We start from the raw sequence: 134,172 nt of genomic DNA, 5'->3' as shown, positions 1-134,172 counted from the left end.
AGGGAGAACTGGTGAAAGTTGCCTCTACCCTTCTATTGGCAGGAGCAACTGTGAACAAGACCATAAGAGTAGTTCTAGGACAGGGGAAGCACCTTACCTGGCTTCTATCTGATTTCCAAATCTTTAGAAGGAAATATCTCTTTTAATAGCATTGTCTATGATGAGATCTGGAAATGTTATGTTTGCTTGGTTTTTTTAAAGGTGTTTTTAAGGTGTTTTGCCCTAAAAGCCCAGGTTCTGTGACATGTTTTGTGTTATAGCCATTCTAGTTTCTAGACCTCATGCATGCAGCCTCCTGTTGGCAACAGGATACGGTGTTAGTATCCTGTCGCTGACACTAGTTGTTTGACCCAATCTTTTTTGATGCTTTTGGCCAACACCGCACCAACGTTATATACCCATTTACCACAAACTTGGCCATTTGTTTCCTGTACAGAGGATCTTAGAAGATAACCAGGGAACTTGTAATCTTCTCTGTCATTTTTTCTAAAGTTGAGGCCTCAAGGACTGTAGGCCTCAAGGACTGCATCATAACTGTAGCTAGGAGGTGGGCAGGGGGAGATCTTGAGGGGAGGATTGGCAGGGGAAAAAAATGTATAAAACAGTTTAAAGCAATTTAGGTTTGCAGTGATTAGGGTCACAATGGCAGGCCTTTGCCTTGGAGCCATGATCCAGATCAAGATGAGGAATGGAGCCCAGGGCAAGTCCACATACACTGGAATCCTAAGCAAATGCCAGCATGGTTGCAGCACAGTCTTCCAGAAACTCCAGTCAGCAGGACATGGTTCCAGTTCTCCAAAACTGGTAACTCCAGTCATCAGTCAGTGGGACATGGTTCCAGCTCTCCAAAACTGGTAACTCAGCAGAGAAACACGTCAGACAAAATCCCAGGGAGCCACAAAGGAAGAGAACCTAGGGGCCAAAAGCATAAGCCCCAGAGGTGGAAAGGCTGAAAGGCTTGGACTCTTGAGGCAAAACCAGACTGGAGTTCCCACAAGATTTGCTAAATAGTCCCAATAGTCAACTGTTGAGCAAGTGACAAAATGTTAAGCAAACAGAGTGAGGAACATATAGCCAAGAGGCTTGATCCTGACAGCAGTGTAATCCTCAAAGGTCTCTCTCTCTCTCTCTCTCTCTCTCTCTCTCTCTATATATATATATATATATATATATACATACATACATACATACATAGGGCCGCGGTGGCTTAGTGGTTAAGACGCTGAACTGCAGACTGGAAGGGCAGCAGGGCAGCAGTTCGAGACCCGAGTGCTGCATGACGGAGTGAGCTCCCGTCTTCAGTCCCAGCTTCTGCCAACCTAGCAGTTCGAAAGCAAGAAATTGCAAGTAGATAAATAGGTACCGCCTCGGCGGGAAAGGTAACAGCGTTCCGTGCACCTCGGTGTTCAGTCATGCCGGCCACATGACCACGGAAGCGTCTTCGGACAGCGCTGGCTCTTGGGCTTAGAAATGGAGATGAGCACCACACCCTAGAGTCGGACACAACTGGTTGGGGACACCTTTACCTTTTCTTTTTTTTGCATACATACATATATACACACACACACATACAGTGATTCAGAAACACAACCATGCTCTAGGTCAGAGTATTGCATTGTCTCTTTTTTCTATTTCTGGACACGGTGCGCTAATATTACTGCAGTGATTTCCAAACTATGGGACACCTAACGGAAAGGAAGTGTGCGAAAGGAGGACTTGCTGATAGAGTCTGTTATTATCACCCCTCTCTCAGTGTTAAACAGGCTGTGCTTTAAGTACTTACAGCTGCAAAGAGCGGCAGTCGGTAACTGGTGTAAATATGTCTGCATGAGTCTGCAGAGACCTTGTAATGGTACAGCGCTCACAGTACGTAAGAGAGCTGGAGCCTCTACAGAATGCTTAACCTGTATTCCAGATGCTGTTACCCATAATCTCTCATAGCTTCAGGCCCGCTTCTGGTTGTTCTGGAGTAAAGGAAAGACACATGCTTAATGACATGTTCCTTTTTATGAATTATTATTTCACACATTCCAGGACAGAATCCTGGCACAGAAAATAAAAAGGTCCAGAGCTAGCTTGAATGAATAACACAAGCTCCAGTTAAGATCTACATAATCTCCACATCCATGATTTCCATCCTGATGGTGGTTGGATACAATCCCAAGACGCATCTGTGTCATGTTTGAGATGCTACAGTACTTCTTGCTCATTTTGTTAATTTGCGGGCCTTTGGGGCCATAGTTTGCATATTTGCCTTCTTTCTGAGAGAATGGGGGATTTCTTACTTTGACCATGGGCATCTCTACACTAGCCTAAAATCCTGCATTTACAACAGGGCTTTCTGCTTCCTTTGTAAATGCAGGATCACAACGACTCCCTTTTTCATGTGCTTCCTTTTCAACCACCCCCTTCCCCCTCCTTCTCCCCGTATCTGAGTCTTCCACTATCTTTCACTGATCTTGCTCCTCTTCTTGCCACTTTTCCTCTTTCACGGAGGGAACTCAAGTGGAACACAACAGGGTAAATCGATAGCTCATGATCTGCCATCTATTTAAAAATAGAACAAAGGGCATTTAGTGCAGGAGACGCCTTGAATGATCACAGCATCATGTAAAGAGCCTGCAAGCTTCCGTGAAGGAGCAATCTCAATCGCAGCATAAAAGCTCCATGTGAAGAAAGCCCATGTCTCTTCTTCAGTTTTTAAGGCTGCAATTGGCCATCATTTCTGAACTAGCTTTTGGGGGTGGGGGGAGGTAGTTGCCTAGCCCCTGAGCAGCTTGATCCAGTTTTTCTCCACTATTTCGTTTTACTCCCTGGTGAGGCTCAGGCTTCACCAGCCTTTTTCATTTTAAACATTCTCTTCACTTCCTACTTGGATTAATTTTCCTATCTTGACTTTTCTGAGTCCTACTCCTTGGGCTCCAGGAGGGGGGACAATGTAAAAGCCAGAACATAACAGAATGGAATGGGCTGGAATGTCCCCTTTATTTTTAAAAAATGCCAAAAACAATGGCATGTGTTCAAGACACTGGAGAACAATATTTTAGGGCTGAAACCCTTGCAATATTGTATTATTATTAACTGCATAATGCCAAGAACCCATCTAGAACAGAACAGCAGGGCCTGGAACGGCAACTTCCAAGTGAGCCAAGCCAACCACATAACTATATGGTGGGGGGGAATGCAGTGAGCCACAAAACTTCCACAGAAACCACGTTCTGTGGTCCATTCTAGGCAATAGTCCTATTTTGGTATATGGCTTGGAACACCAACCTCCAAGTGAGCTAAACCAACCAAACTCACACTAGTCACACATATGGATGGGATGCAATAAGCCACAAACCACATTTTTGTACCTTTTTTGTTTCTGGGCAATAGTCTGTATTCCAGAAAAAAAGGCCCAAAACTTCAACTTCCAAGTGAGCCAAATCAACCAAACTCACTAGTCACACATAACAAAATCAGATTGATATAATATGCCACAAAATGTCCACAGAAACCATGTTTCAGTATCCATTCCGGGCAATAGTCCATATTCCAGAAAAATGGCCTGGAACAGCAATTTCCTAGTGAGCCAAATAAACCAAATACAGCAGTCACGCATAACTACATTGGAGGGATGCAATAAGCCAAAAAACATCCACGAAAAACCATGTTTTGGTACCCATTCCAGGCAATAGTCCATATCCTGGAAAATGGCCCAGAACAGCGACTTCTAAGTGAGCCAAATCAACCAAACTCACCAGTCACAATCACCACTTCGAAAAAAGGATATCGTGGAGGGCAACTAAAATGATCAAGGGGCTGGAGCAACTCCCCTATGAGGAATGGTTACAACATCTGGGACTGTTTCGCTTAGAAAAGGGGGGGGGAAGCAGGTAAGGGGAGACATCATTGTTGTTGTTCAGTCGTTAAGTCGTGTCCAACTCTTCGTGACCCCATGGACCATAGCATGCCAGGTCTTCCTGTCCTCCGCTCTCTCCCGGAGCGTGCTCAAGTCCATATTCATTACATCGGTGATGCTTTCTAGCCATCTCATCCTCTGCCGTCCCCTTCTCCTTTTGCCTTCAATCCTTCCCAGCATCAGGGTCTTTTCCAGGGAGGTTTCTCTTAGCATTGGTGGCCAAAATATTTGAGCTTCAGCTTCAGTATCTGTCCTTCCAATGAGCACTCAGGGTTGATTTCCTTTAGGATGGACTGATTGGACCTCCTTGCAGTCCAGGGGACTCGTAAGAGTCTTCTCCAGCTCCACAGTTCGAAAGCATCGATTCTTCGGCGCTCAGCCTTCCTTATAGTCCAGCTCTCACAGCCATACGTTACTACTGGGAAAACCATAGCTTTGATTATGCGGACCTTTGTCGGCAAGGTGATGTCTCTGCTTCTTACTATGCTGTCTAAGTTTGCCATAGCTTTCCTCCCAAGGAGCAAGCGTCTTTTAATGTCATGGCTACAGTCCCGTCTGCGGTGATTTTGGAGCCCAAGAAAATAAAATCTGCCACTGCTTCCATTTCTTCCCCTTCTATATGCCAGGAAGTGATGGGGCCAGATGCCATGATCTTCGTTTTTTTAATGTTGAGTTTCAAACCAGCTTTTGCACTCTCCTCTTTCACCCTCAACAAGAGGCACTTTAGATCCTCTTCGCTTTCTGCCAGAGACATTATAGAGGTGTACAAAATTATGCATGGTGTGAAGAAACTAGATAAGGAGACATTTTCTCCCTCTCTCATAATAGTAGAACCTGGGATCATCCCACGAAGCTGAATGGTGGGAGATTCAGGACAGACGAAAGGAAGGACTTCTTCATACAGAGCACAGTTATCTTATGGAATTTGCTACCACAAGATGTAGTGATGGCCACCAATATGCTGGCTTTTAAAAGGGATTAAACAGATTAATGGAGGATAAGGCTGTCCATGGCCACTAGCCCAGATGGCTATATGCTACCTCCAGTATCAGAGGGAATGTGCCCACATACACCAGTTGCTGGGGAACATGGGTGGGAGGGTGCTGTTGCACTCATGTCCTGTTTGTGGGTTTCCTACAGGCAGCTGATTGGCCACCGTGTGAAGAGAATGCTGAACTAGATGGACCCTTGGTCTGATCCAGCAAGACACTTCTTGCATTCTTAAGCCACATTCCGTTACCCATTCTGGGCAATAATATGTATTCTGAAAGAACAGCTGCAATAGGAATTTCTGAGGAAACCCAAGGAGCCACAAACAGTTGTGGGGAAATAGCTCAGAATGTCAACTTCTGAGTGAATAAAACCAACCAAATACAGCACTCTCCTTGTCCTAGATGGAACTGATGCAGTGAATCAAGAAACTTTCATAGAATTCTGAGGGAAGATCTGCAAAGCCAGTTTCCAACAGAGTTTGCCGCTTGCTTGCTACTCCTACTGTCCCGAAGCCCATAGATGTGGTATAGTACTTAAAATATCAGACTAGAGTGGGAGAGGCCCTCTCGGCCATGAAGCTTACAATGACCTTTGGCCATTGACATCTCTCAGCCTAACTGACCGCACAGCGTTGATGTGAGGATAAAATTGGGGGAGACCAGTATATTCCACCATCAGCTTTTGCGGGGTGGGTGGGATATAAATTTATTTATTTATTTATTTATTTATTTATTGCATTTATACCCCACCTTTTTTCCTCTTGCAAGGAACCCAAGGCGGCTTACATTCTCCTCCTCCTCTCCATTTTATCCTCACAACAACAACCCTGTGAGTCTGTGACTGGCCCAAAGTCACCCGGTGAGCTTCCATGGCCGAGTGGGGACTAGAACCCGGATCTCCCAGCTCCTAGTCCAACACTCTTGCCACTACACCACACTGGCTCTCCAGATATAAACGTAGAATTAATAGATATTATATTGCCGGAGGCCTGAGGTAAAGAGCTCTTGGCCTTGTTCTCTTTGCTGGCACTATACTTACCAAGTGAAGTGTTTTCCTTTTTAGGTATTGAATGGAAACTGTTTTGAATTTTAGTATTTGTTTTATTGTGTTGGGTTTATTGTATTTGTTTTGGGGATATTATTGTTAACCTGTTCGGGCTTCTTTGGAAGGAAAAGTCATGTAGAAATATTGAAATGAAACGCAATGTAATTCTGGTGCTTGTTCTGGCCATTCGACTGCTTATCATCAACAACAAAAATTTAAGGGTTGAGTTTCTGGGGTATATCTTACAACAAATTAACAAGTCAAATAATATTATAATCCTACCTTGGAATAAACCAAAATTCATAGTCCTAACGCATGTGGCATAAACAAATTGAGAAGTCACATAAGATATTCCTATACCAGTTCCTGATCATGGATGGTTTAGGGAATTTGTCCCTTTGATTTCAGTGGGTCGGCTCTATGCATGACAAAGTTGTCATGGTCTGAAGACCCATGAGACGGCCATCTTGCTGAAGCTAAGCAGGTCTGGGTCTGACCAGTGCTTGGAGGGGAAACCACTTGGGAACCACATGTAGCCACCTTGAGTTTCGTGATGGAAGAAAGATGAGATATGAATGAATGAACGAACGAATGAATGAATGAATGAATGAATGACAGTTAGAGGATCCAACTCTATGTTCTTAGGATCTGCCTGGGAAGCTAAACTTGGGGAGGCTGGCAGAGGACTGGGAAGACTGGTGGAGCAACTATGGGGGCCTGGGTGTCTGGGGAGACGAGCAGGGAGCTGGGGAGGGCAGCAAAGCAACAGTGGAGGATTAGAAGAGCAGCAGAGTCCTGAGGCAAGGGTGCAGGGGGAGGAGAATTGAGGTGTGTGTGATGGGTGCATGGGGTGCGGGCTTAGTTTGAGTCAGAGAGAGAGAGAGAGAGAGAGAGAGAGAGTGTTGGATCCTGGATGAAAAAGTGTGTGTGTGTTTGGGTAGTGCTCTGGAGTGAAAGAGGGAAAGAGGTGGTGGTAGGGAGTTGGCTGGCAGAGAGAGGGGCGAATTTGGTTGATCTGGCTCACTTAGAAGTTGCCATTCCAGGCCATTCTCCAGAATACAGACTATTGCCCAGAACAGGTATCGGAGCATGGTTTCTGCGAATGGTTTGTGGCTCATTGCATCACTCCCATGAAGTTATGTGTGGCTGGAGAATTTTCTTGGTTTGGCTTGCTTGGAAGTTGCCTTTCCGGGCCTTTTTTCCAGAATACTATTGCCCAGAACCAGGGCTGGCCCTGGGATAAGTAGCTGTCTGGGTGAGGGGTGCTTTTGGTGGCCCCACCCCCCACCCCATGACCAGCTTGGCAGGGCCACCCAGAGGGTTTGTGGGGCCTGGTGCAGGTGTGACATAAGGGCCCTGCTGCTGCCCCCTGCAAGGAGCCATGCATGTGTGTGCAAAGCTGGGGGCTGCATGCGAGAATTCTTGCAGGCACGCGCGACATCCGAGAATTCTCGCCTGCAGCTCCTCCTTGCCCTGGGGTCAAGCAGGATGATAGACATGCCCTGTTTTTTCTTACATGGGGACTGAAGTCCGAATCAGCTGCCTGTCAGTAGCCACGGACGCAGGCAAAACACAGCCGAGTGGTGGGTTAGGAACAGAATTTTACTGGAGATATAACAAACTTCCATCTCAGGTCAGTTGGCTGAGGTCAGCCCCATGGTCAGCATCCCCTGCAGACCGAAGAAGGACCTCCCAGAGGTCCCCTCCCACCTGGCTCAGGTATATATGAACCCTTCATAGAATCATAGAATAGTAGTGTTGGAAGGGGCCTACAAGACCCTCGAGTCCAACCCCCTGCTCAATGCAGGAATCCAAGTCAGAGCATCCCCGACAGATGGCTGTCCAGCCTCATCTTGAAGGCCTCCAGTGTGGGAAAGCCCACCATCTCCCTAGGGAATGGGTTCCATTGTCATATTGCTCTAACAGTCAGGAAGTTTTTCCTGATGTTCAGCCGGAATCTGGCTTCCTGTAACTTGAGCCCATTATTCCGTGTCCTGCACTCTGGGATGATCAAGAAGAGATCCTGGCCTTCCTCTCTGTGACAGCCTTTCAAGGACTTGAGCACCATCCTATCTCCCTTCTGTCTTCTCTTCTCAAGGCTAAACATGCCCAGTTCTTTCAGTCTCTCTTCATAGGGCTTTGTTTCCAGTCCCCTGATCATCTTCATTGCCCTCCTCTGAACCCTCTCCAGCTTGTCTTTGTCCTTCTTAAGTGCGTTGCCCAGAACTGGACACAGGCCTCCAGATGAGGCCTAACCAGTGCTGAGTAGAGGGGGACTAGTACTTCCCGGGATTTGGAAGCTATGCTTCTATTAATGTAGCCCAAAATGGCATTTGCCTTTTTGGCAGGCACATCATATTGTTGGCTCATATTCAGCTTGTGATCGATGACAATTCCAAGATCCTTCTCGCTTGTAGTGTTGTTGAGCCACGTATCCCCCATTTTGTAACTGTGCATTTGGTTTCTTTTTCCTCAGTGCAAAACTTGGCATTTATCCCTATTAAATGTCATTCTGTTGTTTTCTGCCCAGCACTCCAGTCTATCAAGATCACTTTGAATTTTGTTTCTGTCTTCCAAAGTATTAGCTATCCTGCCCAATATTGTGTCATCTGCAAATCTGATCAGCATTCCCCGCACCTCCTCCTCCAAGTCATTAATAAAATTGTGGAAGAGCACTGGGCCCAGGACTGAGCCCTGCAGTACCCCGCTTGTTACCTCTCCCCAGTTTGAGAAGGTCCCATTGATAAGCACTCTTTGAGTCCGATTCTGTAGCCAGCTGTGGATCCACCTGGTCGTTATTTCATCTAGCCCACTTTGAGCTAGTTTGCTCATCAGGATATCATGGGGCACTTTGTCGAAAGCTTTGCTGAAGTCGAGGTATATGATGTCTACAGCATTCCCACAGTCCACAAGGGAGGTGACCTGCTCAAAAAATGAGATCAGAGTCGTCTGGCAGGATTTGTTCTTGACAAATCCAGGTTGGCTTCAAGTAATCATGGCATTGTTTTCAAGGTGCTTACAGATGGATTGCTTTATCATCTGCTCCAGAATTTTCCCAGGGATTGATGACTGGTCTGTAGTTCTCAGGTTCCTCCTTTTTATCCCTTTTTGAAGATAGGAACAACATTAGCCCTCCTCCAGTCATCGGGCATGTCACCCGTCCTCCATGATTGCTCAAAGATAATAGACAGCGGCTCTGAGAGTTCTTCTGCTAGTTCCTTTATTACTCTAGGGTGCAGTTCATCTGGCCTGGAGATTTGAACTCATTCAGAGTAATTAGGTGTTCCTTGACCATATTCCTATCAATCTCAAACTGCAATCCTGCCCCTTCAGCCTGTACTTTGCCTTTGCCAGAGGGGTCATAGACCCTCTTTTGGGAGAAGACTGAGCCAAAGTAGGAATTGAGCACTTCTGCCTTTTCTTTATCATCTGTTATCGTTTTGCCATCCTTATTTAATAGCTGAACCACCATTTCTTTCCTCTGTCTTTTACTATGCACGTAGCTGAAGAAAGCCTTTTTGTTGCTTTTAGCCTCCCTCGCTAACCTCAGCTCGTTCTCAGCTTTAGCCTTCCTGACGCCATCCCTGCAATTCTGTGCTACCCGCCTGCACTCTTCCATTGTTGCTTGGCCTTCTTTCCACTTCCTATATGTGTCCTTTTTTGTTTTCAGGACATCTCTAAACTTTTTGTGAAGCCACATTGGCTTCTTCCGTTGTCTTTCTCCTTTTTTTTTGTTGGAATTGTTTGTAACTGTGCCTTGAGAATTTCCTTTTTTAAAAGCTTCCACCCATCTTGGACTCCTTTCTCATTAGAGTCGCTTGCCATGGGACCTTACTGATCATTGTTCTGAGTTTATTAAAATCAGCTTTCCTAAAATCCAGGGTACAGGTTTGGCTACACTCGGCTTTTGCTTCCTTTAGAACCATGAACTCAAGTATAACATGGTCGCTTTCCCCCAGAGTTCCTGTAACTGCTACTTAACCACTAAGTCATCTCTGTTGGTTAGGATCAAGTCAAGGATAGCCGATCCTCTAGTTCCTCCCTCTACTTTCTGTAGGAGGAAGTTATCTGCCACACAAGTCAGGAACTTCAAGTTCAGGCGAAGTGACTCATGGCCCTTGTTGTGCTTCTCCTGAGCACCTCCTCCAAATTCCAAACCCCTCCTGGCAGAGCTTCTTTCTGTTTTGGGGGGCTCCATCTCACAGGTCTACTTCTGGTTGTGGCCTGCTGCTGGCCTTGTCTACTACTCAGGAAGGAAGGATTCCTCCCTTCAGGCCTGGCCTCGCACCACTCCTACGCCTTTCCCCCTGGTAACTGCTGGTGGCACCTTGCCTGGAAATCTTAGGTGGCCTTCACTCCTTGCACTCTTTTCCCGGCAGGCCGTGACTAGGACTGTCCACCTGCTCTGCCACAGAATCCCTCCTGAACATCTTCCCTGTTCCTTCTCTCCTTACATTCAGCTCTGCAACCGGGGCTACTTGGCCTGGGCCACTCATAAGCTTGCCTGACCGTTACTGCCCAGGCATAAAGAAAGGTTTATCTTGCCATGGTGGGTTTAGACTCCAGCCAGATCTACACACCTCGTGTCATATCAGTACGATTCCATCATAGTAGCGTTATATGCCTCTTGTGCATTTATACCTTGTCACACACACAATTCCATCCGTTGCGGTATTTTGGATAATACGGAAGAAAAAGCAGGAAATAATGCTACAAAAGCAGTATATGGGATGTGCAAGGTGCCCCAACCATTATCAGTGCACTTCAATACCGATAATACCGATAAAAAGCAGTAGTGGAGAACTAGCCTACTGTACAGTTGGGCTGCAGGCCTAGCTAATAAGCAGGCCCCTCTCTCCCAGCTGCCCAAGGATACATTTTACAGCCAGCTTAGGCCTCAGATTAGCATCTATTCTGTTTCATACGCAACTATGTAAAACATTTACTTCCTCACGGCCAGGGAGAGCTCCTGTTATGTCACAATTACATGTCGAGATTCAGTGTCATCTTACACTGTAATATACCATTTCCTCTTTTTATGAAAACTTGAAACAAAATACCAAGAATTCTGGTGAGCAATGCGGCTGGGCCGAGCAAGGGCCGCCACACAGGAATGGAAAACCTGCGCAGGGGCATGCACAGGAAATGAGGCGGGGGGGGCTTGCTTTGTAAGTCTCTGGGGAAAACTGCGCCAGTTCTCCCCCCTTCCCCACCCCCATGCCCTGGGCAGCCCTGCAGTGTTACCAAGCTGTATGGCTTATGCAGGATTGCAAAACGTAGCAGCGCAACAGGCCCTGCTACTCCCAGGCCTTCCCCAGCAATGTCCATAAAAGGGCCCAGAGCGAGCAACCTCTTATTTGCTGCTCTGCTTTCAATGCACTCGTGCTCCAGCTCTAGGACTGCAGTGACGTCTCTGAGCTTCACCACACCAGGTTGAAATCCTGCATCGTTACCGCGGCTTCTGCTGCTGGATTCTTTGCAGGTTTAACATCAGTTTTTTCACATGGGGCAGACATACACTTTCAAGGGTGGGATCAGGAGGGGTGGTGCTGAGAGACAGGGGCCCGCCGCATGGCACAAGGGATGGGTCGGGGCACCCATCGTTGGCCCACATGGGGCATGGCACAGCATGGAGGAATCTTGAGAAGGTGGTACCCTGGAGGTGGGCGGGGGCCAGGGAGGCATATTTTCTATATGTTTTATTATACAGCCACTAGTTGGCACTGCCAGTATACTGGATTATCTCCGTGCCTTTTCAAAGCGGGATAAATGAGGAAAAGCACACAAGGCATCCTGGAGGTTGACGATATCGTCTAAAGGACCTGCAAACTTCCATGAGTAGCCAATCAGAAGCGTGCAATAAATCGCTCGTGTAAAGGAGCTCTCTGTCATGTGGCTCTCAAAAGATGACTCTCATGGAGTTGTAGGCCTGTACTCTTTAGTTCAGCACACATGCAAAATGGCTCCCACTGCAAGCTCTCCTCCGTGGGCTCCAACACTCCCTCCTCAGCAGGCCCTCTGACTCGTCTTCAAGGAACAGTATCACCAACCATATACTAGTCTCCCAGGCTGTAGCTTCTTCTTCATTCTTCTTCCTTTGCTCCAACACAGCGGAACTATCACAGGTTTTTCTTTTAATATTTTGTTTTTTGTTTTGTAGCAGTTCCTAACTTTTGGTAAGCGTTCTTGATTTTAGAATATCCATTATTTTTATCTTTTTAAAAAGTTATAAATAAAAAAAGGTATCCAGCCGACAGCTTACAGCTTTATTTTATTATTATTATTTATATAGTGGTTGTAGTGCTTATAGTATTTGACGTTAAAAGTGCTCAGTAATGCTCAAAGTAAAGCTGCGTTCCCCCGATTTTCACCTAGCGCAAATGACTTCAAAGTGGAAACGGAACAAGAAACATACTTTAAAACTAATTGAAGAAATATCATTTTTGTAGTTAGTACCCAAGCAACCTGTAGAACTTTCAACAAAAAGATTACAGGCACTTGCTTTTTGCCCCCCAGCTCACTGCAGACAGGGCATGACAAAAACACAGGCACTGAGCTCAGCTTGGCACCCCCCCTCAGCCCAGTTTGATGCCCCCCCCACAGCTCTGCACTCTGGGCAACTGTCCAGCTCACCCACCCCTAAGGCCAGTCCTGACTGATGGGAGTTTAAGTGGAGCTAAGGAACAATCCAAACTGCTGCTACTTGGGCCTGGTATAGCTTTTGTGCGTCATAGCTATTCCATTTGATACTGTAATACAGTTTGCCTAACACTGCTTTCTAATGGGCCTCAGCAAGAGTTAAACTGTAGTTTACTTTGCGTGGTGCAATCTTGGGCACCACATCACCAGATCGGAACTTTGGCCCGCACCCATCATCACCACAGCTCCTGAGGTCCAAGAGGACATGGGAGAGGTGTCCAGAGCTGGGATTGGGGTCCCAAAAAGGAGCAGCGGAGTCTGAAGTATTGGAGACCCCCACGTTGGGATGTATTCTGGGGAAGTGGCATTTAACTGTGCCTTGTAAGGACTGGCCTGAGTCCCCATTTGTGCCATGAGCCAAGACAGGATTCAACCCCACCCCCTCCTCTTCCTCTGAAGTGTCTTCAGGGCTGAGGGCTGGCTGCCTGGTGGCTCCTCCCTGACACTCTTCTTCTGGGGTGAATCTCCACGGCAGTGCTTTTGTTCCGCTCTCCAATTTCTTGTGCTTTTACAGTGCTTTGAACCTTCTTGTTTGGTGATACACTACTGGGAATTATCCCGTGGAGAACAGTACAGAACTGGTACAAAACTGGTGTCATGGAGATTCTCCCTGTGGTCGCGTGGTGCTCGTATGTGCTTTTTTGTGCTGCTTCTGGGTGGAGTCTAGCATTATCAGAGAACCTTCCCACCAGCCATGTGTTCTGTCATAGAATCATAGAATCACAGAATAGTAGGGTTGGAAGGGGCCTACAAGGCCATCGAGTCCACCCCCTGCTCAAGGCAGGAATCCAAGTCAGAGCATCCCTGGCAGGTAGCTGTCCAGCCTTGTCTTGAATGCCTCCAGGGTGGGACAGCCCACCGCCTCCCTGGGCCATTGGTGCCATTGTCGTATTGCTCTAACAGTCAGGAAGTTTTCCCTGATGTTCAGCCAGAATCTGGCTTCCTGTCACTTGAGCCCATTATTCCATGTCCTGCATTCTGGGATGATCGAGAAGAGATCCTGGCCTTCCTCTCTGTGACAACCTTTCAAGGACTTGAAGAGCGCCATCCTATCTCCCCTCGGTCTTCTCAAGGCTAAACATGCCCCGTTCTCTCAGTCTCTCCTCATAGGACTTTGTTTCCAGTCCCCTGATCATCTCTGTTGCCCTCCTCTGAACCCTCTCCAGCTTGTCTGCATCCTTCTTAAAGTGCAGTGCCCAGAACTGGACACAGGACTCCAGATGAGGCCTAACCAGTGCTGAGTAGTACTTCCCAGGATTTGGAAGCTATGCTTCTATGAATGCAGTCCAAAAGAGCATTGGCCTTTTTGGCAGGTACATCACATTGTTGGCTCATATTCAGCTTGTGAACTTCAACAATTCCAAGATCCTTCTAGCTTGTAGTGTTGTTGAGCCACGTATCCCCCATATTGTAACTGTGCATTTGGTTTCTTTTTCCTAGGTGCAGAACTTGGCATTTATCCCTATTAAATGTCATTCTGTTGTGTTCTGCCCAGCGCTCCAGTCTATCCAGATCACTCTGCATTCTGTTTCTGGCTTCCAGGGTATTTGCTATCCCGCCCAATTTTGTGTCATCTGCAAATTTGATCAGCATTCCCTGCACCTTCTCCTCCAAGTCATTAATAACAATGTTGAAGAGCACTGGACCCAGGACTGAGCTCTGTGGTACCCCGCTCATTACCTCTCCCCAGTTGGAGAAGATCCCATTGATCAGCACTCTTGGAGTCCAATTCTGTCCCCTACTCTTCCTATACTGTCCCCCCACACACACACACACACACGCATGCCTCCGATTGTCAGTATGGCGGCTTTGTTGGCTTGCCGTGCTTTTTGTTTATTTTTCAATATCTTTCACTAAATCGCATCATTGCTATAGCAGTGTTCCTGTGCCCCATTAAAGCGCAATTTCGCTATGTCGCATTCCAGAATACAAGCAATGGCTTTCCCCTGTGTCAGTTTCACCCTGTTTAAGTGCTGTCAGGCCTTAGGGGAGGAGTCTTGTAAATGTGCTATTTCAAGTGAAGGACTCTCCTTCGACCCCTCCCTCCCTGTAGTAATAGAGCAATATTCATTATTGTGCATTTTTGCTTATCCTGCTCCATTGTTTTATGACCTAACTGAGCTTTTAGGAGCTATTGGGGTTGTGTAGGAGTCTCCTTTGACCCCTCCCTTCTGCTCACTATAGGGACAATTCACTATAGCGCATTTTCACTATCCAGCACCCTTGTATTATGGGCAAAGTGAGCTTTTCAGAAGGGGGACTACAGGCTTTTTGCTTGTATAGAAGGCTCCCCTACCCACCCTTCTGCTGTCTGCCAGGCGACATTTCGCTAGTGCACATTTTCGCACACCACCCACCCACCCGCTTGCAATTTATCCCTCCATTACCCCCTGTGGTTGGTCCTCGGAATCAAGGCGGGAGGTTATGCACGGTCACAACTTCATGTTTTAACACCATATCACTTTTAATGGTTTACTCAAAATAAATATTGCTCCCAAGTGACTTCTGCGGATGATGGATGTTAGATGAAGTGAGATATCAAGTACCAGACTGACAAAGTGAATCAGTGTGAACGCTGAACTCCAGTGTGCCTGGCTGAGAAATGGTGGGAACAATGGGGGGGAATTGGGAGGGGGACAGCCATTGACCAGGGTCCGCAAGGTCATGGGCAGGTGAAAGGCACACCCCCTGGGCAGGGCTCTCATACCAAAGTAAATGCGGGAGATGAGGCACACAGCACCAGAAGAACAGAGAATAAATCAGCTGATTTAAAGGAATAAAATGGGCTAACAGTAGCCTCAGAAACTCTGGCTTTTCCTAAAAAGAGTTCCGAGGTAGCTGCAGAGCGGCCACAAGGTCATGTGCCCTGAACGACCTCAAAATGTTCCCATTTCACAGCAAATACCCTGTGGGAACATGCCCTTGGTTTTACTAGATCCATTCCTAGCATCTCATTTTTACTGAGTTCTGAGGATGACGGTTTTAGAAACAAGACACCATAATCCTGCTCTCAGGTGAGAGCATGTAACCCTACCTTATCTCTGAATGAATAAAACAATAAAAGTTGTCGGGCTTTTGTGAACAGGGAAACAAGGTCACAGGCGGAGCCCCCAAGATCACGTTACAGCCTTGAAATCGTGTAAATAAGGTGGAATAGACTGAGTTGGAATAACCGGGGGGGGGGGGCTCAGTCAAGGGGGTTGCCAGATGTGCTGTTGAAAGCGGTTTGCAATATCCACGAACACACATTCCGAAATAGTCCCTCATTGGGAGCACTTCCCATTTTCTGGCACTTGTCCCTGGTAACTCACTTATTCTGTTCATGAGATGTTGGGAATTCCAGTGTTCTGAGTGTGTACACAGTGTCTCCTAGAGTTCTTCAGGTTTTGGCTCTCTGGCTCTCTAGGAGCTGATCTTTAACAGCACAACCCTATACTCAGAAGTAAGTCCTGTTCAGTGGGGCTTACGCCCAGGGAACTGGATATAGGATTGCAGCTCAAACCTCTAGAAATGAAAGAGGGGCAGATGTATGTTGATTTTAGGGCACCACACGCATGCATCTAAATGCATGGGGATGGACACATGATGCCAGGGCACTGGCATTTCAAAAATGTGTCTCTCTGCAGTGGCTTTCTTTAAAAGAAAGAGACCTGGCCAGTCGCAAGCACAACATTTTAAAACACATTTAGAGTGCAAACCTACGGCCCCTCGGCCATGACATGCAGTGGATCTTCTTCTCCGGGGCTGGAGACAGAGCTCTGACCTTGGAGGAGATCCTACTGCAAGTCCCCACTCCCTCCTAGCCCCTCCCAGCCACTGCGGAAATCTCAGCTCCCCCTCCCAAGGTCAGGAGTCTGACCTAAGGAACGGGGAGGAAGGGGGGTGTCAGAGGTGTGCTGAGGGGCAGGGGGGAGGCTGTTGGATCCTCTCGGATCCCATCCCCACCCCTGGCACAGAAAGGGATCTAGATGGGCTCTGAAAATGGAAACACCTCTTACGGTCAATGTTATTTTTAAAAAAATGCCCCCACTGATGCTCCCGTCATGCCAGCAGGAACCTGGCAGCACACTGGATAGATGGACACCTCTGACATTAGAGCACTCCATTGTTTGTGCACAGAGCCCATAAGATTGCTTCCTTAATGTATGACCCTGATCATATGATGATTCAGAATCCAGTTCAGCCCAGATGACTGAGGAATAAACCGAAACAGAATATAGCAGGCGCATAATCATACACAATGAGTAATATGGAGGGAGGGGAGGGGTGAGTGTGCTGAGGCAGCGTGAGAATAGGGGTGTTGAAACATGTACACAAACGTGTTGCACGATATCGCCTCTAGTTTGAGCTATGAAATGTTGGAGCAAAGTTCAAGTATCCATTACCAAATTATTTAAGTGTTATTCAAGGACATCTATGGCCATATAAATCCTATCGCACTGTTATTAGGCTGCTTTGAAAAATATTGCCGGGGTGAGGAATCTTAGACACAGAATTTACTGGAAATGTGCTTATGGTGGCTGGAACGGAAATAGCTGCTGCGATCATGATCTGCCAACAAATGCAGGGTAGGGTGTGGGATGCAAAGGGGATAATTAGTTTGGCCCATATTGTTAGAATTAGAAAGGATACATGGACAGTCAACTTTTTTTTAAGGCGAAAAATATTTATTACGGATAAGAGAGGCAAGCATTGAATTGCCCTGAATTATATGCTACTGATTGTTCAATATGCATATAAGCACACCAAATTCATTGCATGTATTCTATTGAGGCATAAAGGGCTTTTCTACATGAGGATCTTAACAAAAAGTACTCAAGAAAGCTAAAACTGCCTGCCTGTGCTCTCCCTAGACAGCCTTTTTAAAAGTTTTTTTCCTGTTTTTTTAATATGCAAACATGAATTCATAGCAATGAATACATTTGAAATGTGTATGTGTGTGTGTGTGTGTGTGTGTGTGTGTGTATATATATATATATATATATATATGCAGATACAAGTTTCTAGCAATTCTACATAGGCTTCCACAAAAGCAAACCAGACAGGCTTATTTTCAGTGTTTGAGCCCACCTGGGCTGCAGGAAGGGGGCTGGCAGAGTTCCACACCCCCTGCCCACCTGCTACTGCTCTGCATGAAATTGCCCTCCTACTCCACCCTGGGAGCCTTTTCGGCTGAAGATCAGGGGTCAAAATGTTTGACATAAACCATGAATATGCAAAGAAATATTCTCCATGTGGCTCAGGGTTCGCAGAGGTGATGGATGTGAACCTGGGAGGCCAAGTGGAGGTCATCAAGGAAGCCCGTTGCAATGTTGCAAGAGCCATTGCATCATGGAAGAGAAAAGCTGCTTCCCGTTTGATTGCAGGATCGCTTCCTGCGCAGTGGACCTGTTGAATCAAAGTCGCTGTCCTCAGCCTCTGCATGGCTTCCATCGTGCTTTGACAGCCGGTTTTAATCCTGAGCATGTTGGGGGATCATTATACACGCACACAAAGCAGAGTATTAAAGGTCTCTGCGACACAGAGGTTGAGCAGACGATGTGTGCGTGTGTTGTGAGAGCTGTGCCATGAGTCCCCCTTGTAATTCTCCAGCTGTGGTTTGTGCACAGCAAATATTAGAATGCAGGGACAGGGCAGGTCTGGAGGAAGCCTGCGTGTGTATTTGTGCCAAACAAATAAGCGGCACGGGGCAAGGCAGGTATTGCGGTCTTGATGCTAGACCCTGGTCTACCCATGCGTGCATGTGCTATGCAAGGGGACAGGGGCATTTGGCATAACAGAGTACCCTGGGTATAGCAGTATAATCAGTAGAAGTAAAGGCAAGGTTAAGTTCTACTTGGATGTTACAGGGCCCTTGTTAAAAAATATGTGCAGGGGAAAGCCCACTCAAATGTCCCCGGTTGGTAATGCAATTTGGTACTGGACTCTCTGGAAGCATTTGCACATAACGGCAAGCCAGAATTACCATTCCTGCATTGGATTCCTGCATTGAGCAGGTGGTTGGACTCGATGGCCTTGTAGGCCCCTTCCAGCCCTACTATTCTATGATTCTATGATATGATCCTATGAATTGCTTACTTTTCCTGCTGACTGTGAACGAACTGGTTACATGCCTTCATGAGAGCATGTAAAACAAACCAGAACTAGAAAGTTTTGTGTGATGGCTGAACCCAGGCCCCTGGTTTGTTCTCTGTTGCTAACATTCAACCCTGGTGCAGCTGAAGCAATGAAAAATAAATAAGTTTCTTTGAGCATGTGTAGAGTGTGTTCTTGTCATCACTGAAGGCCCATGGTCTGCCCTACTTGTCTGGGATTATTGTTAGGGAGAGTGACTTCAAGGTCAAATGGCATGATTTCAAAGCAAGCTTGGGTCTTGAACCCCCTCACCTTTTGATGAGCAAAAGTCCATGCATGAGTCATGGGGAAAAGGGGAGAAGCTGAACAATGGGATTTCTGAAACGTTAACTTCCGTTTATTAGCACAAAAAAAAGTATCCGGTATTTCATTTCACAACTTATTTAAGCTTGTGTTTGACAGCCTCATCTCATATTGTAGAGTCTGCTGGGTTCAGAGTTATTGTTGTCAACAAAGGAAGTTTTGCATTTTTCAAAGCAACCTGAAGGCTTCAGAATTCAGGTAAGTCAAACACTATTTTTGGAAAGATGTCAAGGAAACCTTTACCTATTCCTTCCAGTGCCTGTTGCTGGAGATATAGTTTTTAAGACTGCTCAGAGTAGTACAATTCAATTATTGTTGGCTTGGGTGTGCACAGACATTCTTTTCTCCTATTGTTATCTCTGATCAAACAGGTTTTGCAAGTTCCTGAATGTTGTTGTTGTTATTTCACATTGTACAAAGGGACTGTACAATATAAAAACAATGAAGAAAGTCAGTAGACCCCTACAGACACAACAACCTTTGCAAAACCTGTTTACCAGAAGCAGTAGTGTGCTGAGCACCAAGAGGAACGGCAGGGCAGTTTGCACGTAACGCTAAGCCACCCTGAAAACAAGCCACCATGGGTTGGTTGTTTGCTCGCTAACCCGTGTTGCTCCCTGATAAAACAATTAGGCGTATGGTGGCTTGGTGTGGTTTCTTTCCCCCTCAGTCCTCCAGCCCACTTCCTGCACCTATCCCAGTGTCCTTGGCATGGCAACCTGTCTTGTCTCCTCACCCCTACAGCCTGGTCCCCTGCCCCTTTTTGGAGCACTTACTCCCCCCCCCCCCCGTGCCTTGGAAGTGCACAAATGGGGATGATGATGATGATGATGATGATGATGATGATGATGATGTTCCCGGTCTTTCACAAGAGAGCAGATTCAGCTGTCCAATGTGTGTCCTCTCACCTTGTCAATTTCTTTGTATGTTACAGTGGAGTAGGTAACATATAAGGAAACTGACAAGGAGAAACTGCATATAGGCTAATTTGCACACAGTTGCAAAGGTCCAGAGGGAAAATAGTAGTAAGAGAGAGGAACCCATTTGCACAATTTAGAAGCACCAAAAAAAAGAAAAAAAATGCTAACAAAGTAAGTTCACCAAAGGGGGTGGAAGGACAATTAACTTCACCACACAAGGCTAAAATCCCACATCCTTTCTGGGGCTTCTGCTTCTGGATTCTTTGCAGGATTAAGACTGGCTCCTTTACATCAGCGGACACAGGCTTTGAATCAGGGAATTCATTTCTCGGCAAGTTCTATATGTTTCATTTTGCAGCCACTAGATGGTGCTGTGGTTATAGCAGAACTGCGCAATTTCACACAGCCAACATATTGGATTAATCTTCCTTAGTGTGTTATCTCTGATCTTTGTAAAAGCGGGATAAAGATCAGAAAGTGTGGAAGACGCCCTGGAGGTTGACGACATCATGTAAAGGATCTGCAAGCTTCCATGAATAAAAGCCTCGTGTAGAAGAAGCAAATATCTCCCACTTGGCAATGTAATCCTCTCACTATTAAGTCTTTAACTGACACTTGCCAGTGTCCTTTCCTCTTCTGACACTTCCCTGAATCTCCAGCAAGTCCAGAAATTGGAGTTATTGGCTACACACACACACCGCCTTTTCACAGCAGGGGCTTTTTTCCCACTCTTGCCAAGCGGCCCTGTAGCTGCTTGGGGCAAGTCATGCTGCTGGGTTCGGATGTTACAACAAGCCATCCTGGAAACAAGCTATCCTCAACAACCCTACTGCAAGCCATGGGTTCTCAGGGTGGCTTGTTCGGTACAAACAACTCATGCTGAATCATCCATGCCAGGTTCACATGCCACACTGACACTAACATGGCTCACAACACACTGTGGCTTATTGTGACATGCAAATCTAGTTTCTCTCTCCTGTTTATGGCTGAGCTAAAACAGGGGAGCACTTTCATAAATGCTTTTGAGAGCAGCATAAAGCAAACCCTCCTCGGTGGTTTTTGAAGGTAATGTCTAAAGAAGACAGCCCTGTTGCCCACCCAGTGAGGGCTAGGCAATGCAGGAAGCTTTGCCCACACGCTGAACTGGCTTCATTGCCCCTCAGTAGCCCTCATTCATCACATACTGGGGTGGTGTCATCCCATTCACTCTATGATCCCGGAGTGGCTGCGATTGTGTAGCGAAGGAGGAGGAAGCCCTAAAAAAATGGCACTGAAGCAGCCGCAGAGAGGGGAACAAAGGCTGCCATAGTTCAGCCATGAAGCATATATTTAAAGCGGTTTTGCGGGGAGGACATTTTAATCTCCTTCCAAAAGCACTTCTGTAGTTCAGAACATCTAAATGGGGAACGTTTAATGCAACTCTCCTAAAACTATCATCTGTCCCGTGTCAGCTTTATGCAGCTCTGACCTTCACCAACTAGAGTGATGGCGAGAATAGTACGTCAATTTCTCACGCCTGTAGTGTAAAGTGAACGAAAAACCAGTTTAGAACTTGAATAGCATGCTGGCTGCTGAGGCTGCAACCCGATGCACACTTACCTGGGAGTAAGCTCCACTGAACACAGTGAGACCTACTGCAGTTGGTTTGTGTGGAGAAGTGCTGGGCTGGGTGGCTTTCCCCCAAATGCCAAAATGGAAGCAGCACCTCTTGCCAGGAGCAAAACAAAGACAGTCAAGTTCTTTGTACCTTTGAAAGTGCGGTAGAAATCATTACTAATTACAGGGCTATTGAAATCCTTTAGCAATGATCCGTTTGGTCTGGTTTGGGGGCGGGGTTGTATTGAATAAATGAAACTTGTAACAAGGACCATTTGATTCCCATCCCCACCTCACTCCCTTTCAATTTGAAATAACTTTTTAAAAATGTCAATAATTGTGGGTTTCAATTCTGGTCCTTTTTTTCCCCCACCGACTGTATTCTTCTATGTTAACTAACACATTTTCTGCTTTGATATGAAGCTGGTAGGAAAGCAGTTTCAGTCATTCATTTTCAAGGAAGATTTTTTTAAAAATTGCCCGATGGAAATGTCAGGATTAGGAGGAGTCCTATCCTTCCCCCTCCCTTTGGTGGAACTCTTGCATCTGCCAGAGTTACCTGACAGGCAGAAATTCAGCAGCCAGAGACTCTTCCAACTGTGGTATCCATATCACAAGAAGAGCTGTACCTGTTGAATTTCTGACTGATGGGGCTGTTAAAAGCAAGCAAACCCTTGTGGGGGGGAAGCCAGCAGCCCCCCTTGTGCATTCTGTATCTTTCCTTCCAAATCAGCCTTCACCTCATTCGTGTTTAGATTCACCTTGCAGATAAGGTCATAAATATGACTGGCCTCTCCCATCCCAGGTCCAGAAGCCGACAGGACTGAAGTGGAACGTTCCTTCCACACGGGGAAGGGACAGCATCCCCCACTGCACCGGAGGCCAGCAGGATAGCTTAGGGGGCACAGGGCAGGGCTGTGTGGCCCACTCTGTCCTCAAGAGGACAGCCAGAGGGCTGCTGCTGACATCGCCCCCACACAAACCCCAGCATCTGCCTCACTCTGCCTAATGGGCACCTCCACACCAGCCTAAAATCCTGCATTTAAAATGGGGCTTTCTGCTTCTGTTTTCAGTGCAGGATCACAACTCCCTTTTTCATGTGCTTCCTTTCCCACCACCCCGTTCCCCCTCCTTCTCCCTGTATCTGAGTCTGCCATTATCTTTCGCTGATCTCTCTCCTCTCCTTGCCGCTTTTCCTCTTTTCACGGAGGGAACTGAAGCGGAACATGACGGGGTAATTTGATAGCTCATGATCTGCCATCTATTTAAAAATAGAACAAAGGGCATTTAGTGCAGGAGACACCCTGGAGGGTAACTTCGGTGAAGGAGCAGTCTCAATCACAGGATAAAAGCTCCATGTGAAGGAGCCCTTGGGCTAGAGACTTTACAAGCCTGGCTTACATGCAGCTCTTTCGTTCCCCCGTTTTTACTTTTCCTTCTGACACTCCTTTTGAGGATTTCCTACCACCTCCATTTTGAGCATTTCCAGACACAGAACCCACTTTCACCTGTAACTAGCAATGCAGGAGAAACCCACTTTAATGTTTGTATCATTTCTCTTCTCTCTCTTCCTCCCGCCAGCTCTCCCTCCCCCGTTTTATAGCTGTTCTCTCTTCCTCATTGTCTCCCTGCATTTCCTCCTTTGAGGCTCCGCTGCTGAGGCCTGATGCCCCCCAGTGATCACTTCCCTCCAAGCAAGACAACAGCCTCAAAAACCACAGCTCCAACCCTTCGCCCCCCCATAGACGTTTTCCCCTCAGCTGGCCCAAGAGGCCCCTCAGCAGCAGGCCCAAGACGTTTTCCCCTCAGCAGGCCCAAGAGGGGCAATCCCATGCTTAGTGAAGTCACTGGTTTTCCTTGACTCCATCAAACGTATCGGGGAAATCCTCCACATTGCACCAGACCCCAAAGCTCCTTGAATGCGTCCACTTGTTGCTTGGGAGGGGTCTCATGCTGCTAGCTTCATGCCCCCCTCCCACTCCCAAGTCAGTGGGGAGAGCTCTTCTACCGAAGTGTCGCAAGGACCGGCACTTCCCAGCTCCACGAGCAACCTCCGGCAGTTGCTCGTGGCAGCAGTTTGAGGAGAGCCAATAAAGCGGGAGCACCCTGAGACGGTCGCCGCACGATCCCAAAGTGGTGGCGTCGCATGGGGGCTCCCCTTTCAGGGGGTGTGAAGGAGCGCCGGAACTCCCCCGCAAGGTAGGACAGGCCAATTCCAGCCCCACATTCCCAACGGACACCCAGTGGCCACCCTCCCAGGCCGAGAGGCACAGAAATAGCACCGAGGTCACCCAGAAGGACTCACGCCAACCTTCAGTTGGGTGAATGTTGATTTAGGGAAGAGGGGTAGAAGGAAAGGTGGTGGCGGCAGATCATACAAAGCAGAAATATAAGAAAGGAACCTTTATGCATCGAGAGCTTAAACCACACACCCAAGCAAAATAACAAAAAGCTGGCTGCCCTGTCCGTGGACATATCAAAGTAAGGGCTGCCCGGAAGGGAGTCCAGCCATCAAGCCAGGTCCAAAGACCACCCGAATGAGGGGAGACCACCACGCCCTTTTACGGCTCAGCCCTGGCAACTCAAGGCAGATTTCACCAGCCCTGTTCTTGAGTCCCCCACCCTCACCCCAGAGGAGCGACCCACCAAACCCAGCTGTTACTTCTTTCCCAGTTAACGGGGACTGAGCCTGGCCGGGAGCAGCCGGCGGAGGAGCTCCCCCGATAACACGCTCCCAGGTGGCTGCAGCAGGCAGGAGGGCAAGGCCTGGCGGCGTGGTGGGCAAGCAGGCCAGCATGCTTGACAGGGTGGCTGGCTGCACGACAAAACATCTGCTGTGAGTGCCATGGCTTACCCCAAAGAATGCTGGGAAGGGTATTTTAATTAAGGCGATCCTATGCACGTTTAGACAGGAAAACGTCCTACAGCGCCCAGCATTCCCCAGCCAGCTGGGCATTGCAGGATTTTTCTCGGTCTACACCTACATAGGATTGCGCCCTGAGGTGCTGAACGAGATCCTGTCCCCACCAGTCCTCTTGAGCGACTTTCTCAAGGTTCGCTGGGGAGAGGTAGGGATTGTTTAAGGAGTTCAGCCTTCCCCAACTTGGTGCCCTCCAGATGTGTCAGACTACAACTCCCAGCATGACTGGCTGGGCATGTTGGGAGTTGTAGTCCAACACATTTGGTGGACACCAGGCTGGGGGAGGTTGGACTAGTTTAATCCCACAGTGCAGAGCATCATCCCCTAACCTGGCGCCATCAACCCTAGCCAGGCTGAGGGAGGCTGGTGTAGATTCACCCTCAGCATGTGCCATTCAAGGCCAGCTCCAGGTTTGAGACGTCCCAAGCAAAGCACCGTCTGATGGCCCCACATCAATTGCCACGCTCTCTCACGCACACCCACCCCAGGGGCCTCTACCGCTGGCCGTAAACTTAGTGGGGGCGGCAGGGCAGCTGCACCATCTGCAACAAGTAGATCTCAAGGAGCGCCTCCAGCTCAACAAGATCGGCCTCAGGTGGCCTTCTCTCTGTCCCATCAGCCAGGACAGCTGGGCTGGTGAGGACGATGGAGAGGGCCTTCTCTGTGGTGGCCCCCACTCTGTGGAACTCCCTCCCTAGGGAACTCCGCCATGCCCCCTCTTTGATGAGCTGCCACCACGCATTAAAAATGTGGCTATTCAGGCAGGCATTTGGGGTGGGTTAGGGTATTTTTAAATAACGTTTTAATGTATAATTTTACGGTTTTAAATTGTACTCTTGTACATTGCCCAGAGTGGCCGGGTGACCGGCCAGACGGGCGATTAAGAAATTTAATTAAATAAATAAACAGATTACAATAAAATTGTGAGCCACCGACGATTTTACATTTCCCAGCATGCCCCGACATTGTCTTGCTCAGGGCATTGTGGGAAATTTTAAATAGCAAGCATTGTCTGGACCCAACCTCCTCTACCAGATACACCTGCAGCCTTGGGAAAAGGCAGGGAGGTGGGTCAGGATAGGCGTCAGCCCTCCTGGGCCCTGCCAGCGGGCCAAGGGCCCCAGCAGCTGCCAGAAGAGGCCAGATGCTGGCCCTAGCCATGCAGCCACCTGGGGGCAAAGAAATATCTTGAGAGTGCCCTGGTTAAGCCCATTTCGACCGCTCTTCCATGGCCCTGGGGTTGATCTTTTCAGGAGGGTGAGGCTCTGTTGCAGGATAGTTTTGCCATCAACCATACTGGAGGTTGTCTGCATTCTTCACCTGCCAATCCGAACCCCCCACCTCCCCACCCTGGCACCTCGGCCCCAGGGACACGCTGGGCTTCCAAGCTATATGCATCGATAAAACAGCTCTCCTTCCTTTCTGCTCTGCAGGTCGTCAGCCGCCTCCTTGCTGATCTGGCTCCTGCCCCGTCGGCCCACTTGTGGGGGGAAATGTTCAAGAGCCTAGCCAAGCAGCTGGTGCAGGAGCTGGACTCCGACAGGAAGCTAGTGCCTATGCTTAGCCTGGCGCACAGCGAGAGCTTCCGGCCCCTCTCCCTGGTGAGGGAAGAGCGGTGCAGGCTGCCTTGGTGCACCCGGAGGTACTCTCCAACCGCCTTCCAGCTGGCAGACGTACTCCAGGAAGGTGCAACCATGGAAATAGGTATGTGGCTTCCTATGACTCAAGAGGCATCCATCAGGCTAGGCTCCAGTTTGGGAAACAGGGCCACATCCGCGGGGCCGAGGGGGCCCACGGTGGCTTAGCAGCAGCCGCGTCTAGCCCAGGTCTGCCAAAGGATAAGGAAGAACTTTTTCTCTTCGGCAGCTGTTATGGGCAAGCCAGGAAGGGGACCCAGAGGTGAAGCAGAGTCGGATCCACTGGTTCTGTCTCGAGAGGGCAAAGGGGAAGACAGCGCCGGCTGGCCTTGCGACTGGGCAGAGCGAGGCGGATGCCTCAGGCAGCGGATTGTGGGTGTCAAGAAACCGCAGCAAGTTGTTGGTGCTGTTGTTGTTGTTAGCAGCAGGAGGAGGAGGAACGATTCACAAGATCAGCCTCAGATGGCCTTCTCTCTGTCCCATCAGCCAGGACAGCTAGGCTGGTGAGGACGAGGGACAGGGCCTTCTCTGTGGTGGCCACCACTGTGTGAAACTCCCTCCTTAGGGAACTCTGCCATGCCCCCTCTTTAATGAGCTTCCGCCACGCATTGAAAACGTGGTAGTTCAGGCAGGCATTTGGGGTGGGTTAGGGTATTTTTAGAAATACGATGTTTTAATGTGAGATTGTATTGTTTTAAAACTGTTTGTGTTGCTGTACATCACCCAGATGTATAGCATGTACATCTGGGAGCATGTACATGTACAGCATGTTCACAGGTGACCGGCTAGATGGGCGATTAAGAAATTCAGTAAATAAAATAAATAATTTGCTTGCTTGCTTACTGCCAGGGAGGGGTTGTACAATTCCTGCCTGTGGGGTTTTCCGACCTCAGGCGCCAACACAACTTGGCTGGCCAGGGGTACGGTGCCCTTTGCCTGGCGATGGGGGTGCCCGTTGCTGCTCTGCTTCAGGCAGCAAAATGTCTCGGGCAGCTCAGCCCAGGGAAAGAAGCCGTGCCGGTGGCAAATCTGAGCAAGAATGAACAGTTCTGTCGGGACAAAGGGCTCCTTCACACGGAGATTTTATCCTGCGATTAAGATGGCTCCCTCACGGAAGTCTGCGGGCTCTTTACATGACGCCGTGACCCTCCAGGGCGTCTCCTGCACTAAATGCCCTTTGCTCCGCTTTTAAATAGATGGCAGATAATGAGCTATGAAATTACCCCATTGTGCTCCACTTCAGTTCCCTCTGTGAAAAGAGGAAAAGCAGCAAGAAGAGGAGCGAGATCAACGAAAGATAATGGCAGGCTCAGATACGGGGAGAAGGAGGGGGTGGGGGAAAACGAAGCACGAGAAAAAGGGAGGTGTTGTGATCCTGCATCTAAAACGGAAGCAGAAAGCCCCATTTTAAATGCAGGATTTTAAGCTGGTGTAGAGATGCCCTAAGAAAAGGGGATGTGGTGGAGGTCAATCAAATCATTAATGGTATGAAGAGAGTGAGTACAGAGCATTTTTTTTGACTCATCTGATATTGGATCCTGGGGCTATCAAACAAAATGGATTGGTAGATGATTGAGAACTAACACCAGGCAGTGCCGATGTGGCCCTCTGTGGCCTTTAGTGTGGCCCCTGCCATCTCCATTGCTGCCCCTACACCACTGGAATTCACCAGGGCAGTAGCAGAAAATGGTCAGTTTGCCACCAAAATTTGACAGCAAACCACTACGGAGATTCAAAGTGCCAAATTTTGCTGGTTTTCAAGCTAAATGTGGCCCTTTTGAGTCTCTGTGGTGGTTTTCTGCCTAATTTCAGCAGTAAGCTACTTATTTTTTTGCTGCTGCTGGCAGTGCAGCAGAAGAAGTATGGTCCCTGGAGCACCCAAAGTTGTTCACCCCTGGTTTAGGGCACCCATTGGCCATGCTGGCTGGGGAATGATGGTGGTTGTAATCCAACACCAAATGCACAATTACAAGATGGGGGATACATGGCTCAACAACACTACAAGCAAGAAGGATCTTGGAATTGTTGTCGATCACAAGCGGAAGACGAGCCAACCATGTGATGTAGCTGCAAAAAAGGCCAATGCTCTTTTGGGCTGCATTAATAGAAGCATAGCATCCAAATCCTGGGAAGTACTAGTTCCCCTCTACTCAGCCCTGGTTAGGCCTCATCTGGAGGCCTGTGTCCAGTTCTGGGCAACGCACTTTAAGAAGGATGCAGACAAGCTGGAGAGGGTTCAGAGGAGGGCAACGAAGATGATCAGGGGACTGGAAACAAAGCCCTATGGGGAGAGACTGAAAGAAGTGGGCATGTTTAGCCTTGAGAAGAGAAGACTGAGGGGAGATAGGATAGTGCTGTTCAAGTCCTTGAAAGGTTGTCAGAGAGAGGAAGGCCAGGATCTCTTCTCGATCATCCCAGAGTGCAGGACACGGAATAATGGGCTCAAGCTACAGGAAGCCAAATTCTGGCTGAACATCAGGAAAAGCTTCCTGACTGTTAGTGCAATACGACAATGGATCCAATTCCCTAGGGAGGTGGAGGGCTCTCCCACACTGGAGGCATTCAAGATGAAGCTGGACAGCCATCTGTCAGGGATGCTCTGACTTGGATTCCTGCATTGAACAGGGGGTTGGACTTGATGGCCTTGTAGGCCCCTTCCAACCCTACTATTCTATGATTCTATGATAAAACATCTGGAGGGCCCTGGGTTGGGGAAGGCAGGTTTAAGTATGGAATTCATAACTGCAAGATGTGAGGATGACCTCTAGAACTTAGATGGCTTTTTAAAGGGGATTAGATTGATCCCAGTATCCACATGGAACTAATGCCACCACCACTTTCAGAGGCAATGTACCTCTGACTAATAGGTGCTGAGGCCAAGCAGCATTGGAGAGGTTTCTCCATCATGCCTGGCTTGCGACCTTCCCAGGGGCAAGACCTTCCCAGATCTTCTTTGGAAGCCCTGCTACAGATGCCCATCTTCTGATGTCAGACAAATAGCTACCAAGAACAGGGTCTTTTCTGCAGTGGCTCCCCATCTCCAGAAACCCATCGCAAGAGACATTTGTCAGGTGACTGTGCTTCACCCCACCCCCAGCCTTAGGCAACGGATTAAAACTATTCTATTCTCAAGTAGTGAGACGTTGTTTTGCTTCACAGCCAGTTGTGTAGCTGTTAGTTTGTAAGGATTTTAGATGTTTACAACAAGTGTTTGAATTGGGATGGATGTCAATGTGTTATTGTTTTAATAGAATTGTAAACTGCCTAGAAGATCCTAGATAGAAAGGTGAGATATAAATCCTTTTACATAATACAGACAGACAGACATCTGGCCGCTGGACAGAAAGAGAACTGGACTGGATGGATTCCTTGGTCTGATCTTTTTGATCTTCGCGTGCCAGCAAACATTACAGAGCCCCAAGGAGGGCTGGGAGGCGGGGAATCAACCCCATTCCTTACTGAGCTTGGTACTCCATGGATGGCTCAAACATCATAGGCTGCCTTTACACTAAAGAAAACCCGCACAGTCCTCCATTCTAGAGCCTTTGCGCATTTACCTCCGGCTCCCAGGCAGCGACCATGTGATTGCTGAGAGGGGAAGCTTTTAATTTTCAAGGTTCCATCGAATTCAATGAAACAGCACCATGTAGTGGCTGTTTTAATCTCATAACATTCTGAGTTAAAAAGATAATGCATTAGTTCTGGATCTTTTTGGGTTGGAATAACCAGGAAATCCCTCTGGATGTGCCCTGGCGGCTGGCAATGTCATGAAAAGGACCCGCAAACGTCTGTGAGTGAGCAATCTCAATAGCAGGATAAGAGCTCCGTGTGAGCTCTTATCCCATAGCCTGCCAGGCGCTTGACAACATGGATATGTTTGCATTTCCAGACAGGCTGAAAAAGCAGGAGAATGATTAAGACACTGGGAGGCTACAATAATCCATGGTTTGTGTGGGCTACATTTGCGGTCTGCAGGAGTCTGAATACACACATGCTTCATGCTCTTTCCTGTGCAGACATGCAGAACATTTGAAGCGGTCCTTAATCAACATTGGGATTTCAAGGGGATAAGTCCAACAAAGGGGAATTAAGGGGCTTGGATATCTTGCCCAAACCATGGATTGGTTTCTGGGTCCATGCCTCAGCTTCCCATATCCAGACAAATTGTGGATTCCAGTGCTGGTTTGCAAGCAAGCTGGGCTGCCCGATTCATAATGACCAGCTGTGGTTCTTTTGCACCAAGGAGGAACCAAAGCGCAGAAGAGGAGAGGTCACATAAACCTGAAGTGCAGCCCCAGCAGGTTTGACCATGATGTCTGAACCAGACCAGTGTGTTTTGAACATGGATTTTGTTTTGCTGTGAATTTTTCCAGAGCTGAAATACTCGGAGCCGTTCCTGTTTTCCACAAATACGTGCCAGAAATCTGGAGCTAGGCTGGCCCTTAAGATGAAGTCTGCAGAAGTGGATGTGGCTGGCTTGGGCTCTGAGCGCTTGTCTGCCTCTCCAGTACACGTGAGGAAAATCTACGTGGACCCCAGAGAGCTGTGGTGAGCGTGGCTTTGTGTGTCGCTACACGGATGTGAGAAGGAAGGAACAGCAGAAGCTAGCTAGGTTCGCTGGGTGTTTTGCGTAAACCAAAGACAACACGGTGTTGCCTTTGATTTATGCCCACATACCCTACCAGGAGGCAAAAGGAGGCAGCAGATTTCAGGTGCCTCTCAAAGCTGCAAAGTGGGACAGACCGATTGATTTCTGGTTCACGTGGCATAATCTACAAGTTCAGCTGTGCAAGTCATGGGGAAACAAACAGAGCCGCAGCGCTCCTGTGGAGCTCGTATTCATTTCACCAGGGTGGGGTGTGGGGTGGGGGTTTGCAGGAGAACGCCCTGGCTGATTGTGCCCATGTTCATGAATCGAAGAGGGCCATGCCACTCGGACTCTCTTCTTTGGCCAGCCTGTCTAGAACACGGCCAACACCCTCCTGCAGCCACGCACCGCAGGGGGAAGTTGGACATGGTGGGCAAACTGTCTCTAAGGGAAGCTTGCCCACTATTACTGTAGCAGCATCCCTCTGGGCTCAGGTCACAGGAAGGGCCAGAGAACAGAAATAGGTGAGGCCGGCCCAAGACGTTTTGCTGCCTGGGGAGCAGCCGCAAATGGTTCCCCCACCCCCACCCCGGTCACGGTGCACAGTATCCAAGTGTGGTCGAGTTATTTTGGCACCCGAGGCAAAAAATCATAGAATCATAGAATAGTGGGGTTGGAAGGGGCCTACAAGGCCATCGAGTCCAACCCCCTGCTCAATGCAGGAGTCCAAGTCAGAGCATCCCCGACAGATGGCTGTCCAGCCTCGTCTTGAAGGCCTCCAGGGTGGGAGAGCCCACCACCTCCCGAGGGAACTGGTTCCATTCTCGTATTGCTCTAACAGCCAGGAGGTTTTTCCTGATGTTCAGCCGGGGTCTGGCTTCCTGTCACTTGAGCCCATGATTCCGTGTCCTGCACTCTGGGATGCAGGACCCCCAAGCGCTTCTCCCTCTGGCCGTAAAAACTGAATAACAACAACTTAAAAGGGCTAAGAACTCGCTGCCGTTTCATGACACCATCAGTCGCCTGAAGCTGCTACTTCACGCTGCCTAATGGTCACAGGCCCTGCCAGTCAGATCCTGCCAGTTCTTATGAGGGCGGCCAGCTCTACGAGGCCTTGCTAGGCAGTCCCAATCCCCCGTGGGGAGGGCCTTGCTGGGCCCGTAAGCCTGTGGCGACCAGCGCTGAAGAAGAAGGCGACGACGCAGGAGGTTCCCCTGGGGAAAGCGCTCCTGCTCTTCCAACAGTGTCCACTAGAGGATAGACTAGGACAAGGAAAACCAAGCGAGCCTCCTTTAACAGGGGCAGCAGGGCGGGGAGTGGGGGACAGGAGCTGCTCCTCTCCCAGGCGGGGGTCCCGCCATCCCCTGGCCCGGGCTGGCCCTGTCTCCTCAAAGGGGGGAGGCTCACATTGCTGCCTGTCCAGTCGCCCGCCACCTGGGGCGTCCAGCTTTCCTCCTGGCTTGGGCAGCTGCCTCGGCTGCCTTGGCTGCCTCCCGGTCTCCATCCGCTTTCAGGCTGCAGACGAAGCTGCGCGCAAAGGGCCTCTCCGAATTCTCCAGCCTGTTTGTGGGCAGAGAAATTGCGGCGACCATTTCACCGAACTGTCCTCCTAGGGGAGGAGAAATTCTCCAGCAGTTTCTCACAGGGAGCGCTCATTATTTGGCAGGGGCTGTAGCACAGCTTCTGTCTTTGTTCCGAAGGGTCTTGGGATCGGCGCATTGATTCTGCAGGTGGCAACAGCGTCACCCGAGTCGAGGCTTCCGCTTCTTTGAGGCAGCGTTTTGAATCCCTTTGGGCGGTATTTTCGAGCTTCCCTGGTCACCGCGAGGCACCCGAGGGTGCAGTGTGTGTTTTCTCTCTCTAGTATACATCTTTCCATTGCTCTGCAGCCTCCCAGGCCACCTGCACTTTCCGAGCTGAAAAGGCCCCATGGGAGGAATTGCCTCGTGACAATCTTTTTAAAATTATTAAATTTTATTATTTTAAAAAATATATTTTAAATAGTTGTTATTATTATTATTATCTTAAACAATCTTATTTTTATTTATTTTTTATTTATTAAATTTATTAATTGCTCATCTGGCTGGTCACCCAGCCACTCTGGGCGATGTACAATAATAAAAAGAGTTTAAAACAATAACATTCTACATTAAAAACGCCATATTTCTAAACTTACCCTACCCCCCCCCCAAGTGTCTTCCTCGTGAGGGCTTTCACTGAAGTGCGGGAAGCCGAGGAGGCTACAGGCTGCCACAGAGACGACTGGGCAATGGCAGACAGGACACGCACGCACACTCCTCAGTCACCTCACAAGTAAGGGAAGCACAAGAACCCCAAACCCAGCCCAGGAGAACGCCTCTGAAATTTCTCCTCCTCTGAATTTCTTTTCGAAAGCCGTTTCTTTTCTATTCGATTGAATGAGAACGGCCGGAAAAAATGTGGGCGGAATCTGCTGTGGGCACAGCAGACGCCGGGCGGTGAGGCGCAGGGGCGACGCCGGAGGGCAGAGCGGTGTGTGCCACGCTGCCTGCCCTGCGCCTGCTGCCCTCAGGCGGGTGCCTCAGGTCTTCCCTGCCCTGGGAGGACATCGCGCCCTTGGACCCTTCCACTGGGCAGGCCGGAGCAGGCCAGACCAAGCAGCACCAGAGCTACCCAAGGATAGCCTCAGCAGCAGGGTCTCCTGGGGCAAGGGCCCACTGCAGCTGTGTGACCCTCCTCCACATTGCCTTTAGGAAAACTGAAATATCCCTCAGCAGTCTTCAGCGAATCACCCCTAAGCTGCAGCTGTATGTTGTGACTGAGGCGTTCGAGATAATGAGGTCGCTTCTGATCGAAGAGACTGTCCAAACAGGAGGCAAGGGAGAGGTTTCTGCGGCCGAACTGCTGAAGATACAGGTTGGTTGGTTTGCGGTCTTTGGCCTGGCCCTTCTTCTTCTCTCTCTCTCTCTCTCAACTGTAAGTAATAAATACATTAATTAAAATGGCGTATTTATGCCATGCAAGAACCTTTGCAGAGTTGTTCCCATGGCAGACGTGTTTCATGAAGTATAAATGAAATGAGGGTGGGGGAAGCCCTCTCCCCTTGTTCTGCAGCTCGAGGTAGAGCACGACTTCGTGCTGTTGACAGTCAATAAGATGAAAATGCCCTGGAAAAGACCCTGATGCTGGGAAAGATTGAAGGCAAAAGGAGAAGGGGATGGCAGAGGATGAGATGGCTAGATAGCATCACCGATGCAATGAATATGAACCTGAGCACACTCCGGGAGAGAGCGCAGGACAGGAGGGCCTGGCGTGCTATGGTCCATAGGGTCACGAAGAGTCGGACACGACTGAACGACTGAGCAACAAAGAAGAGTGGAGCATGCATGCTAGTTACAAAAGAAGGATAAATAAGTGCAAAAACACGGGGATTTTTCTAAGTAGAGCTTCAGCTATTGGGTGGTATAGAAACGTTAAAAAAAAATAAAAATAGTACGCAACAGAAAGTGGATATGCAGGATGGAGGCATCTTTAGAAGGCAGGTGCTGCAATGAGCAGCCACATTTAACAAACAAAATGGCATACATTCACAGCTCACTTGCTCCGGCATATAGGGCCTTTTCTGCTGTGGCACATCAGCTGTGGAATGAGCTCCTTAGGGAGGTTCGCCTGGCACCTACGTTGTACTACTTCCGGCACCAGGTGAAGACCTTTTTAATTCCCCAGCATTTTGGGGCACAATCCTATGGGGATAGGGGGCCGCCCCTGAACTCAGAGGCGAGCACCTATACAATGCAGGGCAGGATCGTCCCCTCCGCGCTTCAGCCGCCCTGCATTTGCAGTTAGACAGCCAATTTTGGCTGTCTAGCTGTGGGAAGGCAGAGCGGGGGAGGCGGCTGCTGGACAGCACATAGGATGCGTTGTACCAGGATTTCCACCTTCCCTGCCCCAGAACGCTACCAGAACGCCCTGTGTTTGCCACTCCACGCTCCTCTTCCGAGTGTGGAGCGCAGGGCCATCCCAAGTTGCCTGCGAGACAGTGGGGGGGGGGGAGGTCGGATCTCCGGGAACCAACCTCGGAGTGTGGGCTCCAAGATCAGTTCCCAGGGACCAACATGTCCTATGGCCATCTAGCTGCTGACTAGCGGCCATAGGATAGCTTCCTCCAGCACTCTAGGTTTTTTTTTTAGCTCCGCTGTTTTACATCTGTATTTTAAATCTCAGCATTGCCACTCGGTTTTGTTCTGCTTGTGCTGTTATATTGTGGTTTTAAGCTTTCATATTTTATATTGTTTTATGCTGTGCTTTGTGGTTTTAATTCTTGTGAACTGCCCAGAGAGCTCCGGCTATTGGGCAGGATAGAAATGAAATAAATAAATAAATAAATAAATAAATGATAAAGTCAGCTGGAAGGGGAGCAGTGCTAACTCTTCGGCCTGGAAGGGAGCATGACAAGTTCCTCAGCTGGAAGGGGAGCCTGGCTGGACACTGGTGGGAGCAGGATGCCAGGTTAGCGTTTGGGGGCAGAGTGCCACTCACTCCCTTAGTGCCAAGATCCCTCCATGGGGTTTCCTGTCCCGTGCCTCGACTCCTGCCTCAGTAGGGAGGCCTGACTGCCCCCAGGGCTGCTTCCAGATGAAGGGCTCCAAGCACTCCCAGTTAGAAAGCTTGGTGCAGCTTTTTTGTCCATCATTTTCTCTTTAGCAGATTTTCTGTGGTAAGAAAAAGACAGAAGAAGCGGTGGGAAAATACCAAAATGTTACGAGTAGAAAACAGTGTTGTCTGAATCCCCCATAAAATTCTGTGAATGAGGCAGAGCAATGGTGCCATAAAAGCCTTGTCTGGAAGCACCGGAAAACCACGGTGGCTTCCCGCCTGCCTTCCTTATCAGTGTATGATGTGGTGTAAGGCAGGAATGGACAGAAGGTAGATCAGGATCTACCTGTCGATCTGTTGGTGGTTATGACACAAGCAGGTCTGACTCCCTGTTGTCTAACAATAGCAACAAAAGTTGCACACGCACGCACACACCGTCCCATTTAGGTTGCTGAAGTAGAAAAAAAAACTTTAGGGGAAAACTAGGAGTGGGTTTGTGTGTGAAAGGGCTGCAAGCTCCATTTTGGTACCAAAACAAATTCCTGGGCTGAGTATGTGCTCAGAGGCACCCTGTTCCTTAATTCTCTTCCCCAGCCCACTATTTTCCACCTGGTGGACTTCAGGAAAACTGGTAGATCTAGCAGGCCTAAAGTCTGCTCACCCCCAGTTGACGGTACCCTTAACAATCTCTGCTCAAATCCTCAGGCCCTGAACATGAGAGTGAAAAAGAAGTCCATGCTAATTCCCCAAGGCACAGTGGTGGCTTATGGGGTTGAGAAGCTGCAGGCCCAAGAGGAAGACCCAGGTGAGTGAAAACAGTTGTGTATCCATGTGGAAGTGGATGCAGCATTGCACGAGGGATGTGGAAATATCTAGAGGGCGGCTTTCGTGTGTCAAGAGTCTGGAGGCAGGAGCGTGGTTGTAAGCAAGTGTGTGGAAAAGTGGGGGAGATTGTCTCCCCCACACCTGGGGAAGTTTTGCCAAAGTTTGAGCCTCTCCAAACTAATGTGAAGATCTTGGTTTGGGTGGGCTTTATTGATCAAGAGTTGACAGGACTTGATTTCAGCTAGGACTCAGCACCAGAACCCGTTGGGAATGCCAGTGTCCAAACCTGGACCATGCAAATCCATCGAGAGGATAATGCCTCTGTAAATTTGCAGAGTGCCTTTCCCTCACCTGTACACCATTTCCGCCAGCCCTTGAGATCTGGGGAAGGATTTCCAGACAAACGTGAACTCCAGCACTTTGCCTTTTTAAAAATAAACCACTGTGTCTTTATACTGCAGTGAATTTAGCAGGGAGAGACGTTTGAGGCTTACGGGTCCTCCCTGAATGGCTCCTGGGGGAAAGGAGCTCAGGGCTGGCTCACATCTTGGAGGGCTAATCTGTATGACTTCAGCTACTTCAAAACATGGAAAGATCCTATAACTGGAGGATCTTGGAGCCCTGCCGCATTTGGGACCCTCCCGTTCGAGCGGAGTCCTGAGCATCTGCTCCAAGGTCCTGCCATGTCCGTGCCGTTTCCTCCAGTTATAGGATCTCGGGTTGCAGGGCTGGGAAAAACTTCTGAGACCTTGGTCATCCACCAGCCAGGACAGATGGAGCAATCGTCTAACTAGGTATAGCGAGGCTATTATAAATGGCCCCACATGTGGCCATTTGTGCACAGCACTGCACAGATGGAAGAGTTTTTTTCACCATTTTATTTCTAGTTATTTAAAGCATTTATTTCCCACCTTCCCACCACAAAGCCTTCAAGGAGGGTTAGGGTCCAAAATGAAATGATTTACTGTATGTCCATATAAAAGCCAGCAATCTAAAAACAATAACCTGAAGGGGCTGAAGGGAGTGGGGATGGCTCCATGACATGAGAAAACTCCCCAAACTGTGTGTGGAACCACTTGCCGCATGGTGACAGCAGCTGTGTTTGCAGCACTCACCTGGAGCGAAATGCTGTGATGACCCAATGCTGTGGGTCATCCAAAGTCCACTGCTCCACTTAAGAGACACGGAGAACTCCATTCTGTCTTCGTTTTCTTACCGTTTCTTTGCTTTTTGTTTCCGCTTCAGTTTTCATCTACCCAAGGTTTCAAGGGAAGTCGTTTCCTTCGCTTACTTATGATGGTATGTTTAACATTATTGCTACTTATAATTTATACTTGCCATTTAGATATAATGTACACATAATTTACACACATCTCTCAGGATACATGGCACTTTGTGGAGTAATGTAAAGAAAACCAACAACGGAAAGATAGGACTCTGCCCGGAGGATCTTCTAATGTGAATTTCAACAGCGGGAGAGACAGCAAGGAGGTGGAGGAAAGGGTGTGGTAGGGGTGTATATGTAACTAGAGTAACAGGCATTCCAACAAGGGTACCAACAGGTCTGCTGCAGCAGTAACAGCAAAGGGCCTTGTGGTACCTTAAAGACAAACAACCGTATTGCGGCATAAGCGTCCATGTGCCAAAGCGCGGATTAGAGCTCACACATCTGAAGTAGGCTCTAGTCCATGAACCCTTATGGCACAGTACACTTCTTAGTCTTTAAGATGCCACAGGACTCTTTGGATAAACCAGGGGACTTCAGCCATGTGGACTTGACAAGTGCTATAAATGGGTGCCTAGAATGGATGTTAAAGCCACAGTCCTAAACACATTTAACAAGAACAGCCCATTTAACTCAGGAGGACACCCTTTCCCTAAGCAAGCACGAGGTCAGACTGTGGGCTTCTTCACAGGGAGCTTTTATCCTGCGATTGAGATGGCTCCCTCACGGAAGTTTGCGGGTCCTTCAGTTGACGTCGTGAACCTCCAGGGCATCTCCTGCACTAAATGACCTGTATTCCATTTGTAAAAAGATTGGAGATAATGAGCTCCCAAATTACAGTGCCTGAGTTCCGCTTGAGTTCCCTCGTGAAAAGAGGAACACCCGCAATAAGAGGAGCTGGACCACAGCGCCATCTAGCGGCTGTATAATGAAACATATGGAAGACTCAGATAAGGGGGGAAAGTGCGGGGGAGGAAGCACATGTAAAGGGAGTCCGTCGTGATCCTGTATTTAAAACAGAAGCAGAAAGCCCCATTTCAAATGTGGGGTTTTAGGCTGGCATAGCAATGCCCTGTGTAAAGAGCCCCACAGTTCATTATTAAAGGCTGGTAAAAGCCCGTCGCCCCCACTAGCATGACCACCAGAGGGCAGGGCGCCATGGCCTCTGTGTTGGTCACACCAGCAATGTACTACCACTGTTACGATGAGGAGTTAGTTCCCCTCTACTCAGCACTGGTTAGGCCTCATCTGGAGTCCTGTGTCCAGTTCTGGGCAACGCACTTTAAGAAGGATGCAGACAAGCTGGAGAGGGTTCAGAGGAGGGCAACGAAGATGATCAGGGGACTGGAAACAAAGCCCTGTGAGGAGAGACTGAAAGAACTGGGCATGTTTAGCCTTGAGAAGAGAAGGCTGAGGGGAGATAGGATGGTGCTCAAGTCCTTGAAAGACTGTCACAGAGAGGAAGGCCGGGATCTCTTCTCGATCATCCCAGAGTGCAGGACACGGAATAATGGGCTCAAGTGACAGGAAGCCAGATTCCGGCTGAACATCAGGAAAAACTTCCTGACTGTTAGAGCAATCTGACAATGGAACCAATGATGTAGGGAGGTGTTGGGCTCTCCCACACTGGAGGCGTTCAAGACAAGGCTGGACAGCCACCTGTCAGGGATGCTCTGACTTGGATTCCTGCATTGGGCAGGGGGTTGGACTCGAGGGTCTTGTAGGCCCCTTCCAACCCTACTGTTCTATGATTCTATGACTGCCTCTGCCCTTGCTGAATTTCCAAATGTTAGGCAGGAGTGGATTAGAGTCCCTTCTCCATACATGGGTGCAAGCATGGAGGAGCCTCCATTTCTTACTAACAGTAATTCTGGTAAAATGGAAGGGGTTGGGACAAAGGAGGAGCGCTAAGCACATGCATTCCTCTCATTCTTTCCAAGAGGGAATACCTGCTTCAGCTTAATCTCAAGCCAATATTTATTTTTCTCTTCTCACTTCAGCATTCCAGGATGAGCTGGGCTCCTCGCTGACAGGCAAGTGCTCCTCTGTTGACTTCTGATTTCGCCCTTGGATCCTGCCTTTCCCGGCCACGCAGATCTTCCTCATCAGAGCAGCACCTTCCCTCCAGGTGGAGTGCCAATCCGGTGGTCAAGAGAGGCCCATGTGGTAGGCCCTGCATGTGTGATTGCATGGTTAATGCAGAGATTCTCTCTCGTGGTGTGTGGGGTCACACCTTAGGGAAGCAGCTCCTCTGTTGTTGGCGGGGCAGGGGGGTGAGAGAGATCGATCCTTGAGATCCTCGAGAGAGATCCTTAAGAGGCATCATAAAGTCTGCAAGAGCTGAGCTAGGTAGGACAATGGCCCAGAGGAAAGAGTTAGGCGCCTTCCTTCACTAGCAGCATCCCAGTTTGAATCAGTACCCCCCCCCCCAAGGTTGCTTTGGATTATTATTATTTGTATAAACAGGAAATGCTGTTCATGGGTCTCCCACATCACATCTAGCTTTGGCCATCTGCCGCTGACTGCCAACCGAGAGGCTTCAAGAAGACCATTGGCATATTGCCACACTGGCATCCAGTCATAAGCCAACATTTGCCCCCACAATGCTGAACCCTCTGCTGGCTAAGCTCTCCATAGGGCAACCTGTGTCATCCTCAGGCTGTAGTGAGCCACAGGCAGAAAGCCTGGTGCGCCGCCCTAAGCTGCTCACAGAGCAGACATGCTCAGCTCGCCTTGCCCACTGTGTGTTTAGACCAGCAAGAATCCTCCCTTGCCCTTGCGGTGGATTCATGTCAGCATGCCAGGCTGTCACCAGTGCTTTTCCCCTTTGCATCTGAATCCAGCTGTCACATAAAGTATAAACTGGCTCTCTGAAGCAAGCTACATGAACAGAAGAAATATATGGTGCAGCTGTAGTTGGACTGCGCACTTCAGAGCGTGGATGGGGGGTTGCATGCTAGGATGCCCTCAAAGCTTATGGATGTAAAAAAGAAAAGAAAGAAAGAAAAAGTTCCCTGCATGCAGAAAAGCTAGCCTGTCATGGAGCACGATTCTAAGCCTGCCTTCTCCCTGACATGCGGCTTTTCTGTGTAGAGGGAAGTATTTTGTACAGGAAAGCAGACCAGCCTGCTATCTCCCACCTACAGTCAGGGCTTCTCACACCAGGGTTTTATCCTGCACCTTTATTGGCGCTTCTGCTTCCAGATTCTTTGCAGGATTAACATCGGCTCCTTTATATGTACTTAAGTGTGCTTTTTTCGGGGATTTCCTTTCTCTGCAAATTCTATATGTTTCATTATACAGCCACTAGATGGCGCTGTGGTATAATGGAATTGCAGAAGTACACGCAGCTTTTGCGGTGCTTCATCGAAAAATGCCAGATTTTCCCCAATCTTTAAACAAACGGGATAAAAGTTATAAAGCATGGGAGAGGCCCTGCAGGTTGACAACGCCATGTAAAGGACCTGCAAATGTCTGTGAGTGAGCAATCATGAGCGCATGATAAAAGCCTCGTGTAGAGATGCCCTGAGAAATGATCCTGAGAAGTGATCTACATCATGTGACTCTCCTGATCATGGAGCTTAGCTGTCCATCACCAACTCAACAGGTGGCCTTGGGCAAGGCAGAGATCACAAAGTGCTCTGCGTATTGTTAAAAGTGCTGTAGAAAATGATGGTGCTAATAATGTTTACCAACACCTTTAGCTGTCCACCAAGTGAAAGATGCAGTTAAAGAGGCATATGAGCCACTGATGTACCTGAGCCAGGCCTTCAAGAGGCTTCTTCTGGAATCCTTTGTTATTGTGCTGCAGGACAGAGATGTTGCCTCCACTGTTCAGTCGCTGGTATGTCCCATTTCTCAGCTGCTCAACAGCTCATACCTGAAACTTTTTGGTTGTCCCTGAACCTCTCAGTGTCTTTGTTTCTTCCCCTTGCCCTTCCCCAGCTTCATCTTTTTGTTCATTGGCACCATCATCCCTTTAATTTCTGGAACTACACATGCAACAGAATGAGGTGGGAGAGTTCGAAGGTGACAGAAAGGACTGTGCCACATTAGACTCTGAGTTGGGGCGTGGGGAAACGAGGGGCCATTGCTTAGTGTGGCAGAGCCCCTGCTTGGCATGCAGAAGCTCCCAGGTTCAATCCCCAGCTTCTCCAGGTAGGGCAAGGAAAGAATCCTGCTGGAAACCCGGGAGAGCTGCTGCTGCCAGTCAGTGTCGGCAATACTGGGCTAGATGAGCCAATGGTCTGACTCAGTATGAGGCATCTCCCTATGTTCCTGTGCTCACTTTTGAGTGCTCCCCAACATTAAGAAAAAACAGCCCTGTAAGTACGTACGAAGCCACTTTATGCTGACTGAGTGAGACCATCTAGCCCAGAACACTCTGACTGGCAGTAGCTCTCCCAGTTTTCAGGCAGAGGGTTTTCCCAGCACCTGCTACCTCATAGCCCTTTTAAACTAGCGATGTCAAGAAATGAAGTTGGGACGTTCTGCATACCAGTGGAAAACCTGCACTGCGGGAAGAAGGGTTCTAGATGAGGCCTCTCTCTCATTTATGCTAGCTTTTTTACTTGCAGGGAGATTTTTTTACAAAAGGAAGCATCCTTATAATTGATTCTCCTGCCTGCTGCCTGAAGTGGGTGAATCACATATTCTACTATCCCAGGAAACTACAACCTCATTCTGCTGCATGTGTAGTCTGTCTCAGCCTAAATTTGTGTATGCCCTTAATCTAGGTTAATCCCATTTGGGATGCTTATTCCAGGAAGCCACTGCTGACTGAAGACATACATCCCTCCTCCAACTTCCTGTCTATCTGTTTTGCCTACTTCCTTCCTCTCTGCCCCAAGGCTCTGGTCTTGCCCAAGCATATCCTTTTAGACCCTGGATCTAGCTATGCTGTTTATGTTCCTACAAGCCCTTGACTGATTCTTAGCAAAACATTTTTCTCAACTCTGAAAAGAATTAATTAAAAGGCATTGGGAGCTGAGGGCTGTGTCATCTGGCTATTTCACCCTATTGACCGATGGACTACTCTAATTTTCCCCACCAGCTGGAGCTTTCCATGGCAGGGGAAAGTACTGATCAGCCCACATTGGAGTCGTTGGATGAGGAACTCCGATCTTCAGTGGAAATTCTGCTGTCCCACTTAGGGGTTTTCCAAGACACAGAGAGAGGAGAAAAGAGACTACTCTGGGGACCAGCCCACTTCCTTTGCTCCTCTTTAGATGGTATGGAAAACACTGTCAATTGCATGGCAGTGCGTCCTCCTTGCTTTCCCAAGGCAGGAAGGGAGTGTGTGTGTGTGTGTGTGGGGGGGGGGTCGTAGTTCATTCAGCCTCTCAAACTTTTGCAAAAAACAGAGTTAAGTGTACAGAAGGATAGCAACTGAGGTGGGAGAAACCAGGAAGGCCCTAGGACCCTGAGTAAACAGCTGGGGGATGGATACATGGCAGGAACCCAGCTGTAAAGCAAGTGCAGGGCCAGGACAGGAAGTGTAGCCATGGCCAGCCCAGCCACAGAGGCAAACTTAGGCACCTGGCTAGGTGCCAGCATTTCCATTGATGATGGATTGCTTGACCTCCACTCTCTAAAAAGTAAATACATCTTCATTTGGAGACACCCATGAATGATGTTGTTATTTGAACCATAATTTAGGTAGCGCTTCTGGAATGCAGCATGCTTTACAGTATTTTATCCCATTCATCCTCACAGCATCCCTGCAAGGTGGTGAGATATTATTCCTATCTTGCAGATGGGAGAGACTGAGGCTGAAAAAGCGACAGTGCCCCCATGAATACATTGAGCTAAGGCCGGCATTGCAATAACATGCTGGGGGAGCCCCCGCCACCCGCCCCCCAGCACAGGTAGCCCTGTGTGAGCCAGGCCTTCTGCGCAAACCCACTTGTGTGGAAAAATGGTCTATGCAGGTTCTCCCCCTCCGAAAAGTGTGTGTGTGGCGGGGCAGGGGGGACCATGTGATTGGGTGCTCGTGCAGAAGGCCCAATTTACACCAGAGTCGAGCTGGGAGTTCATTTGAACCTGCACCTCCCTGGTTCCCCGTGTAATGCAAGGCTCTGTCCACGCTGGCTCTGAAGAGAATGACCCTGGATGAATTAAATCATCAGCTGAATCACTCCAGGGGCATCTCTGTTGTTGTTCAGTCGTGTCCAACTCTTCGTGACCCTGTGGACCATAGCACGCCAGGCCTTCCTGTCCTGCGCTCTCTCCCGGAGTGTGCTCAAGTTCATATTCATTGCATCGGTGATGCTATCTAGCCATCTCATCCTCTGCCATCCCCTTCTCCTTTTGCCTTCAGTCTTTCCCAGCATCAGGGTCTTTTCCAGAGAGTTTTCTCTTCGCATTAGGTGGCCAAAATATTTGAGCTTCAGCTTCAGTATCTGTCCTTCCAATGAGCACTCAGGGTTGATTTCCTTTAGGATGGACTGATTTGACCTCCTTGCAGTCCAGGGGACTCGTAAGAGTCTTCTCCAGCTCCACAGTTCGAAAGCATTGATTCTTTGGCGCTCAGCCTTCCTTATAGTCCAGCTCTCACAGCCATACGTTGCTACTGGGAAAACCATAGCTTTGATTGTACGAACCTTTGTCAGCAAGGTGATGTCTCTGCTTCTTACTATGCTGTCTAGGTTTGCCATAGCTTTCCTCCCAAGGAGCAAGCGTCTTTTCATTTCATGGCTACAGTCACCATCTGTGGGGATCTTGGAGCCCAAGAAAATAAAATCTGTTGCTGCTTCCATTTCTTCAGGGGCATCTCTACAGAAGCCTAAAATCCTGCATTTAAAATGGGGCTTTCTGCTTCTGTTTTCAGTGCAGGATCACGACTCCCTTTTTCACCTGCTTCCTTATCCCCCTCCCCTTTCCCCCTCCTTCTCCCGGTAGCCGAGCCTTCCAGTATCTTTCATTGACCTCACTCCTCTTCTTGCTGCTTTTACTCTTTTCATGGAGGAAACTGAAACGGAACACAATGGGGTAATTTGATAGCTCATGATCTGCCTTCTATTTAAAAACGGAACAAAGGGCATTTAGTGCAGGAGGGTCACGGCAGGGCCACGGCCTCCTGTAAAGGGCCCACAAACTTCTGTGAAGGAGTGCTCTCAATCGCAGGATAAAAGCTCTGTGTGAAGAAAGGTGTGCCGATATAGTTTTACTAATGACACCGTCCCTGTTCTTGGGAATTGTGTTTGCAGAGTTGGACTACGAGATGCTGCCCCTGTTGGAGACGATCTTGGAGAAGAAAGAAATGGTCAAACAACTAGAGTTGGTGAGGCCCTTATAGCGTCATTCCCTCTGTGTCGTATTTTACTAGTTTGATTTTAAAACTTTCTGTTCGAACCGATACCAAACACATCTGCCTGGGAGGTATTCATTGCAGCAGAATGCTTGTCCTTTAAGAGTTTTAAGTAGTGCTGGTGGGCCATCCTTCCCTCACCCAAATTGTCCAGAACACTGGGTTAATGTCTCCTCAATGGGACCTAATGATCAGGAAATCGTTGGGAGAGCTCAGTTCAGTGTTTTGATTGGAAGAGTAATCAGACCTTGGGGAATGTGAATCCCTCCCATGCCTCAGGTAAGGGGAAGGGTGCTGTGTCTATGTGCACGCATAGCTGCTTAGAAAGGAACAAAAAAGCAGTTTGGGGACTGGCTAAAGACCTCTTAACCCTCCTCTACCCTCAGCGCATGTTCAGTGAACAGATGAGGGAAGTAGTGGGATTGTGCCTGCTAGACATGTCCCCCCCTCCCCCAGCAGCTGCACAATTGCTGATCGTGTGAAGGGGGCCTGCCTGCCTGCCTGCGGATATACTTGCACAGGCCTCCTCCTAGCTCCTCCGAATTCCCACTCATGTGGAGGAGCCCTGTAGCTGTAGGGCTCCTTCACATGCCCTACTCTTGCCAATCCCCTCCCCTCACACCTTCACTGAATGCACGTGGGATGTCTGAAGAGGGCTAGAGAGGGAGACGGAAGCAGAGCCAGCTGAAGTCGCCTTGTGGCTGCAGGTACCTCTTTCCCAGGATCTGATGTTGGGGTGGCAGATCATGAGAACCGGGGTGTTGCTGTGTTGGAGTTGGACCCGGAAGAGCCAGGATGAAATCCGCACTCAGCCATAAAGCTCCCTGGGTGACCCTGGGCCAGTCACACTCCCTCAGCCTAACCTACCTCATCAGGTTGTTGTGAGGATAAAACGGGAGGACACACACTATGTATACCACCTTGAGGTCCTTGCAGGAAAGCTGGGATATAAATGGAATGAATGAATGAATGAATGAATGAATGAATGAATGAATAGATGAAACTTCAACTAAATGAAGTCTTCCACCCCCTTGAGCCCATTCAGTTCTAAAGTGGCTGATGCTTCCTTCCTCCCCACTGGCGGAACGAAGTGGTCCGTGATGAAACGTTGCCCCAAGAACATCTCAGCGCCCCGAGAACATCTCAGCACTCCAAGATCGGTAGGCAGGGCGGCTGGCTTGGCAGGCAGCCGTGGCAGGTCTCAGATGGGAGGACCTGCATTAAGACTCAGGGCAGGACACAGTGGGAGGCAGAGTCCCAGCAACAAAAAGCAGCGTTCAGAGAGGGGAATTTGAAGCACAGAATTGGCAGGGTGTGCTTAACCCTACTCCAAATCCCTCCCCAAACTAATTTTTCCTCTGGAAAGTTCCAGATATGTGTTCAGGGGGCAAATGCACACTGAAGCCTGCAAAGCAGTGGGGGTTCAGTTGGGGTTTGTGTGTGAGATCTGGCATGGAGAAGCAGTGGACAGAAAAAGGGTTAATCACCCACCCACCCACCCACCATTTCTCCAGTACAGTTTTCAGGGGCAAGAGATGAAGGAAGCCCATTAAAGTTCTTTTCCTTCATTATACACGGAAGTGCGAGAGAGTGCCCAAATGGCTGCTTCCTGCAGCAGTCCAAGGAGAGGGCCTTACCAATCTCAGAGTCTCCAGACTCCCTGGACCTCTCATTTCAGGCTCTGAACCCTGGGCCAGAACACCCGTTTGAGGGGGGGAATGACCATGTTTTACAGCTAGCAGTTATTCCCGTGATCGTCACAGGAATTGCTGCTGGCTGTATCTCTGACTGTCCAGGCGTGGCTGGGACTGCTCATAAGCCAAAGGAAATGGCATGTATAAACTGGTCCCTCCCCCCCCCCTTCTCATATTTGACATCAAAAGATGAATGGCGTTTTGGAGTGGATTCTTTCTGGTGATGAAGGCGGCAATTTCACTATTCCGACTGATTCCCTGATGGACGAAGAAGCTGATCTAACCACTGAGCTGCTGCAAACTTGTGGGCTGGATTTAGAAGCTGAGAAAGACTCCATCACCTGCCTGTGGAACAAGAAAGCGTGTTCAGAACTGGCTGCTCTGTACTCCAGCTTGTATGCCCTAGAGATTCTAAGCGGATGAAGTAGGAAGTAAAACAGATTCCAAAAAGATGGCGCTTTTTCCTGCTGCAAGGTGTTGGCTAGGCTATGGTCTAATTTGTAAAATCCAGCACAATGCTTTCTGCTTCCACCTTCTTGAGCCCACTCAGTTCCAGGTGGCTGATGCTTCCTCCTTCCCCATTGGTGGAATGAAGTGATCACAAGACCATGGGAAGTAGGAAGTGGTTTGTATCACATGGTGGGTATTTAGCTTCTTAGGAGATGTCTGCCATCCCCGTTGCCTCCTACCTTGTGTAGTTTTTCATCCTGTGCTACATCTTTGTGAGTTGCATTTACATAGCCCAGACTCCTGCCCAAGTTAGATTCTGAAATAATCACATGCAGAATTTTTGCAAGCATCTTGGAAATATTTTTGGACAAGCCTCTTCTTGGCTATTGTTAGAAAGAGGAATGTTCGTCCAGGGGCTGCACTGAATACCATTATTCATGTGTGGAAGTGACTTTAACAGGGAATTCTGCTGAAATGTGGACAGCACAACTTGGCTTCCAGATGTCTCGGACTTGCAAGAACATATGTAAAAGTACAATGGCAGTTCACCACAGTGAAAAAGGACTCATTTCCCCTGCCTCAGCAGTGGTGTGGAAATTGTTGAGGCTTTGGGCTGCTCCACTCATTGTCAAAGGAATTGTTTTAAGGAGATAATCCACCCACCCACCCACCCACACTTGAACCCTCAACATTTAAGGTTAGCGAAAATCCTATGTTACTGTGACTGTCAGCAGGGTACCCCTTCTCCTATCCAAGCAAATACTTTATTGCATAAGGCAAGGGGAGCCAACTTACTGAGAAATGAGGCTCGTCTTGGAAATATAATATAAGCCAAAGTGCCATTGCTTATCTGGTTGCATATTACTAGTGCAATTTTCCTATATGGAGGCCAAAATATTGTTATCAGACAACTAGAGTATGATTCTACAATATTCATATCATAAGACTTTTCAGAAGAAAAATGTTTGAGCCCTTCCTAAAAGCCTTGGTTCTTGGTCCTCGTGGGCAAATCCAAACCAAATACACAAAGATTTAGTATTTCTTTTGGATTTCCTTTGGTTCTGCTATCATGTTTTCAAACTTATCTTTGAAGCAATGAGGGCTGGAAATATGAAAGCTTGGATTCTCAGCATCCGAGCAAGATCACAAGAGTGACTTTCTACTTCTGAAAGAAAGGGTGCAAGTCAGAAAGCTCCGCTAGATCTGGAGACTGAAGAGGGTGGGGCTTGGTGTAATCCTCTCTCTTGCCCCGAGTGCCATTCACTTTCAGTGGCCCACCTTGTGTACAGTATTGTACTACCAGAAATGGAAAGTCTGCCACTGCTGGACTTTAATGTGCAAGCCTTAAAATTAGGAATAAACTACCTTGAAATGAGGGACACCAACTGTAAACAATAACATATGGATGGTGGGGACTGGGGAGGATCATTGGAAGAACTTGAGAAAATGTGCCAATTTGCATACTTCTGTTAGTCATAAATCAACATAATTTATACATCACAAATAAATGCACCAAGTAGGGAAGGAGATGTTCATCAAGCCACATCTGGTGGGTCACTTTACTCTTATTCTGTGATATGAAGCTGTCATATTTAACTTAAAATATTTTAGTGGTGTATTGTTTCATATTTGGTTTCCAGAATGGTGTCTTGCCTTGGTCCCTGAAGCTGGACAGTGCTGGGGACCAGAGGAGGAATAAATAACACTATTATTCTGGAACTATTATAAAATTGTATTGAATTTTTTAGCTCTGCTGTCTTAACTTGCATTTAATTAAATTTTACAGTTTTAAATTTAAAACTGCTATTGCATTTTAAATATCTGCACTGCTGCTGGTTTTACTCTGGTTGTATTTTTATTCTGTAGTTTTAATCTATTATATTTTACATTGCATTTTATGTTGTATTTTTGTGGTTTTAGTTTTGTGAACCACCCAGAGAGCTTCGGCTGTTGGGCGGTATAAAAATGAAATAAATAAATAAATGTCTCGGTATGTTATGCAGGAGATGCTCTAGTTCCCAGCAGAGCAGTGGTTTGTATGTGGATGGGACCAGGCCCAGTCTAATCCCTAACATCTTCAGTTAAAGAGACTCAGCAGACAGAGAAGAGAAAGCCCTTTCTGCCCAACACACTGGAGACATGCAAAATCTCCAGCCCAAATATTAAGCCCAAGCTTGCTTGCCCTCTGACAACAGTCTATTAAAGGTGCCATGGCGGTAGACAGAGAGTTCCTACATCAGCTGGGCCTCAAGACAGGTGCACAGGGTGAGCTCCTCATGGCTACTGAATGTAAGGGATTCAGAGGTGTCGAACCAGGATTCCCCCAGCAGCCAGGCCCCACCGGCGCCTTGCCTTCCTGCACCCCCGAGGGGCAGCGTGCCTGCTGAAGGAGGTGCAAGCTGAAGAGGGCAACCTAGAGTCACCACGAGGCAGCGGCCAAGCCCCGCCAGCTGCTGCAGCGTTGGGTCAGGCAAGCTGGGCAGCCCGGGCGGCGTCACCTGGCTGCCCAGCCCCAGCCACGCCGGGGGCCTGTCCTTCACTCCAGCCACGTTGGCCCCTTGTGAGAAGGGCCCGCCAGAGCCAGCACCGGCTCTCCACTGCCCCTCCTCTTCAGAGCTGCCTCCTCTGGCACCTGGCTGCTCCTGCTTGCCTCCAGCCCCCCTGCCCGCTAGCTCCTGCTCGGGAAGCTGCCTGTCGCCCTTCTCAAACCCTGCCGTCCCCAGGTTGGTCCACTGCGCGCTCTCTCCTACCTGCAGAGCCCTGGCCGATCCTGTCATCACTTGGGATGGCGACCTCCAGCAAATCCTGACAGAAGAAGGGGCAGCATTATCCTTCCAGGTCCCAGCATAAGTGTACCTCACCCCTTCAGCACAATGACCCGGTAGCTGCAATGCTCCTGATTCAGTGCCAGGTCTTTAACTGGGCAACAATTTTGCTTGTGTAGCTCACTAATTTTGTTCCATCAGCCAGTCTCCCTTTACCTCTCAGCAAAGCCCCTGGCCTGCAATCGACTAGGTTTCCAGGTGTACACACCTGGATATGCAGTATACTCATCAATGAGCACAGAAGGGAGTTCACTCATCATCACACTGTGCTGGAAACGGCCCACACAAATTTTCCACGCAGAAAGGACTGGCGAGGAATATGAAAAAGGAACCACGGGTCAGTCCTGAAAGCTGCTACAGGTAAGGCATTTGCCTGAAGAGGTAATAAAACATCCTCTCAGTGAGAATTTCTGTTCTGGTGGTTGTCGGGCATTTTCGGCCTTGTATCTCTGACCATGTGCCCTGGGGTTTTCATTGAGCAGCTCTCTCCTGTGCTTCCCATTCAGTCTGCGGACAACAATGGCAGCTCTTCTGATCCAGGTTTGACTTCATACAGCAAGTAAACGAGGCACCCCCTCCCTCACCTCCACCCACAGTCACACAAGATCTGTTTTCCTATAATTAAGATGCATCCGTTGGGTTGTGTGGCCTGTCCACTTTGCTCTCTGTTTAAACTTCACTCATCCTGACTGCTGACTCTGACAGCAGCCTGCGGTTTGGCTTTCTCCCTCCGCTCCTTGTAACCTTCATTCTGTCTGTCCATTTCCACACAAAATCAAATGTTTAACCATCTAGAACTGGAAGACAGGAGGGTGGGCGTCAGTGACTGTAACATTTAACGGGGGTGGGGAGGACACCTATTAACAATTTTTATTTTTATTTTGGCTAATACCTTTTCCACTGTATAGTCATTTCAAGTAAAATGCCGTCTTCTGAGGAGATGACAACTCTGTGAAAATGTTTGCCATGTTAATGGCATCCTGAGGCACCTCACGTTTAGTCCACCATAGGCGCCAGGTTGCCTCCCAGTGGCTATTGAGAGGGAATATCTTGTCAAATAGGCTGGGAGGCTTTCAGGCAGTAAGGGCAACATGGCAGAAGGTGGAAATCAGAGACGGGAACCATGTGGGCAGGTAGCATATGAGCCGGGACAGAGTGAGAAAGAAGGGAAGGGTCCAGATCTGCGGGTCCCACACAGGGAGCCAGGCAGCGACTCCTGCTTGCTCGCCGCGCCACCAGGGGAGCTGGTCAGAAAGTGGAACTGCAGGCAAGATGCACAAGGTTCTTGGAGAGCCCTCGTAGCCAGATAGTCGGTTGGTCAGGAGGGCCCAGCCATCTCCCGCTTCTTCTGATATACAGCCTGTGGCTTTCTGTTGCCCTTCAGACCAAGTGACGAGATTATCTAGGGAAGCCGCTTGTGCTCCTGAGTGCCAGTTGGACTTCACCCACCCCACCTGTCTGTTGCACGTTCTGTCACTTTCCCAGTTCTGCCTTGCTGGATCCCGCAAAAATTATGCCACTGCACGTATAATAGTGTTAAAAGAAATGTAAAATGAGGTGTAATCTGCTTAACAGTTCATAAAAGATCTAGATCCTAGGGTTCAACTAGATCAGGGGTTCCTAGCCTTTTTGGACCAGTGGGCAGATTTGGAGTTTTGAAAGAGTGCCACGGGTGCTCTCACAAAATGGCTGCCATCAGGGGGCATGGTCATTCACAAAATAGCTACCATGGTGGGCATGGCCTCTCACAAAACATCCATTTCCCAGAAGGCAAACTGGTGAGGCTAAAAGAAAAGTATCTTGCCCAAGAGCCTAAGCACAAGGCAGAGGTGAGGTCTGCGTTCCAAAATACAAAACTATTCTTTTGAACCAATAGCTTTCTGCTCCAGCACTCATTTCACAGAATGAAAACTGATGAGGCTCAGAGACAAGTAACTTTGCCAAGAAACTGAGTACAAGCCAGAGGTAGGGTGTGGGCCCCCAATTGCCAAATCACAGATTTGCCCCCACAAAGCACAACAAACACTCATTTCACAGAAGGCAGTTAATTTCTTTGAACTTGGTGATGTTCAGAGAAAAACACCCCTGTCCCCCCAAAAACTCAACCAGGCAAAACACACAGGCACTACCCCAACCGCCCCCACCCTAGGCAAAACTCACACCACACACACACAGGCAAAACACTCACCCAACCATCCCCGTTTGTATTTTCTAAGAATGCCACCAAGTCCCGCATGGGGCTCAGAGGTATTCTTGGAAATTAAGGTAGTGCTGGAGACTGACATTTCGCTTTACAGTCTCCCAGTTAAAAAACACATTTTTAAAACTAAAAAATAATAAACCCTTAAAAAAGTAAAACCAGGAGGGGCAGGGAGCCTACTGGAACCCCTGGAGGTGTCCATGGGTACCACTTTAAGAACCTCAGAACTAGATATTGTATTAAATGCAGATCTACCAGCCCCCCAAAACAACAGTGCATTTACCTCCCTGCTTTACTCCTATAGAAACTGGTAGAACTTACGCATGTCCTGATATCATGGCATTCTGCATTCCTCCATGCCATCATATCAGCAGCCAATGATGTGGAATGCAAGCAGGGGATGCAAAACGTATTCATGGGCACAGTTAAGTTCTACTAGAAATTAGAGGATGGAGTGAAATGCATGACTATTGGTAATTTTGTTGTTAGCATAACGTCTAGCTTGGCTCCAGCACTGGAGGTTAAAATGATGAAATAACAAGGATTTTTGCAGCTACTCTCTACTTTTCTATTTTGATTTTATTTAGCAGGATTTTGCCCCATAGTATTTAATCCGAATGCTTGTACATATCTGGCAGGCCACATCGTCGTTTGGACTGTAGCTCCCGGGGTCACAGGCCACTGCAAACCAAATGAGCAAACAGACACTATGTCAGCTCGGACGCATGAGACACATATACATATAGAATCATATACAAAACTGTTGCAAAGCATTCGTCTGATCCTTGCATCTAAGGAAAACAATGGTCTGTCGTTGTAAAGTATTTGTCTAATCCTTTTTTAAAGCTGCCTAAAGTTGGTGGCTATTTGCATACATTGTAGCAATGCATTTATTCTATAAGTTCCATAAATTAATTTTGTGGGGATATTTTTAGTTTTTGCTGACAAACCTTTAGGGCTTTTAAAAATGATATCAGAATACAGTCCAAGGATCTGCAACATCAAAGCATCACCAATCATCATTATCATGACGATGGGAAGCACAACAGATTCACAAGCTGGGGATCACAAATACAACTGACACCTCAATCCAACTGAGTGCATATGCAGCAGCTGTGACTACGTGCATGGCAGCCTTTTAAAAAGTAGTTGTGGAGGGGGACCCCACTCTACTGTCTCAACAGCAGATAGGTGCAATTTCTGCTTCTTAAAGTAAGGATGGCCAGACCTGCCAAATTCCTGTGTCCCTTTCACATGTTTATACCCACAATTCCATTCTGTTTCTGCATTCATCTATTTTAAAAATCTAATGTTAAAAATCCTCTCAAAATGCATATTTTGATATGTTTAAACTGCTAAGAGCTGTGTCACAGCATTTGGAGTAGTGTGAAATCTGGTGGACAGCTAAGTTCTGATTAGTCTGAACAATGAAGATGGTCATTTCATATCAGAATTTGCTAACGGAATTCCTGAAGCATCCCTATTTTAAAGCAACCTCTGGCTCTGCATTCCTGGCAGAAGTATCAGGTAGAGGGACCCCGTTTGCTGACGCAGGTGCTAATCCAGCTGGGGATACTCATGCAGATCTCTACTTCCATTTACATATGGCTCAGACTGGATTGGGGCAGTTGTCTACTCTGATTAATAAAGTATAATTAAAATAATACAAAATAAATAATAGTATTACAGAAGTTTGTACATTGTCATTGTTGTTCCAATACTGAATAAGGACCAGTTTTCAACATGCTAATCTTAACTATTTGCCTTGCCTGTACCTTACAGAATGTGTGGGTTTCATCACTGTTTCATTAATTTTACCTTCAGGAAACCCTTTCTCCATTAACTTGTCTGCTGAAGAATCCTGCATGCCTGGAATACAGGATTCTAGGACATATTCCTGGGTGCACGCTCACTTGGCCAGACCTATTGCACGTCATGGTCACCCTATACAAACAGAGTTTGTTCACAGACCGGCAGAGTCTATGAACTTCCATGGCAGAGGAAGACTGATATGGTAGTTTCCTAAAAAGGCTGTCCCTAAGGGAAGCTTGTTCGTCGTTACTGATATGCTCAGTGAGAAATCCCTATAAGCTTCCAAAGTACACCAAGGTGTCCCAGAACACACAATGAAACCACGATCCTGTACCAATTTAATGTAGTCTTCAAAGTATTTCCACTGTGCGGCTGTGGGCATTTTAGCACTAGTTAATATACTACAGGAGAATTCTAAATCACCAATTTGGCCATTTAATTTTTCTCCAAAATTCTCCTGTCAAAGCTGGTAAGCGGAGATAAATGCCTGCCCTAACATTGCTTGATTTCACAGTCAAGCCAAGTGGGTAATAGTTTCTGGGTGATCTGTGACCTGTCACTAATTCTCAGCCTCACCTACCTCAGAGTTTCAAGGATAAACGGGGAATAAAAAGCCCATGTATGCCATCCTGGTTACCTTGGAGGAGTAATGAGGTGGGGAAAATACATAAATACATAAATACCACAGCAATTTGCACAGTCATTGTGGGCGACGTCATTTTTTCCAAACCCTGGGCGACAGCTGTCCAGGCGAGTGACTTGGAAACTATGGTCTATGTAATGGATTGCAGGGATGTTCTGATACTCATGTTTCAAGATGTACTGCTGCTGGTGGAAAAACTCTTCAATGAGCAATCGAGCCTAAAACATAAACAAGTCAGAGAAATAACACTTTTTAAAAATGTTGATTGGATTCATCAAGGGTTTACACACACACACACACACACGCATAAGATGGCCAACAGCATGCCAAGTGCAGGTTTTCTCACCCCTGCAGAGTGTGGTGTGTGAAAGTCCTCAGCTCCATTAATGTTTACTCTGGAGTAAGCCCCAGTGCAACATACAGGGACACAAAGAACAGCTCAATTCTAAAATTTAAAGATATTTAAATGTTAAATACCCTACTGGGTATTTAAATCACCGTTATTTCCCGTCAGTGATTGGAGAGTGGGTTTCCCTGCACTGTGCTGAAGAAAGGCTGTCCTTGGGAAATCCCAGCTCTTAGCTCCAGTCAGTGACTGGAATTAAGAGGGAGGGTTTCCTGCACAGAGCTGGAGGGAGAAGAGGTGGAACACCTGTGGGAGACACTTGCGGGCCAGATGGGGAAACTCCATGAGGCAGAGATTCCCTATCCCAGCTTTAGAGTCATGCAGGTTCATTAAGCTTCACTGTTTGGCCTGCTTTCTCCCCTCCTTTTCCAGTTGACACTGCTCACCTCCCTGTTCAGTAACTTGTCATGTCAGTCATTGCTAGTAATACTGTGCATGTGTGTGCACTGTAGTGTAAATAAAACCTGACCAATGCAGTAGGTACATAGAACAGGTGTTGATCCAAGGGCTGCCTGTCAGGGAGGGGGGCGGTCACTCCAAAATCACATTTAGTAACACAGCCCCCTCCAAAATCAAATTAAGTAACACTGCAAGACAGAATGATTATGACTACTGACTGCAGATAGAAGGGTATATAATAAGGAGCAGGAAAATATAATTTATATTTCATAAGCTGCTCTGAACATGTATATTTTCCCATGATCCATCTGGAATTTTGAAGTGTACAAATATTTATATGCAAGTCTGGAAAAGTTTGAAAAGATCTCTGACCTTTTGAACACGGCTGTTGGTCACATCTTCGCAGTCAGAGGTAACCTGGTGGCAAATAGCTTCCCAACCAGAGGCAAATGGGTTGACTAAGAGGCAAAGAAAGATGAGTGTTTGCAGATTAAAATTCACTTCTCTGTAAGCTGTGCCTAAAGTTACTGAAGAATCACTAAGGAGTTAGCACTGGAATTTTTGCATGTAATCCTAAACCTTCTCAGCTCACGAGTAAATCCTGTGAATTATAATGGGACTTATTTCCAGGTAAGTATGCTTAGGATTGCAGCCATAAAGGCGTTCTTTCTTGAAGCTGTACCATCTCTGCCTTCTGCAGGAGTGCAACTAACATAGAATGGTTGATCCAAGAGGCACATAACCTGTCTTGTAGCTCCATCTTTGGGCCAGCAAGGAAAAAATATCACAACTCTTAAAGTGAAGAGTAAAGCAAGCAACAGATGTAGGAATGTCTTACTCCAGTTTTACCATAATGAAATACCATGGACAGCAACGGAAGGCATTTCCAGCCAGGACAGCATTTTTCAAATGTCCTTCCTTAAGGGAACACTTTCCACATAGATTTATCAGCCATGGAACCCCTGTGCATTGCAGTGAATTCTGGGACATGTTTGATGGTACATACTTATGGTGCGCACTGACCAGGCCTTTTGGACCACACCACCACCCGGCATGAGCGAAGAACTAAAACTCCAGTGATTGTGTATTGCAATGGAAGGTCAATAGTGATGAGCAAACTACCTTTCATGAAGCTTATGTTACTGTGGAACCTTTGATCATTCTCTGAAGAATGTCAAGGTTCTCCAGAACAGTTTAAAACTTACTTGCCTGTGACTCACCAAGTTCTCCATGTATGTTGGATCATATAATTGCTCCAATGCCTGGCCTGCATTATCGTCATCAAGGCCCTGTTCTGATTCAGAGATCGCCCTGCCAACCTATGACCCCACTGCAAAAGCGGCAAGCTCTTTGGAAAGGATGGTGAACAGGTAATGCACTTTAGAAAGGGGGGTTCATTCACAGGTGAGCCCCCACCTCTCAGCCCAAAACTACATTTTAGCTGAACTGTTAATGAAATCTGAAAGGGGCCTTTGGTGGTATGGGGGGGGGGGGAATGAGCCTCTCTGAGGACTCTCCATCTGATGGAGACAGTGAGTATTAGTATGAAATCATTCTCTATTTGTACTGAGTTCACTACTGAGTAATCACAGCAAACCTCACACATCTGGGATTAGGGGAAAGGTCTTCTGGGACAAAGCATGGAACTTCCTGTTGGTCTTGAGCCCTGGGACTTCTCATTTCAGAAATCAAACACCACAAAATGACAGTGGCTAGCTCTGCATCAGACAGGCACAGACTAACTTTTGTGTTTGCCATGCCATGCTACCCCTGCCCTGTGGAACTGGATTATCTGAAGGGGATGGTGACTTCAGTGTGATTATGTAACCAGGAAGCAAGTCATTGAGACCACACAAACATTGCTCATGAGATCACGTCAGGCAGAAAGTACAATCCAGCTCTACATGGATCTCACCATTGTCTCCTGACGGCCAAAAACCATATATTGGGGGAAAAAGACACACTCCCTTCTGTTACCTTGAAAAACAACAAACAGCTCATCTACCAGCCCATGTTTGGGTCGCTTGACAGAATAACACTTGTATGATGGCTCAACAATGTGGCATGTCAGATAGGAAATCAGGTTGTTCAAGATTTTCTTTAGTTCTTCAAAGAATTCTTCATTTGCTGTTAGGTTGCACTCTTTAGTTGTAAAGTGAACAGATATTCGATAAGTGTAATCTGGTTCTCGATATGCTTCAAAAGATAGAGGGAAAGGGAAATATGTGTGAATCTAAATGGCATGCAATATAATTTGTTGTTGTTGCTAGTCACATATATTAGTTTATAATGCACCTACAATAACTAGTAGTTACACATAATATAAAAGGCACAGCCCCTGATCCCTCAGGGCTACAGCCAAAGAGAATGTCTATTTTCATCAGGACTGTGGGGCGAGAGGTTCTTAATCCTGCCCCCATGGAACATTTGTCCAGTTAAAATCCCCCCTTAGCTACTTTGTTCCCCAAAAGGAAAAGGTGCATGGACCTGGCGGCTTCTAGACAGAGGGCTCCTAGCACTAGCAATCAAAAGCCATTGTGCAGCTATTCTGTCTTTCCCTCCTTCTGGAAAGGGAAAAAATGGGGAAAGTGATGGGAAAAACGCCCAAGGTTACAAATGGAAGACAGCGTCGCCTGAACCCCCTGTAAGATTATGTGAATAAGGGAGGGCATAGGCGTGACAAAAGCTTAGCCTGGAAGCACCCCAGGATCTTTTCCCATGTAGTTGAGGGGAGGGGCTTTGTTATCAGAAAAATGGACCAGAGGGAAAGCATTGAGCAGTCCCTTTCCCATGCCATTGATCTAATCAAATTCTCCATGGATGGGTGAAAGTAAGAAGAAATTAGCTGGGAGACACTTCCACATCACTTGCATCATGTCTCGTTGGCCCTGAATCTTTGTGGGTTGGTGGAAGGGAATCCTTCCTGCACAGTCCTATGCCTCCAGTCCAAAGCTTCATAGCGCCCCCTTCACACACACACACCAAAATATTTTCCCTCCCATAGGGGAAAAGATGCTGTGTCCACATACTTTTTCCAGTGCAGGAAGAAAGGCAGCTGACGGTGAGATTTTTGGCAGAACTCTTACATAAATATTATCTACACCTTGACTGCAAACCTCTGTCACTCAGCTTCTAAACATAATATGTATGTATGCTTTATACATTTAAAAGGGCCACTGCAAAACAACTAACAGGATTGTCCTCTTAAAAGGATTTCCTTTAAGGAGAAGGGGGCTGTGGAAGGTGGCATGGTCATTAGGGGACTGTGCATTTTTGAATATCCAGAGTTGTTTTGTGTTCTTGAGTTTTTTATTTGGGTTTGAGGCTCAGATTAGCCTGATTTCAATTCTATTTGTGAGCCTAGAACAGGATTTGTTTCTCTTACCATAAACCATAAATTTATATGTCTTGAATCTTTCTTGTTCTTCTTCCATGTCATTTCGGAAAACTCTGTAAGTAAGCGTGCAAGTATAAGACCCGGACATGTGCTCTCTAAAACCGAGCACCATCAACTTTCCAGTTTCTGTGAGATTCACATAGCTTTTTCCTAAAAGAGAAATGTGAAGCCAGGTCAACAGACATACAGCATGAGCCTAGAGACTCTGTTTTTTAAGGCAGCAGGTGGGGTATAAAGAATCAGGAAGAAAAATTCAAGCACTCTGCCAAGGGGCATTCCAATTTTGTTTCCTGGGCTGGGGGATAGACTTGAGCTCCAACATCTCTTTTTTGCCAATTAAATCCTGGTGGAACCTCATTAGTATTTCCCTTGGGAAGATTTAGAAGCTGGGGGTGGATCAAACTCTGGTTGGTCTAACAGATCATACTTGAGGCTAGAAGCAGTTTGCCTACCCCTGTAGCATATGGCTGGGCTTGCTTCTTGAGCCACCTGAAGTTATTATCTCTGGCTGGGCTTCCAAGAGCTACTGAGAGTATGCCCAATGGGATTTTTAAATAGTGGAGCTCAGGACCCACTCTGGGGTTTTCTACATGAGGCATTAATTATGCGCTTGTCATTCCCTACTCATGGTTGTTTCCAGGTTCTTTAGACGATGACATGACCCTCCAGTTTACCTTCTGTGTCTAACTAGCACTTTTGGTGAGTTTTTTTAGATCAGGGAAAATGTGGCATTTAATTGTCAAAGCAAAAGTAAATGTGATTTCCTCTTGCTTATTTGTGCTATTCCACTACACCACGGTGCCACCCAGAGGTTATGTACTGGAAAAGCGGGAAAGGAAACACTCCTGCGACAAAACCAGAGGTAGATACAGCAGATTAACAGCCGATTAACTGTTGTGTAGAATTAATTGTGTAGAAAAGCTCTCTGTGTGCGGCACTATGTGGGGCAACCCTTAAGGTTGTGGGGCTGCCCTGAAGAAGCTGGAGTTAGTGCAGAATGTAGCAGCTTGGCTGTTGTCAGGGGCTGCTCCTTTTCAGCATGTAACACCTTTGCTGAGCGAACTGCACTGGCTGCCTGTTTGCTACTGGGCTGGGCTTAAAGTTTTGTTATCGGTGTATAAAGCCCTAAACAACTTGGGACCAGGGATATCTGAGAGAGTGCCGTCAACCTCACCGGTCATCGGATGAGGCGCTCCTGGTGGTCCCCCATGGACCTGCGTTCTGCTTAGAGTCCACCTGGAGTACAGTTTTAATATAGGATTCCCTGCCTGTTGCTATCAGGCAGATGCTGACGTTGCTTTGTTTTTGGCGTCTGCTAAAGACAATTTTATTTAAACAAGGTTTTCCTGATGCCCAGCCACGCTTTTATAGGCTTTATCGGTATAACTTGATTTGATTTCCCCCCCTATTTTGATTGTTTTGTCTTTACTGTTCAGTTCTCAGGAACCTTTTTAGATACAGAGCAGTCTAGACATTTTGTAAATACATAAATATCACCAACTGCCTTTGGAAAGTCCAGTCAGTTTCAAAAGTGGTTTGCCATGTGCCAGGGCAGCTGAAACACAGTGCCTAAAGCACAGGGCAGCTGAAACACTTGCCAGTGAAGGCAGCGTCTTTTCTAACAAACCGACAACCCAACAGTGCTCCTCGGAGCAAAATTTCTCATGCCGTGGTGTCTTTCCCATTGGGGCACTTTGTAGAAGGAGACTGACATTCTTCTGTGTGCAGGGAGTGGGGGGGCGTAAATAAAACGGAACACTTTGCCCCATCTTCTCAAAATGGTCAGCCCCTGCCCGCACTTTTTTTTTTTACTTTTTGTCACCCACCACAAATAATGCTGCTATTTGGCATGTCCTTTTGGCCAATCCCCGCTCTGTAATCAAAGGGTGGGGACTCTGATCTGAATACTTTGGGGGTGAGTTAATGGTCCTGCATTCAAGAGGGAATTTAAACTAGACAGCCTCTCGATCCTTTCCATCTCAAATTCTATCAAGAAGTAACTCACTTTTTAGAGTCTGTCCATCTGGCCCAATCCATAGGTAGTTGGGGTCTATGACTTCGCCTTGTGAAAGGGACACATCCATGCAGACTAGAAAGGGGCTGTTTCTGTGCACTTTTACATAGACATTCACTGCAGAACAAGAAGATGGAACAGGCAGTTTCCATAACTGTCAAACAAGACGGCCTATCGCTGTCAGGAAGGGGTTCCCAGTGTAGCCATCTCCCTGACACACTAGCTTATTTGTGGAGGATTTTCTTATGCTTTTTGTCTTCTGGGCCTCCACCTGCAATCTGGATATGGCCCCAGATACAGATTTCTCATCTCACTGGGAACTAGGCCTAAAGGGAAAGCAAAGGTCGGTGCTTTGGTTGGAAGGTTTTGTCCAGCTTTGTCTGACCTCAAGAGGAATCCCTGTTGGCTTCAGGTTCCAGACACTGCCTTCTTTTGCCACTCTCTGAATCAGCCATGGGAAGTCAGGCTGTTGATGACCCAAAGCACAGGATTCACAAGGCTGTCAAAGTGCCCCAGCTGTAGAAACACAAGACTGCCCTTTTTCCTGAATAAAAATAAAAGGCTTCTCCTGCTGGCAAGTACAGAGAAGCTTTGGAGCTCTGCCCCAGTTGCATAGCATCGCATCGCTCTTTAGACCCAAATGGGGCAGGTTGCTTCTACTGAACTTTTATGAATTATCTGTGCTTTTTTCCTTGGTAATCCTGCACACGCACACTCACACACACACACACACACACACTGTACCATCTTAACTTTTGAAATGAATAATAAAATTTTACCTTTATGGTTGATATTGCCGTAAATGTAATTCTTTTTAATTAGCTTAACAGAATACTGTGCTTCCTCCAATCCTTGTTCTACTGTAGGGAAAATAAAAGTAGGTCGTGAATGTACACGAGTCCTCTGGCGGCCTCATTGGCACAGAGGGGGCAGCCATTTCCCTCCAACAAGGCCCCTGGAATGGGCACAACATCCTAGCAAGAAGTGTTGTGTGTGCACGTGAAGCTGGGGCAGGGATATGGCCCTGGAGTTTGCTAGAAGCACGGTTGCCGCTTGCGGAATTAGCAAAAAGTTTTTTTTTTTAATGGAAGGAGAGGGGGAAGGAGGCCTCTGCTGCCCAACATTAAATGCCCCCTGCCCTCCACATTGTTATGAATTTCTCTACCCCACCCCAAAAAGCGTTTGCTTGCCATTCTTATGCCATGTTTGGTGTTTTGATTTGGGGTTGGTTGTTTTTTGTTTTTGGCCTTCCTGACCATATATAGGATACGGCAGGTATTCTGCCAGAATACTAGCAGCGTATCTCCACCCTGCCCCTGCCCCAATTGGTGTATAGGGTTGCTCTGTAATGAACCTATACTTGTCAAAATATCAGGAGTCTTAGAGATGAACTCATGTGAGCCCTGGGTGTATTGTTTGATTATACAATTTATACCCCACCAATCTACCTGAGCATACTTAAGGTGGCACTTAAGGGGTTTCTCATTGTCATCAATGAAACCGAAAGGTATTAGGATGCAAGCCCACCTGGAAGCCTTGGCCCCTAAGTCTAGACGTGTGGGACTTGGCTGTGGATTGCTCCGTGGCAAAGGGAAGGGACCCTTTTTTATGCCCAGGGCCCCTAGTTAACATGTTCTAGGGATGAGCCCTGGCATTCAAGCTTCAGCCCAGGGGAACTGTGATGTAAATTAAGTGGCTGTCCCCCTCCAAACTTTCCATTTTCAAGGAATGCATTCCCCATTTACAGGAAGGATCCCTAAGCGTTTCCCACAGAGCCCCAGCACACTGCAGAGGGCTCTAGGCACGTCCTGGGGTGCACTTTCAGTCCCAAGGGGCACATGGCTCGCCATTGCTCCACAGGAGCTGGGCAGACAACTCACGCAAACCAGGGCCAGCCCAAGCCATTTTGCTGCCTGAGGCAAAGGGCGAGGTGGTGCCCTCCTCCTGTTCCATATATAAGAGCTGACCAGACTGGTAGCTGAATCTTACTTCAACATTGGCTACTGGACAGCATCTTCTACTGCTTGATGGCAGCAGCCTAGCTTAGGGCACAATCCTTTGGCCACTAGGCACAGTCTAGAGGGCCATACGATATTTTGGTTTCTGGGATCCTCAGAGCCCAGAAACCATGCTCCCCACCCCCTTGTGGAGGTTCTCTCTGCACCGTGTTTGGAAACTGAGAACGGAGACAGGGAAAAGGGAGCAGGGAGGGGAGGGGAAAAGGGGACAGGGAGGAGGCTATGTAAGCCACATTACACAGCTTCCTAAGCGCATCCCGGCCTCCTTCCCTCCCCCTTCCTGAAGCTGTGGCTAGGCAGGCAAAATCATCCGTCTAGCCAAAAATGCAGGGTGGCTGGAGGATCACCTCTGTGCTCCGGCTGCCCTGCATTGGATACTCGTCAGCCTCCAACTTCGGACCATCTCAACAAGAATGTGCCATCCAGGAGTGCAGCGTAGGCCATGTGACAAAGTCCACCATCACTTTGCTGCTCCTTCCCGGCCCCCAGTATCTGCCACCCGGGACGGCTGCTTCACTCAGCCTGATAGAAGGGCTGCCTCTAACACAAACACATTAAGCAGCGGCACCTTATGGGAGAAGGTTGATAGTGGCGATCAAGCCGTCTTTCATAGACATTTGCCTTTGCCTGACCTTCCTCTTTGTATTGAGGAACACCTGGTTTGCTTCTAAGGAGAACTTTAGGGTTCCTTGGGATACAAATTACCCTAGTGGTAAAGGGAATTGGCTGGTTACAACATTAGGAAATAAACAGTCTATCATGAGTCTCTCCTGCTGTCTTCAGCAGGCTGCGGCATCTCTACTTTATCCAACCTGTGTAGAATATAAGCAGAGAAAACTGCCAGTCAAAATAAGTGGTTGCTGGAGAATCAAAAATGAATATTAAGCAACTAGCGGTGTGATAAACATGAATGGGGTACATTAAAAACCAGGTTCTAACCAGCGACAGCCCTATCAAGGAACATGAAAAAATGTTCTCCATGCTCTTTGAAATCAACCACCAGGTTAGGGCCAGGGCTTACTCTGAGCCAGGAGCTTGTTTCCAGCACCAGGCTCTGCCTCAGAACATATGAAGGATTAGGAATCGTAAAAGACAAAGAGCCTATCTGAGCACGTACACAGTGCATGGGATAAGCAACCACAGCACACCTTCACATACACCTGTGCTGAAGGAAAGGGGCTTCTGGGTTAGAAGGCTGCAACATCAAGGTCAGCCTGAGCCCCAGCACCTATTGTTTAAAGAAAAAAATACTGTCCCAGGCTGGGTGCCCTGTGTTATGGTGCTACTGTCCCAGTGGACTGGATTTATAAAACGGATGCCAATTACCTTGGTCCAGGGCCATGTGACTGTTCAGCATGACCCCCACAGTGAGGAGAAGGTGTGGGGCAAAGCACAGGGGAAGGGACAACCAACCGCTGCCGCCTTCCATGGTGCAAGAGAGAGCCCATCATTCCCTCCTACTCAGGCCCACTCAGCCTTCTGTCCAGAAGGAAGGGGAAAAGAAAGCGGGACGCCCCTCCCCCATCCAGTTGGTGGTCCAACTGTCACACCAACGGTCTTCCCAGCATGCCTTTAAGTAACCATGGATACCTTTCTGTCCCAGAACTTTTTCCAACTGTATTCCAGAGAACCTTGGGACTCCTTGGAGGCTCATTGACATCAGTAACGGAAGGCAAGCATCCCTGAAAGACAGCTTGGCCACACGCTACGATTCTTCCCCCGCAATGGCCACTTTACAGGAAACCATTGCTTGGGGTCTCAATCACCTTCTCAGTGGGCACGGTGTGACTGTGCGTGGCACATGGCCTGCCCTGCGGGACCCGCTAAGCTAGACTGCTGCCCTCCGGTGCAGTGGAGGACACTGTCCGGTCACCCGTGTTGAAGGAGGAATCAACGGCCAGTCTGGTCAGCTGCTGTACATGGAAGGAGCGAGGGGGAGTAACCATTTTGTCTTTCACCTCAAGCAGCAAAATGTATTGGGCTGGCCCTGCCCAGAATCCTCTGCAACGTCTAAGCGTTCTTCAGCAGACAAATGCATGTGGAAAGGGCTCCCCAAAGATAAAAGATTTGAACATCAACTGTACCTATTTAGAACAACAAAGAGTCCCATGGCACCTAAAAGACTAATAAATGTATTAACTTCCATGGACTATTTCCCACTTCATCTGATGCATATACTGTTACTTTGAGTTACAAGCATATATTTAGAAGTTCCAGTTACGATGGTCTCACTAGCTTAGCCTGTGTTTGCAGCATTTCTGCTGCTACCCTATACACATTTCCCAGGGAGTAAACCTCATTGGACATAGTGGTACTTACCTCTGAGTAAACATGTACTATTAATATTTAAAATAACCAAGAGTCTTGTGGCACTTTAAAGACGCTTTGCTGTTTTTCCTACAGCAGTCCACCCTGGCTTCCCCTCCAGACTTTTTAAAAATGTTTTCAAATGCTCCGAATGCAACAGGGAGCCCCCCATCTCACACTCCCACACACAAAAACAGGGGGGGCACCGCCTCCCAGATCAGAGGGTGGGTGCTGTTTTTAGGCTGAATGGAACCACAACCAGCACCTCTCTTTTTCTACAAATTAAGCCGTGTGCAAAAATACCCGAGTTTGACTGCTGAGGGAACAATGTTTCCCATTATTAGATATCTGGAGAAAGATGGCTGGATTCCTGTCCCCAACAAATGAGTGAAAACAACTGTAAACTGACTGTACCTCGAGAGGGTGCTTTTGCACCACGGCGGCCACCTTCCCCCACCACCTGGGGGTGCTGTGTTCCTATGCAACTCACAACCATTTCCTGTCTAGCCCTGGATGTCATTGCTGCAATGCAAGCCAGCTCCTTTTCGAAGCAGAAGCCTGACTAGTGGGGGGAATCCTCCTTTTTTTCTGAAGTTCAGAGGAATCCCACAACCTAGAAGCGAAGCATTTGGAGCAGCTGCTGCGGAACAAAATGGAAGGTGAGAGATTTGCTGGAATTCTGCTGGATTTTGTTATAGGAAAGCTCTTATTCCTTGTATTTTTCTGTGCAGGTAGTGCTTTGATCTTGCCCCTGCCCCATATCTACAGGGTGATTTTGTTTCAAAGTTTCTCTCCTTTAAAAAAAAAAAAATGTATACACACATGTGTGGCTGCATTGGTCCTCATGGCCACCAAGTTATATTTGCCAAGACTGAATTTCAGAAGGGATGTTGGGAGAGCAGTAGTGCCTAAAGGCCATCCGTTCTGTAGAAATGATGGGGAAATCTAGTGTTTTATCTGACTTCTCTAAGTTTACTTAGGTTCTCTTTACTCCTACCCCATGTCTACTACGATTTTACAACATTCAGCAAAATATATTGAAGAAAACGTTAAAACCCCTTTAAAATACTGCTTTCAGAATGACAAGATTTATGACTCCAGTTTATCCCTACCTAGCAAAATATTGTAAATTTCTGGCATCAGGGGACAACATTTTAAAATGCGTCTATTAAAATACTTAAGGAGACAAAGCTGAAGTTTTTTGGTCCTAGTATCTGTACAAAATACATTTGTAACATAAGTTGATCACTGACTATAATTTAGGAATTACTTTCTCCGGTTCCCATTTTCTTTTCTTTTTTGTAATCAAAAGTGTTTTGGTTTCTCCTTATACATGCATACACAGACACACAACAGACACACAGATACATACATGCTGAGATGTGTACACACACACAGCAAAATATATATTTCATAGGTCTAAATGTTCCAATTTCAGATGAACTGGTTTACAGAGCACACTAAGATTGCAATCCTATGCACACTTGCTTTTGAGAGTAAGCTCTATTGAACTCAGCAAGCTTTACTTCCAAGTAAATAAGCATATCTGGCTGCCTGTACAGTAACAATTCTGAGTTTTCTTCTTTCCTTTTATTTATTTTTAACACGTATCCCCATTCTGTGGAGTATCCCTGAACTCTACCTTGTAGTAAGTATCTCTTGCTTCATACATGAAATTGCAAGAGTGTCGCTTATTTTTTAAATGTTAATCTGACCGTTTTTTACTTGGTGTGCACAGCAGTTTGCCAGGATGGTCCCAAGAGATATAAAATCAGTAAGGTGGTTATCTGTCCTCAGACCAACCTCTGTCATTGTTAAGGGTTCGGAGTTCCAAAGAATTCTGCATCCTGCAAAGCAGATAAATGCTTCTTGTTAAATCGGAATCCATCTATCCAGCACAGCAGATTTAAATTATGATTGCAACCCCATAAGAGATGGTCCTTATTTCAGACACCCCCATTTCCTAAGTAGATCTAATTTTTGCTTTACTTTTTTTTTTTTTTTTGGACAAATGTCATTGGATACTACCAAATATGGTCTTCAAGAATTAGTTACTACTACTTATGCAGGCTTCAATCCTTAGTGTGTTTACTTAGATGTAAGCCTCTTTGAAACCAATGGGATATTGCTCTGATTCAGCATGATTAGGATCAACTTGTAGACGTTTGGTGCCAAAGCACAGCGCTAAGTACTTTACACAGGTGCCAACTAAGATCCCTCTCTCCAGAGGGCTTACACAGTATTAAAAAACCAAAACAAAACCCAAAATACTTTTTTATTTGTTGAGTTTCCATTTGTGAAAGGAATAGGCAACCCAATGAGATGCACAGAAGAGTCTGATATTTTCATCTACTCCCAGGGAATATAGAATTATGGATAGCATCACTACAACAGAATGAAATGGAACCACTGGAGCATTCTAAGGCCTCCTGTGAGGCCTTGGCAAGGCACTTTGCAGATAAAATTGATCAGATTAGGGGTGTTACTCCGCACGCTGTGGATACAGTTAGTTAGCAAGAGGCAGCCTGTGGCAAACCGGTTTTGTGGGATCGGTTCCAGCTTCTTCCTCCTGATGAAGTGGACAAGGTGCTTTCATCTGTACGGCCGACCACCTGCTTACTTGACCCTTGCCCATCTTGGCTCATTATGGGCTGCAGAGAGAGACTGGTTGAGGGGATCAGGGCGGTGGTGAACACCTCCCTTGAGGAGGGAGTGATGCCATCAGCCCTCAAGGAGGCAGTGATAAGACCGCTCTTAAAGAAGCCCTCCTTGGATCCTCAAGTTCTGAACAACTTTCGCCCAGTCTCAAATCTGCCATTTTTGGGCAGGGTGATTGAGCGGGTGGTGGCAGTGCAGTTGAAGGCACACTTGGAAGAAACCGATTATCTAGACCCATTTCAGTCGGGCTTCAGGCTTGGGCATGGGACAGAAACGGCCTTGGTCGCCTTGGTGGATGATATGAGGAGGGCTCTGGATAGGGGTGAATGCTCCTTCCTTGTTCTCCTCGACCTCTCAGTGGCTTTTGATACCCTTGGCCACGGTATCCTCCTGGACCGCCTGGAGAGGTTGGGCATTGGAGACACCGTATTGCAGTGGTTCCGGTCTTTCCTCTCCGGCAGGTACCAGAGGGTAGCACTAGGAGAGGAGGTTTTGGACCCATGGCCACTCACTTGTGGGGTGCCACAGGGTTCCATTCTCTCCCCGATGCTATTTAACATCTATGTGAAGCCGCTGGGGGCTGTCATCAGGCTGTTTGCGGTGTGGTGTCATTCATATGTGGATGACACGCAGCTCTACCTCTCGTTCAAATCTTCACCAAGGTTGGCCATAGAATCCCTGTCCAAATGTCTGGAGATAGTGAGTGGCTGGATGGGGAGGAATAAGCTGAAGCTGAACCCTGACAAGACCGAGGTACTTTTGGTGGGAGACAAGAGGAGGCTGGGGGATGTTGACCTGGTGTTGAATGGGGTACAGCTACCCTTGAAAGACCAGGTCCGCAGCCTGGGGGTCATTTTGGACTCCCAGCTGTCCATGGAGGCTCAGGTGTCAGCCATGAGCCGGACAGCACTGTATCAACTCCATCTGATACGGCGGTTGTGTCCCTTCCTTCCCAACCATCTGCTCCCATCGGTAGTACATGCCCTGGTCTCCTCTCGTTTACACTACTGTAATGCGCTCTATGTGGGGTTACCCTTGAAGACAGTTCGGAAGCTGCAGCTGGTACAGAATGCGGTGGCTCGCCTGATTAAAAGCAGCCGCCGGCGAGATCACATCACTCCAGTGCTGAAGGAGTTGCACTGGTTACAAGTTGTTTTCCGGGCCAAATTCAAGGTGTTGGTTTTGACCTTTAAAACCCTATATGGTTCCGGCCCAGCCTATCTTAAGGAGCGCCTCCAGCAGCACCAGACAGGCCGCTTAACAAGATCAGCCTTGGATGGCCTTCTCTCTGTCCCGTCAGCCAGCTAGACTGGTGGGGACGAGGGAGAGGGCCTTTTCTGTGGTGGCCCCCACTCTGTGGAACTCCCTCCCTAAGGAACTCCGTCATGCCCCCTCTTTAATGAGCTTCCACCGTGCATTAAAAACGTGGCTGTTCAGGCAGGCATTTGGGGTGGGTTAGGGTATTTTAGAAAATGTTTTTATTGTAGAATTTTATTGTTTTAAACTGTTTTATTATATGTTGTACATCGCCCAGAGTGGCTGGGTGACCAGCCAGATGGGCAATTAATAAATTTAATAAATAAAAATAAAATAAAAAACAGAACAAAATGTAATAGGGATAAATGCCAAGTTCTGCACCTAGGAAAAAGAAAACAAATGCACAGTTACAAGATGGATATGACACTTGGCTCAACAATACTACAAGTGAGAAGGATCTTGGAATTGTTGTAGATCACAAGCTGAACATGAGCCAACAACGTGATGTGGCTGCAAAAAAGGCAAATGCTACTTTGGGTTGTATTAATAGAAGAATAGCTTCAAAATCACATGAAGTACTAATTCCCATCTCCTCAGCATTGGTTAGGCCTCATCTGGAGTACTGTGTCCAGTTCTGGGCGCCACACTTTAAGAAGGATGAAGACAAACTGGAGAGGGTTCAGAGGAGGGCAACAGACCAGAGATGATCAGGGGACTGGAAACTATGCCCTATGAAGAGAGACTGAGAGAACTGGGCATGTTTAGCCTTGAGAAGAAAAGACTGAGGGGAGATAGGATAGAGCTCTTCAAGGACTTAAAAGGTTGTCACAGAGAGGAAGGCCAGGATCTCTTCTCGATCATCCCAGAGTGCAGGACACGGAATAATGGGCTCAAGTCACAGGAAGCCAGATTCCAGCTGAACATCAAGAAAAACTTCCTGACTGTTAGAACAATATGACAATGGAACCAACGACCTAGGCAGGTGGTGGGCTCTCCCACACCGGAGGCATTCAAGACGAGGCTGGACAGCTATTTGATGCTTTGACTCAGATTCCTGCATTGAGCAGGGGTTGGACTCAATAGTCTTATAGGCCTCTTCCAACCCTACTATTCTATGATTCTATGACTACTGCTACGTCTTTCAGATTGTACATCTCTAATGCATCCTTTCTATCTGAAATGTAGTTTCAGACACCAAAATAACACCAGCATGTTTCTTTGACTTTTTTTTTTTAATGACAGAAGCAAGGGAGTTCTTTTAAAGTTAAATTCCTTTTCTGATATTTAGCTCTGTGGATAACAGTTGGTCTAGCATACAACTTCTTTCTTTCTCTGAAAGCCTGAAGATGAGCTCTGAATTACTCGAAAACTTGCTCCCAACATTTAAAACTTTGCTTCAAAAAGGCAGAGAAAGGCACTCCAATTCACTGTTGTTTCAAACTGCGTAGCATTATTCCTCAGGAGCACCACGTCTCCTCACTAATTCTGCACACTGGATGACAATTGTTATTAAAAAACAATTTTTTTTATTGTTATTAAAAAACAATTTTTTTGCATGGCCTATGTACTAGGTATGAATGGCAAAGGCTGAAATTTCTTTGCTTCAAAAAATTTGTGTGTGTGGGAAACATATGACTGTTTGATCTGCATTCCCAATATTGTTCATTATAACGTATGCGTTTAGAATGGTGGTGTTGTTACAATTTCATCTTTGCTGGCTTTTAAACCTTTCTGTGAATCCCTTCTCCATCGTTTTGTTGCCTCCTCCCAAAACTGAACACTGAAATGTCTCCCCTGACATTTGCTGTTTCTTGTTCTATGAGTTCCACTATATTACGCCATGAAGATCGAGGGGAGCAAAATGTATATTACATCATGCAAGTTGTTGTTGTTGCTGCTGTTACAATTTCATCTTTGCAGGCTTTTAAACCTTTCTGTGAATCACTTTTCCCATCTCTATGTTGCCCCCTCGTTCCTCAAACTGAACACTGAAATGGCTCCCCTGACATTTGCTCTGTTTTTTGTTCTTTGGGTTCAACTATATTAAGCTATGAAGATCAAGATGAGCAAAATACATGTAAATGTGTGTAATGAAGCCCCAACAGAGTCTTTTTTTGTAATTGGAAAGCATCCACAGGAGGTTAAGATTTTTAGGGAAGGAACAGGTGAATGGTGGTGGGGGGGGTCCTTAACCCTTTCCCCACTGGTTTTTTTCCACTCAGAATTGTACACACACACCAGCTGCTTTTCACTCCTATTATAGACTCACCCCTGCACTTTGCCCCATAGTGTTCTCTATGGTGCTTTTGTATCTGCGGTTTGGAAAAGGGTAACGAACCCCTTTTCTCCTGCCACTCCTTCGCTCAAAATTTTGTCCTCTCATACTGTAGTTTCTCTCCAGATCTTATTATGACTTTTCCCCATGGCTTTTTTGTTGGTTCAGGAGAGGCCTATCATTTGGCCATTCCAGTATTGTGATCTAATCAAACAAGGTTTATTAAATGCACTTTCTATCCTTTTTCTGACAGCCGTCAGAAATTCTCCCTGTAAATAAATCATTGTCTCTATTTTGTCTTTTGGAGGGAATTAGGGGTTGCTGGTCCCGTTTCAAAAGTGTTCGAGAGATGACATTCTTCAGAATTCAGCCCCTCCCCTCTGAAGTTACATCTTGGAGTGGGATGGAAACAATGCACCTTTACTCTTGTATGTGTGACATTTACATAGACGCAAAATGCCAGCACACTACTTCCTTTCCCTTCCATAACTACCTAACCAAGTAATACATCTTGCTGAATTTGTTTGAGTTGCAGCTGTTCTATAATAAGTAAACCAGTTCCATTGTGAGATAAAGATCCTGAAGATTTTTTAAAGAAAGCCATTCTGGTCAATTTATTGACTCATCTTGCTTCAGAAGCCAGCCACTGTAGGCTGCTGCGGAGTAAATAACAGCTGGTGCAGAAGATTAAGATTCTAAAGGGTTTTTTTTTTTTTTTTTTTTAAGAAAACCATGCTGGTCAGCAACAGGCCTGTAGCCAAGGGGGTTGCCCCCAATTTCCCCCCCCCCATATATATATTTTTTACAAATAATTTTTAAAAGTTTACAATTTTGTCTTTAAAAGGCCTGCAAACCAGATGAGCTTCCCCCCCCCAATACTTTTTGCCACCCCCTCCTTGAACTTTTAGGCTGGCTACAGGCCTGGTCAGCAATATATAATTTGGGGAGAGGATTCCCTTGAGCAGATGAGCAAGGGGTTGGATGCGACTGATCTCATCTGATCTCAGAAGCTAAGCAGGGTCAGCCCTGGTTCGTACTTAGATGGGGAACCGCCAGGGAATCAGGCTTCCTGCACTGAGCAGGGGTTGGACTCGATGGTCTTGTAGGCCCCTTCCAACCTTATAATTCTTTGAGTAACCTTTGATGTGAAAATGGGGGGTTTTACATGAATGTCTCAGTTTTAATCTGTGAAATGGTTAAGGGTTGTAATTTTTTACCTGGAGAGGTAGAAAGCAAACTGAAGCCCTTTTTCGCAAATCACAACGCTCTTAGTCTCAGTGTGTGTGTGTGTTTTCAAAGAATCTCTGTTCTTATTCCGATGATGTTAATTCTTCCAGCGCTAAAAAAGAAAAATGTGCTGTGCTTAGTTTCTTACAGAGTGAGGAGCCAGGCTCAAGCCTTCTAAAAACACATCCCCTGACCCCTGTCCATCCCTCCAGTCCCAGATGTGTGGTGAGAGGCCTGGGTGTGGTCATACAGTGATGAGGGAACAAAACTTTGTGTATGCTCAGTGGCATTTGCTATCTTTATTATTATATCCAGCATTCCCCAACTGAGCATTCGCATTCAGTACCACTTCTGGGACTAAATCAGGGTGATCTCTGACTCAAATTAAGTACCATATGCTTATAATCTCTCAATGAGTTGCTTGTGAGAGAGCCTCAGTTGACTATTGACGGCAGGGTTAACAAACAGCCCCCAGCTGGTTCCACTTGGCCCTTTACCACCTGCCAGCTCACAGCTGTTGCCTCACAGGTTTAAACTTTAAAATTTTGGTAAGGTAAATCCTCTCTGCTGCAGACATGCGGGTGCTCCGTCATTTCACTAACCGTTAGGTGGTTAGATCCAAATTTAGTCATAAGCTGCATTCACACATCACGCTAACCCATGGTGGGTGGCAAACTATGCTGGGCAGGCGGTTATGCAAACAACCCGCTGTGTTCTCATCAGATAATCAGGCAAACAAGCTACACAGAGTAGTTTATTTCAAACCCCCCCATCCTCCTCCTCCTGTAGTCCTCCCACCCTGCCAGGCAGGTATCCCAGCTTCCTTTGCCCCAGGAATAGAGATTGGTTGAGGGGGGCAGAGCGGCAGCAGCGGTTTTGGCTGCTCTTGCCAAGCAGCTCTGTAGGTGATCTCTGTAACCCACGCTGGTGTGACAGACATCATGTGAACCCACCATAGGTAAAATAACCTTTACTGCAGACCGTGGGTTCTCAGGGTGGCTTATTTGGGGGAAATAACCCAGCACTGGGGGGGACATCCCACAGACAACACGCTAACCTATCATGGGTTGTTCCAGAAAATAAACCAACATGGGTTAGTGTGTTGTGTGAACCCAGTCCTACTCACAGACCCATTGAAATCAATGGGATTTAAGTGAGGCATGGCTTACTTGCTCCATTGATTTTAATGGGTCTACACTAAGTATGGCTAAATCTGGATCCAACCCTGTGTGTTTAAATTAGCTCAGGCCAGTGGACTCTGCTTCTCCAGTGATGGAGCACACAACTGTCCTGTTTAATGGAAGTGTCATCGGTTGATTTCCCTCCTTCCCATAGGGTTGCCTTCCCATGAAATAAACATTCTGGTGCCTGGGTAGAGCCAGGTTGGTGTGGGGCTGGTCCAGGGATGGTCTGGGTTAGGGCCAGCTGTTTCTAGCAAGACCGGGGCCAGTTTTATCCCTTGCTTTTCCTGCCACTGGCCCAAAAGGGGGAAAGACTGAGGACCTTTTTCCATGACAACGGAAGAACGGAGGAGTGGCTCAGCCGCATTTTTGTAGGAGCCACTTTTGGTCCGGGCAGGGCTCCACGAGAGGGTACATCGCACCATTCTAAGTGGCTTCATATAACTTACTTCCGGGTGGGGTGGGGGGTTGTAGTGAACGTCATCCTGAGTGGCTGGGGAGGCTCAACCAACCAACAACTTACTTCCGGGTGGGGTGGGGAGGCTTCCCCACCCCCTCCAGGCTCCATAAGGAAAGTGCACAGTACTTACTTCCCCTTGTGCACATTTATAAGACGAGCCCCCCAACGAGCCCCCTTTGTAGCCTGTTGCTGCGCTTGATCGCGGTGAGGGGCGAAAGAAACACTCCCGATGTGCGCATTTGTAAGACAAGCCTTCCAACAAGCCCCAAGCCTCATTGAACACAATGGGTGTTACTTTTGAGTAGACACTAATTGGTTTGGTAGGGACGGGAAGCACACAGGAAACACCCCTTGACTGGGGTCCCGGTGAAAGGCACACCCCTGGGCAGGGCCAGCATCCCCGAGGTCAATGCAGGGGTTGGGGCACACGGCAACTATACCGACGAGAACCCAACTTAAGGAAAAGAATCGGACTTTAAACCGTCTCAGAAAATCCGGTTTTTCCGCGATAAGCTCCGGGGCGGCTGCTGGATGGCTACGACATCATGTACCCTGAACGACCTCCACACACAGCCACCTTGGAGTACATCTCTGGTGGAGACATCCCCTGGGTTACAGACCTGCTAGCCTACCGACAAGCTACCTCTTCGCTCCTGCTGGCCTTTCTCCTTTCCACTCTACCCAGTCTATTGTACGGGGACAGAAGTTGTGTTGTTAGTGCTGGATCCAGAGAAGCAATGCTTTGAAGTTCAGGGAAAGAAAGAAAAAACTGCGTGGGGTGGTGGTGGTTTGGAAAGGTCTTCAGTTATCAAAGTTCTTATACTCGGATGTTGCAGAGGCCCCATGCATGTTCCATAAACCGTGGTGGTGAAGCGAGGGAAGCGGTTAACACTTTCCTGCTGCTTTATGTGAGCTACGTTTTGCAGTTATGTAACAGCCAGGACCAAGGGTTGGGGTTTGTTTTCTGGGTTTGTTTTTTTTAAAACAGACATCAGATTCTCTGATAAGGAGATCAAAGGAGAGGAGAAAGGAAGACACAGAGACAGAAGAAAAAGAAGCAGAGAGGCCATAGCTTCACCATTTACAAAGATGAATACTTGATTAATCTCCCCGGGCCATTTTCAGTCCATTTTCCCTCAATGTGTCAGGGGTTCTGTGATGAGAAGCTCAGTAATGACAGACAAACTGCCTGCAATTTCATTAGTCCACCATTACTGATCTCCGCCTGCAGCTATGGGTGCCAAAAAACAGTTTAAAAAATTGGCCTGGCTAAGGTTTTTGTTGCCTGGAGAAGTCTGTTAGTGGCTTTAAGGCCTGTGCTACCCCCAGTACCGGAGGCAGTATGCCTATGTACACCAGTTGCTGGGGAACATGGGAAGGAGGGTGCTGTTGCACTCATGCCCTGCTTGTGGTTTCCTGGTCGGCAGCTGGTTGACCGCTGTGTGAACTAGACTAGATTGACCCTTGCTCTGATCCAGCATGGCTCTTATGTTCTTACGTTTTTGGACCACTTGCCATAACAGCAAAGGGTAAAGCCATATTCCCACCAGTACTTTCTTTAGCCATCACCATAGATCAATGTGCAGTTTTTACACTGGGTTCCATCCTTGTACCCATGCCAGCTAATATCAGCTTCTCTCCCTGGAAAGTGGGGAGGTGATTTTGTTGGAACCAATTGCCTCTTTAAAAAAAAAAAAAAGCGGCCATATTAAATGCGATCTTGCATCTGATGTAGCATGTAGTTTGTACACATGAATAGTGGGGGTGAGAGAAGGGCAAAATAGACAAGTCTAAGGGGAGTTCAGGAAGGCTTTGTAGAAGGTAGATTTGATAGTTTTCTCTGGGACAGAACATGAAGGCCAGTAAGGGGACACTAGGGAGGTGATAAAGGCCTTCTGTTCTGACAGCAAATTATAATAAGTCTAGCGGCAGCTTGAAAATGTAAGTCATTCAGGGCACAATCCTATGCATGTTTAGACAGAGAAAAGGCCTACAACTCCCAGCATTGCCCCAACTGGGCATATTTAGACAGCTGTGCTGGCTGGGGAATGCTAGGAATAATGGGACTTTTTCTGTCTAAACATTTTTCAGCATAGGATTGCACCCGTATTATGGCATAGCTTTCAGAGTCCACTTTATCTGATGCATGAAGCCTTAGGCTCAGGTGGCAGGCACGTATATCCATGGGTGCAGAGAGGGAAATGTAAACAGTGAGGTCTGAGAGAAATGCAATGCAAAACATACAGTCTGTGGCTATTGTATTAAAGTTTAAAGCTACAATCCTATACACACTTACCTGGGAACAAATGCCATTGATCTCAGTGGGGCTTTCTTCTGAGCAGACATGTGCAGGATTGTGCCATGTATGCATGCAAAAGAAGCACAGCATTTATAAGCTTTAACATAATTGTCACAGACTATATTTTTTGCATTTCATTTCTATCTGACCTCAGTGTTTACATGTTCATATCTTTGTGCCAAATGATTATAATACTTCATGCACCTGATGAAGTGGATTCTAGCCCTTGAAAGCTTGTCCCATAATTAATGTGTTAGGCTTTAAGGTGGCACAAGACTTTTTTTTCTGCAACAGACTAACATGGCTACCTGTGGAAATTATTTAGGGTGCAATCCTATGCGTGTTTAGACATTCCCCATGGCTGGCTGGGGAATGCTGGGAGTTGTGGGACTTTTTCTGGTTAAACATGCATAGGATTGCACCCTTAGTGTGATATTTCAACAAGCCCTAATGAGGAGCTAAAAGCACAGTAGATATGTAGTAAATAATTTTCTTTTGTTATAACCTCTTTGTTTTGTCTTATGTTTTTTATACTATTGTTGTTATTAATAAAGTCCCAATAGTGTGCTTTACACAGTGCCATAAGCAAAAGACATGTCCCTGCCCCAAGGAGTTTACAATCTACAGTTTTTACAGTAGGGCGACAACAGGAGGAAGAGACTCAGGTAACAGAAGATAGATGTACACAAATGCGTACGCATTCCAGATACTTAAATTAAATTTCAGTTTAGAGTGAAGAGTAAGCCAAAGGTTTCAAATAAAGAGTAGGATTTGAGGAGAGATTTGAAGGGGGAGAGAGAGAGGTGGCACCTTAAGTGTGATCTGGGAAGACATTCCAGGCAATAAGGAAGTATGGGCCAAGTTGTTAAAGTGAGCAAGAGACCTTTGGGAGGCTGAGGCTGGTATTGCTGGAGGGGTAAAGATCACGGGAAGGAACCTATCAGGACATAAGGACAGAAAGGTGTGGTGAGGGAAGCCTGAGCGTGTGTGTGCTTTTAAGTGTTATGATGCAATATTTGCATTTATAAGTACTTTTTGGAATAAAGTGTCATCACCATGCTGATGATATCCAGCTTTATTTCTCTCTATCATCTGAGTCAGGAAAGGCTGTGCAGGCCCTAGAGCAGTGCCTGGATGCAGGGGTGGGCTGGTTGAGGGCCAATAAACTGAGGCTGAATCCTGACAAGATGGAGTCACTGCAGTTGGAGGTTCCCTTGTCTGGGAATTAGGGAAGTTTCCTGTTCCGGATGTGGTTGCACGCCTTCTGAAGGCGCATATATGTCACTTGTGGGGTGCTCCTGGATCCACACAAGTAGCCTCCATCGTGAGAAGTGCCTTTTTCCAACTTCAGTTGGTACGCCAGCTACAACTGATCCTGGACAGGGATAGTTTGGCTGCAGGGATCCATGTGCTGGTAGCTTCAAGGCTGGACTGTTGCAATGTGCTTTATGCCTGTGAGGTTGCCCAGGAAGCAAAATGCCATGGCTAGGCTGCTGAGTGGAACAGCCTACCAGGAACTTATTATACCAGTTCCGAAGAAATCTCACTGGCTGCCAATAAGTTACCGAGCCAAGTTCAAGGTAAAGCGTTGCACAACTTAGGACCTGGATACGTACCTGCCTGGATATTAAGAATGAGTGGGGACACCCTATTGACAGTGCCGCCTTTGCCTGGAGTTCGATATGCAGCAACCCAAGAACCCATTCTTGATACAGGTACCCTTATTGTGGAATCCCCACCCCCCATATATGGTTGCCACCGAGTCTTAGCCCTACAAATCCCATTGCAGAGTTGCCATTGATTGTGCACATCTTTTAGAGAGTGAACATTTTCTTATGCGTCCTATTCCAGATTCACCTGCTGGCATGGACCTCAGCCATTGTCAGGAGCAGTCGGAGCATACAGGTACAGTGTCATGAAGCCTCTTCCTATCCCCCACCCTTAAATTATTTCCCTGCCTGGTACCCTGGAGGTTACTCTTACTGGCCACGGAATCCAGATGAGTGGCTAAGTAGAACCTTGATCCAGGATGCCTAAAATTTAAGCTGGATACTTATATGAAATATTTTCTTTCAGTGCACAGGGTTGATGACTAAAAATTTGTAGGTTTCTAATTATTTGATGCTGGTGCCCAGGTGTTTGAACTATATTTCTAAAGCAGTGCATTTGGTTTGAAACCCAAACAGCAAGGCTCGCAACTCAGCTGTGTGGCCTTTGTCACGTTCTTGCTCAGCCACATTTTCCCGTATCGGTAAAATGGAAATATTGAGAGCATCCTTTCTTCCAGCAAATGACCTAAAAACCTTAAAACTCATAAAAAGTGCTGCCTAAATTATTAATCATCATCATCATTTAATCAGGTCATCTTTTTTTAAAAAAAAAAAAAACCTTTCCAGATGTTCAAGAAATTTTGACTGACAGCAATTCTCACACCCCCCATGAAGTGGAAAACATGGACAGCAGTGAAGATGCAAAAGAATATCATTTGACTAATGGAGGAGGGAGAGAAGGTAAAGTGGAAACTGTGTAATTAAAGCTAATAATTTTGGTAAAACAACATATGCCACCAAGAGCTGCCGCTTTTAATTGAGTTAATTAAACTGTCTAATAACTTAAAGACCTTCCACATGATTTTACAAAGTGCCTTTGACTTAATCAGGCACCATTTTAGAAGAGGTATTCCCCTTCTCTCTTTCTATTTCCCCTTCTAAACCGGCACCTGCTGTTTCCTTTCCCCTCCCTGCCGCTTGGGTGACGGAGGGGAAAGGCTGCAGTGAGGCTCAGAGTTCTCTTACATGCAGCGGCATTGGAGGAGTTGACTGGGCAAGGGAAAAGGACAATTCACCTTTAGCTGACTATGATCACTTTAATCAGGTGACAGCTGTAATGCTATTCCTGTTTCTTGCTCAGAAGGAAATCCATCTGATATGAGGCTTTGCCAAAATATCTGTCAGGGGAAGCCTTTTCTGCAGCACCTCTGGTGCTCAGAAGACTTGGGAGTACATAACATATGGAACCGCTGTGTTGATGGCTGTTGGGTTTGAGCCCTGATTGGCTGGAGACTGACCAAGGGAGAGCACTATGCCCTGGAGATGAGACTAGACAGCTGTGACATTTGAATTCAGCCCTGGCAAATTTTTATAGGGTCAAGACAAGATGTAGGATTAAAAAAAAAAAGCTTCTTCATCTGTGGTGTGAGCCTGACTTACCAACTTTCCTCACATGCTATTAAAGCGCCCTGAAGGCTGGGTGATGGCGAATAACCTCCTCTGGACCCTGACTTGCCTAACATGGATTTCTGTCCAGTTTTCAAATAGCAACTGTTGGGAAAGGGGGCTGAGGAGCAGGGGGGCAGTAATGTTATGGCACTGTTGAGTAAAGCAACACACAGAAAGGGAAACGGGGGAAAGGCTGCCCTACCATTGGGCAAGATGAGGAAACTGCCTCAAGCCACATAGAGGACCAGGGTTGGCAAAGCAGCAGATAGAAGGATCTGGCCCATGGGGCTTAATTCAGCTTGCCCTGCAGAGCTTCCATTCATTTCTATGACACTTGTGAAGGAGACCTCTTCAGTGGGTTGTGCTCCTTGGGCATCTCTACACCAGCCTAAAATCCTGCATTTAAAACAGGGCTTCCTGCTTCTGTTTTAAATGCAGGATCACAACGACTTCCTCTTTCATCCGCTTCCTTTCCCCCTCCCCTGTCCCCCTCCTTCTCTCCCTATCTGAGTCTTTCATTGATCTCGCTCCTCTTCTTGCCACTTTTCCTCTTTTCACGGAGGGAACTCAAGCGGAACACAACGAGGTAATTTGATGATAGCTCATGATCTGCGATCTAATGGGGGGGGGGAGTGCACATCAGCCACCATCTTCTCAGCACAGCCTGTTAGCAATTCCTTGGGGCCAACCAAACCCTTTCTTGTACCAACAGATGTTAGTCTTGATATGTTACCTTTATCTCTCTTGTATCTGTGGAGTTAGCAGGACAGTAACTGTCTACACCAAGAGAACAGATAAGCAACTAAGGCGATAATGAGGAAGGCCATGAACTTCCCCTTTGTATCCCCCATTGCAATTGCTGTGAATGACATTACTGTAAGGCTTAAACTTAAACCCCAAATGTACTGGTCTTGTTTCTCAGAAGATGCCGTCAAGAGTAAGGACTAATCCATATGTTTAATATGTTTTAGCACACACATTTTACTGTGTACAGAAGTGGTCTACTCTCACATGAGCAGTGTAAGCTTGAGGAAGGTACATGCAAAAGTCACCAGTGGTTACTTTTGTGCAAAAGGATTGCCACATCTGAACTCACGGTGATCATGCAGTAGCCATTGGTCTTTGCTTTCTGCAGGCAAGGAAAGTTCCTGACTGCCACTGGAAAATTTCCCCTCCCCCTATCAAAGTATTTTAAAGCCACACAAAGAAGAAACTCCCTCACTCTTCTGTGTGGCATATCCCATTTTCAGGCTTGTATTCCCAGCTGCCACTGCAACTCCTCCTCCCCCAGTCCAAGCCTGCCTTGGAAGTCCAACAGTCCAGCTTTCCTTCTTATCTGTGCCTAGGCCTTCTGGCCGCTCTTACAAACCAGTTCTCACGTTCCACACTTTCAGGAGGGAAGTTAAAAGGGGCTTTCTTTGGTTCATTTCCCCATCATTGTTCCTAGGCTCCCCAGCTCACCGACTTTCACTGCCTTCCTTCTAGCACCCTTTAGCAATTAGCAGATAAGATGTAGCAAAAAGGGAGATCACTTTTAGCCCCGGCACTGCCCACTGCTGACATGCAGACCCTGGCAGATTAATCTTCAGGGAATGCAGCCCTCGATAGGAAAAAGTCCCCCCCGGCCCACCCTCTCCAGCATATCAGTGTGAGATTTTGGTCCTTCCTCCCTGGAACAAAATGAACCTCACAGCTCCTTGCCTCATTTTCAACAAGATCATGGTGAGTTCCGAAGCAGCAGTCTTCTTATACAGAAGTGTCAGCAGGAACCTTGTGTGAGAACCTTCCCCATACTTGCGTTCCTCATGTGAGTAGAGCTTGTCGGTGCTCTGCTGGTGAGTAAGTGAGCATCTTGTATAAAGTGACAGAACCGTTGTCTGTTGCCCACCTGTCAATAAAGGAAAGAGGTGCAGCTCTAGGGTTTTGTGTACTCTACCCACGCAGACAAGAGACGTATAATGGCATCTTGCCCTTGGACAAGAAACCAGCTTCTTCTTCCAACAATACCGCACCACTCGCTTCCCAAGCACTGAGGGGATTTAGGGATCGTGCCAGGGCTTGGCTCAGTGGCTTCCTCAAACATCTCTTGGTCCCACATGGGGCTTCACGCGTGGCTTTGAGAGAAGCGGGGTCACGTGATACAGGAGGCTTGTGCTTTTCAAGGTTCCAGACTAAATGGGGCAGGGGCGGCATGCAGTGGGGTCTGGCAGCACAACGCCACCAAGTCCAGAAGCTGTGAGCTGTGGTAAAGAGAGACGAGAAGGGCCAAATTGTATGTATTGATTCAAACCAGACAACTCCAGCTGTAGGTTTCTGATGATGTTTTGAACACCTACCTTGTCAGCTACTTTGCCATCCTGGACCCTGTGTGCACAAAATGGGAGAAGGTTTCTAATTGAACGGTCTAAACGTTGGGCCTTTAAACTGGTGTGGTGATGGTGGCACTTCATGAGTGCAGAAGAGGAGCAAGCAAAAGGGTGAGCAAGGTGGGGGAATGTTAGTGGGACAAAATTGGGGAGGTGAGGGGCATATCCAGCAACCTCAGCAAGTACATTTCTGCAAAGCTTCACTTAGCAGGGGATTTCATAAAGGATTAAAAAAACAAAACAAAAAAACACTGTGGAACGTGAACTGTATTGGCACGGCCTTCCTTTGATTGTGGTTTCTGATTTGAAACTCGCAGTCAGGGCTCTACGTTCTCTCTGTTTTGTTTTGTTTTGTTTTAGAAATCATAATTCTGCACCAGGGAAATCAAAATACACAAGTTATTGTTTCTTTGCACGGTCCCTATTAATTTACAAAGTAATGGGAGCTCCACAAAAGGCAGTTTCCTGTTCCTAAGGAGCTTACAGTCTCGCTTTTGACAGTGGGGGAGGTGAGAGAGCGGGGAGGAGAGGAAGAGATAACAAGCCAACATATTTATTTAATCTTACACAGTGCTTGCTTGTATGTGAAGACTGAACTTGGGGGCCTTACACAATTCAAAGAGGTAAACTTCTGAGGCTGCCTCATATTGGTCCATCTAGCCCAGTGTTGTCTGTTTTGACTGACATCGGCTTTCCAAGGTCTCTGGCAGAGGTCTTTCCCAGCTCTGTAGCCTGACATTTTCATAATAGAGATGCAGGAGATGGAAACTGGGACCTTATGCAGCAAAGCATGCACCCTGCCACTGAGCTATGGGTCCTCCCATGTGTCCCGCCACAGTCTTTATTAGAGATCCTTAGCCCTTCCATCTAGAACTATGGGCAGAAGCCAACTGGGTGCTTAGACACACACCCCAATTCCTTTCCACAAGTGGTGAGTCCTGCCGACTGCACTGCATAAGCGGGATCCACCTCTTATGCAAGAAAGACTTAGTGTTTTGAAGGGGAAGCCCCAAGAGAGCAGAAACCCTTGTTTCTGAAAGGAGGCAGGTTGGTGGGGCTTCCTCCTGTGAGCTCCTCCAACCTGCCTCCTTTCAGAAATGAGCATTTCTGCTTGTTGGGGGTTGCCCCAGAAGCGCTAAATCATCATTGTTCAAGCAATGCCCTCTAATTCCCAGCATTCCTTGGCTGGGAGTAATAATGTTTTACACAGGCTTCTGCAGTGCTTTTCAAGCTGCATTTTGGGATTCCTCATAAGCTCATCAAGTATTTTGGTAGATAAACATCTCTGAAAGACAGCTTGCCCATCATCTTCTCTTCAGTCTTCTCTTACGAAGCATCCAGGTGCATTCTTGTATTCATTTGGAGTTCTCATGTGGGGCAGCAACGAGTCCCAATGGGCCTAGAACGCAACCTGAGAGAGTGACCTAGAACTCCCCAGAAATCCTCTGCGACATTCAGGGATTTAAGAACACTCATCCGGAATGAAGGGTGAAAGTCTGAAAATCACCACTGTAGTATTTAGTTACACTTTCTCAGAAAGAATTGCTTCAGGTATCTTTTTACCTTCTACAATGGAGGCACAAGCTCCCAGTATTTAAAAATCTTTTCTTAATACATTCCCCTGATCGGGTTTGCTTGTTTATTATTTTGCTTCCTGAGAGTGTTCTTTCTTTTTTTTTTTCTTGGAGGCAAACTAATTGGCAATAAGCATTCATGCTAGATAAGGAATTCAGAAACTTTCGTTGCTGTTTTTAATATGTGAAATTTCCACCAGGTGTTCACCGTCTGTTTGGGTTCATTGAGGCATCACCCTAGAAATGAGTTACTTAAATGAAAAATGAGACAAGATCAAAAAGTAATCCCTCTGCACCATTGTTTCTGTGGACTGGGAGAGGAACCACAAACAGAGAGGCGTGAGTCACACCTTATCACAACAGTATAGGAACCACATCCCTGCCGTTTCTTCCCACACTGCTCCAGTAATGGCTGTGTGTCAGAACTATGTGGGTGGGATGAATGACATGGTTCTGAAATATAGACATTAATGTGGAGAGGTGTGGGAAGAAACCATGGGAGCATGTCTTCTACCCTCTTGGAAATTAGTGAATCAGCCCTGAAAGTGTGTCTACAAGTTACCACCTCATGTGAAAATTAGCCACTTGTAAGTTAGGCTAGTATCTCTAAGTATTATAGATACTTACAGGTTATGAAAAAGCATATGTACATTAGAGGCTTAAAGTGGCTCAACTATAATTCCTCACCCAGAGAACCTTGGAAACAATAATTCTATGAGGGCTAGGGCTCTCTAGCAAAGAAATATCCTATAATTCCCAGGATTCTTTGATGAGGAGAACCATAACCGTTAAACAGGTATAAAACTGCTGTAACTGTGTAGTGAAGATACACTCCCACAGTAAGCAGCTGATGGTACATTGACACTTTCCTCTCCATGCCACTGCCATGCTGTTTGCCCCTTTTTTACATTTGTGGCATGATGAGTAGCACCGCCAACTTTTGATTTCAAACCATTTTGGCTCCCTGAGCAGGATCAGGGAGGGTGTCTGGTTAGGTAAGCAAACACAGATATTTGACCAGCTGTTGGCTTGGCCTGCTCCTTCATTTGTGCCCGTGGCGACGAACACACGTTTCTTGGATCACATGCTGTGAAATGGTGATGGCAACCTCTTTGTGTCCCTTATAAAGGCCGATCCTTTACAGTAGTGGTGATTTGGTGATGTAACGCGCATACGTAAGAATTCAGGCATATGCAGTAATCTAAGAATTAAACAGGAAACTGATAAACTGAAGCACCGTAGTGTGCATGGATGCTGTGATTGCATATACAAGTACAATTTTTTTTTAAATGGGGGAAATCACATCCATTTCTTTACAGTTCTAGCTTTGTCATCAGCCACTCTAGCAACTGGTGACAAACCAATGGGGTCTGTAAGTAATCGGACCAGTGGGTAACCTTGATGGTGAGGGTGAGAGTTCCCACATGAGAAGCTGCTACCCTTCAGCAGTTCGCTGTGAGCAACCCCTACGCAGCTCCTTGTCATTTCAGTTAACTCTGACTGTACCACAAAGTGGTTCCACTTGAGGCAGCATATTCCAGAGGGGCATCGTTTTCTTCCCTCCAGTGTAATGGCATAGGGCTGGTTCACACGTGCATGTTTATCTTTTGGTGTCTACAGCATCAAGCGGTGAATTGGATGTGTGAGTGAGCCATTGCAGATCTAGTCCCGCCAATGGAATTTCATATTGCCACATGTCACCTCAGCCACACCACTTTTCAGCATAGCCAGCTCACACATAAAGTAATCAAAGCTTGGTAACTTTGGCAGGCACATCACTTCATTTCTGTTCACAGTTACTGCTGCTGAAAAGCCTTGTGTGTGAAGTGATGTGAGCAGACAGAACTTTCCTACCTGTGACAGCCTAATCACACATACAGCTCAATGTTGCAGTTGTCAACTACTGAAATATATTTTTTTGCTTCAAATATAAAAAATGGAAAAGCCTGGCCTTGACCCTGAAGTTTGAAGAAGCCGGGATTATGTGACTGAGCAATATGACAATGGAACCAATACGACAATGGAACCACTTACCTAGGGAGGCGGTGGGCTCTCCCACACTGGAGGCATTCAAGATGAGGCTGGATGTCAGGGATGCTCTGACCTGGATTCCTGCAGTGAGCAGGGGGTTGGACTTGAGGGTCTTATAGGCCTCTTCCAACCCTACTACTCCATGATTCTATGACTGCCTGCATTGAGTCAGTCAAGACACTGAGTGTGGCTAGGAAGGTCCTAGCAGAGGGTGAACAATGGCTTTTTCCTGGCAGTCTTTTGAGAAGTTGGAAAGCTGTCCGGTGATAGCGCCTTATGCTTATTTTCTGTATCCCTAATGCAGGGGTGTTAAAGCTGAGGCCCACAGGCCAAATCTAAGTCACCTGGGATCTTCCTGTGGCTGTCCAGGGTTGCCCAGAAGGCCATACCCTCTTTCCCCTCCGACTGCTGACCATTTGGCAGTTTGGCAGTTTTCTAGCCTTTGCATGTCCCCCCCACCCCCACAAAACTAAAAGGCTGAAATGCCTCTCCTAAGGCTTAGTTGCTGGCAGTAAGCGCTTTAAGCCAGGAACACAGGAAACAACCTTATACCGAGTCAGACCATTATTCCATCTAGCCCCGTATTGTCAATACCAACTGGCAGCGTTGGCTCTCCATGAGGCAAGCGTCTTTCCTAGTTCTACCAGAGATGCTGGGGATTGAACCTAGGACTTTCTGCATGCAAAGCAGGTGCTGTACCACTGAGCTATGGCCCCTCTGCTAAACTATGCTGGTATTTGGCCTCACCCTTTTCCCCTTCACCATTGGAATGCAATCCCTGAATGCTTCTCTGAAATTGAATTGGTCTCTCAGTCTGAAAGAGGTTCACCATCAATACCCTAATGCTATGACAAGACACCGTGATCAAACAGACTAACACATTTACGCATAGAACTAAAATGTCTTTGTGAAATTTCCACACCATTCAGTGCAAATGTAAAACTATGTTAGTTCAGAATGATTCCAGTGTGAAGTTATCAAGCCCCCCTTCAACCTGCACAATCTTCAAATCCACCCCCAACCCCCAGCACTTGCCCCACTCTTTCCCTGACATCCTCATCTTCCCCAGCCAGCTCTGCAAACAAGCACCCCTTATAGAGAATGCTAGAGCCCCACCTCCCACCAAGGATTCAGGGTTTAGGTCTCTCCCAGGGTCCTAGCATCCCTACTTCCTCCTCTCTTTGGGCATCAGTGGCCTCCAGTCCTACTTGCCAGTCACTAGCTAGCCCATATTTAAAATGGCTTTTTTCTGCTTTCTAGACCACATACATAGTATTCACATATGAATAGCACAAAAGAGACTCAAAGGTGCTTTTTATTAGTGTCATGTGAATACACCCTAAAGTTTTTGTTAGGCCTGAATCAGTTGTTAATCCACTTCTGCCTACCTGCAATGTTGTTCCTAATTTGTTATATCTATATATAGATTGTTTTCTTTGGGGCTTTCGCTGTTCCAAACTCCTAAAACTAATTAGCTGCTGTCAAAACACTGTTAAGCCATTTAGGCATGCTCACTTTTTAAAATTGGGTAGTTAGGAAATGGTGTCAGACAAATGAAGTTACTATATATATGCCGTATATATATATGGAGGGGGGACCCATCTGGCTAGCTGAACATCTGCAAGGATGAGGTTTCTTTTATCTCTGAATTGTTCTAGTAAATCAGACATGACATTAACCCATCACATTATGATGATTAAATTTCTTTGTTATCTAGATGGCTTTATGCATCCTTAATTTTATTATTTTTTTAATGTCACACGTGCAGAGAGTTCTGCAGCTATGAAGCTATGTAATTTGTAAACTTAAGACTGCAGTCTGCTGAACCACGTGGGCAAGATAAGCTTCTTTCCATATGAGTGCACAAGCCAACATAAGCAGACATGGAGGGCTGTTGTTGTTTGCGAAAGGGAACGACAGATTGTCTGGGTGTAGTGTAATTTCTCTGTGCAAAGTTCTTCCATGAGGAAAGTTGCTACTCCATACATTCTGGATTGTGGCCGGAGTATTTAAACGGTGTGAGTCCTGCATACCTCCAGAGATTGCCTTCTCCCTTATGATCTGCCATGATGAGCTGATTTGCACTCACGTAAAACACATAGAGAACATCATCCAATGAACATGATTTCAATAGGGTCAGGAAAAGAAAAGGAAACTATGCTGCAGGGCATAATTAACCTGTGAAATGTCTTGCCATAGGAAGTTGTGATGGCTACTGGCCTAGATAACTGTAAAAGGAGAGGATAAGCACACGGAGGAGAGTGGTTTTTCTTTTCAGAATCCCTCAAATTTGAATTTCAAAAGCAAAATTTGATTGTCTTTGAAATTCAAAGGTTCAGATTCTAGCATTTTGCCCATTTTAAAATGTGTGTGAAATTTCATCTTGGCTCTAGTGCTGCAGAATTGTCCTCCTCCCCCACATTATATTCACCTTTTTGTGAAGCCCATTTTTGTGGAATGAATTAAATCAGATCTTTTCCCTCCTTTGGTGTATGCACTGCTTTCATGTGCCACTCCAGCCCAGGAATGCTCATCTGGTTTAGTCAAGAACAGTGTTTTATTTCCACTTGTGAAGGAGGCTGAGCACTCTTCTTCTTTTATATTGGAAAGAATATCTAGCCAGCTATAAACAAGGGGGGAGGGGAGGCCTTTTATCTTCTTAGCAGCAAATTTTCCATGGAAGTTGGGAGGGTGACAAGCAGATACAGTTTATGATTTCTGTCCTCTCCATCTTTCTCTGCCTGTCGGTGAAGGAGTTTTCAGAATTCTCAACAACCATAGCTGTTGTGTGGTGAGTGTAACATGTAGCCAGGCTTTAAGGGAAAGCCTTCCAGATCAAACGTTGCTGTTCGCAGACAGACTTGAGCCCCAGCATGACTTCTTCTTTCTCTTCCTCCTCCAGAACTTAAGCAGGGCTATTCCCTTTATTCACAGCCCCCCTCTAGTCCACTAAGTGAGTATGGCTTACCTATCATACTATTGCTTGTGATCAAACTGCTCTTTTCTCCCAGCTTCTGCTTTCTGCCACTTTTACATGTCGGTCAGCACGTGTTTTCCGCTGAGCTTTTTTTAAAGCACCTACGTGCAAACTGAAAATCGTTCAAGCTTTTGCTTGGGGGAATCTTCAACAGCTGGAGCATGGTGGAGGCTTCAGTCAGGAAGACTCAAGTGCATCCTTTCAGTTCCTTATCAAAAGTTATCAATGGCAGAGATGCATTATGCAAAGGAAGGCGGCATGGAAGAAAGGCAAAAAGCAGGTATTTTTCCCTGGAGGAGTCTTAAAACAACTTGCAATAAGAATCATACATCTGCACTGGGGTCCCTGGGCAACATCCCGAAATAGGAGAGTAGCATAGTTTCATGCTTCCAGTTCTCCTAGCAGTAAAAGGTTCCAGTAAAAGGCAGCCTTTAAAACTGTCAGTTTTCTTGTGAGAATAGAGTACTGAAGACTTGTGGCATGATTTGTAATGTGTTTATTTGGTATCTACAAGTTCAGCATTGGAAAGCAGGCAAGCACCCAGTTTACAGACTAGCACTAGAAAGTCTATAAAGTAGCGTCAGTTTCCTAAAAGCTACAGCTCCTCTTTGGAGTCCTCTTTGCCCCTGCGAGGTTCTTTCTTGCCAGCCAGCTGCAAGAACTCAGACTTCTTTCTTCTTCACTGGTTACTTCCAACTGCCAAAACGCACCTCCTTCAGCTCCACCCAAGTACGTGTGGTGGATTCAGTGTTCCTCAAGCAGGCATCTTCTGTTAGCAAACTATACTATACAACAGCCTTGAGGGAATGTCATTGTGCATATCCAGTGAGGATGCTTGAAATAGTAGAACAGAGATTCACAAACAGTCTTGAGGTGTTTTAGAATGCTGAAGTTAGTACATTTTTATCCAATTTTCCGAAAGCATGTTATAGAGACTCAACACGTATTACAACAAATATTGCAGCAAGATGCAAACGAGGCAAACAAAACTCTATGTGCCTTATTAGTGCATTTTTTCCTTTCTTTCTATGTGGTGCTTCAGAGACCTACCCACCCACCCACGAGATTAAAATTGCAGTCTTGAAATTTCATCCGACTGTTTTATGGCTTATCAGTTTCGCACAAATCCCACTGCTGTTACTAAATGTTTCAGGACAATTGCAGTGATGGATGCATCTTACTCCAGATGCTTCCAAAACAGTTCCAGGTGACAGTCAACCCTAGGATACCCAGCTCTTAAGGGGAAGCCACCATTTGAGCCAATGTTCAGTCTTAGGACCTAGTTTGCCAGGAGATTTGCTCTGTAATATGTGGTTCTGACCCCTTCATGGATCACTGCCTTGTTGTGGCGAAGGGGCTTGCGTAACTCAGTGAAGCCATAAGCTATGCCGTGCAGGGCCACCCAAGACGGACAGGTCATGGCAGAGAGTTCTGACAAAATGTGGTCCACTGGAGAAGGAAATGGCAACCCACTCCAGTATTCTTGCCAAGAAAACCCCATGGAACGTATCATGCTGAGCGCCGAAGAATTGATGCTTTCGAACTGTGGTGCTGGAGAAGACTCTTACGAGTTCCCTGGACTGCAAGGAGGTCAAATCAGTCCATCCTAAAGGAAATCAACCCTGAGTGCTCATTGGAAGGACAGATAATGAAGCTGAAGCTCCAATATTTTGGCCACCTAATGCGAAGAGAAAACTCCCTGGAAAAGACCCTGATGCTGGGAAAGACTGAAGGCAAAAGGAGAAGGGGACGGCAGAGGATGAGATGGCTAGATAGCATCACGGATGCAATGAATATGAACTTGAGCATGCTCCGGGAGAGAGCGCAGGACAGGAAGGCCTGGCGTGCTATGGTCCATGGGGTCACGAAGAGTCGGACACGACTGAACGACTGAACAACACAATGTGGTTCTGAAGAATGCTTCTGAAGATGTGCAGAATGCATCCCTTTCACTAGAATAAGTACAACTACACACTGCTTGGGCTGGAGACAGACACTAGTTTTGAGGAAAGTTGAAAGTAGTGATGGGAAGCACCCCTTAGCTCAGTTCAGAATCATCTCTGCATTTACTCATCTGACCCCAAAAGGCAATATGCACCAATCCACTGGCAGTCCACATAACAGACCGGGGGAAATCATGGGAGATCCTAAGTGCACCTCATCCAAAGGAAAGGCACATTAAACCCCATGAAGTCACCTGAGCTACAGCCCAAATGAATAGTTGCAAATATTTGAAAATTGCCAAAATGTACAATTTCCAATACAGTAGATAAATGAGAAATTTCAAATTTGAATTGACATTTTTAATATAATTTTTGTCTCCAGATTTGGCTGAAGAACTTGTTGGCAGCTCTTGTTTTCTGATTTTGGTTTCAAATATGAAATCTCATAAGATGCTAGCTTGCTGCTCTGGGAGTTTTAAGCCTGAAGAGCAGGGTAAAAAAAATTCTAACATAATACATAAATACATACAAGACTATATACAATTGCACATTATCTATCAAATGCTATCAGAGTACTAAATACCATTTCATGTTAACTACCTAATACAATAAATATTAAATACTGTTGCCTCTTAGCTATCAAATATCCATGGCCAAACGTCAAATATCACCAGATGTCAAAATAAGATGCCAGAAGTTCTGTGAATATATATCCACCCATTCAGAACACCTGGCAAATATTCACAATCAAAATGCACTGAAGAGACTCTTGAGGAACATTTTGGAGAGCGAATTCTGACGCGCTAAACTGAGTAGCACATAAGACCTCCCGAGTCATGCATACGGCTTCTCTGGTAGAACAATCCAAAACAGCATTTGCCTTTGACTCATCACTCACGTTGCTGACTCATATATAGACTGAGATTTGTTTATAATCCCTTGATCCTTTTCTATGCTTTTGTCCCTACAGATTTCCCCCTATTTTGTATTGATTTTATCTAGTTTTTTCCTACCCCATGATGATGATGATGTCTCAGGGTTACTAATAGTACAGCTGGTACGGTGAGGTGACTAAGCCCAAACAAAATGTGACATTAAATGCATTCTTGCATTTAACGTGACTGTTTTCAAAGCACAGTACCGGTGCAGGGAGGGCCAATCAGCAGTGGGACTGTGGCAAGTGAGGACAGGGAGCTCAATCCCCGCCCCGCCCCGCCCCGCCCCACGGCCCCACTGAAATAACTCCCTCCCCCTAGCTTTTATTTGCCGCAGAATGCTGGCTGACTGTTGGTGGGTGGGGGAAAAATGGAAAAGCAGTGGGGAAGCAGGATGGAATGGGGTGCCTAGAAACCTGGGGCCTGTTTCCACGAGTGGTTTACTCTGAACTGGCTGCGTGTGGAGGTCATTGGGGATACATGACGTTGTGGCCATCCAGCAGCCGCTCCGGAGCTTATCGCAGAAAAACCGGATTTCCTGAGATGGCTTAAAGTCTGATTCTTTTCCTTAAGTCAGGTTCTCTTCAGTATAGTTGCTGTGTGTCCCAACCCTCTCATTGACCTCGGGGATACTGGCCCTGCCCAGGGGTGTGCCTTTCACCGGGACCCCGGTCAAGGGGTGTTTCCTGTGTGTTTCCCGTCCCTGCACAAACCAGTTAGTGTCTCCTCAGAAATAACTCCCACTGTGCTGAATGAGGCTTGCCCTCTGAATGCCCACAGAACTTACAGAGATCCTCCTCAATTGACACGGCACATTTTAAAGCCCAATTCCCTACGTGCGGTAAAGCGCGACCTCAAGGCTCTGATTCACCTTTGGTTTATTGCCTTAGGAAGAAACTACTTCCACCCTTTGTTACAGTGATCCTGCAGGTTAAAATGGGGGCTGGTTTCCATCTTTGTGTTTACTGCTCTCTTTCCCAGCACAAGCATAAGTGTGTCTACTCGGAAGTAACTCCCATTGTGCTCAGTGAGGCTTGCTCCTGAAATGCAGGTGCTTCTGGACTTTCAGGGGAAAGGAGAAATGGGAGAGGGGGAAACCTCTCTTATTGGTTGAGCAGCCCCTGCCAGTCGGAGGACGTTCACCCCCCCCCCCCGAAGTATGTTCTGTGAAGTGATTTTTACTGGTGCGGAGCACTTGGTCGTGGAGCCCTGCATGGACCAAAGCGCAGCAAAGCTGATTCCTCTTTAAAAATCCAGTACTCCTCCATTAGCTTTTCCTTCCGTTGTCATGGAAACGTGGCCCTGAAGAACTACACACAGCAATATTCTGTTGCAGTTCCCTCTTGTATGAACTATAACTTTTCAGAGGCTTACATCCATCATTACAGAGAGGGCATGTGAAACTTTGCGCTGGGAAAAAAAACCCATCTAAATTCTATTCCTAGAGTAGTCAAATTCAAGCAGCGACAGGAGCCTGCAGTTTCAAGTAGAGAAGCAAAGGGCTGCGTTATATTTTCCCTACTGCCATTTTCCCAGTCAAAAATGGGACTGGGAACCCCCTCCTCTGGATTGCTTTTCCCCCTTCAGGGTTCCAGATGCATGCTTATAAGGGGAAGCCTGCATGGGGAAGCAGCTTGAGGTGATTTTGAATAGCAAAATAGCTCAGGGAAAGAGTTGTGCACTCTACACACACACACACACACACACACAACCACCACCACCATTGGTCCTCTGCTCAAAATCGTAACCTCTTAAGACTATTTTTCATTTATAAAAATCTGCCAGGACTTCATTACACATATTGTGTAGAACAGAGTTTACCCCATAGCTGGATTCTGTTGACTTTTTGTGCTCCCCTGGAGTCACAACTGCACTGACTATAGAGCTGTCATGTTCTCTAACTAAACTGGTTTTGTAGGATTTGTTTTGCTTCAACCTGTATCCTGATTAAGCTAAAACGAGCCCCCGGAAACGTGGGCAACACTTGTCACAGTAGTAGTTTCCAGAGGGGTAGCGAAGTTGGTCTGTGTCAACCTAATCCATAGATGGTTGTTACATTTTGGTGTGACTGTTGCGGCTGCCTATTGGTTAGTGCCCATGACAAAGAACATACTTCCCCTCCCTTTAAAATTTCTCAAGCGTTTTGATACTGCATTTTTAAAGTTGACTTATAATTAATGTGTTTTTAGTACACAGAAAGATGGATGCATCTGTACCCATGTACTCTAATTAAACCAACCAAGACTCCATTAGTCCTAATTTCACAGTATCCTGTGGAGTGTGTACTCAGTAAGTTAGGTATATGTAACTAAACCCCAGTATAAATAGCCTCCCTCTGACCCCAGAGGCTGAATTGCATGGCTGTGGGTGGGTGCTTCAAAACCTTTTCCTGGTGTTTCTGATGCCACAAACAGATGGCTTTGGTAGCTTCTGGCCCTGCAGTGAGCTGAGTGTTATCTTGTTTTTGCAGCTGCTCAGAAATCCAGAACCCCTCTTTATCTCTGGTGTCCACAAATGAGGGTCCAGCATTGCATGGTGTAAAAAAGCAATCTGGATCAATCAGTGGGTGGAAGAAATATTAACATTACTCATCAGGGAAACAGTGGACTAATAATAAATAAATAAATAAAATACTCCCAACATCTATGACCTTATCTCGAAACCCTGGGTTGGATCCAGGTTTAGTCATATTTAAAGTAGACCTTCTGAAATCTAAGTATGACTAAACTTGGATCCCCATTTTTATGTTCCTCTGAGTATGACTAAACCTGGATCCCATTTTTTAAAAATGCCTGCAGCGGTAAGCCTCTCACATATCAGACTCCAAAGCCCAGTCAGGCCTATCTTGACTCCACGTCCCTATTTCTTTTCTCTGTCCTCTCTTCAGCTGTACCTCTCCTCTTTTTCTTCTTTTCCTTTTTTCTTTCTCTTTCTCTGTCTCCTCTCTTTTCTTATTACTGTGGGGAGCTGTGGATTAGGGAAAATTGAGTTGGAAGAGGGTGGGTTTCATTGGCCTACATTTCATTTCATTTCTACTGTAATTGTTTAAAATTTGTAATGGTTTAAATCCAAACTGTCCCCCCAAGCGTTTAAAAGGTATTGAAGAAGCAAAGAAGAAAACACAGAACATTTGGCCTTAGTTTAGGTGCTGTTAGTTATGGGGGGAAAGCACGACTGACTCCTTTCTATGGATTCTTGGCTTTTACCAGTCTCCTTATTTTTACAACATGTCTTCCCTCCCCCAGAAGATGGTTTGCTTAAAGTCAAAGGTGAATACACTGAAAAGGAGGATGGTGTTTTGAAATCTGAGGGAATGGAAGCCCAAGGAGAGCCTGAGATCCTTTATACTTGTCGTCGGGAGTACGGAGAATATGACAGCATTGAGCTAGAGAGGCATTCTGGGCCTTACGACCTCGTCCGGCCAGCTAGCGGAAAGCTGAATTGTGACATTTGTGGCCTGGGCTGTGTCAGCCTCAACGTTTTGATGGTTCACAAACGCAGCCATACTGGTAAGTGCTTTAGGCCATCCCAAAGCACGGTCTAACTGTTGAAAGCTTTTGATCTGAGGATGTTCCAGAAACAAGTGATGACCTAGTAGGTTTACCATCCCTGGCAAGCTGGATGGGGGACAAGGTGATGATGAAGCTGAAGCAGGACATTGCATGGCATGCCCAGTTAGGAGGCACACCCAGAAAAGGGTCACATGCAGAAACACAGGGAACAGGTTGTGCTCAGGTTTGGTAGTTACCACTCTTATACACTCTAAAACTAAACCTTTCTGGTGAAGTATGCCACTAATTTCAATTCAAGGGGGAAAAGTGTGCTGCAGCTCCCAGAATTTGGGGAACACTACTCTGAGTTTTCTCCCCTTAGTCCCCCTATGAAGCCTCCCTCTAGTTCTCTTCTTTGACCAGAGATGGCTGACGGAACCCCTCTGCTGATATCCCCCGTGCTCCTTAGGGCTGAATTAGGTGTTGTTTTGTATGTGTTCGTTTTAGCACAGACTATCTGTTCTTCAGATAACAAGTAAATGGCTTTTCCTTCCCCCTTATACATGCTGTTTTTAAGGTGAGCGCCCTTTCCATTGTAACCAGTGTGGGGCCTCCTTTACTCAGAAGGGTAACCTTCTCCGTCATGTTAAACTTCACACTGGAGAAAAGCCATTCAAATGCCACCTTTGTAGCTACGCCTGTCAAAGGAGAGATGCGCTCACTGGTCACTTAAGGACACATTCTGGTAAGTGGCTTCAAAAACAACTTTTCTCTAGATTGAATGGACCCAGTTCCTCCCTTCTTTTCTTATGGTCTGTCTTCCAAACCCTTTAACGTTCCCCTAAACTATCAGTAATCATTTTGCACCGTGAGATTGCATGAGGGTCAACTAACTACATAAGCTTGATCAAGGTTATTGATGCTGGTGCAGATGGCTGTGATGAAGCCAACCTTTTTGTTGTTGTTGTTGTTGTTATGTACAATGAACAGTACAAAGAGAAATGATGGCTAGCCATAGTAACCAGTAAGGCCAATGAGAAAGGAAGTGGATAGGCAAGGGAGGTTTGTGGGATCTGGGACTGGGAGTGATGTTCTTGTTGATCTTGGTGCCCCACAGCTAGGCACCTCTTGCTCTGCATCAGTTTCTTCCAATTCTACCCATTGTAAAATATTTAGGTGCACCGGGCAATTGGGCATCTGGGATTTTTCCAGTCCTTGGTTCAACCTGATCAACCTTGCAGGACTGTTCTAGGGATGAATGAGGTCATGGTTTAAGCACTTTACATGTTAAAATTGGTGTGCAGATAAAAAGAAAAAAGATAATGGTCCTTTTGTTTACTTATTTCTAGTGGAGAAACCATTCAAGTGTGAATTCTGTGGAAGGAGCTATAAGCAAAGAAGTTCATTGGAAGAACACAAAGAGAGATGCCGGACTTATCTGCAAAATGCTAGCCTCAGTGAACCAGGTGAGCTCCTCAAAATTAATTGTATTCAGAAAATTCTTAATTATATTGGAGTACTGATGGGAAAATCCTGGAACAGAGTTCCGTGAGGAATCATCTCACTTCCCTTTTGAGGGAGGTGTGGGGTCTGTGTGACTACTTATTTATTAATTTTCGTTTATTTAAAGTATTCCTAGGCTGTCTGCAGGAGCAAGAGCCCTCTCAAGGCAGCTTATACAATGTAATCTTATATGATAAAAACTGATGCACTGATACAATCTGAATATGCTGTTGGAATCAAAGAATCATTGGCATATAGATTTTCACCCTGAATGGTGAATTTTTTGCCTAGATGACATAAGGAGATGGTTGCAAATGATCATGCTGCCAGGATTCAGTTCAGTCTCAAAGGGTATGTTCAGCATAGGTTTAGCATGTTCTTATACAGAGGTGTTCCTTTAAATGTCGTGAGGCAGTGGGAGAAGATATAGGCACCATATCACGAGCAGCCTTACCCAGTTCCAACCCACCCTGCCTCCTGCACTAGGCTGGCCTCTGGTTTTACCTCACAGACAAATGTAAAGAGATGACCTATTGATGGAGGAACGGGGTGGAATGCAGAGAGGTTGCCTGGAGGCATAGACTGCCCAGGATCTCGGTGTAGCTGTCAGCCTGATTCAGGTGGCTTTGTTTACAAGGACCTGCTACCATTCTGGCTTGTTGCTCCTGCATTTCAGATGGATGGGCAGTTCACATTCATGCCAGTTTACATGAGTTGACCAGAGAGGTTGCTTATAGCCTCAAGGCAGACCTGCAGTTAGGCTGTTACTGTAATGCACAGTGAATTGTGAAGGCAGTAAAGGGGACAATAAGATTTCAAGAAGAGCCTATTGCCTCTCCTCCACTCTTCCTTCTGCAAGCTGCCTTAGAGGGCCCAGCCGCACGTCACCCCTGAAATGACAGCCAGGAATGGGATTGGGACCAGAGAAAGCTTCCTCTGACTGCATCCATCTCCCTGGCACCAGGGATCATGTCATTGGGAAAGGGAGGCAGTGCCCACTCGGTCTCTCTTTGTCCCTGATATGGTCATAGGTCAGGAGAGATTTATGCTCAAAAAAAATACGTGCCTCTAGCAGTTTTGAGGTGTTCAGAGAGGAAGGCAGGGAGGGGTTGTTCTAACCCTCTACTCTTTTGCTTTATGGATCTTTGTGTTGTTGTTCACTGCTCTGAGTGCCTCATATTAGGCAGAATGGTGGGATACAAATGTTTTTGTTAATAAAATAAACATTTATCTCCTAGGATAGGGAGTCAGAGGGTCTAGCATTAGTGTATGGCAGAACCCCTGCATTTTGTGTCTTCGGTGTCCACACAGGACATGTTTGTTTAATACTGATAGGCCACTATTTCGTCATGGTGTGCTTAAAATAAAAATTTTAAAATAAAATAAAAATAAAATTTAAAATAAAATTAAAATAGAAATTAATAAATATGTCCCTTCCTGAATGTTTACAATCTGAAGGATCAAGAAGATACAAGGGGGAAGAGTTGGGACAACACATACGAGATACAACGACAATTTATGATTTATAATGTAATAATATACTACACCTTCATAAAAGGCTATATAAAAATACGTGCAAACTAGAACTTGAAAATAATTTTCTCCGGTAAATTTTAATGTGAAATGTTCTTCAGGTTAGGCTTAGCTGAGCCAGAAACAGCTTTTTCTCCCTATGTTAGCATGGTTGGTACCCATGCTAGTAGATGTTCCGCTGGACATACTTAAAGCAGGCTTGTAAACAGCCACTCCCTTGGTCATCTGTGTCCAATAAGAAATGCTTTTGGGGCAACCAAAGAAACATCTGTAAACTGAAAGAGAATTGCATTTTTCTTTTAGGTCATTGATATGGTAAAAGCTCCAATATTTTTTGTGTTTTTGGTAGCACTTTTGAGATTTGGTTCCAGTATTGGACCGAACCTGATAGTTTGACATGCAGTGGTATTTAGTATTTGCTAATATTTGGTTGTTTGCAGTTTATGAAGCTTATAACTGCTGAAATGTGGTTTTTTTTAATGGATGTCAACAAGTGTGCAGACTCAGAACTTGAATGTTGAGGTATAGTCTCTCATTCAACATTTCAAATTTCTCTTTGGAACTTTGGCAAATAGGGCAATTTTCAAATATCTGTCAGTGTTCAGTTCAGCTCCAGTAGAAGCACCTAATCACAACATCATCTTGGCAGAAAGAATGGCATTATTGGAACCATCAGTTAATGCCAACGTAGAAACATATGTATTGTTTTTGTCACTAGATGGTGGAGGAAAGTAAATCATGGCTACCATAAGCAGAGTGGTTGTGTGGGTATACTGAATCTAACTTGACTACTTCTTGGAGGGGAGAGTGTGAGGGTTTTGCATAATGCTTGTTCTACTTGGAGGTACCTCACCTACATTTGATTGTTTGACTACGCTTCTGGAATTTGTCATTGAGGAAAAGGTTAACATTTGTCACCACCTGGCTGGGGGGGGGACTCTGCATGCAACATTTCATTCAAATGTGGCTCCCATGCCTGATCAGAGATTGTTATCAGACCATTAACCGGTTGTCTTGTTCCGTGCTCCATTCCCTTAGTGACCACATCATTTGGTGTGACAGGAAGCAATGGCGCTCATTCAGGTCTCACTTAGCACTTTGAGGTTTTGTTAACCATACCCTCTCGCTCTGAAAAATGTGAAGCCGTGGGTTTGGGGTGACAGAAGTCACGTGTTGGGAACGACTTGAATTTCCTCCCCAAAAGGCACGCCATCATGACATTGCTAGAATGGAGGATCAAAGATTGTAGAGAGAAAAGAAAAAACATAATGACCAGCTATAAGGAGGGGAAATATAGTGAAATTCGCTCCTCCACATCTCCCTTTTTCACCCACTGGGCCACCTGTAGCCATCATGAGCTCCCAGGCGCTACAAGCCAAACCAGTCTTTCATTTCTCTCACTGCATCTGTGCTAATTCTTAGCATTCTGTGACAGCACCTTTCCTACTTTACAGTTACCTTAATCTTGAATATCCACAGACATCACAGCAGCAGCAGTTTAGTAAATGGCTGCGGAAGTTTGGAAAGCTTTTTAAGATGATGTCATATGCAGAAAACCTATACGGGTTACAAACTTTCATTGTCTTGATTAAATTGTAGTTGATTAATCAGTGGGGCCTTTCTAACGGACAATTACTGTCACAAATGCAAATGTATTTAAATGTGATCATTTCATTAGCTGATAAACGGACCGCCATTTCACAGGTTAATCAACTCAAATTTTTTAATTGATGGAGAGCCCTAAAAAGTATGCATGCATATAAATGTTGGGCCCCAGCTCTTGGCTGGCAAGCATGTTGTGCATTTCTGTTGTGATGCTTTACAGACCAAACTGTGGGAAATACATTTTGATATATTTGTTAAGGTTACTATATGGTGCACACAGGGCCAGCATCAAGAGTAGGGATGGTTGGGCACCTGCCATTGGCCCACACCCTAGCAGGGGCCACCTGACAAGAGCCCTCTGGACCTGCTCCTCCTCCTCCTCACCGCTGCAACCGCTTGTTCACCTGCCTCTTGCTCTGGCCCAGAGAACGGTGATGGGGAGGAGGAGATGCCACAGCCGACTTGCTCCCTGGCTCCCTGGGGGTCAAGCAAGCAAGTGTCAGCAATTATGAGAGAGAGGCTAAGGAGCAATAGTAGCTGATGACAAAGGTGATGAGAAGGTGGTCTCATTGACCAAGGGGCCCATAGGGGTGCCTTGCCCAAGGGCCCTCAAAACCTTGGAGCAGGACTAGGTGGACAAACTTGATTAGTGGCAGACTGAACTGCTCTCATAGGAGTAGACATTTGTGAAGGGCTGTTGTGACATGTGGCTGTCCATGTGCCAGAAAGCACTAGCAAAGGTATACGTGGGGAGAGAGACGAATGAAAACATTTATGGGGCTGGTAACATCTGCACACCTATCTGCACAGTTCCCATAGGGTTTCAGTGTTTTGCTGTTCACATGGCCTACTGAAAATGCAACTCCATGGCAGTAGCACCATGTGGCAAGCCACGAAGGCCATTAATTCTGATTAAGCAAGCATCTCCATTCAGCTAGCAAACCACTGTACAAAAGCCTAAAGAGACAGTAATCTATTCACTTGCCACAACCCAGTGTTCTCTTGTCCTTGGTTAGTTTCCCCGCTCCCCCAAGTGTGCCCATGCTTTGATGTTAGCTTGTATATTCTCTCCCCATTTCTTCCACATGTTAAAGTTATCCTCCTTCCTCCCACATCCATAAACGGAAAATGAAAAATGAAAAAAAGAAAAAGAAAATAACACCCCCCCCAACTGAAAACTTTTACAGCCCAATTTTATGGAGTAGGGGAGACAGAGAGTTATCCTAGAGCTCAGTCTGCTAAGGCGTTTTCACACTGAGGCTTAGGGTGCAATCCTATGCATCTTTAGACAGAAAAAAAAGCCTCACAACTCCCAGCATGCCCCAGTAGTTGCTTCCATCATCCTTGTAATGTGACTGTAACATCTACATGGGCCAGAGTGCTCATTTCCCTTACAAATGCTTCTTCTCCACTTTCTCCTCTGCCTTAGCTAAGGCTATTTAAGCCAATTCTGAGAGAGTTCTCTTTTTAAGTAATATTCCTGTTTTGGAATAGTACTTTGGAAGGAATTCTTTCTTTTCCCTCTCTCTCAGACCTTTTCTTCTGTTTCACTCTTTTATGTATTGACAGGGAGGCCTAAGTCACTCTTTGAGGACCATCCCCTTATTTCAGACAGCATCATCCATGTGCACAAACAAGGTTATGTGTACAGAAGCATGCTCCCACATATCCAGCCATCCAGTATTCCATGTTTAACTCCACACCTTATCCCATAGGGATCCCTTCTGAGGCTGTGCACACCCAGGTATGGCTCCTACAGGCTGCAGCCCTTCGCTTTGGCCAAGATGTAGGTACTCAGACTTTATAATCACATTGTTGTTCAGTCGTTCAGTCGTGTCCGACTCTTCGTGACCCCATGGACCATAGCACGCCAGGCCTTCCTGTCCTGCGCTCCCTCCCGGAGTGTGCTCAAGTTCATATTCATTGCATCGGTGATACTATCTAGCCATCTCATCCTCTGCCGTCCCCTTCTCCTTTTGCCTTCAGTCTTTCCCAGCATCAGGGTCTTTCCAGAGAGTTTTCTCTTTGCATTAGGTGGCCAAAATATTTCAGCTTCAGCTTCCGTATCTGTCCTTCCAATGAGCACTCAGGGTTGATTTCCTGTAGGATGGACTGATTTGACCTCCTTGCAGTCCAGGGGACTCGTAAGAGTCTTCTCCAGCACCACAGTTCAAAAGCATCAATTCTTCGGCGCTCAGCCTTCCGTATAGTCCAGCTCTCACAGCCATACATTACTACTGGGAAAAACATAGCTTTGATTAGACGGACCTTTGTCAGCAAGGTGATGTCTCTGCTTCCTACTATGCTGTCTAGGTTTGCCATAGCTTTCCTTCCAAGGAGCAAGCGTCTTTTAATTCCATGGCTACAGTCACCATCTGCGGTGATCTTGGAGCCCAAGAAAGTAAAATCTGTCACTGCTTCCATTTCTTCCCCTTCTATATGCCAGGAAGTGATGGGGCCAGATGCCATGATCTTAGTTTTTTTAATGTTGAGTTTCAAACCAGCTTTTGCACTCTCTTCTTTCACCCTCAACAAGAGGCTATTTAGATCCTCTTCGCTTTCTGCCATTAGGGTGGTATCGTCTGCATATTGGAGGTTGTTGATAATTCTCCCAGCAATCTTAATTCCGACCTGTGATTCATCCAACCCGGCGTTTCTCATGATGTACTCTGCATATAAGTTAAATAAGCAGGGTGACAATATGCAGCCTTGTCGTACTCCTTTCCCAATTTTGAACCACTCGGTTGTTCCATGTCTGGTTCTTACTGTTGCTTCTTGACCCTTGTACAGGTTTCTCAGGAGACAGGTAAGGTGGTCTGGTATTCCCATCACTTTAAGAATTTGCCACAGTTTGTTGTGATCCACACAATCAAAGGCTTTAGCGTAGTCAATGAAGCAGAAATAGACGTTTTTCTGGAATTCTCTTGCTTTCTCCATGTCCCAGCGAAAGTTGGCGATTTGATCTCTAGTTCCTCTGCCTCTTCGAAACCCAGCTTGTACTTCCGGTAGTTCTCGGTTCGCATACTGCTGAAGCCTAGCTTGTAGGATTTTGAGCATCACCTTGCTGGCATGTGAAATGAGCGCAATTGTGCGGTAGTTTGAACGCTCTTTGGCATTGCCCTTCTTTGGAATTGGAATGTAAACTGAGCTTTTCCAGTCTTGCGGCCATTGTTGAGTGTTCCAAATTTGCTGGCATATTGAATGTAGCACTTTAACAGCATCATCTTTTAGGATTTTAAATAGCTCAGCTGGAATACTGTCATCTCTGCTAGCTTTGTTGTTACTAATGCTTCCTAAGGCCCACTTGACTTCACTCTCTAGGATGTCTGGCTCAAGTTCAGTGACTGCACTCTCATGACTATCAGGGACATTCAGATCTTTCCTGTATAGTTCTTCTGTGTATTCTTTCCACCTCTTCTTAATCTCATCTGCTTCTGTTAGGTCCGTGCCTTCTTTGTCCTTTATCATGCCTGTCTTTGCACAAAACGTTCCCTTGAGATCTCCGATTTTCTTGAAGAGATCTCTAGTCTTTCCCATTCTGTTGTTTTCCTCGATTTCTTTGCATTGTTCATTTAAGAAGGCCTTCTTGTCTCTCCTTGCTGTTCTCTGGAACTCTGCATTCAGTTGGATGTATCTTCCCCTTTCTCCCTTGCCTTTCGCTTCCCTTCTTTCCTCAGCTACTTGTACAGCCTCATCAGACAGCCACTTGGCTTTCTTGCACTTCTTTTTCTTTGGGATGGATTTCGTTGCTGCCTCCTGAACAATGTTACGGACCTCCGTCCATAGTTCCTCAGGCACTCTGTCTATCTGGTCTAATCCCTGAAATCTATTCCTCACCTCCACTGTATATTCATCAGGGATATGATTTAGGTCATACCTGAATGGTTTAGTGGTTTTCCCTACGTTCTTCAATTTCAGCCGAAATTTTGCAAAAAGCAGCTCATGATCTGAGCCACAGTCAGCTCCAGGTCTTCTTTTTACTGACTGTATAGAGCTTCTCCATCTTTGGCTGCAAAGGACATAATCAATCTGATTTCGATATTGACCATCTGGTGATGTCCATGTGCAGAGTCGTCTCTTGTGCTGTTTGTTGGAAAAGAGTGTTTGCTATGATCAGCGTGTTCTCTTGGCAAAACTCTATTATCTTTTGTCCGGCTTCATTTTGTACACCAAGGCCATGCCTGCCTGTTATCCCGGTGATTTCTTGACTTCCTACTTTAGCATTCCAATTCCCTATGATGAAGAGGACATCTTTTTTTGGTGTTAGTTCCAGAAGGTGTTGTAGGTCTTCATAGAACCAATCAACCTCAGCTTCTTCGGCATCAGTGGTTGGGGCATAGACTTGAATTACTCTATGTTGAATGGTTTGCCTTGGATTCGTACTGAGATCATTCTATCGTTTTTAAGATTGTACCCCAGTACTGCTTTTCCCACCCTTTTGTTGACTATGAGTGCTACTCCATTTCTTCTAAGGGACTCTTGCCCACAGTAGTAGATATGATGGTCACCTGAATTAAATTCGCCCATGCCTGTCCATTTTAGTTCGCTGATTCCCAAGATGTCGATGTTCAATCTTGCCATCTCATGTTTGACCACCTCTAGCTTACCTTGATTCATTGATCTGACATTCCAGGTTCCTAAACAATATTGTTCTTTACAGCATCGGATTTTCTTTTCACCACCAGACACATCCACAGCTGGGTGTCCTTTCGGCTTTGGCCCAGCCGCTTCACTCTTTCTGGCGCTACTTGGAAATACCCTCTGCTCTTCCCCAGTACTATATTGGACACCTTCCGACCTGAGGGGCTCATCTTCTGGCGTCATATCTTTTAGCCTTGTGATACGTTCCATGGGGTTTTCTTGGCAAGAATACTGGAGTGGGTTGCCATTATATATATATACTAAAATTCTGCACCAGGCAATCCAAATTCTGCACCGGGAAAGGCTGCATTCTATGATCTGTATAAATTACACAACTTGAGCAAATTTGCATTGTTGATCTTATTATGTATAGGTTATTCAGGGTTTGATACTTGTGTGTGGGGGGGTACTGCCCTCACCCCTGAAACCCTTGTTCATCTACTTCTCTAGGTTCTGAGATTTCAGCAGATTGCCCCCTCTCTTTCAAGCACACCTACACAGCCATAAGAGCTAAAAATGTGGTTTAAAAGCAGCAACAACAACCTGAGATTCTTAGGAAAGCGAATTCTGTCCCAACTAGCACACTCTGCTTTTTCTGTACAGAATCATGGCACGTGCAGCATTCTGTGTACTGGAGCCCAGCATTTTCAATCTGGATAATGCCCTAAAAATGAAACAGTCTCCGCAGTGATTAATCGTGCCCCCCTCCCCTCATCCATTTTGACTAATTTCCGTAGAGCGATTTGGGAGATGAGGGCTTTGCTGGCCCTTTACTTTCAGTTTCAGCGTGCTGTGTAAAGTGCAAGCGAGCAAATTAAGTAATGTGCCTCAAGTCCTTTTTTTATGACTAATTTCAGTGTCAATTCAAATATGTCTGAGGTGAGTTTAAAACTGAGTTTTCAAAACAAGCAAAAGGTTGGTTAACTTACATTGTTGCAAGTTTCACATATCATACTAAATTATGCATTTGGGGTTCATGCTGTATTCCTTTTTTTAAAGCACAACTTTCCTTCATTACAGGGAACTTCCACTGGGACAAATTCTAAAGAGGTGGTTATGCTAGCCTCCTTTTGCACAAAAAGCACAATAAAATAAACAACACACAGCAGAGATCTTAGTCTGGCAACCAGGGGCGTTGCTAGGCTCTTAAAAGATCAGAGGCACAGGCCCATAACACAGATTTGCACATATATATATATATATATATATATATGCACACACATATACTCGTACACATACATACATACACAAGTCTAAGCACATGTCTAATATGTGTGTGCGGTGTGCTTGCGTGTGTGTATAGATTACATACATACATACATAAGAAGTGTGCACTGACCCCCCCACCCCACTTCAGCTCAGACCCTGATTCAGCATTTTGGAAAACATCCCGCTTCTGCTCGGGCCAGTTTGTAGTCGGATCACTTCAGCTCAGCGCCAAACCTGAGTCAAGGTTTGGAAAAATGAATCTTTATGCTTCCTGTTGACTACCATGGGAAATTAGAAAAAAAACTGTAACTTTTTTCTCTTGGTCAGAATTGGATGATAATTTCAGGCATAGTAGCCCCCTAGAAGGGGATTACACCTGCCCAATGTCAGAAGAATAGGTGCAGGGTTTATATTTTGATTTTCTTTTAGAGGGAACTGCCAATAACATTTTAATTTTTTGGAAGAATTGGATAAAAATGTCAGGATTCATTGCTCTATCTGAGAAGATCATGTCTGTCAAATTTCAGAATGAAAGCCACACGGGGTTTTGTGCAAGGGTGGCCTTGACATTTTGAGGTCTCCAAAAGAGGACATACTTATCTCCCTATGTTCCTTGTGGACCATTGTTCTGAAAATTACAGACAGCCTAGAGGTGTCCCTAAGTAAGAAACCCACAAAGTTTCAGAAGGATAGGTGCAGCAGTTCATGTGGAAGGGGAGTTCTCCAATTTGAGGGAGGGAGTGATTTGCTTTCCCTTCCATTCACCCCTTCCCCAATAGTTTTTGGGTAGGGGCTTGCGTAACTTAGTGAAGCCATAAGCTATGCCGTGCAGGGCCACCCAAGACGGACAGGTCATGGCAGAGAGTTCTGACAAAATGTGGTCCACTGGAGAAGGAAATGGCAACCCACTCCAGTATCCTTGCCAAGAAAACCCCATGGAACGTATCACAAGGCTAAAAGATATGACACCGGAAGATGAGACCTCAGGTCGGAAGGTGTCCAATATACTACTGGGGAAGAGCAGAGGGTATTTCCAAGTAGCGCCAGAAAGAGTGAAGCGGCTGGGCCAAAGCCGAAAGGACACCCAGCTGTGGATGTGTCTGGTGGTGAAAAGAAAATCCGATGCTGTAAAGAACAATATTGTTTAGGAACCTGGAATGTCAGATCAATGAATCAAGGTAAGCTAGAGGTGGTCAAACATGAGATGGCAAGATTGAACATCGACATCTTGGGAATCAGCGAACTAAAATGGACAGGCATGGGCGAATTTAATTCAGGTGACCATCATATCTACTACTGTGGGCAAGAGTCCCTTAGAAGAAATGGAGTAGCACTCATAGTCAACAAAAGGGTGGGAAAAGCAGTACTGGGGTACAATCTTAAAAACGATAGAATGATCTCAGTACGAATCCAAGGCAAACCATTCAACATCACAGTAATTCAAGTCTATGCCCCAACCACTGAGGCCGAAGAAGCTGAGGTTGATCGGTTCTATGAAGACCTACAACACCTTCTAGAACTAACACCAAAAAAAGATGTCCTCTTCATCATAGGGGATTGGAATGCTAAAGTAGGAAGTCAAGAAATCACCGGGATAACAGGCAGGCATGGCCTTGGTGCACAAAATGAAGCAGGACAAAAGCTAATAGAGTGTTGCCAGGAGAACACGCTGATGATAGCAAACACTCTTTTCCAACAAACAGCACAAGAGGCGACTCTACACATGGACATCACCAGATGGTCAATATCGAAATCACATTGATTATGTCCTTTGCAGTCAAAGATGGAGAAGCTCTATACAGTCAGTAAAAACAAGACCTGGAGCTGACTGTGGCTCAGATCATGAGCTTCTTGTTGCAAAATTTCAGCTGAAATTGAAGAACGTAGGGAAAACCACTAAACCATTCCGGTATGACCTAAATCATATCCCTGATGAATATACAGTGGAGGTGAGGAATAGATTTCAGGGATTAGACCTGATAGACAGAGTGCCTGAGGAACTATGGACGGAGGTCCGTGACATTGTTCAGGAGGCAGCAACGAAATCCATCCCAAAGAAAAAGAAGTGCAAGAAAGCCAAGTGGCTGTCTGATGAGGCTGTACAAGTAGCTGAGGAAAGAAGGGAAGCGAAAGGCAAGGGAGAAAGGGGAAGATATATCCAACTGAATGCAGAGTTCCAGAGAACAGCAAGGAGAGACAAGAAGGCCTTCTTAAATGAACAATGCAAAGAAATCGAGGAAAACAACAGAATGGGAAAGACTAGAGATCTCTTCAAGAAAATCGGAGATCTCAAGGGAACGTTTTGTGCAAAGACGGGCATGATAAAGGACAAAGAAGGCAGGGACCTAACAGAAGCAGATGAGATTAAGAAGAGGTGGAAAGAATACACAGAAGAACTATACAGGAAAGATCTGAATGTCCCTGATAGCCATGATAGTGCGGCCACTGAACTTGAGACGGACATCCTAGAGAGTGAAGTCAACTGGGCCTTAGGAAGCATTACTAACAACAAAGCTAGCGGAGATGACAGTATTCCAGCTGAGCTATTTAAAATCCTAAAAGATGATGCTGTTAAAGTGCTGCATTCAGTATGCCAACAAATTTGGAACACTCAACAATGGCCGCAAGACTGGAAAAGGTCAGTTTACATTCTGGTTCCAAAGAAGGGCAACGCCAAAGAGGGTTCAAACTACCGCACAATTGCGCTCATTTCACATGCCAGCAAGGTGATGCTCAAAATCCTACAAGCTAGGCTTCAGCAGTATGCGAACCGAGAACTACCGGAAGTACAAGCTGGGTTTCGAAGAGGTAGAGGAACTAGAGATCAAATCGCCAACATTCGCTGCATCATGGAGAAAGCAAGAGAATTCCAGAAAAACGTCTATTTCTGCTTCATTGACTACGCTAAAGCCTTTGATTGTGTGGATCACAACAAACTGTGGCAAATTCTTAAAGTGATGGGAGTACCAGACCACCTTACCTGTCTCCTGAGAAACCTGTACAAGGGTCAAGAAGCAACAGTAAGAACCAGACATGGAACAACCGAGTGGTTCAAAATTGGGAAAGGAGTACGACAAGGCTGCATATTGTCACCCTGCTTATTTAACTAATATGCAGAGTACATCATGAGAAACGCCGGGCTGGATGAATCACAGGTCGGAATTAAGATTGCCGGGAGAATTATCAACAACCTCCGATATGCAGACGATACCACCCTAATGGCAGAAAGCGAAGAGGATCTAAAGTGCCTCTTGTTGAGGGTGAAAGAGGAGAGTGCAAAAGCTGGTTTGAAACTCAACATTAAAAAAACTAAGATCATGGCATCTGGCCCCATCACTTCCTGGCATATAGAAGGGGAAGAAATGGAAGCAGTGGCAGATTTTACTTTCTTGGGCTCCAAGATCACCGCAGATGGTGACAGTAGCCATGAAATTAAAAGACGCTTGCTCCTTGGGAGGAAAGCTATGGCAAACCTAGACAGCATAGTAGGAAGCAGAGACATCACCTTGCTGACAAAGGTCCGTCTAATCAAAGCTATGTTTTTCCCAGTAGTAATGTATGGCTGTGAGAGCTGGACTATAAGGAAGGCTGAGCGCCGAAGAATTGATGCTTTCGAACTGTGGTGCTGGAGAAGACTCTTACGAGTCCCCTGGACTGCAAGGAGGTCCAATCAGTCCATCCTAAAGGACATCAACCCTGAGTGCTCATTGGAAGGACAGATACTGAAGCTGAAGCTCAAATATTTTGGCCACCTAATGCAAAGAGAAAACTCTCTGGAAAAGACCCTGATGCTGGGAAAGACTGAAGGCAAAAGGAGAAGGGGACGACAGAGGATGAGATGGCTAGATAGCATCACCAATGCAATGAATATGAACTTGAGCACACTCCGGGAGAGAGCTCAGGACAGGAAGGCCTGGCGTGCTATGGTCCATGGGGTCACGAAGAGTCGGACACGACTGAACGACTGAACAAATTTGTATGAAAATGCACAGGTCATTAGAGGTGTCCCCCAGGCAAGAAATCTGCAAAGTTTCTGAAGGATATAGATGCATTCTGATTTAGAATTACTAGAATTTATTTACATTTCACCAGTGTCAGCGGCAGGGGAACATGGGTGGGAAGGTGCTATTGCACTCATGTCCTGCTTGTGGGTTTCCCATGGGCATCTGGTTGGCCACTGTGTGAACAGAATGCTGGACTAGATGGACCTTGGTCTGATGCAGCACGGCTCTTCTTATGTTCTTAAATAGCGAGTGCCTCTGAGCATGTGCAGAATGCTTTTCTTTCACCACTGAGCACCTACATTATCCCCCTACCAATTCTATTCCCCTCTTGCAACCATTCCTCCTCATCCTACCATCCTCCAGCAACTCTTCATAAAACAGGTGTCTTGTTTTGTGCAACTGCTCTCTACCACCTCCTTGTTATGCACAAGCTCTCATTTTATCTTCCTCCCCATAACTTCATTTATGCCAAGACTTCACCAGGATTCAGCCAATGAGTCTGTTTTCAAAACTAGGGCTAAGTTATGGAGAAACTCTGAGCATGTACTAAGTGCCTTTCCCTCACCACTGAAGCTAGAGTTCATGCAACCCCCCCAAACCCACAAATGACAAAACATGCATAGGACTGAGCTGAAAGGGGAGTCAATTCATTAGATGGAATTGGACAGGCACTGTGTTAAGCCTGCAGTACCATGCGCACAACTCAGGACTTATTTCTGAGTAAACATGCAGAACATCAAGGTGCAAACCTCCCTGCAAAACTAACTTCTGCTGGAATCCTATGCCCACTTTTCTGAGGGTAAGCCTCATTAAACATAATGGGACTTCTCAGTAGGCATACATAGGATTGCACAAATCAGCAATATTTATCTCCCCTCCACTTAAAAAACAAACCAAAAACTCCCATTTTTTAATCAACACTTTCTGTTCATAGGAACATAGGAAGCTTCCTTACAATGAGTGAGATCCTGGGCCCATCTAGTCCAGAATTGTTGAAACTGAGTGGCGGCGGCAGCTTTCCAAAGTTTCAGGCAGGATTCTTTCGTAGCCCTACCTGGAGATGCTGGGGATTGAACCTGGGACTTTCTGCATGCCAAGCATGCGCTCTGCCACTGAGATACAGCCCTTCCTATTGCTGGATAATGGCAACTGACAAACAAAACAGCCCCAGATTTGTTTCTCTGCAACCATGTGAACCTACTCTTCTCAAAGACTTGAGTGAGGGGAAGGAGAAAAACCAACGCTCTTGTCTGTTCGTATAAACTCAAATATAGTTCAGAACTTCTCTTGCCCACACACGAGAAGTTTCTTTAAGAATTCCCTAAGATATGCTCTGGGTGGAATAAAGAAGAGAAAGGAAGGAAGGAAGGAAGGAAGGAAGGAAGGAAGGAAGGAAGGAAGAAAGAAAGACAGACAGACAGACAGACAGACAGACAGACAGGGGAAGGGAGGGGAGGGGAGGGGAGGGGAGGGGAGAAGAAAAGAAGGATGGCGATTGGAAATGTGCGTGGGGTTGGGGGGGGCGTAGAGAGAATTCCCTAAGCCAAGTGGCTCCTTTCAGAGAGGTAGTACTTCAGAGGAATTTAAGAGGCTGTGCAGGGTTTGCAAGGATTGCATGTACTTAAATGAACTTTATGAGGTGAGGTGGCTGAGGGTTTTTTCTAGCTTTTTTAAAATTGTAGAACCTATTTAAAAGCCCCAGCAGTTTCTCAATCATGACACCACATAGTCCTAACCCTCCCTTTGGGATTATTTGGGTCCTACAGCTATTTAGAAGAAATTAAAGCAGAGGGGGAGAAAGAAGTTTTTGGAGGCTGACTGGATCCTTTGCTGTACTGAAGTTACTAAACTTCTGCAGAATCCAAAAGTTCCAGTTTGGAGCAGTAAAATCAGATGCTGTGTGAAATACCAGTATTTCACATGGAGCTCTTACTTCTCTTCCTTCTCCCTCTTCAAAATTTCATTGCATGCAAGCTCCCAACAGTGGGCATGTAAGAGCAGAAAAGTTGGGGGAGAAAGGTTTTTTGGACCTCAAAAAAACCCTACATCAGAGATTAGGGATAGTGACCTCCTAATGGTCACCTTAAACAACTTCTGATTAGGATCCCTATTCCCCTGGGTGGCTTGACAGTTTTTACTTTTTATTTTAAACTTTGAGAAAAGGAAACTTTACACATGGCTAGCGTAAAAGCCACTGGACCTAACTATCTGAAATGTGGTACGTTCAGTCAGCTTCATAGGGCCTGCCAGGTCCCCAAATTCAATGAATTTATGTGGAAGCACAACAAATTATAGCTCTTTGACAGATTTTCTTGGAAAAAGCAAATTTTACCTGTGGCTAGCACAAAAGCCACTGGACTGAACTGTCTGAACTATGGCAGGCTCAGTCCTCTCTATAGGGGCTGTCAGGTCCCCAAATTCCATGCACATATGTGGAAGCACAAAAAAAAATATAGGTCTTTGCTTTGATACATTTTCTTGAAAATAGCAAACTTTACCTGTGACTAGCTCAAAAGCCACTGGACCTAACTGCCTGAAATTGGGCAGACTCAGTCAGCTCTGTAGGGGCTGACAGATCCCCAAATTCTATGCACATATGTGGAAGCACAAAAAAACTATAACTCTTTGCTTTGACACATTTTCTTGAAAATAGCAAATTTTACCTGTGACTAGCACAAAAGCCACTGGACCTAACTGTCTGAAATTTGGTAGGTTCAATCAGCTCTATGGGGGCTACCAAGCCTCCAAATTTCATGTATTTGTCTTACACACTAAAAAAGTTAGGCCGTTTTTGTTTTCCAATGCAAGTCTATGGGAAAATGAAAAAAGAAAAGGCAATTAGGACAGCTCAAAAGATCCAGGGCACAGCTCAACAAACATCCGGGGCCCGTGCCCAGGTGGGCTTTTTCCTAACAACGCCCCTGGTGGCAACCTCCCTGGCCACTCTGGGTAACAAGACATTTGACACGTACTTGGATGGACCTTTGGTCTGACCCAGCAGGGTGATTCTTATGTTCTTAATCTGCAGTCTGTCTCCCTAAATTAGTTGCACGGAGAGATGGTGCCGGAAGAATAAAGATTAATCAAATTTCAGGTTAACTGTAAACATTGTAATGGGTTCCTTTAATTTTTGAATTGTGACTTTATATTAATATTTTCAATTGTTTTGTAACAGTTTAAATGGAAATGAAGGGAAATATAGTTACAAAGAAAGGTTGACAAATTCGTTGTGGCATAACCTTTCATGGATCAAAGCCTCCAGTGAAATAGGTTCTTGCCCACAAAAGCTTATGCCACAACACATGGGTAGTCAGTCTTTAAGGTGCCACAAAGACTCACTTTGTTGTTTTTGCTTCATTCTGGGATATATCCTAAGATGATCCCTTGGTTTGTGTGGGGCTGTGGCCAGCATTGTCACCCAGTGCAAACTGTGTGACCTCAAACACCCCCAACGCTTCATTGTGCCTTCATGTGGTTTGGAGAAATAGTTGAAGGGCAAGCCATCTTTCAGAAAGGTTGTCTGCTATTACCAATCTTCTCATTAAGGAACTGCTGATAAGCTTCTTAGAAGTCCAGGGCTCTGAGGAACTTGGTTTGAAAACAACTGTTCTGGGCTGCGTTCACACCTTGTTGAATATGATTTATAAGCCTTATTTGACATAACATCAGTTCTATTGATGGAATATGAGGAATATCAGCTATCGTTTAAATACTTAAACAGATAAGTCCTCTAACTGGACCCATTTCCCCTACTGGGATGGTGAGATTACCAACAATAATACTATTGTTATTATTGTTATACAATCTACATATATTGTACTTTATTAACATGATATGGTAACAAATTAAATATCCCTGCACCGAAAAGCTTACAGTCTAGATTCTGTATTATGATCAGATGATAATGTTAGCTTAATAGTATCTTTGAAAGTCGTAGGAAAATCTGTGTTGACTATTACTTCACTTTTTGTTATTGCTTTCTCTTATATGATTATTTGAAGTTGGCAAGCCTTGTAAACTAGCACACATAATTTTTATTGTTAATTGTTAAAAAGAGAGAAAAATCACTGATCCCTAGCTTTCGGTTCAAACTGTTGTCTTCAACGCCCTCCCTGACTTTCCCCCGCTCTTATGTATTGATATATACCTGCGACCTTCATGTCTCTATCTCTACCATCCTCAGTCACCAGGAAGTCTATTTCTACAAGCTCTGCCCATTCGCTCTTCTACAGTGCTGTCTCTAGCTCCTTTCCTTCAAATTCCTCTTTGAAGTACACGTCTTTCCTTTGCTCAGCCTCTGTCTTCGCCCTCATCTCTTGCTGAAACTAAACCTAGGTCCAAATTAGGGATGTATGAAACACCTGGTTTTGTCCAGGGACATCCGCGGTGGGAGGGAGGCGCTCCGTCCCTCCCCCTGAAACTCTCTCCTGCCGGCTCTGCTCCGTGGAGATTCCGCGGAGCCACCAGCTGGGGCCGCCCGCAGCTGGACATCTGGACGCTGGGCAGCCTGCAGGGACGCAAATGGCAGCAGCCGTAGCCGCTGCCATTTGCGTCCCTGTATTTTGCCGTGATAGGCTACGTAAATATTTACGTAGCCTATCACGGCAAAAAAAAAAAAAAAAAGGAATGCAAATGGCAGCCACTACGCCATTTGCGTTCCCTTTCTTTTTCTTTTTTGCCGTAATAGCCTACATAAATATTTACGTAGGCTATCACAGCAAAAGAAAGGGAACACAAATGGCGGCCGCTGTAGCCGCCGCCATTTGCGTTCCCTTAGTTTTGCTGTGATAGGCTACATAAGTATTTACGTAGCCTATCACGGCTATATGGAAGAAGCGAATGGCGGCCACAGATGCGGCCGCCATTCGCAATCCAGTGCGAACGGCAGTAGGTAGGCGCTCCGTTCCGGGCCCATTTTGTGGGGGGGGGCTTCGTTCCGCCACGGATTTCAGGGGGCCGAATGCACTGGCATTCAGCCTCACCGAGATCCGTGCAGGAATTCTCTGACATCCCTAGTCCAAATGCAGCTGCAGCTGTGGGGAAGCCTCTGTGCCATGGTGAGACCCCAAGCAGATGGAAGCTGTGTGTGAATGACGTAGCCACTCCGAGGAGGGAGCTGGTTGTATGGGACTGATTGTATCAGGAAAAACTTCCTGAATCCTGACTGTTAGAGCAATACGACAATGGAACCAGTGACCTAGGGAGGCGGTGGGCTCTCCCACACTGGAGGCATTCAAGATGAGGCTGGACAGCCACCTGTCAGGGATGCTCTGACTTGGATTCCTGCATTGAGCAGGGGGTTGGACTCGATGGCCTTGTAGGCCCCTTCCAACCCTACTATTCTATGACTCCATGATTCTATGACTTTGGGCACACACATTCTTCCCTTGTCACACTTCCCTCCCTCCCTCCCCCTCTGTAGCTCCTCAGGGCAAAGACTTGTACTTTCCCTTAGGTGATTCTGTAAAGTGTCATGTACCTTAATTGTTCTAGATGAGGAGGAGGATAATAAACAGCTCAGCTGGTGAGTGCCAACAGGATTGTAGCCAAAATGGGGCCACTGAGAAACAAGAGGGAGGTAGCAACATGCTCAGAGGGAACCCAAGGTTTCCAGAAGTACAAAAAGTCAGGGGGGAGGGGGGACTTAAAATGGATTTTAAAAAATCCTACAATAGTCCAATGCGAACTGAGCATGCTCGGTGGCCACAGAATGCTGAGGAAAACTGTTGGGAGGAAAAATGGCGGGGGGGGGGATGGAAAAATGGAAAACTGAGGTGGGGAAATGGAATGGAGTACCCTGGAAGAGGTCCTGGCTGGTTGGAACGCTGAACAGGAGCACTCCACACTGCAATGTTTTGTTGCTGGTTCCACTTGTAATAAAAATAATGTGTTGGCTCCAGCCTCAGTCATACTTTGAACAGACCCACTGAAATCAATGGGACCTAAGTTAGTCAGGCCTAATGGAAAACCTACTGAGTTCAATGGGTCTACTGTAAGTATGATCCAACCTGATGATGATGATGATAAATAGAGTTTCATGGTGTAAAGATGTCAAGATTACATCAAGTTCCCCCCCCCCTCCATTTTTAGCGCATCAGTGTTTCTATAACCAAAGGGCTGAATTTTTTCCTTTTGCTGTTGCCCTTTAAGCATGCAGGGCCTGTCTGCAGGTGTCTTCAGTCTTACTCAAAATCAGATGGAAAGTTGGGCGGGACAAGGTCTCCCTCTGCATTTCATAAACTACCAGGTCCAGACTGTTCATTAGCAAGAGGAAGTGTTCAATCAAGATGTTAATTCTGTGAGGTTCTTTGCTCCCCTTTGTGAGTCTGAGAACTGCAAGGTTTGGATGTGTGGTGTTTTGCCCCCAGCTCTGCTGACCACAGGGGTGAAATAGAGGTATGAGAACAAAAAGAAGGGTGGGGGGTGGAAACAACCACCACCACCATATAGCATGTTCCATTTAGCTCTCCCGGCTGAACGGTTGTGGGCAACTGCTTGTTCTAACCTCCCTTGCTTCCTTTTTAAATCTTTTTTACTCTTTAGTTTGATTTTTTCTTTTCTGTTCCCAATCTAGAAAGTGTGGAGGGAAGGCACTGCAAAACTGAGATGGGGACTGAAAGAGCCCTTGTCCTGGACCGCTTAGCGAGCAATGTTGCCAAACGGAAAAGTTCCATGCCACAGAAATTTATTGGTAAGAATTTTTTTTAAAATGGAATCTCTTTGGGGCACAGCCATTGAAAAAGTTGGTAATGTAGCGTGATTATTCTGCATGGGTCAATTCATAATCTTGTGTTTGTCCGATGCAGGAATTAATACTGTGTCATATATAGGAAACAGCACTCACACATTCAGACCCCTGTACGGCCAAGAAATATTTATGGTAACTCTTTTGTGGCTGTCTTCCCCACTCATTTTAATTAAGTGGGCAGTTTTATGTGCATTCCTTGGCACATGCAGACCTGTCCCTGAAATGAATGGAAACGCTCTTGAGGGTGAGGGGTGAACTCTTTGAAACCCGAAGCCTTAAAGAGATCATTGGATTGATTTCCGTTGAAATCAGTGGCACTTCTCCAAGTAAAAAGAGCAAATCCAGACAACCATGATTCAAAAGATTAGGATGCATTCAGATCCCTATGAGGCAGCATACGAGATTCTGCATCAGTTATCCCACTGCGGGATGTGATCATTGTTCCCCCATCCAGCAGGTTTTATAGCAGATATATTTTGTAGAAATCTCTTTCAGCTGACTATCTTCCTGTTAATTGTTTAACTGATCAACTCTAAATATATTTGCATATTTTTTAAAAATATCTCAATAATAGGTGCCTTTTTTAAATATGGAAGACATTGCATGATAGTTTACTATTGCTAGAAGGAGAGGAACAGATGTAATGTTTTATTTTTTACGCCCTGTCACAGTTGGACATCAGGATGAAATAGCATTAAAATAATAATCACTCACGGCTATATTACTAAAATGTAAGATACACACACACACACCACAGCTTCATGGAAACTCTTTTTATGTTTAGCTTTACTGTTTTTAATGTACTCTGAATATGAAATCCTCAATGAGAACATACATTTTCTCAATTTAGAAAATCAATTCCTTGTGCTATTTCTGATGATTTTTACAGTGATTTCTTTGCTCAGTTCCCCTATGAATTATGAGTATTAATTAGTGCTATTGTTTATAATAACATATTAGTATTGTTAGTACTAATATTAGCATTGGTGGATTTTTTTGTAATTATTGGCATGCTGCAAGTGCTCGTGCGTGTGCATGTGTATATAATGTTGATATCTGATCATTGTAACAGGATTATTATAATGGGATTTCAGTTTGCAGAATGACCTTACGCAACTTAGATTGTGCATAGTAAGCGAAAGAAACACCTTCGAAACAAAATGAAAAAACTAGCCAGCTGTGCAAAGGGTTGATTCATTGGCCCTGTTTGGATGTAACAGTGGCATCTAGCAGCAGTTTGTGGGTTAATTAACTCCTGAATTGCTGGAATGTGCACTGCACACTAGTCACTTCCAATTTCCTAGAACACCCATGAGTGCAGCATTCATAGTTTCTTTCCATGATATCCAAACGGGCACTTGGGGTTGTTTGTGGGTTAAACAAGCCCAAGTTAACCCAAGAACAAGCCATGGGTTAACTTGGGGTTTAACCCATGAACAACCCCACGTGCCCCAGTTCAGATGCCATGGAAAGAACCTGCAAATGCTGTGTTTGCAAGGTGTTCCAGGAAACCGGAAGCAGCTTGTGTGTGGCTCACACAAGGCGTGTATCCCCGCAATTTGCGGGTTAAAGAATTAACCCACAGATTGCAGCTGGACAGCCAAACAGGGTCATTGTCTGCCTTCTACTAATTAACGTTTACAGATATTTGTACATTATCAAAACCTTAGTTTAGGAGTCTTTAAAGAAATAGATGGAACAATTTAATCAACCAAGGCCACAAGTCATTGTTTGAGGGAAAGATCGTCTTTAATTTTTTAAGGCTATTTAGGCTGTAGTGGGCTTCTATAATAAGGGATTAAAAAAAGAAAATGTTAAATAAGCATGCCCTTACCACCCATTTCCACTGATTGTTTGCTTATTTATGAATTAATCAATTAAACCTTTGGTTGATTAATTTACTAATTGAAGGCACATTTTCCAACTGTTTCACCAGCCTCTGTAGCTCTTCCTTTAACAACTGTGTGACATTAGCAAGTGATGTTGTGTGTCTCCATGCTTTAAAAAGCTTCACTCATTGATTTCTGCGGTCAGAATTGCTGCTAAACGCACAGGAGCAGGGCCAATGTATTCTTTCTCCCTGGCCAGTTGGCAAGCTAATTAAAGCTTGAAGCCTAGTGAAGCCTCAGCAGGTCAGAGGCCAAACTCCCCAAGGTTTTTCATTACACCATATGAAGCAGTACATTTGGGCACAAGACCCCAGAAGAGGCCCAGTTTTCTTGTCCTTAACGTCCGTCTCTGTATATCTTTTTTTTTAATGAGTTTCAGTCCAGAGCAGGAAGATGTTTTGTTCCAGGTATGAAAATATCCAAAGCCCACATTGAACATCCTCTTCCTTCCCCCTCACCCCCACACCCAAATTAAACAGCGGCCTGCCATAATTTTATAAGAAGATCTCTGTTACTGTGTTTTTATCTGATCTTGCTGCAAGGTCTTATGACTAACTGCCATTCTCTCTCTCTCTCTCTCTCTCTCTCTCTCTTTCTTTCTTTCTTTCTTTCTTTCTTCTTAATGCCTTGAACAAAAATAAAGTTGATCTTAATTTTTTCCCCTGACTCTGCAAAACCAGACAGGGGACAATCACCATAATCACAGAGAGCTCCTTCAGACCTTTACAAACAAGAGCTTTCAGTTATCTGTGCAAAAATGAAAAGGGTCCCTGCGTATGAATCCTGCACAAGCTAGATTGCATCTACAGTCCGCACAAGCGTTTTGGATATTGCAAAGTAGCAGCACTACCCAGATGCAGTTGTGGTTGCGAAGGTAGTGTGGCGAGACTTGCTTGTCCCTGGGATTGACCGCTTTCAGGATTTGACCCAAAGTTTCAGATTTTAGCCCCTCTACCCCCCCTCCCACCAATGATCACATGTTTGAAAAGATCAGCTGGGAGTTTACATATGTGTAATAGTTATTGTGGGGCCGCGTTGGCTTAGTGGTTAAGACGCTGAATTGCAGACCATAAGGTCAGCAGGACAGCAGTTCGAGACCCGAGTGCCGCGTGACAGAGTGAGCTCCCGTCTTCAGTCCCAGCTTCTGCCAACCTAGCAGTTCGAAAGCAAGAAATTGCATGTAGATAAATAGGTGCCGCCTCGGCGGGAAAGGTAACAGCGTTCCGTGCACCTCGGTGTTCAGTCATGCCGGCCACATGACCACGGAAGCGTCTTCGGACAGCGCTGGCTCTTGGGCTTAGAAATGGAGATGAGCACCACACCCTAGAGTCAGACACGACTGGTTGGGGACACCTTTACCTTTAATAGTTATATAAATGTTCTCCTTCCCCTCCAGCAATATTTAGTAGAGCCAGTGGGTTGAAACCAGATTTAGTCACATGCAACTGGGCTGGCAGAAGCAGACCTCTCCTCCCCCTCCTCCCCACAGCAGACCCTCCAGCCTTCTGAAAATACTATGCAGAGGGTCAGGGGACTTCGCTGAATGGGGTGAGCCGCAGTGTGGGGTGGGGAGGGGGTCCCTGAAAACCAGACAGAGGCACCTTCCATGAGTGGAGTCCTTCCATCCACAGAACGCAGATTCTGGATTCAACCCAATGTGTGTTGTGGATAGGATATTGGACTTATGCCAGGGAAACCCAGGTCTCAATCGCTGTTCTGGTATGAAGCTCACTTGGCAACCTTGCATCAGTCACTCGCTTTCAGCCTCGAGGTGGTATACATGGGAAGCCATGAATGCCACCTGGAGCTGCATGGAGGATGGCAGGATAAAAATGTGGTATTCTACATAAACGGCAGAATATGCTTTACTGTGTTAGGCTGCAAGCAGTCAGCCATCAGATGGTGCCATTCACTTAGCCCTAAGCGAGCTGATACCGAGCTTCTCATTGGACACCGTATGAATGCATCAGATCATTTCAAACTGGAGGGAGAAATGATTGCATTTCATAACTGTCAGTATATTACATGACCTTCTAAGGCTCATTTTGCTACCCTGCCTAGGTTGTGCATGGGGCAATTACTGCTGTTGCCACTCCCAAGTTAACGCTACTTACAGATAAAGAAGGAAAAACCACAGGTAAAGGAGGAAAAAGCATCACCAACTGATTTCTGCAGATCAGAATTGCTGTTAAAAGCACAAGAACAGGCCAGGCATTGCTTTTTTCCTCACCAGTTGGCAACACTAATTCTGTTTTTGTGCTTCCTTGAAAGCTTGTCAGTTATCTATTTTGGCCCAAAATGGTTAATTTGTTCCTTTAAAAACAAAAAACCCTGTTTAACCTTAATTATGCCCCAAACAACTTCTACCAAAGGAAGCTCAATTCACACTTGTTCTCCATTTCCCTTATGTCAGCCAACCCCCTCCACCCACCAGAATGCTCTGTCTCTTACTAACACCCATCAGACTTCTCCTGCTCAGTTAGATGCTAGTCAGGTAAGGTAAGATAGTGAGGATGAAGGCCCTCAAACAAATCTGTAAATGGGAACCCCCCCCCCCCTTGGCTTTTTAACTTTTTAATTTTTAAAATTAATTATATTAATTTTCTAAATAGAACAACAAACAAAAAACACATCACATTTAAATCTACTTGTTGACAGGGTGTAGTACATTTAACATCCCCCCTTACTTTACAGACAAAAATATAGGTGAAATCCATTGTCTCCTTGGATATTTTCTTTATGATTCTTCATAATAACAAATTATATTAAGAGAGCAATCCTGCGGTCCCTAGGAAGGCATGGGAAACCCCTCCGAGGTTGGAGACAGCACCCCAACCTCAGAAGGGGGAGTCGGAGATCCGACCCCAGGCCCATCCCCCTAGCCGCCAGCATGGAAAGAACCACACTGGCTGCTTCTGTGAGGTTGGAAAAGCAACCCTGGAGGAGGAGGGAAGGGGGTGTTCCAGTGGGGAGGGAGGAAACGAGAGAGGCCAGGATACAAGTTATCTTGAGCCTCCTCCAGCCTCCTTCCCTCCCCCTCTGAAGTGCCTGGCTAGATGGGCTAAAGAAACGGTCTAGCAAAAATACAAGAGATTGGAGAGTGGGGCGGCAAAGATTGCCTCCTCCGCTCCTCCCACGCTGCTGGCTTCAGGGTAGGAGGACATAGGAATCTCGGAAGCCCACAAGTTTGGGGGCTTCCAAGCAGTGAGGGTGCAGTCCATAGAACTGCACCCTTAGTCTCTCTCCCAGGATCTTAGGAAAGGCAATGGGCGTTGTTAGATAAAGGCCTACCTGGGCATGAGCCCCGGATCTTCTGAGATGTGCCTGGATCTTTTGAGCTGTCTCAATTGCCTTTTCTTTTTTTACATTTTCCCATTGACTTGCATTGGTAAACAGAAATGGCCATAACTTTTTTAGTTTGTATGATAAATACATGAAATTTGGAGACCTAGTAGCCCCCATGGAGGTTACCTGCCGAATTTCAGGCAGTTCCAGTGGCTTTTGTGCTAGTCGCAGGTAAAATTAGCTTCTTTCAAGAAAATCTGTCAAAGCAAAGAGCTATCTTTTAAGTTGTGCTTCCATATAGGTGCATGGAATTTGGGGATCTGGCAGCCCCCATGGAACTGATTGAACCTGCCAAATGCCAGACAGGTCTGGTGGCTTTTGTGCTAGCCATGCATAAAGTTTCCTTTTCTCAAAGACTAAAACAAAAGGTAAACAAGCCACACAGGGGATTGGAGATCCTAATCAGAAGGTGTTTAAGGTGACCATTAGGAGGTCACTATACCTAATCTCTGGTGTAGGTTTTTTTGCAGTGCAAATGGTACTTTCCTTTCGTCAGTCCTGAATCTGCCACTATTCAGCTTCACCGGATGACCTGAGGCTCCTTATTAAGGGAAGGAAAAGATTAAACATCTCTTTGGCTGAAATACGCATTACCTGGAAAAAGGTGACACTGAACTCGGCTTATTTATTGTACTGCTCCATTTTCTCTACTCCATATAATTTTATAAACCTCCCCCTATATTTGCCTTCCTTCTAAATTAAATAGCCCAAACATTGAAGCCTTTCCTTATAGTAGTTGCACCCCACTTTCAATCATCCCACTGTGACTGGAGACTGCTGGGTTAAAAGTTCAGCCCTATTGGCAGCTAGATGTCACTTGCCAAGACTCAGTTCCCCCCTCCCAACTCCTCCTCTCCCCTCCCTCATCTTAAGGAAATTGTTACATTTCCCAGACAGGCTGACTGGGCTTCAGAATTGTCTGAAGTAATTCGGACTGATCCAACCCACTTTGGACCAACCTGTACCTGCTTTGGATCTGGACTGATTTGGTCCAAATCACCCTGCTTTGGTTTGGAATTTGGATCCAGATCCGAAGCAGTGCACAGCCCTACTTAATACAAGCCTGCTTCTTCCCTCTGAGCTCAGTAGCCTTGCTGTTACTAGGAGGCCTTAGGACTCGCTCCCTTGGCAGACCAATAGGGACTCTGGTGTGAATGCACCGGCCTTTTAAACTATAGGGGAAACTGCCACCTTTCCTTCCACAGTTGGCTCATGGTTTTTTCTCTTCCCCGCCCCACTTTTCTACTCTACCATGCCTGCTGCTGGGAGCTTGCTTGCAATGACATTTTGAAGAGGGAGAAGGATTCACACAGCATCTGATTTTACTGCCCCAAACTGGAATGTTTGGCTTCTGCAGAAGCTTCAGTACAGCAAAGGATCCAATCAACCTCCACAAAATTCTTTCTCCCTCTCCACTTTAATTTATCCTAAATAGCTGTAGGACTCAAATTACTCCAAAAGGAGGGTTAGGGCTATGTGGCGTCATGATCAAGGAACTGCTGGGGCTTTTAAATAGGTTCTACAGTTTTAAAAAAGCTAGGAAAAGCCCTCAGACACTTCACCTCATAAAGTTAATTTAAGTACGTGCAATCCTTACAAACTCTCCACAGCCTCCTAAATTCCTCTGAAGTACCACCTCTCTTAAAGGAGCCACTTGGCTTAGAGAATTCTCTCTACCCACCCACCCCTGCATTTCGAATTACCATTCTTCTTTTCTTCTTCCATCCTTTATCCCGTTCTTTCTTTCTCTTCTTTATTACACCCAGGGCATATCTTGGGGAATTCTTAAAGAGAATTCTCTTGGGTGGGCAAGAGAAGTTCTGAACGGTATTTGACTTTACAAACAGATAAGGGGGTTGTTTTTAATCGTTCTCCTCACTCAAATCTTTGAGAAAAGTGGGTTCACGTGGTTGCAGAGAAACAAATCTGGGGCAGAGCAACATGCTTGGCCTGCAGAAGGTTCCAGGTTCAATCCCCAGCAGCTCCAGGCAGGGCTACGAAAGAATCCTGCCTGAAACCCTGGAGAGCCACTGCTGCCAGTCAGTGTCAACAATACTGGGCTAGATGGACCCAGGGTCTGACTCAGTATAAGCCAGCTTCCTATGTTCCTATGAACAGAAAGCTTTAAGAAAAATAGGAGTTTTTGGTTTGTTTTTTAAGTGGTGGGGAGATAAATACCGCTCATTTATACAATCCCATGTATGTCTACTCAGAAGCGCCATTATGTTTAATGAGGCTTATCCCCAGGAAAGTGTGCATAGGATTCCAGCACAGGTTACTTTTGCAGGGTGGTTTGCACCTGATGTTCTGCATGTTATGGCACAAAAGAAGTTATGGGGAGGAAGATACAATGAGAGCTTGTGCATAACAAGGAGGAGGTAGAGAGCAGTTGCAAGAAACAAGACATCTGTTTTTATGAAGAGTTGCTGGAGGGTGGTAGGATGAGGAGGGATGGTTGCGTAGAGGGGAATAGAATTGATATGGGGAGAATGTAAGTGCTCAGTGTTGAAAGAAAAGCATTCTGCATATGCTCAGAGGTACTCTATATTTAAGAACATAAGAAGAAACCTGCTGCATCAGCCCAAGGTCCATCTAGTCCAGCATTCTGTTCACACAGTGGCCAATCAGATGCTCACGGGAAACCCACAAGCAGGACATGAGTGCAATAGCACCTTCCCACCTATATTCCCCTGCTGCTAACATTGGTGAAATGTAAATAAGTTTTAAGAATTCTAAATTTGTATGCGTGTATATCCTACAGAAACTTTGCAGGTTTCTTGCTTGGGGGACACCTCTAATGACCTGTGCAATTTCATATGAATGCACCCAAAAACTATGGGGGATGGCAGGGTGAAGGGAAAGGAAAGCAAACTGAAGAACTCCCACATGAACTGCTGCACCTATCCTTCTGAAACTTTGCTGGTTTCTGTCAGGAGCGCCCTAGCAGCCTCTTTCAGTACACTCCAATAGCCAACTCAAGACACAGATGAAAGGATTCTTTTCCAGGCTTTAATCCTTTTACAACTTAATGACTCTTTCAGATGCTAATCACCAGCGACTAAGCAATGAACAGCAGAGTAGCCTATGCTCTGGGTAGGCAGTTGGTCCCCGTTTGAAGGAGAATCACTTGAAGACCCTGAACTTATGGGCTAGGGAGAGATCCTCCCTCTTTCCCTTGGGTCCACGGGACATGGCCATTGCTTGTGCGACAAACAGGCACTACGCCTCCTTCCCACGCCCTCCATCGCTCGTCGCTCCCTGCGTCTGCGTTGAGTGTCTAGCAAGCCCCCCTCCCACACTTTCTCACTGCCAGGGTCACTATCTATCTCAGAAATGCCGGCAGGAGGAATCTCTGCCAGCTGCTGTGCCTGTGAGGGATGAGCTGGCTCCTCTCCCACGGATTGCTGATCTTCCTCAGAATCAGAACTGCTCTGGGGTTCTATCAGCTCAGTTTCCACCCTGATAGTTTCTTACTTAGGGACACCTCTAGGCTGTCTGTAATTTTCAGAGTAATGGTCCACAAGGAACATAGGGAGATAAGTATGTCCTCTTTTGGAGAATTCAAAATGTCAAGGCCAGCCTTGCACAAAAACCTGTGTGGCTATCATTCTGAAATTTGGCAGACATGATCTCCTCTAATAGGGCAATGAATCCTGACATTTTTATCCAATTCTTCCAAGGAATTAAAATGTTATTGGCAATTCCCTTTAAAAGAAAATCAAAACATAAACCCTCACCTATTTTTCTGACATTGGGCAGATGTAATCCTCTTCTAGGGGGCTACTATGCCTGAAATTATCATCTAGTTCTGATGAAGAGAAAAAAGTTACATTTTTTTTCTCATTTCCCATGGTAGTCAACAGGAAGCATAAAGACTCATTTTTCCTAACCCTTACTAAGGCTTGGTGATGAGTTGAAGCGGACCGACTACAAACTGGCCCGAGCAGAAGCGGGATGTTTTCCAAAACGCTGAACTGGGGTCTGAGTTGAAGGGGGGTGGAGGGTCAGAGCGCACTTCGTATGTATGTATGTATGTAATCTATACACACATACACACATGTAAGCATACCACACACACACACACACACACACGTGTGTGTGTGTGTATGTGTGTGTGTGTGTGGTATGCTTACATGTGTGTATAGATTACATACATACATACATGTGTGTGTGTGTGTGTGTGTGTGTGTATATATATATATATATGGATGGATAGAAGAGGTGCGCCTCGACTCGGACATATATATATATATGCATGTGCAAATTTCTGTTATGGGCCTGTGGCCTGGATCGTTTAAGAACCTAGCGATGCCCCTGGGAAAGGCTTTGACAAATATCACTGCATAAGTTCCTATTTTGTATATGAAATAAAAGCACGCCATATTTTATAAATAGCAGATATTTTGCGTTTGCCCAGGGCCATCCCTCCCATGAAGTGGGGTGACTCCTGCATCTCAGGCAGCAGAGCAGGAAGAGTGGCAAATTTCACACTCGCCTCCCCCGCCAGGAGGACCTGCTGGTGGCACGTGTCCTCCCTTTGCTGCTGCTGCCGCCGCGGCCACAGCCACATCTCCCACCCCCAGCCTGTTGTTGCTGCCACCATCGCCCGCTCTGCAGATCCTCTCAGAGCAAGCAGAGAAGCAGCCACACCCAAATGCCTGGATCTTGGAGCAAGGCATTGTGGGAAGAGGGCTGAGCCCGCAGTACAGGCAGCAATGCTGGTCACCGCTGGCATGTGTGCTTTCCCGCCTCAGGTGGCGGGAGAGTTTGTGTCAGTGCTGACTTTGCCTTGAGCTAATTTCAGTTGGTGCATCCATTTTTCTGCTGTGGCTGTTTGCCACAACAGCATGTACCAAGACATCGGTGTTAGAAGTTCTGCAGCTTCCTAACTTTCAGCTGTTAATCTGACTTCTTTTCTTCTTAATGCTTGATGCAGGGGTTTCTGTTTGGGCTGACCTGTGTGAGCATGTCTGTCACTTGTTTTAGCTGAAAATGTGAGCTGATTCTGTTGAAAAGAGGTCATACTGAACTTCTGTATGTCGTGGTCCACTCACATATTCACGTCCACGTGCGTTACTGCAACATTGCGCAACTTCAGCCACGTAGCTTCTGTATGGTACAGGTTGGTGAATGTTTTTTTGTGGAGCAAGGAAGAAGGAAATACATGGGTGTCTCAGTGCAACTGTTTCTGTCACGTTGTTGTTGTTGTTTTATAAAATCCACCCTATGTGGTGGTGTTATGTAAATGTGACCAAAAGAGTGACTCACTCCCTTTTTTCCCTCCAACCAAGACACGCTCCCACCAGCCCCTTGCCTGACCTTGATTTGACTTCTTGTTAAATGCTGAGGTGAAAAACCTGGCTGGAGGAAGAGGGTTGATTCTCCAGCTGGATATCAGTTAGGACACCAACCTAAAATCCTGCATTTAAAACGGGGCTTTCTGCTTCCGTTTTAAATGCAGGATTACTCCTTCTCCCTGACTCCTTCCCCTTTCCTTCTCCCCCGTATCCGAGTCTTCCATTATCTTTCATTGATCTCCCTCCTTTTCTTCCCACTTTAACTCTTTTGACGGAGGAAACTGAAGCGGAACACAAGTGGGGTAATTTGATAGCTCATCATCTGCAATCTATTTAAAAACGGAACAAAGGGCATTTAGTGCAGGAGACGCCTTGGAGGTTCACAGCATCATGTAAAGAGCCCGCAAACTTCCGTGAAGGAGCAATCTCAATCGCAGGATAAAAGCCTGGTGTGAAGGAGCCCTTATTCAAGGCTACTAGGATGTGGGTGTTACTGCTAAGGGTGCAGATGGATAAACCTTTGTGGAACCTTGTTCTCTGATCAGAACAAGGGTGATGAACAGGTACAGAAGTGTGGGCCTGGCACACACTTGCAGCAGAGTAAGGTGGGAATGAGGTGGTGGAGTCAATAGAGAGATGCGATAGACTGTACAACCTCAGGCTGCAGAATATCCCCACCCCATGCCATGTTGAAATGGGGAGAAAGGTTCTATCCATGTCCGTGCCCCACTGTGCTAGTTTTCTCCTTACAGGGATTTTTTTTTTTTTTTTTAACATTGGGAGCCATTTAAAAATGTGATCCCCCACTTGCCATCTCAAGAGTTACAATCCATTTTGCCAGCTTAACACTCTGCCATCGCAGAGCTTAACTGGACATTGAGAGACATGAAGACACCAATATGACATTATCGCTCTGTGCGTTGTCCCGCCGCCATGTGTGACCGCCAATTACGTGCGGCGAGGACAGAGCGACGTCACTGCTGTGCAGCATGTTTACCTGGGCCTTGCGAGGAAGTGGAGGCTAAGAGAATCAGACAGTGGCAGCTCCGTGTCTCATAACACCTTTGCCTTGAGGTGGCAAAATGGACTGTCCCACCTCAGACTGAAGACTGGGGATCATATTTTGAGCGTTTCCCAGTGGGGAAACTTTCTACAAGTAGAAAACCAGCACTGCAGGGGGTGAGTACTTGGCTAGTACCTTTCTCCCTGGTGTGCTATTTTTTTATTTGCAAGGAAGGGGGATGCCCATGGGGGGGAATGACCCCTCTCACCTGAAGTCTGCTCTACCACTTCAGGATCCTACCATCTCATCCTGCTGAATGTGCAGAGGCGTGCTACATATGACACAGAATGAGGTGGTAGTCTGCCGTCACACAATTCTGTACTCTCCATTTCAGATGCAGGTGCGGGATTCCGTTTTCGAATACTACGCTACCCACCCCCACTTCTCCCCACATGTTGTGAATGAGCACAAGAGAGGGAAAGGTGGAAGCTGCCGGTCTTGGTTCGAGCCTCACTGTTCCTGATTAAGAGACAAGCGAACTGCAATAAGCCCTCCCAGGCCAATGACAAACATTGCTTGAAAACACCCCCCTTTTTTTAAATGAAGTCCACAATTCCACATAACCCCACCCCCACCCCAAATAATGTCACAAACATGTGCACCGTCGGTTGTTTTTAGAAATGCCACATTCCTTATCGCTGTTGAAATTGCACCAAAGTTTTCTGGGTCACCTTGTGGTTTTCCACCTGTGATTAATACGCCGCTCCTGAATCGAGTGGATCAGATTGGGTACAAATGAGCAGGTGGAAACCATAATTCCTGTGTCTCCTGTGTTTTACTTGGTGACTCAGATCTTTCCAGTTTGGGGGTTGTCTCTGGGTGGAAACTTTTCAGCTCTTACTCTCCTCTTCCCTGCCGGGTTTCCGCATACATGAAATGCGGACCTTTTCTTGGTTGGTTGGTGTTGTCTTTTTGGAGATGTTGCTGGGGTGGTGGGTGGCTGAATGTGCACCCTGGTGTATCTTCTGTCCCTTCTCCCACAGTGTGTCTGTCTCTAATCTAGGTGAACTCAGGCATTTCTCCCACTGAAAAAGAACCCTTTGCTTGGAGGTGCTTTCATGTAACACTTTGAACTAGGTCGGGGCTCTGCACTGAATGTCCACCCGATCTGATTTTGGTGCCGGAAACATGGCTTTTGGAGCTGGGCAGGGGGGAATATCTTCCCCCGAAAAAACCCCAAGGGCACAATCTGGCCGTAATTAAGTGCTTTTAAATCCCTGTGATTAAAATCTGACAGCTCAGTACCTGCTTATCGCTCTCTCATCGGTCTTAAAAGCAGGGAGCTTTTGCTGGATTGTGCCCCAGACGTATGCCTTTTTCATGCCTGTTCACTGCTTCCCTCAGCCACTGTTTAGTGTTTTGGTGCCATTTTCCATTTCAAATCACTTCCTCCTAGAGATTTAAGCAGTCAGGAATAGGGATGCTTGAGGAATTTGTTCTTAGTGAATTCCTAGATGAACTGACCAGATCTGCACCCCCCAGATTAGTGAGTGGATATGAATGCAATTATCCTTTGGATGTTGCACTTCTCCAAACTTTGTGAAGCAGTTCTTGGCTCAAAAACTATCAAAATATGTATAAAAATGCATATTTTAGGATTAAGTACATTTAGAAATGCTACTTTGAAAGAAAACAAGTCTAGAAATGTGTGAGAAAATACATCCAAAAACACATATTGAAGTATTTAAATATGCATTTTCACATCTGAATATGAAAACTGGACAAAACAAACTTATGAATAAAAGCAAGCAAAAGTGACACAGACCAGAAATACACTGATCTGTCCATCCCAAATCAGGAATCATGCTATGTAGACAATAAGATTTCACTATGGGATGATATCACTTGAAGACAAATGAGGTTCAGGAAATTAAATTCAGGAAGTATTGTTCTTACTCTGTGTGGATGTGAATTCTCCTGTCCCCCTTTTCAGTTCATTGCCTCAAGAAATCTAGCAAACCAGGCTGGAACCTGGGGGATTATGTGCAAAGCATGGCAGAATCTGGTTTTTACTGACTTTTCCAACCCCAATACTGATTATCAGGGCAATAAAATACTCCCTAGTTTGAAACCCTAACGTTTCTCAGTTCTCAGTATTTATCTTAAAGTCCACAAGAACAGTTTTCCCATTTACCATGTCATATATGTTTTTCTAAAGGCAAAAGGAGAAATGTAATATAAATTTTGCAGGGGCAAAAGTTATTGTCACAGCTCAGTGTAAAATATTTGAACTGTTATACCTCAGCCATTCTTTGGCTTTATCCAAAATATGGCCCAATATCTGTTCTCATCAAGTAGATTGGGAGGGGCCATCTGCAGGGCCCTATGCAGGCTGTATGTGGCAATGGGTGGTGAGTTGGGGGCCACGTGTACACAGAGACACAGACGCGTGCACACACGCAAATTGAAACCTACCTATAATTTAATGGCTGGGGCCATTAGGGGCAGTAACCAAGCTTAGCCCCCTCTCCCACAGTGTCTGTAAGTGCTAAAGATAAGACGCTGAGGACTCTGTTGTAGTGACGGCAACATCCTTTCTCAGTTCCTGAAACTGAATGGCACTAACTGACAGGGGGTGCGATGCGTCTCTTCGCAGAATGCGCAAACAATCATTGCACCGTCCACAGCAGAGGTTGCAATATACACGGTATTACAAGCTTTCCCTTTGCATACACCCTGCCCGCCATAATGATGGGCACTTCCCTAGTTCATCGTATTCACAAGTTCAAATCAAAAAACTAAAACAGTTTAGCATCCCTAAATGAGAAACTAGCCTAAGAATTTTATTTGATTAATCTTTTCTAGAACTGGCATTATGAGTCATAGAGAAATGTCAGGCTATGGGGATTTTTTTTTTTAATTCCTTTTAAGTATCAGATGGATCATGAGATTGGCAGAGAGCTGTCAGCACTCTATCAAGCACATTAGTAAAGAAACGTGAGTGGTTGGTTTCACCCCCATCTGCAGAACAACATGGAGAGTTTCGTGGTCCTTGAGTCATAGCACTGCCAGTGATAAGTATCTCAAGGGTTTGACGTTCTAGTTTCTATCACTTAGCTTGGAAGATTTAATATAAAAGACTCAGTTATCTGCTGCACATGAACAAGTGGGCCATACCAGCAGAATTCCATTATGACCAAAACTGAATGCATTTTGCGATTTCATAATTGTACCACACAAGGGCAGAAATCAGTATTGGGTGCAGAATTCAGCAGCTGAAGAATTTCAGCTTAAGGCAAGTTTCTATTCCGTAAGTCAGGCCTGAAAATGTGCAGGGAATGGTGGTGAAGGAATGGGGTGCTGAGTAGAATGTCCAGAGTAGGGCCTCAGTGCTCTTACGGTTTCATCCACTATGAATACCGTGGTTTTAGAACTTCACCCTCAAGTGTTCTTATCTCCCATAGGTGAGAAACGCCCCAGCTTTGAAGTGACTTACAGCTCAAGCTTTGCATATGAGAAGGAGAGGGATGCCATGCTGCAAGGATGCATGCTGGATCAAGCCATCAATAATGCCGTTGGCTACCTTGGTGCAGAAGGGCTGCGCCCGCTTGTGCAGCCCCCAGCAGCCCCAACCTCTGAGATGGTGCCTGTGATCAGCAGCTTGTACCCCCTGGCGCTCACCCACACTGAAGTACCCAACGGCAACCCACAGGAGGGGGGGAAGAGCCATGCCCAGCCGAGAGACAAGACTGTATCTTCTGACAGAGGCCTTTCTCCAAACCACAGTGGCCAAGATTCCACAGACTCAGACAGCAACCAAGAGGAACACCAGAATCATGCCTACCATCAAAACCAAGTGGCCCCTCCTCCTTTGCAGGCCCGGAATGGGCTTCTGGCCTTCAAGGAACACCCCAGGCCATACGACATCTTCAGGCCGCCGGCCATTTGTCCTCGTGATGTCTTGAAAGTCTTCAACAAGGAAGGTGAACTCATTGGGGTCTACCGATGCGACCACTGTCGCGTCCTCTTCCTGGATTATGTGATGTTCACCATCCACATGGGATGTCATGGCTTCCGTGACCCTTTTGAATGTAACATGTGTGGCCACAGGAGCCATAACAAATATGAGTTCTCCTCCCACATAGTCCGTGGCGAGCACAGAATGGGACTGAAATGAGGGTAGAATGCCTTGAGCGTTTTCTACAGTGCACAGCTATACTTCAAATGTAAAGCAGTGTAAGGATTTTCTTGGGCCTCGCAATTTCAGTTTGAAACCAGTTTCAGTATTGTAGCTTCTCCCAAGCAACCCTGGGGATCGTGTGGATGTTTTCTTACATTTTCCTGTCTTCGTAGAACTACAGTTCCCAGGGTTCCTTGACTGAAAGCCAGGAAAGTTAAACTGGTTTAAAATTATTTTAAATTTGTAGTGTAACCATTTCCAGAAGGGCGGCCATGTTGCAGCAAAAACAATCGAAAGCCTTACGGCACCTTAAAGACCAATAGATTTATTTTGGCATAAGCTTTCGTGGACACTGACTACTTCTTCAGATGCATGAAATGTTAACCTCAAATTGACAGATTTATATACACATGCTGGGGTGGGATATAAACCATGTAGTCAGGGGGAATTGAAATGCATTAAGTACAGACCATGATAAGTGCCTTATGCAATGATGTATCTGTTATTATCCAGTAATGTTTTGTGAATGGCAGCTGTTAAGGTAATTTATCTGTCTGCACTTTTTGCATTTCAGTTCTCCCCGACCACAGGGTTTACATCTCTTTTCCCCAGCCCAGCCCAGCTTGTGTATATAAATCTGCCAATTTGAGGTGAACATTTCATGCATTTGATGAAGTGGACCATGTCCATGAAAGCTTATGCCAGAATAAATGTGTTAATCTTTAAGGTGCCACAAGACTCTTTGTTGTCTTTGTAGTGTCTTTGTATTGTAGAGGATCTCTTTTTTTAAAAAATCTTCAGAGAAATTACTTCAATATTTATCTGTACAAGTTGTAAAACTGTTAGGCCCACATCTGCATTATCCTCTGAAACTGATCCAGCTGTCATGGGTCCCCCCAACACTGCTTAATTTCTAAAAGACAAAAAGAGAGAGGTATGTCAGGGCTCACTTTCTAATTTTAGGTGTTTGGAGGTGACTGGACTCACGCAGTGGTGATGGGAAAGCACTTTGTGAATGGTCAGAAGCGTTGCTCTTTATCAGTCCTGGCCCTTCCGTGGTGAGCATCTATATGCAAAATATCTGCTCTGCCATGGATCTTTAGTCCCTGTCCAGGGTAATTTTCTAAATATAGTAAGTGGTATAGACCTCTATTAAATAAATAAATAAATAACTGCATGCTTGAATGGTTCACCATATGTACAAAATAACTCCCTGCATTTGGAACAGCAGCATGTCAGAGAGGAGGACAGAGCAGAGCCCGTCTCTCCGCCATGCTGTTTTTAGTTGGGGGAGCACGTTTTCTGTGGGGGAGCATTCAAACAAGTGATTTCCCCACAGGCTGCCAGGGAAGGCTTTACCATGTCATTCTGTCTTGGACTATGGCATTGAAAAGAGGTTCTGGGGCAAAACAACAACAACTCCACCCACTTGATCCTTGCATCAAATTGCACCCTGGCCCCCACGAGTTGTATTTCTGCATGCAGTGGATTCTCACAATGCTGCAGTTTCCAGTGCTCCTTGGTGGGGACCCTTTGCCATTGAAACAGCTTGTTTGCAGCAGATGTATGACAGTTTTCCCTGTCAGTAGCAAAGATGCAAAAGTGATACTTGTTTCTTGTAGCACTGATATAAGCCATTTCTATAACTGTTGCTGGCATTATGCGGTATTCCCATTCAAGCATGGGTGTGCGTGTGTGCAGCCTCGTCTCGCTACAACTTTCAAGTCACACATTTTTTTCTCGTCTGGGGCATCTCCATTCCTGGGCAGCCCACTGGTTCTGGATATTTAGGCTTTCCAACTTAGACTTTTCAACAGTACTGGCCTCCTTGAAGGGGCAATAGGCAGGACGGGGTGAATCAGAGGTGGAGTCTGATGGAGTCCAGCAAGGTCTGTACTCCAGGACTGGTCATGTGTGCTGCTGGGCAGACTCTGATGTGTAACTGCCTTTTCAGAACCCAGTACTGATGAGCAGACAAAACACTGTTTTACTGGTTCGAAAATGCTGGCTGGTCCGCTGCCCTGAGTGACTGTTACGAAAATTGAATGGACGCGTGCTAGGTGTGTATCAAATCCTTTTGCTTCAGAAAGGGTGTGTATGTGTCCTGTGTTAATAACAGAACTATAGTCAGAGTGAGGCATGTTTATATCTGTATTTAAAATATCACAATAGTGATGATATACTATTATACTGCTTTTTGCAATTCAACCTTGAATATGTTCAAGAGCGGCAGGCTTGCAGCCACAGGGAAGATGTGGTGGCCTGTCTCCGCGGGCATATTCTAGGGCCCCCCTCCGAACGTTCAGCGTTAATTTTACAAAGTAAGGGTGTAGCTCTTCTACTTGCAGAGATATAAGGGAAGACATGCAAGCAGTATCCACACAACTGCCTCCCTTTAAAACATATTCAGCTAACTGTATTTGCATTCTGGCAATGATTCCCTGCCCCCTTAGGCCCTCCCAACACAACACTTCTGGCTGTGAAC

General features: G+C 46.2%; 3 protein-coding genes across 5 annotated transcripts; 2 read left to right on the top strand and 1 right to left on the bottom strand.

Annotated features, from left to right (window-relative positions):
• The first annotated feature begins 19,075 nt into the window (after positions 1-19,075).
• LOC146340932 (gasdermin-A3-like) lies at positions 19,076-48,817 on the top strand. The gene is made up of 11 exons (XM_084804531.1): positions 19,076-19,276; positions 25,948-26,218; positions 30,525-30,699; positions 33,472-33,634; positions 36,020-36,119; positions 37,385-37,438; positions 39,365-39,397; positions 41,069-41,208; positions 42,418-42,595; positions 44,573-44,646; positions 46,557-48,817. The coding sequence occupies exons 2-11, from the start codon at positions 26,008-26,010 to the stop codon at positions 46,788-46,790; spliced, it is 1,362 nt and encodes a 453-aa protein (XP_084660657.1). The 5' UTR covers positions 19,076-19,276; positions 25,948-26,007; the 3' UTR covers positions 46,791-48,817.
• A 3,574-nt stretch (positions 48,818-52,391) lies between these two features.
• Positions 52,392-74,759, bottom strand: ZPBP2 (zona pellucida binding protein 2). 3 transcript variants are annotated; one of them, XM_084804529.1, is made up of 10 exons: positions 74,517-74,759; positions 72,246-72,367; positions 66,642-66,685; positions 61,293-61,373; positions 60,505-60,630; positions 58,488-58,649; positions 57,080-57,298; positions 55,475-55,560; positions 54,338-54,515; positions 52,392-52,523 (listed from the first exon to the last, which is right to left on the bottom strand). In XM_084804529.1, the coding sequence occupies exons 3-10, from the start codon at positions 66,682-66,684 to the stop codon at positions 52,426-52,428; spliced, it is 993 nt and encodes a 330-aa protein (XP_084660655.1). In that variant the 5' UTR covers position 66,685; positions 72,246-72,367; positions 74,517-74,759; the 3' UTR covers positions 52,392-52,425. The 3 variants fall into 3 exon arrangements, with proteins under 3 accessions (XP_084660655.1, XP_084660653.1, XP_084660656.1); XM_084804527.1 differs by lacking the exons at positions 72,246-72,367; positions 74,517-74,759 and having other exon boundaries at positions 66,642-66,803; XM_084804530.1 differs by lacking the exons at positions 66,642-66,685; positions 72,246-72,367; positions 74,517-74,759 and adding an exon at positions 63,858-63,960 and having other exon boundaries at positions 61,293-61,370.
• IKZF3 (IKAROS family zinc finger 3) lies at positions 65,363-133,859 on the top strand. The gene is made up of 8 exons (XM_084804526.1): positions 65,363-65,497; positions 78,047-78,100; positions 78,592-78,705; positions 94,485-94,748; positions 95,308-95,475; positions 96,080-96,196; positions 115,800-115,916; positions 130,972-133,859. Exons 1-8 carry the CDS (start codon positions 65,491-65,493, stop codon positions 131,682-131,684), a joined length of 1,554 nt encoding a protein of 517 aa, XP_084660652.1. The 5' UTR covers positions 65,363-65,490; the 3' UTR covers positions 131,685-133,859.
• Positions 133,860-134,172: the final 313 nt, after the last annotated feature.

The sequence above is a fragment of the Heloderma suspectum genome, chromosome 6 (assembly GCF_057233095.1).
Source record: "Heloderma suspectum isolate Gila_16-S chromosome 6, 16-S_ref, whole genome shotgun sequence".
Classification (NCBI taxonomy): Eukaryota; Metazoa; Chordata; class Lepidosauria; order Squamata; family Helodermatidae; genus Heloderma; species Heloderma suspectum.
Note: the sequence above shows the minus strand (reverse complement) of the source record. Positions and strands in the feature narration are given on the sequence as shown.

Coding starts and splice junctions, on each gene's coding strand:
- LOC146340932 (XM_084804531.1), top strand. CDS start 26,008: ATGTTCAAGAGCCTAGCCAAGCAGCTGGTGCAGGAGCTGGACTCCGAC. Junction 36,120..37,384: donor GGCCCAAGAGGAAGACCCAG/GTGAGTGAAAAC, acceptor TTTCCGCTTCAG/TTTTCATCTACCCAAGGTTT. Junction 42,596..44,572: donor CCTTTGCTCCTCTTTAGATG/GTATGGAAAACA, acceptor TTGTGTTTGCAG/AGTTGGACTACGAGATGCTG.
- ZPBP2 (XM_084804530.1), bottom strand. CDS start 63,960: ATGGAAGGCGGCAGCGGTTGGTTGTCCCTTCCCCTGTGCTTTGCCCCA. Junction 60,631..61,292: donor CGGCAATATCAACCATAAAG/GTAAAATTTTAT, acceptor CTTGTTCTGCAG/TGAATGTCTATGTAAAAGTG. Junction 57,299..58,487: donor ATATAAATTTATGGTTTATG/GTAAGAGAAACA, acceptor TATCTTTTGAAG/CATATCGAGAACCAGATTAC.
- IKZF3 (XM_084804526.1), top strand. Junction 78,706..94,484: donor TAATGGAGGAGGGAGAGAAG/GTAAAGTGGAAA, acceptor TCCCTCCCCCAG/AAGATGGTTTGCTTAAAGTC. Junction 96,197..115,799: donor TGCTAGCCTCAGTGAACCAG/GTGAGCTCCTCA, acceptor TTCCCAATCTAG/AAAGTGTGGAGGGAAGGCAC.